This window comes from Hydra vulgaris, chromosome 06, assembly GCF_038396675.1.
Source record: "Hydra vulgaris chromosome 06, alternate assembly HydraT2T_AEP".
Classification (NCBI taxonomy): Eukaryota; Metazoa; Cnidaria; class Hydrozoa; order Anthoathecata; family Hydridae; genus Hydra; species Hydra vulgaris.
In genome coordinates this window covers 52,793,314-52,937,492 of record NC_088925.1, presented here as the reverse complement: position 1 = coordinate 52,937,492, position 144,179 = coordinate 52,793,314, and the positions used below count along the sequence as shown (strand labels likewise).

General features: G+C 28.6%; 6 protein-coding genes across 9 annotated transcripts; 2 read left to right on the top strand and 4 right to left on the bottom strand.

Annotated features, from left to right (window-relative positions):
* Positions 1-7,135: 7,135 nt before the first annotated feature.
* On the bottom strand, positions 7,136-10,583 carry LOC136081973 (uncharacterized). 2 transcript variants are annotated; one of them, XM_065800453.1, is made up of 6 exons: positions 10,462-10,583; positions 10,005-10,328; positions 9,229-9,740; positions 8,709-8,875; positions 8,381-8,633; positions 7,136-8,027 (listed from the first exon to the last, which is right to left on the bottom strand). In XM_065800453.1, the coding sequence occupies exons 3-6, from the start codon at positions 9,277-9,279 to the stop codon at positions 7,530-7,532; spliced, it is 969 nt and encodes a 322-aa protein (XP_065656525.1). In that variant the 5' UTR covers positions 9,280-9,740; positions 10,005-10,328; positions 10,462-10,583; the 3' UTR covers positions 7,136-7,529. The 2 variants fall into 2 exon arrangements, with proteins under 2 accessions (XP_065656525.1, XP_065656526.1); XM_065800454.1 differs by having other exon boundaries at positions 9,433-10,328.
* On the bottom strand, positions 9,522-11,191 carry LOC136081498 (uncharacterized). Its single transcript, XM_065798819.1, has 4 exons — positions 11,134-11,191; positions 10,462-10,586; positions 10,005-10,328; positions 9,522-9,740 (listed from the first exon to the last, which is right to left on the bottom strand). Exons 1-4 carry the CDS (start codon positions 11,189-11,191, stop codon positions 9,522-9,524), a joined length of 726 nt encoding a protein of 241 aa, XP_065654891.1.
* Positions 11,192-12,061: 870 nt separating this feature from the next.
* Positions 12,062-12,943, bottom strand: LOC136081074 (uncharacterized). Its single transcript, XM_065798374.1, has 2 exons — positions 12,726-12,943; positions 12,062-12,529 (listed from the first exon to the last, which is right to left on the bottom strand). Exons 1-2 carry the CDS (start codon positions 12,911-12,913, stop codon positions 12,163-12,165), a joined length of 555 nt encoding a protein of 184 aa, XP_065654446.1. The 5' UTR covers positions 12,914-12,943; the 3' UTR covers positions 12,062-12,162.
* A 19,794-nt stretch (positions 12,944-32,737) lies between these two features.
* LOC100212198 (nematocyst expressed protein 4) lies at positions 32,738-34,983 on the top strand. Of its 2 annotated transcripts, none has more exons than XM_065800451.1 (4): positions 32,738-32,854; positions 33,012-33,068; positions 33,398-34,057; positions 34,459-34,983. In XM_065800451.1, the coding sequence occupies exons 2-4, from the start codon at positions 33,023-33,025 to the stop codon at positions 34,551-34,553; spliced, it is 801 nt and encodes a 266-aa protein (XP_065656523.1). In that variant the 5' UTR covers positions 32,738-32,854; positions 33,012-33,022; the 3' UTR covers positions 34,554-34,983. The 2 variants fall into 2 exon arrangements, with proteins under 2 accessions (XP_065656523.1, XP_065656524.1); XM_065800452.1 differs by having other exon boundaries at positions 32,748-32,854; positions 33,016-33,068.
* A 20,127-nt stretch (positions 34,984-55,110) lies between these two features.
* Positions 55,111-121,272, bottom strand: LOC100212584 (band 3 anion transport protein). 2 transcript variants are annotated; one of them, XM_065800449.1, is made up of 16 exons: positions 121,029-121,272; positions 117,585-118,175; positions 114,196-114,355; positions 100,062-100,311; positions 95,418-95,665; positions 93,133-93,308; positions 84,336-84,513; positions 83,652-84,106; positions 82,994-83,290; positions 82,646-82,829; positions 72,551-72,897; positions 71,738-71,932; positions 70,274-70,964; positions 66,089-66,258; positions 58,820-58,990; positions 55,111-55,376 (listed from the first exon to the last, which is right to left on the bottom strand). In XM_065800449.1, exons 2-16 carry the CDS (start codon positions 118,149-118,151, stop codon positions 55,308-55,310), a joined length of 4,158 nt encoding a protein of 1,385 aa, XP_065656521.1. In that variant the 5' UTR covers positions 118,152-118,175; positions 121,029-121,272; the 3' UTR covers positions 55,111-55,307. The 2 variants fall into 2 exon arrangements, with proteins under 2 accessions (XP_065656521.1, XP_065656522.1); XM_065800450.1 differs by having other exon boundaries at positions 95,418-95,662.
* Positions 121,273-134,609: 13,337 nt separating this feature from the next.
* LOC136081497 (zinc finger MYM-type protein 1-like) lies at positions 134,610-143,720 on the top strand. The gene is made up of 5 exons (XM_065798818.1): positions 134,610-134,803; positions 136,359-136,409; positions 136,516-136,532; positions 142,504-143,352; positions 143,395-143,720. The coding sequence occupies exons 1-5, from the start codon at positions 134,610-134,612 to the stop codon at positions 143,718-143,720; spliced, it is 1,437 nt and encodes a 478-aa protein (XP_065654890.1).
* Positions 143,721-144,179: the final 459 nt, after the last annotated feature.

Below are 144,179 nucleotides of genomic sequence, written 5' to 3'. Positions count from 1 at the left end.
ACTTTTTTTGACGATATGTTTCAACACTACATCTTTCCTATAATAAACGAAGCAGCCCGGGTAACATTTAATTCAATCACTGCAATAGACAATATATTGACTAATTCATTATATGATTCTTCATTAAAAGCAGGTGTAATCAAAACGGATATATTCAATTACTTTCCGATATACTTTTCCTTTTTTCAAGATCCAAAAAATTATAACTCTAAAATCAAAGTCTATAAACGAAAAATTGATAATTTTACTATTCAACAGTTTAAAGACTTACTATCGGCAGTAAGGTGGGAAAGGATTTACAAAGAATGCAACCTTGGGCATACCAACTCCGCTTATAATGAATTTATAGAAATATTCTTAAAGCACTATGATAATCACTTTCCAATTAAAGAACAAGAATTAAAAGTAAAATACTTACAATGTCCATGGATTACCAGAGGTATACAAAAATCTTCAAAAATAAAACAAAAAAACTTTACATCAAGTATTTAAAAAATAGAAATGAAAAAAATCTAAATACTTACAAACAAAACAAAAATTTATTTGAAAAAATAAAAAAAAGTTCGAAGAAAAATTACTACTCAAACCAAATAAAAAATGCAACTGGTGACATTAAAAAAACATGGAATACTATAAAAGAAATAATTGGAAACAAAAAAGTAATATCAAATAGTTTACCTGCTCAAATAATCATAGATAATATAGAGTACAGTGACAAAAATACGATTGCTGAAAAAATCAACGAATTTTTTGTTAACATTGGCCCTAATCTTGCCTCAAAAATTAAGTCTCCTAACATCTCATTCAAATCATACCTAAGTGATACCCAGAGCGAAATAAAATACAAAGATCTAAACTACCAAGAACTTAATGTTGCTCTAAATTCCTTAAAATTAAATAAAACTCCAGGTATCGATGATATCTGTAGTAGAGTAGTGGCAAATGTCTTTACAACGATAAATAAACCAATATTTGAAATTTTTAAGGCTTCGATTAAAACAGGAGTTGTACCAGACAAGCTTAAAGTAGCTAAAGTAGTACCAATATTTAAATCAGGTGAAACATACATAGTTAATAATTATAGACCTATCTCAGTACTCCCTACCTTTTCTAAGCTTCTCGAAAGAGTAATCTATAACAGATTGTATGAATATTTAATCCAAAATAAAATTCTAAATAAAAAGCAATTCGGTTTCCAAAAACAATATTCAACTGAACACGCAATTCTAGATCTAGTTAACAATATATGTGATTCTTTTAATAAAAAACAGTTTGTTCTAGGCATCTTTATAGACCTTTCAAAAGCGTTTGATACTGTAGATCATGATATCTTACTTAAAAAAACGGAAAGCTATGGGATAAAAAACATAACCCTTGACTGGTTCAAAAACTATCTAAGTAACAGACAACAATGTGTTTTTTCAGATAATTATAAACACTCAAAACTACTAAGAGTTGAGTGCGGTGTCCATCAAGGTTCCATTCTTGGACCTCTTCTGTTTCTTCTATATATTAACGACCTTACAAATGTCTCGGATAAACTTGATGTCATTATGTTTGCCGATGACACAAACTTATTTTATTCCTCGAACTCAATCAAAGATCTTTATGAATGTATGAACAAAGAGCTTAAAAGATTAAATATATGGTTGAAACTAAATAAATTATCACTAAATACAGAAAAATCAAAATAAATACTGTTTCATTCCAAAAAACAAAAAATTAATATACCAACTATCCTTCCCTCGATAAAAATAGATAAGGTAAACATTGAAAAAACAGGAACAACTAAATTTCTTGGGATCCTTATTGACGAAAATTTATCTTGGAAAGCCCATATAAGTACAATAAACACCAAAATTTCAAAAAATATTGGGATACTCTACAAAGTTAAGCCTATGTTGTTCCAACATAATCTTAAATCCCTTTATTTTTCTTACATCCAAAGTTATCTTACGTACGCTAATATTACATGGGCAAGTACACACAAATCCAAATTGAGTACTATTTATATAAGTCAAAAACACGCATCAAGATTAGTTTTATAATAAAGATAAACTCATCCATGCTGAACCCTTATAAAAAACCTTGAATGCTCTAAATGTTTACCAAATGAACATCTACCAAATGAACATCTACTATTCATGCTTAAATACAAACTTGGACTAGTCCCATCGTATTTTTTAGATAATTTCTTTCAAGTTAACTCTAATAGATATATAACAAGAGCAACAGGCAACTTCATACTGCCTAAAAGAACAACAAGTTTCTCACGGTTTTCTATATCCTACCGGGGTCCGTACCTATATAACAAAATAATATCAAAAAAAATAGAACTTAAAGTATTAAATAATCCTGCCAACTTAAAAAATAAATTAAAACACCTCATACTTAATATCAACAATTATATTGACATGTATTAAACTTAGCAACAAAATTTATACTAAAATATTTATGTGTATTACTGACTGTATACTGTTTAACCCCTTCTGATTATATATAAATATAAAATAGACTTTATTTAACCACTTAAAGAGGTACTCGATGATAAGTCTTCTCAGACTTCTACGAGTTTTCCTTTACAACAACATGTTTTTATGATAAGAAACACTATTAGTTTACGTTATACTTAGTTATATTTGTTAAACCACTTTTTATTATGATACGTGGTAATATTATGTTATATATAATTTTATTTCTTACGTTGCATTATATTATATTATGTAATAGTAACGTAACAATGTGTAAATATATTGAAGTTGTATAAAAAAAAAAAAAAAAAAAAAAAGATCTCTAAAAATGCAATAATAAAAAATATAAAAATTGGACTGGTTTAAGTAAACCAAGTCGAATCTAAATCAATACAAGACAACTTGTACTTGGCTAATGCTTTAAAAAATTGAATAGATATATATATTTTTTTTGCCGCGTAAACGTATATACATTCCTTAAGTTAATATATATTTCGTAAAAAGACCGCCATTTTTTTTTTATTGTTTTTAAATTTTTACCATACTTAAAGATTGTATTAGTTAAAATGCTAAAACAACCTTATAATTAATTAACACTCAAAGTGGGATCATAAAAACCGATGTAAGTGGTCATTTCCCAATCTTTTTTACTTTTAATTCAATATGCAAAGAAAAATCTAACAGGATACCAAACAAAATAATATATATATATTAAAAAAGAGAGAAATAAATAAAAATAGTATTAAAGTTTTTCGCGGTCACTTATCGCTAATAAACTGGGAACAACTCATTAACTACAAAGACGCAAATAAAGTTTATAAACGTTTTATATGTGAGCTCAGTTATGAATATGAAAAAGCATTAACAAAGCAAGAAGAGAGAGTCAAGCTTAAAAACAAAGGAATTTCACAAGGCCTCATCATATCTTCAAACAAAATATGAAAAATATTTTAAAAAATTACAAAAGTGAAAAAAAACACAAAAGTTACATCAAGATTGCTGAAAAATTTAACAATTGTTTTATAAACATCGAAAAGACACTAGCTAATAAAATAACTCAAAGTAAAAAAAACATTTAAATCATACTTAAAAGAAGTGGACTTTGTAATGGACAAGTTTGTCTTATCTTCTGATGACCTTGGAAATGCATTAAAAACAATATAATCAAAAAAGAGTCTGGGCTTTGATAACATAAGTTCTCAGGTTGTTAAAGAAGTTTATGATGTTTATAAATATTCCCTACTGTTTATCTTTAATCTCTCGTTAAAAAGTGGTGTTTTTCCTGAACACTTAAAATTGGCACGCGTAGTTCCGATATTCAAATAGGGAAATAACTCTACTTTATCAAACTATAGGCCTACCTCCTTACTTCTATGTTTCACAAAAGTACTAGAGGGCTGAAGTTCTGAACATTGAAAAAAGCAAATACGCTCTTTTCACAAAACCATCAAGTCAGACCATGGAAGTATAAAACAGTTTTATACTTGTTTATATCTGTTTTATACTTCCATGGTCAGACACATTACCATTAAAACTTCCAGATATTTAAGTTGACGAAACAAAATTAAAAAGAGCATTTTCTGTGAAATTTCTTGGAGTAATACTAGATAAGCAAATTAGCTAGAAACCACATTAGGTTATTAGAAAATAAAATATCTAAAAGCATTTGCGTATACTTGCAGGTTTTTTAGTTTACCCCGTCAAAAACAAAAAGCGCGTATAACACTTTTTTTTAAGTTCAGTAGCTTAACGACTATTGGTCGAATTTTGTGGGCATAATTCCAGTCCTGTGAGCCCTTTCGATTTTTATACTTTTTAAACCAAGTCTTCAAAGAGTTTCACCTTGGATTCACTAATGATAATAAAGTTATAAAAACACAATAGTAAAAAAAATGTTCAAATTGCAATAACTAATCTGACCATATGCAAACACTTGGAATATTACAATAACAGATAAAATGGTTAAATAGCAAAGTTCTATTTTTGGCATTTTTTTGTTGGAAGCTTCTAAAGTTAAAGATAAATATTCAACCTCACTTTGTTTCAAATGCTGCCCAAGCTTTACAACTTACCTGTCCCAACTTTTTTTGTTTGAGTTTAGAGAAGATTTGCACCACGTTATTTTACTATTAGAGCAATAACAGTGTCGTCGACACAATTTATTTGATTATTTTTTAAATACAAAATTTAATAGATCCGACGACAGTGTGACGACAATAATTCCTTATTAAATTCTAAAAACGCTTAATGTTATTTTCCGTGAAAATTCACGGAAATTAAGAAGCAATTTTGGCTATTTTCCGTGAAAATTCACGGAACTTAATATGAGGAGTTTTCGCTATTTTCCGTGAAAATTCACGGAAATTAAGAAACGATTTTGGCTATTTTCCGTGAAAATTCACGGAACTTTATATGAAGAGTTTTCGCTATTTTCCGTGAATATTCACGGAAATTAAGAAGCGATTTTGGCTATTTTCCGTGAAAATTCACGAAAGTTAAGAAGTGATTTTGGCTACTTTCAACGTATCTTATACATAACGAATTTTTGATAATTTCCTTGGAAAGTAACATAATTTATTATAATAAATATTGGCAGCTTGCATCAAGTTTCATATGATTTTGGCTATATTTTTTGAAAACTTACCGGTTTTTTAAAAGCATTTTGGCTGTGTTTACAAAAAAATGCCAAATGTCGAATATAGATTAAAGATAAATATTAGTTATGTCACGAATATTCGGCGACTTTATAAAAAAGGCAATCGTTTAATTGTCTTACTCATTAAAGTTAAACCATGCTTTAAGTTCAGATTGTCGTAAAAATAACGTTTTTAATAAGTTTAGAGTTTTCTATACTAATTCAATCTATAGCATTTTCTGAAATTTCCTCAGAGGTGCAAGGTATACCTGAGCTGGTTAGTTTTGAACTTTTCTGAATGGTTTGAAGAGTATGAAACTTTTAGGCATAACTATAGTTAAAATATTTGTCAACAAATAATACTAAATATTTTAACTATAGGTAAAATATTCAGTCAACAAATAATGTATGCTGTAAGACAAACTATTCATAAATGCCCATAGAGTAGTTGACTTATACACTACAACAAAGCAGGTGGGAGCCCTCAATATAATTAAGTGTTGCCAAATATTCGTGGCATCTTTTATAAATATCTCTTGTCACAATGTAAACCATATTGCATACACTTTTTAATTTATTTAGGACACTTTTTAGTCATCTTTAAGGATAGATGATATGTAGTAATTTCGAAAATTTAAGTGGTAATTTAATTGTTTAGTTTAAATGCACTAAATTCTTTAGATACACATTTGTGGTGCAAAAATGTGTATGCGGAGAAGGATCCCCATGAAATTGGAGGAAGTTTAACTACTTAGGTTGAGCAAATGAACATAAATGTACAAATCTATATATAAAACACAGTCAACAATCCCTGGCTTTTTAATATGGAGAAGAAAAAAAACTTCCTTAATAAAGGGGAAAGTTTAACTAATAGGTACTTGGAAATAATTTTAATAGGTGAAAGCTTGCTTGATAAAGTGCTAACTTAAAGTCGCACAATAAGATAATATAGTTTATAGTTTATTACTTTATAGTTAATAGAGATATAAGATAATATAGTTTATAGTTTAATAATAATAAGATAATATAGTTTATAGTTAATAGAGTTTATTTTTATTACCTTTGGAGCAGTTTCAATATTACAACAACATGATTGACAATTACATATTGTGATAATTAAATTAATAATAAAGTTAGATCATATTACGAAAATTTCCATTCTTAAAGAATTATTCTATTCACTTTACACTTAAATTCATAATTTAGTATAATATAATTTTTATAAAATTTATTATATATTATATATATATATATATTTAGTATACATTATAAAGCGTACATTATAACCATTCCAATAACAAAATAGAAATAAAACATTTCTAGAAGGAACCTCTAAGTTGCGCTTATGTCACAGAGCTTAGCTAATAGTCAAGACAGCTTTATACAGTCTTTCATATAATGAATGAAAGGTTTAAAGCTGTTTACCTTGCAGTTATGTTATCATACCTTCCAGCACTACTGCAGAGAGTAACTAATGACTAACAGGTACGTAATATGTTAATCAAGTTATAGTCTTGCATAAATGAATTGTATTTAAAAAAACACATAAATTCTGTTTAACCGTAGTTCTTTTGGTGTGCCGATATTAACAGGATATGTCAATTAACGCTAAAAAGTCTAAAAAATGTCAAAGTTAAATTTTAACAAGTTTTAAATAAAAGACAAATTATAATTAGTATCTACTTATCGTTAAGTTATATTAATATACATGCTAATATATTAAACTATCATTTTAATTTTAATACATACATATATATTATATATATATATATATATATATATATATATATTTTATATATATACACACATGCATGTATATATATATATATATATATATATATATATATATATATATATATATATATATATATTGTTCAGTATATATATATATAAAGATAAATATATATATATATATATATATATACATATATATAGGTTTATATTTACATATATATATATTTATATATATATATATTTATATATATATATATTTATATATATATATAAATATATATATATATATTTATAATGTTTTCAATTAGGTTTTGCAATCCATACAAAACCAGTGACTTTTAGGTTTTCTTAAAATACCAACACAATAGTAATGGTACCAATATAAACAGTGATCGCACTGAATCCACTTTTGAAGTTTACTGGCTGATTGAATTTGTTGACAATGATAACATGGCCAACTATCGGATGAAGTGCTCTTACATTGTACTTCAATTTCAGCCCAAGCAGATTCATCAAAATATTGTTTAAGCTCATGTAAATTAGCTCTTTTATCATTAACGATATAAGGTACAGTAGGAGAAAGATCATTACTTGAGATTTTACTACCACTTTGTAATGAATTTTTTGCAATAGAATCTTTGACGAACCAAGTTAAACGAATAAAATCTTTTTCATAAACCCCAAGTTTCTCAAGAGGTTTTGTTACATTGTAAAAAAGTCTGTTTTTTTACAGCTGGTCGACCTGGGGGAAAGCGCTGTGGTTTACGTAATACAATGTCAATGTCTTCTAAAATTCGAGTGGTATACCTTTTTTCAATAGGAAGAGCCTCACAAGTGATTGTTGGAAAAGTGATTGTTGGAAAAGTTTTTGATGTAGTTTCAGAGTTTTTTTGTATAGAAATTTGAGATGACACAGGCAAAACACATTCCAATGTTGCAGATAAAGAACTTTCAGGAAATATTTCAACATTTGTCTGCAATCTTTCAACATGAAGAGTCTCACATGTAATTGTTGGGGAAATGTTTGATGTAGTTACAGAGTTTGTTTGTAGACTTTGTTTGTAAACTTTAGGTGATACAGGCAAAACACATTCTAATGTTGCAGAAGAACTTTCAGGAAATATTTCAACATTTGTCTGAAAAAGATTTTCTGAAATAACATCATCTTCAGAATGATGCTGTTGAACCTGTACAAAATTTAAATAGCATTATGATTACAAGTCATGATGAATTGCACATTAAGAAAATAAATGTAAATGATTTATTAGGAGATTTAATGAGGTAGTATAATAGATTCTTGCTTCATTATCAAGTGGTTTACAGTTCAACACGACCTAGAAATATGTTGTTTAACTTGCATCTTCATTTAACAGCTTTGGAGATTGTATTTCAGAGTTGAGAGAGTTACAATAAAAATTAAATGAAAAAATGCTTCATTGATTATATTGGCCCCAGCCTTGTGCAAGTATAACTCGTGTTTAACTTATTAAATAAAATGATTTATATTTATTAAAATAATTATGGATTTTATTATTTTTACCTGCAGTTCCCACTCTCCAGATATGCATTGTTGGTAAACTGATTCCAGCCATTTAATAGCTAAATCAAACTTACTTGGTGTAAATTCAGATAAGATAGATGCCAAAGGCTGCAAATGGCTCAAAGCTGTATTATATCTTTCTTTAACAGTGGAATTACATAATGCCACTGGTTGAATTGAAAAGGTCATGCATGAATTAGATAAATTGTCCCCTTGGTTTACATTTGCCATTTGATGGGTAGGAACAAACCACCTAAAATTATTTTATTCATTTTAAATATTTTTTAACGTACTACTACTGTTAATACAAATCAAAAATAATTAGTGCCTTTTATGAATAAGATCTAGATCAGATAAGTTCATATTTTTTTCTCTAATAGCAAAGAAAGCATGAGAGCATGGAACTCCATAACCAGCAGCGTTATCACATTGGCAAGTCCAGTTTTGAAGGGGAAACAAACAACCATTGTATCTAACTTGCAAGCAATTATTTTCCTGAAAATATTTTAACCTCATATTTTATAACACGTTAAAATAAAATAAATCGTACTTATTAATATAAGTATAAAAATAATTTATATAAGTATAAAATAATCTTAACTAATATAAGTATCTATAATTAATCTTAATTAATCTTATATAATTAATCTTAATTAAGCTATAAATAATTAATCTATAATTAATCTTAAATAATATAAGTATCTATAATTAATATAAGTATATAATAATTTTAATTAATGTAAGTATAAAAAAAATCAATTTTAAACTTTTGTTACAAATTGTATCTATTATGAATAAAATTGCTAAATAAATCAGAGCAATCTTAAAAAAAGATTAAAAACACTTACCTCTTGTAAACTATATCCTTCCTTTTGACTTAAATTATACTGTTCAACCATATGTTGTAAAATGAATGACGAGATTGCATGAGCATAAAATTTTCTGGAATTCTGGAAGCTTAGTGTTTATTTTAAGACGCTGATCAAAATCAGCATGTTTTGATTTTTCAAGTTGAACTCTATTTATCTTTATTATTTTGCTAATAAGATTACCTGGTGACATACACGATGTCAAACCAACATCTTTTAAAGTTCTGTGATACCTACAAATTTGGTAAAGTATTATTAACTAACAATTAATCTTATAACAAAATAGAAAACAAATCATCAAACCGTTCCAATCTATTATTGGTGTGATTATCGATGTGGAGTAGCCCTTTTCTTTTGTAGCCCATGAACATGTCAGCCATCATCAACCAGTTATTTGTTAAGTATGTATAAAACTCTGGGAATGTCTCTTGTATATGCAACAAAGCTTCATCACATGTTTGCTGGTTACCATATAACAACCTTTTTGTAGCCTTACAATTAAGATATGTAAATAATATTCAAAAACAATTAACAATAAAACAAATGTATGAAAATAAATTAAATGTAAGAAATTAAAATAAAATTACTTGCATTTATACAAGGCATACAACAAGCATTAGTGTTCCACGACTGTCAAAGTCATGGAACATCTATTGTCAAAAAAGTTGACAACTTTCAAAGCATTATTTTAATTTTTATTACTTTTTTATTGATTGCTTTTTTAATACAATTAACTAAAACTATTTAGAACTAACCTTATATAAAGATTCTTTGTCATTACTTATCAAATTACTTTTTTTTATTTCATGTACAAATGCTTTGGATACATGAAATCGACAAAGCAAAATATGATTATCTGGGAAAACAGCCTGCAACACTGAGATTTCAGCTTGAGCCTTATCAATTACAAAAATGGATGTTGAAAATGTATTAAAACCAGCCCATTCATGTGATCGTATCAGAAACATTCTAAGATGAGCTTGATCCTCACGATACACTATTGATTGTATTACAGGTCGCCCCATCCCGTGTTGATCTACTACAGCAAGTGTGTATAGAGGCATGGAGAGATTATTTACCTATACATTTGTTAATGGAATTAAGTATTATATGTAAAAAAAAATCAGCTCCTAATAAAAAAACAATGCATTATATTTTGTAAAATAAAAGAGAAAAAAAAATCAATTGAGAAAAAGAAAACAAATAAGTTGCCTTATAAGTGCCATCCATCATTATTACATCGGGAAATTTTTGCAGGAGCATTATTTGCTCAGTTGTTGTCCAAGTTATGCATTCAACTTGTCCATCTGAATTAGCATCAATGTGATAAAGACTGCCTGTAAAATCCAGCACTGTCTTTATTTAATATAGTGCAGAACCTAATTATATATATATATATATATATATATATATATATATATATATATATATATATATATATATATATATATATATATATAAATATATATAAATATATATATATATAAATGTATACATATATATAAATATATATATTTATATATATATATATATATATATATATAAATATATATATATATATACAGACCCAGTTCACAAAATTTTGCTTCCCCTACCCCGCCCCAATTAGCGTAATGTACTTTATTGATGACCCCTTAGTACAAGGTCAAATTTGTGAACTCAACTTAGAAATTTTTCAGGGTTATTAGTCTAGTCTTGATTTAAAAAATACCAAGAAAAGTCTTGTTATTTCTTGAATTACTAGTTATTTTTTAAGGTTGGTCTTGATTCATTCAAGACTTTTCAAGACAAGACTGAAATGGTCTTGTCTCGATTTGTCTTGGTATTGTCTTGTCTTGTTTTGCTAAAATGAGTTTAACAAGACTTTTTATTTCAAATGCAGACCCTTAGTCGCAATATCAATCGCTTCTTTAAGATCACCTTCAAACATGTCATCTTTCATCCTGTCGTGTTTTTATTGCCGTGTTCTGTGTACCTTTAAAACTAGATAGTTCTGTTGCAGGTTGGACAGTTTTCATTTCAGTTTTCCTTCACTTAAATGATGAAACTAGAACAGTTAAAGTACATCCAGCATACATGGTAATCTTGATGTAGTAACTGAGAAATTGGCTTTCCAATAAGCTAGTGCTTAGGAGCAGAACTGATGATGACTGATCTCAAACTGATGATGCCATTTTATAGTTTAGTTTATAGTTTATTACTTGAAAAATTCAATAGTTTAATTTTAGTTTAACATCAGTTCAATATTGATTCAATAACAGTAACACTTAGAAAATAAAAAATAAACATCCAGGTTAGAACTCAGAACACAAGTAAGTTTGACATAAAGTACAAGTTGCTGTCTTATTGTGCCCTTCACTATATACAGCCTTTCAACAACATGGACTGAGATTAAAGACCACATCATTACTGATGTTGGATGCTTCACATTTTTCACCAGGCTGTTGGGAAAGTGTTTCTAATCAGAACAACGTTGAACGTTTTGGCACTAGTTATCAAGGACTTGATTAGTTGACTCATCAGTTAAAAAAAAGTAAATATCAAGATATAGAAAAAGCAATAACAACTAAATTGACAGAGAAAAATGCAAAAAAATAAATACATTAAATATTTTTTATATACATAAATACACAACATATAAACAATTTACAAAATTAATTAAAATTGTTCTTTTTCAACTCAAAGAATAATCAAATTGTTTTCCAACAGCATTTTTAAAATAGTTTTCTGAAACTAAAAAGGAACTCAAACCAGTTACTCTGTTGAATAATTATTGAATTAATTATTGAAAAAATTGAATAATTGAAGAGTTACTCTGTTGAATAAATTAAATATATCATGACAATTGCTAAATTAGACAAAAAACATATTGTGATTCTAATATCTTTCACACCACTGTATATAGAAAAATAACTAACCTTTGAATTTAAGCTTTTGTTTTATGTTGTAAATATCTCTAGGTTTAGTTTTCAAACCGCTTCTATTAAGGCTATCTGTCACAAGTGCTGTATTTGCCCCATGTTCAATCAACATCAATGTCTGCTGTTCTAACAATCCTTTTGGTTGACGCTGTGAACTGTACATAGAAAATTCTTCTATACCATATGGATGGTTGTGTTCAAGAAACAATTTTTTAACACCATAGCATTGTTGTTGGTTGTCATACAAAACATAAATAAACATTTTGCAGCCACATGGAAGTATCGCCTGATTATTACGCTTACCTTGATTTTTCTTCATAAGATAAGGTTTTTGATGGCCAAAATGTTTGCATGTCCATCTGTAAACATGAAAAATATATGAAAAACACTATTTTTTAAAAGATAGTAATTGTAATTGTAAATAAAAAGATTCTTTTATGATTATTTTGTAAGTATTTTTTTTTTAAAGGAAATCCATATATAGTAAAATAGATATAAATACACCACAAAGTTTAGTAATTAAAAATACTAAAAAACATAAATATAAATGTAAACCTGCATGCATATATTGAATCTAAAGGTTGATTTTTAATTTGTGATTCTTGTTTCACTTTCTTATTGTAACTTTCAAATTTTTCCTTGTAATCAACTCTTATTGGGTGAAAATGGGTATTGCAGTAATGCATCACAGCCTTTTCTGCAACATTGAAATCACAAAATTTTTCATTTAGAATATCTTGCATTGTTGCAAATTATTTAAAATATAGCCTTCAAAAAACCAAAAGAAAAATCTTAAAAAATATTTGATAAAACTCTTGATAAACACACAACAAAATCATAAACTGTGTTCAATTGTAGTTGTCCAATTTTGAAATACAAACAATTAACTTCATACAAACTTTATATATTTTTATAGATATAAATTTTGAATACATATTTGTTTAAAAAACATCATCAGTGAGATACGATTTAAAATTGTTTTTAAACTGTGATTAAATTTATTGTTGCTACTTCCTTGTTTAGGATTTATGTTAAATAAACTTAGTATTATATTTCAATCATCAAGGACACACTATATTCACTGATGGTAGTTCAGAGATAGTGATTTCGGAGATGGCGATGGTGTTTCAGAGAGCCTGATAAATAATGGATAGCATTGCTTTTCAGGAATGCATCATTGCTATCTGTATCACAGCCTGTTGCCTACACCATTTTAATTATTCAAAATAATTATTTCAAAAAAATAGATCTCACTACAAAAAGGTTGAAAACCCAAACTTTTTCCAAATTTTTGCAAACACCAATAATTAAAAAACAAAAGTGGATAAGAAGACACATATACACAAATAATATACACAATAATCATATGCTGTAGTTGACTTGTTTTTATGTAAATCCAAGTGATTCCAGAATGACTAAAGACTCCTGGCGGTACAGAGCTCAACTCATCTCTCCACTGCAAACATCAAAGTTCATGTTTTGGAGTTAAAGGACTGAGAGAGATAAGTGAGGTAAAAGGCTGAGAAAGGCAAGATCTGGTCTATATCAAGTTGTCTTGTATGATTTGCTTTCATAGGGAAAGTAACAAATGAATGTAAAAAATGTTACTCAGATTTAAATCACCCCTGGCTTGGGGCTCTTGTTGAGTAAAAGCTAGAGATGGTATATCTACAAAAGTATTCATCTTGGGCAAGCATAAACTGCATCAAGCAATTTTTTGCAGAAGTTTCTAATCGTGTCTCACTTTATCCCATGGTTTTCACTTTCCAAAAAAATTGCAATTTTTATTTGTAATTGCTTCTTTCAAATTTTTTTTAAACAAGAACAATCTGAGAGAACAAACATTTTTTTTCTCTAGATTGTTCTTGAATGAAACTTTTTGCAATATATATAAAAAATGAAACCTATTTAATTTAGGAATTAAATAGAGTCAAAGACATTTCAAAAGTTTTCATTTTTTAAACTAAGAAAAAGGCAAAGGTTATTATCAAAAATTACTAAATTAAATAGTGTGCTTGCATTGTTGGTAGTGACAAAAACAAAGTAAAAATGTTAATTTTAAGCAAAAAAAGACAAAGTAAAAGAGCAAGAATTGTTGAAAAAAGTTAAGATAAAAAAGACAAAATTAAAAAATTGCAAATCATATGATTTAAAACACGAGAACAGGAAAGAACTCCAACCTTTAATGTACAAGAAATAATAATTTTTAGAGCGTGAAGGAACTAAACCTAGTAAGCTGGAGAAGATCCAACTATATTTACAAACATTTGTGAACCTTGTCTAGTAGAGAAAGGGAATCATTAGAATAACAAGACCAAATGTGACAATTGTCTTCCATAGTGGGATGAATAAGAAATTTATAACGGTAGAGAATGGAATATGGTGTAAGAAAATGGTGAGCACAATTAAAAGTTTTAAATTTCGCTTAGTAAAATTTCACAATTAGGAGTTGAAATTTTCGCTAAATAAAAACTTTGTTTGCCTAAAGATTAACCAATTGATGTACTATTAAAAGTTCTTTATGTTTAATAGATAGCATAAAAATTTTACCCTATCTATTAAACATAACTAAAATGGTGAGCACAATTAAGAGTCCGCCATATCAGATACTTTGTAATGATTTGTAAATAAGATTTACGACTCATTAACTCAGGAAGATGAAAATTAGTGGACTCGGTAAAAGTGCTTCCATTCATCAACAAAAGGATACAACATTGTGATAGTTATTAGCAGTAAACAACTGACTTTTGTTAGGATTAAAAATCACCAGTCACATTGAGCAAAAAGCTGTCACAGAAGAGATCCTGCCTGATCTTTTGAATGTAACCTGTTTGAGTTGTGAAATTGTTTCCTGGTTATGATGATGTTCATCATCATAACCAGGAAACAATGTAACATAAGTTTATATCTATGGCAGCCAAATAAATAAAGAATGGTCTTAGTAAAGTTTTTGCAAAAGAAGTACATCTACAAGACAGTAGCCATGTGCAATTACAACGTGTTCAATATGAGTACTTTTTTTGAGATACTATCTCTAACTTCTCTTCAACCAAGAGCCCTAAGGCAGGGGGTATTTTATGTCAGAGTTAACTTCCCTCTACCTTTACTTATAAAAGCAAACTCTAGAAGGCAGCAGGATGTCTAACATCTCGTACAACCATGTGGCATGGTTGTATTGGACTAAATGTTACCAGTAGCTGGGTGATCATTATGACCTGACCAAACATTTATTGCAAAAAATCAACTCAAATATATATATATATATATATATATATATATATATATATATATATATATATACATATATATATATATATATATATATATATATATATATATATATATATATATATATATATATATATATATATATATATATATATATATATATATATATATAAGTTTAAGCAAACGAAGTTATACTAAAGGTTCTTTGTGTTTAATAAATATGATAAAATTGTTATGCTATCTATTGAACACAAAGAACTTTTAATATAATTTTGTTTGTTTAATCTTTAAGCAAACGAAGTTTTTAGCAAATACTTGCACAAATACTTGTTTTGTTTCAACATCAAAAAAACTATCAAAAACAATATATCTCAATCGATTTTAATTTTGATTGACAATATATGTCAATGGATATTAAAATTAATCCTACATAAATCGATTGTAAGTATATTATAAATATTCATACACTACAATACTGGTCTCCTATATTCTTTAATTTTTTAAACGTTCATTGGTTAACTCAGAAATACGTCATTTTCACGGAAAATAGCCAAAATTGCTTTTTAATTTCCGTGAATTTTCACGGAAAATATAATTTACGTCTAAAAACTACAAAATATTTTTTCTAAAAAATTGCGCCAAAAAAAAAATTATATAGGGTGGGTTTTTTGTTTTCTTTAAAGTGATTTTTAGAAATACCCCCGTTTAATTAAGCGCACTGCGCTTAACTAATTGTTAGTTACTCTACCATTCAATCTTCCATATCGAAAAAAAGATCTGTTATTTTTATTGAACATTATTATACATACATTTTTGTGCATTAATGCTGATATTGATTTAGTATGATTTTGGTTGATATATTTAGCTGAACCTTTTTGATAAGTATTTATTATTAACTTTCAAAAAAGATTTATTAAATCATTTACTGAAGACCTCAGTAAATATAAACTAAATATAAAATTAGAAACAAATTACTTCAGTGAAGTAATTTGTTTCTAATTTTATATTTAGGTAAAAATTTGTAGTCAGTAAATAAATAAAACTGTTTATTTACTGATAAGTAGATAAAAAGTTTTAAAGTGTTGTTAATTAAATCATCTGTATATTTATCATTAAGTTTCTTATTATTTTAACTTATCTGTAAGTTTTATATATAACATTGTGTATATTATTTAAAACTTACTTTCATTGTAACTGTGAATCTTAACATCATACCTAAATTGATATCAATAAATTTGATTAACTATAAGGTTATTTATTTATCAAAACAATGATTGTTTTTATAAATAAATAACCTTATAGTTCATTAATTTTTTGGATATCAATTTAGGTATTATGTTTAGATTGATTTAAATTTATATATTTTCTTGACTTGATTTATGAAAAAATAGTTTAGATAAAATGTTTAATGAAGAAATTTATAATTGGTATTTAACGTTAAAAGACTCCTCTAACAATGCATTATATTGTAAATTTTGCAGTGATTTTAATGCTCAGCTCCTCTGCTATGAAAAACAATTAGCTGCAAAGATAAGTAGATTAGTTGATAATATCAGAAAATTAAAGAAACAACGCAAAAATAAAAAGTTGGATTTGTTATTAAGTGAAGCCTTTATTCCACCTGTGACAAATGTTCCTAATAATACATCTACTAGTTCTGAAGTTTGTAAAGAAACAATCCTTATCAGTGAAACCAAAATGCTCAAAGAAGAAAATAAAAATTTAAAAAGGAAACTTGAATTGATGATGGATTTAGAATTGGATTATTTTAGGCATCTAAAGGATTTTGAAGATATATCAAGCAATCTGCAAATACTTATTTCAAAAAACTCTTTAATTGAAAGTGAACTAAGCAATGTTAAAAAACTTTATTGTAAAAAAGAAGAAAAGCTCAATATTATTGAAACAAATTAGAACTATTAAAGTCCAAAAATAAATCATGTAATGTTAGAAATTTGAATAAAAAAATAAAATATTGTAATACTCAACTGGAAATTAAAAAAAATGAAATAAATTCATTAAAAAATGAAACAAAATATAAAATATCGCAATTAAAAAAAAAAAGAGAAGATTTCAGTTCTTGAAAATTCCGATATAAACATTTCTGAATTAAAAAATGAGAAAATAAAGCTGCAGAAAAAAGTGAGTCATTTAAAAATTATTTTGCAAAATAAAACCAACTATATTAATGAATGCAATATGAAAGATGTTATAAGTTTAGAGGATGAAGTTGTTTCGTTATGTAATAAGACAAACATTTTAAACGAGGAGAATCAAGAACTTCAAAAATTGGTTTCTTTGTTAGATGACGTAATAACATTTGAAGATGGCAGATACAGCGATGACATTCGAGAAACTATCATGAAACTTCTTTCAATGAATGTGAGTATGAATAGTGTCAACGGAGTCATAAAAGTAGTATTAAACAAACCAGAAAAAAGAACATATCTAGGCTACCATCAGCTGCTGTAAAATATAGGTTAATGCAGCAAGCTTCAATTTTAGGTCAATTTCAAGTTGCTGAAGCAATTCTTGAAAATAATTTGACAAATAAAAACTCTAATATAGGCAATTGTTTGCATGGTGATGGTACTCAGAAATACCATAAGCATGATTCTTTAACTGTGCAATCACTTGAAATTATTTTCCATGCGATTCTTGTTATTTTGGAACGTCAGTTTGCTGATCAGTTACCAGGTGGTAAATATTGGAATCCATCTAACTCAGTTTCTGAAGCTGCTTCTGATGTCCCTGTCACTAACAAAGCATCAGAAAGTGACTTTGCCATTTTTGATTTAATGGTTCGCGCAAAACCCAATACAAATGTTCAAACTATCCAGGCTTTGACAATGTGGTCTCAGAGCCAAACATTAGAATGGCTTAATGGTAAAACAGATGAAGAAAGAAAACAATTACTTGAATATTCAAGAACTAAAGTAACATTAATGAAAAGCAAATATGATGAAAGAAAAGAAGCTCTTAAAAAAAAATAAAGCTATGCACCTTCTAGCAAAGCAAGAAGAAAAAAATCGAGAAGAAATTAAACTACAACATAAAAAAGTTGCAGCTTGTAATTATTTGATAAATTTAAATGTAAGGGCATGGATATCATTAGAGGAAGCAGAGGAAACAGTTTCTAAAATAGAAGAGCCATTGAAATCAAAAGTACTCCTTGCTCAACTTAATTTTTATCGCATAATCTTAGATGTCGATTGTGACAAAAAACTTTTTTGTAAAACAAAGGTAGAAGGAAGCAAAAGAATAAACTTGTCTTCAGAGGAATTATATCAAAATCTTCTTATTGTTATTCAAGCAAATTTAACACCAAACAAACAATCTTTAACTAATATAAGTAATAATTTTAAACCTCGTAAAATATGTGATGCAGCTGTTGAAAACAAAAAAAAAAGAAATAATGGAAAAAATTCAAGATGCAAGACTAAACAAATTAATAGAGCAACAAAAAAAGCACTCATCAAAATTTATTAACAATCCATCTGATTTTGTAGGTTTTTCTATACAACATCGTGTTAGAGAAGAAGATGCTCATGAAGTATCTTAGGAACGTGCGCAAGTGGTTCAAATTGATCAATTAAATGGTAGACAAACTACATACCTTCTAAGTATGATAACGAACCTGATGAAGTATGGCCATTTCCTTTATTAATTGATTTTGAAAAAGGTGATCTTATTCTTTGTAGCTAGGATTGCAAGGTAATTTTATTTAATGTAAGTTTAGAATAATGTTATAGTATATATTAATCTTATTTATTTTATTGTTATGTTCCAATAAAGTGTTTTTACTGCATTTGAGTTCAGTGGTTTTTATCTTTATAAATAGTATGAATCATATCTGATATGTTTATCTGTACCAATTTTTTTTATTTGTTGTTGTTTATTTGCAGCATAACTGCACATTATCATTAAAAAAAAAAAAAGCTTATGCAAAAATACTATAACCTTAGGCTAATTTATTATTACTTTTACATGAACTGCCTATCAAGTAAAGGAAAGTATCTAGAAACGAAGGGCTAACCTTAGGCAACATGACAGCTCACTGATGGAGTGCAAAGTCCTATGGCTTACCTTCTCGTTGGTGCACTTCGTTAAATAAGTTAGACAATTTTGTCTAACTTATGAACGGAATAGCCAAGGCAAATTATGTATAAAATTGCATAAATTTACAGATATGATGTCTGCAAAGTTTTGAATGAATTTTGAATATTGAAATTTCTGTGTTCAAATAATTTGCAACATATAGTCAAACTTGGGTACATTAATAGTGCGATAATTTATTTCAAAGAAAAAACGATTTAAGACATCTTTAAAAAATTCAAGACAAATAGATAGATAATCCGTATAAGTATTTCCATGACTGTTAATCTATGTTATTATGACTGTTTATTTCAATGAATGTTAATTTATGTTAATTTCATATCTGTTAATCTATGTACTCTCAATTTCCTAATACAAGAGGGAGGGGGGTAATAAAAGTGTGGGTGGGGGTGGGGAGTTAAGTCAAGATTTAATAAACCGGGAGGGGGGGGGGTCAGAATTTACACTGAAAGTCTTATTACTTATCAGTAACTAGTATATATTTTTTAATTTTTAAAGCTGATTTTCACTAATTTTTCTTTTTAGTTTTTAGATATCATTTTTTTGTTAATAACAAGTAAAAGTTAATAAACGGGAGGGGGGTCTTAATAAGCTTAGGGTGGGTGGCAAAGTTTCTCAAAAATTAATAAACGCCTCCTCCCCCCCTTCAATTATGGACTTGAGAGTACACAATCAAATAAAGCCAAACACAATAAAATAGAACAATTCAACGAATTTTTCATTCATTGTTTTCAAAATTTTCAAAAAAGTTAAAAGCCCTTACCCCATTAAAAAATAGAAATTTATCGTAGATCTTTTATCTACGATAAATTTATCCATAAAATATTATCGTAGGTGCTGAAAACAATAAATTAGTCGAAGCAGTAGACTAAGCGGTTAAATCTCTTTTTGAATTTATAATAATACTGAAATTATTAACAAGTCGTTTACTAAAATCTTTTTTGTCTATGTAAAAATAAATTTTAGATTTATGTTTATTTTGTACGTATTTTGAAAATAATTTAAGTTAATATTTATCATCAAAGTTTTGTTACGCTTAACGTATTATAAATTAAAACATTTGAAAATTTATTTTGTATAAAAAAATTTAAAACATATTCAAACATATTATACTGTTAATTGACTATTTCATGGTACGTCTGCGTTAACCCTCCAAAAAATTCTACTTATAAATTGTTCAAATAATTTGGATTTACAATTTAATTTCTAATAAAATTTTATTATAAGTTAGTTTACGCAACTTTTTATGCATAAAAAAAAAAGAAAAACGTTTTTTTTTGGGTGCCAAAAATTTAACGAGATTAGGGGTCGTCCATAAAGTACGTACGCTCATAGGGGGGAGGTCTTCAAAAAGCGTACGAAAGCGTATGGGAGGGGGGGGGAGGGTTCAATTTAAAAGTACGTACTTCGATTTTCTAATTTATCACAATTAACCAGCTAATCAATAGAAAAGTTACATTCTGACTAAAGATTCTAGTTTGCCAACATAAAAAGATGTATAGTATATGGAGTAGGGGTATAGTTTTCCTCTATGCACACACATGTATGGGCGCCCTCAGATATTTTTGATGTTCCAGATAGGACACTTTCACACATTGTGCAAACTCATAACTTAAGTTTGTTTATACCTATGCCAAATGAGGAGGCCTTGCAAAATATCGGGATGGTGAAGGCATGTGAACAAAAAGCCTTAAAACGCTTACCCTCCCGACCCCCAAAATGAGAGGGGTGTAAATTTTGCATGGTCATAACTTTTTTGTAATTTACAATATTTTTCTACAAAAATTAAAATCTGTCGATAAATTTAAATTTAGTTTTAGATGTTAAAATTAAAAATTTTGCTACATATTTCCCTCACGTTTGGGCAGGGAAGGGTGGAGGCAAACGCTTTAGGGCTTTTTGTTCCCAGGCCTCCGCCATCCAAATTTTTTGCAAGGCCACCTCATTTGGCATATTAACAAACTTAAGTTTGCACGATGTGTGAAAGTGTTCTATCTGGAACATCAAAAAATCCTGAGGGGGCCCATGCACACATGCCCGCCCTTATATACTGGCCCTGAGTAAGACCTGAGGGCCGTGGTGATGGGACGGAGTCACCCCCAAAAAAAACGTGTCAATGGCGTCTCAAAATCTTCCAAATTTGACCGCTAGGTTTTGCTAAAATAAAAAGCTTCTTAAATTAGCAAAAGGGCACAAAATTTGCTGTTGCCCCCTCCCACTGGGTTGTACCCTTTGTTTTCAATATTACTGATCTCACGTTAGACTCGTTTTTTACTTACTAAAGAGGAGTGCCTGAAAAAAACGTCCACCTTAAGTATAGTTTATTTACATTTAATTCGTTATTAAAACAAAAAAAGATTAACATGGATTTCACCGGGAATCAAACCTGGACTATTGCTGGACTATCTCCGTCGACTATTGCCGCCGCATTAACCTCTCGCCCAAATACACACTTACCTTCAATAAATTTTAAATTTATTTAAATTATTATTTGCACATATACTTAAATACGTTTTTAAAATGCGCAAACAAAGAGCTTTGGGGTCGTATAAAGTATCTAAGGTACCCTCCGTTTTTGTTTTTGTTTTTAATTAAAATTTTTTATTGAGAAAAAGAAAAAGGAGGGATGGGGGGGGGATATTTGAGGGGGGGATTAGAGAAACGTACGTACTTTTAAGGGGGGGGGGGGGATATTAAAGTACGCATGGCAACAGGGGGGAGGGGGTCAAATTTCAAAATTTTTGGCGTACGTACTTTAAGAAAATATTTCATAAAAAGTCTATGAATTGAAAATATTAAAACACGTATATCTTTGGAACGAAATAAGCTACAGAGGTGGTTGAAACAATTTTGAAAATGAAATATAATAAGGAATATAATGCATTTAATATTAAAAATATTTACATTCGCTATAAATATTGCCTAAACTCCCTAGACTAACAGTTTTACGTATATACAGGGCCGCTGAGAGACGTCACGCCGCCTGAGACAGCAACCCTGATTGGCGCCCTTTTATCAAAATTTCCTTATATTGTTGATAATGAACCCTTTTTTTTAGATACCTTCTTTTCATTTAGTGCACCTTGGATATCTGCTTCACGGGACAAACTGTACCTTTCGCCTCCCTCCTCCTCCTCTCGGCGGCCCTGCGTATATATACATATATATGTATATATATATATATATATATATATATATATATATATATATATATATATATATATATATATATATACATATATATACCTATATATACATATATATTAGAGTGGAGCGATTTTCATAGCAAAAAAAAAAAAGTTTAAAAACCAATATTACTGAGGCACGAATCAATGTCTATTAATTATAAGATAAAAGTAAAAAAATATTTTTTCATTTTGATGAGATCTTGATCTTGATTTTGATGAGATCTTGATCTTGATCTTGATGAGATCTTGATGATGATCTTGATCTTGATTTTGATGAGATCTTGGTCCTCTTTGGAATTTAAATTCTTGACAGGTCCTAATATTTTTGAAGTTTTTTTTCTAAACCATATCAACCTTGGACTCAAAAAAAGCAGAAAAAAATGCTTGTTTCATAAATAATAATTTTATTAAAAACATTTTTTAGTGAAAAAAATACTTGCAAAAATATAACTTAAAACCCCCGTTTTGTTGAGGACGGGGGTTTTTAATGAAAAAAACAACTCTACTTTTTTAATTTTAATTTTTTAATAAAAACAAATACTATTTTCAAAATCAGCATATTATTTTGCTTCTTTTAAGTATCAAGTTGATATAGTTTAGAAAAAAAAAATTTAAACAATATTATGACCCATCAAAAATTTAGAATCCAAAGAGGAACCTCAAGAACTCATCTAAACTAAAAAAAAAAAGAGTAAGGTTCTTTTTTCACCAAAAGATATTGATTTGCTGCTCAGGCAAATCAAATTTCAAAAATTTTAAAAATTGCTCCACCCTAATATATATACATACATACATATATATATATATATATATATATATATATATATATATATATATATATATATATATATATATATACACACTAAAAATTAAAGGTAGAAATTTTTAGTTAAGGTTATGTGATATACCCTTAGTAAGGTATAATTTTCTACCTTATAAGGTAGAAAATTATACCTTTAAGTTAGAAAATTGTATGACAAATAATTGTTTTTAATATAATTTTCTTCCCTGGGGGGTAGAGGGTTATGCCTTACTAAAGGTATATCACATATCCTACCCTAAGGTAGAAATTTCTACCTTTTTTTTTTAGTGTGTATATATATATATATATATATATATATATATATATATATATATATATATATATATATATATAATATATATATATATATACATATATATATATACATATATATATATACATATATATATATACATATATATATACATATATATATATGTATACATATATATATATATACATATAAATATATATACATATATATTTATACATATATACATATATATTGTAATTCCGGAAAGTTCTAGAGCATTTAATGACGTTAGAGATTTAATAGCTTTAATAGTTTTTACCAATAATAATTGTAAATATGTTTTTGCGGTGATTTATGACGGTGTTTTGAAGGATATTTTAGGAAAAGCATAGAGTATATATATTGAGGAAAAATTTGTAAAAAGCAGAGTTTTAGTTAGGAGAAAAGATTATCGTTTATTGATTTAATTTATCTGTTTAGTGATTTGTTGATTACGAGAAAAAACTACAAGCTAGCCGGGCATGGAACCAAGTATGAGATTATTTGATATGTTTGAAACGTATGATGGCACTTCGGATGCTGCTGTTTGGATTCAACGAACGAAAGTGATTGCTGAAATTCAGAACTTAAAGCTTGAACTACTTTTTCCGATTCTTCTCAGAGAAGCTGCTTATGCAGTGTACGATGCTTTAACCGCGGAAGATAAAAAAGATGTTGTGGAAGTCGACCGTGTGTTATTAGCGGCGTTTTCTGTAGATGCCTATACTGCATATGAACTGTTTACAAAACGAAAATTATGTGACGGAGAAAAAGTCGACGTGTTTTTGGCTGATTTAAGACGATTAGCCTATCTTGCTAAATTATCAGAGGAGTCTGTGCGTTTGGCGTTTGTTGTTGGTTTGCCAGAAGTTTTATCATCAAGATTTCGAGCCGTAATGGACCCGATTGATATAATGCTACCCAGAGTGAGAGCTGCTTTGAACTGTGCAAATGTGATTGACAGTGACGCTGTTGGCGCTGTATCTAGACGCCATGCTACAAAAACCGCGTTAGTGTGTTACAACTGCAAAGGTTTGAATCACATTGCAAAGAATTGTTTGCTTGCGAAGAACTTGTCACCGAAGACTGTTAGATGTTTTAAATGTGGTGAGGAAGGACACACTGCATCGAAATGCTGGAAGCTGCAGGGAAACGATTGCAGGAGCGAGGAATCTGCGCTACCTCGCTCCTGAACAACGGTGGAATAAGCGCATTATCTGTTATTCGTTTAAAAGTTAACGGTATGGTTGCGACAGCTTTAGTGGACACAGGATGTTTGAAGACGATTTTGAATAAAAAATTCCTGCCCAAAAGTCAATGTAGGTACTCAAACTCTCAAAAGGTAGTAACGTTTGAAAGAAAAGATCATCAGTGCACTGGGTCAGCGGTCGTGATTCTTGAGGTTGATGGCATTAGCACGTGATGAAGTTATTTTAGTGGACTTCCAACCGTTTGGAGTTGATATGATGCTCGGAATGAGTTCCATTAAATTACTAGGAGGAGTATCCATTTCTCCTTTGGGAAAAGCGAAGTTCGGATTGAGTTACTGTGGAGCATCGGCTTTGAACAAGGACAAAGTTAAGAAAATCGAAATAAAAAAGAAAGATCACGAAGCAGTTTTTAATGGTGTTGAATGGAGAGTCAAATGGAAATGGAGAGATGGAGAAAGCCCCGACCAATTGCGCAATAAAGTGGCACAGTACGGAATTCCACAACACGCTAGAGCAGACTATGAAAACGAACTACAGGATTGGATTGATCGGAAGTGGCTGTTAGAGTATGACGAAAATGAATTGGGGCCGCCCAAAGGGCAGATTCCTTTAATGGCTGTCATTCAAAGAAACAAAGACCACAAAATCCGACCAGTTCTGGACTGGAGAGAAGCTAACGATTTCATTGAGACATACACGAGAGATGCAGATGTGTGTGTCGAAAAGCTTAGAGAATGGAGAAGAATGGGTAACAAACCAGCAATTATTGATTTACGCAACGCTTATCTTCAACTAAAAACTGATAAATCTCTTTGGCCCTTCCAAACAGTGGTGTTTTGAAATAAAAGGTATTGTTTGACACAACTTGGTTTCGGATTGAACGTTGCGCCAATGATCATGAAATCCGTTGTGAGTGCCGTCATTGATCAAGACGAATTAGTGAAGAGTGGAACGTCCGCTTATGTTGACGACATTTTCGTAGACGAGAGTGTGGTGAGTCTTGATTATGTCAAGAGGCATTTTTTAAAATATGGTTTAGAAAGTAAAGAAGGTGAGCAGATTGGTAATGATGGAGTTCGTGTGTTAGGATTGTGTGTGCGCAAGGTTGGTAACAAACTGATGTGGTCCAGAGGGAATCGAGTTGATGCTATCTCGCAAAAGTTAACCAGGAGAGTTGTGTTTTCAATCTGTGGACAGTTGGTAGGACATTTACCCGTGTGTGGTTGGCTGCGAGTGATTTGTAGTCTCTTGAAGAGGAAAGCTGTCAGTCTGACGAAGGGTTGGGACAATGAAATTTGAGATGAGAACGTTAAGTGGGTGCTTAAAGAAGAATTTGCTGAGGTGGACGTTGCGAGCCTGCTTGTGGTGATTGGGCTGTGTGTGGTGATGAGGGAAAAGTGTGGGTTGATGCCAGTTCTTTAGCGATGGTCGCTTTTATTCAAGTTGGGGAAACTACTGTGGAGAATGCAACATGGCTGCGAAAAGAAACGTCTGATATTCATATAAACAAGGCAGAATTAGACGCTGTGATACGTGGAATGAATATGGCTCTGATGTGGAAGCTGAAGAAAGTGACTGTTTTTACCGATTCCGTGACAGTATTCCACTGGGTTTCTGACGCCCTTACAGGAAAATCAAGGTTGAGATCAAAAGCGACGGGTGAAATGCTGATTCGAAGAAGACAGAGCGTGTTGCAACAGCTAATTGAAGAATACAATGTTAGCGTTGAGGTAAAACTCATTCCTTCTAAAGATAATTTGGCTGACGCATTAACAAAAGTTCGCAGCAGATGGCTCAACAAACTGACTGTGCCAGAGTGTCGGAATAGTTGTATGGGAATCGTAGCTACGAAGGCTGAATCTATTTCCGATATACACCTAAGAATTGGACATTTCGGAGTGAATCGAACGTTAAACTTTGTTCTAAAGCAATTCCGACTGCTACTGAAAACGATGTTCGAAATGTGATAAAAAGTTGCGAACCATGTCAGTCAATAGATCCAGCGCCAATACGGTGGGAAAAAGGGAAATTGGATGTTGAAGGAAACTGGGAGAGATTGGCCATGGACATCACGCATTATGGCACTGACAAGTTTTTGAGTCTTATTGATTGCGGACCTTCAAAATACGCGTTGTGGCGACAATTATCAAGCTCATACGGAAGTCTTGCCATAGTCTGAATACTCCGTCTTATTTTTTGTTAACGTGGAGCACCGTCTGAAATATTGACTGACAATGAGCCGACATTTAAAACTAAAGAGATAAGGAGTTTCCTTGATAGTTGGGGAGTACAAATTAGATTTAGAACCGCTTATTATCCTGAAGGAAATGGAATTGTAGAAGGAAACCACCGTACGATCAAGAATATAGCAGAACGATCGAAAATGTCGATACCGGAAGCACTATATTGGTACAATGTCTCAGCCGACAAAAATGGTGCAAGTCCGATGGACAAAATATACAGTTATACCATTGGTGTGAAAGGATTGGGAAAAGAGAATCTTCCTGCGCAAAATGTCACGAACAAGAGGTTTCGAATCGGCGATAAAGTCTGGCTGAAACCACCAAATGCGAGGTGCTATACAAAGTGGCAACCAGCTACGATAACTCGGAATGCGTCGAAACAAATCGTAGAAGTGAACGGCATTCCGCGTCATGTGAAACACGTTAGACCTCGAAATGATACTCAGTCCTGCACTATCCCTGATGTGGAAATAGAGATGAATACTGAAATTGGTCTAGAGAACGCTAAAAATCAAGGAGAGCAAGTTAAAGATGAGACGAACGAGGAAAATGTCGAAGCTGAAGATAGACCCCAAGAAATCGACATGCTTTTGCGATGGAGTGGTTGGGAACGGCGCATGCCTTCGAAATACTTTGATTGCTATTTGGATGATCCGTAAGGATCAAGGAGGAGTGTAATTCCGGAAAGTTCTAGAACATTTAATGACGTTAGAGATTTAATAGCTTTAATAGTTTTTACCAATAATAATTGTAAATATGTTTTTGCGGTGATTTATGACGGTGTTTTGAAGGATATTTTAGGAAAAGCATAGAGTATATACAGTATTGTGAAAAAGTTAAGAACCACAAAAAAAACATATCATAATTTATTTTTATTTTTAAATTTTTTTTTTAACCGAATATATTTTTCTGGTAAAAAGAATAATAATAATAAATTTTAGAAAATAGACAAACAAAATAAAAAATAATAATAGTGATAAAAACTTTTAAACAAATATAAAAAATGTATTTGAAGTTTTATAGGTAATTTTTATTTTAAAAAAATTGTGAAAAAGTTAAGAACCACAGAATAAAAAACGATAATTTTTACCACCTAATACCGCGTAATTCTACCATGAATTTTTAAGCACTCATTTATACGATTTGGCATTGAGTCTATTAAATTCTCTAAAATATGTTTGGGAACATTTCCAATTATTGCTGGTAAAATATTGCGCAACTCCTCAAGGCTCCTTGGTGCTTTCTTGGCAATCTCTTTATCAAGCCAACTCCAAAGATTTTCAATGCAATTTAGATCTGGGCTATTTGGTGGCCAAGTTAGACGCTCAATATTTTTACTTTCGAACCATTCAGAGACAATTTTAGCCCTGTGACATGGTGCATTGTCTTGCTGAAAAATGAACGGAAGGCTTTGCTCAAGTGCATCAATTGACGGTAACAAGTTGTTATTTAAAATATCAACATAATAAGTAGAGTTGAGTCGACCATCAAATAATTTAAACATACCGAGACCATAATATGTCATGCAGCACCATATTCCAACCGACCCGCTACCTTGTTTTGTTCTTTGAACGATACAATCGTGATTATATTTTTCTGAAGGCTGCCTGCGAATCATAATTCGGTTTTTTCGGTTATCAACCTCGATATTCATCTCATCACTGAACATTACTGTCCTCCATTTTTGTTTGATTCTTTGACCATTCTTTGACGCTTTGGCAAAATTCTTTTCGCTTTTTTATATGTCGTTTGGTAAGTCGCGGTTTTAGAACAGCTTTTTTCCATAACATATTGTTAGCTAATAGTTTACTACGCACAAGTGATGCCGAGGCTTGACGTCCATTTGAAAGCTTCCATTCCCTTCTTAATTCATGCGACGGCATGGTTCGATTTTTCTTTGCTAACCTGATTAAAAGGCGATCATCATTGGGTGTCGTCAAACGCGGTCTTCCAGAACGATGGCGATCGATGTAGATTTCTTCTCTTTGAATCTTTTGATGATTGTTAGCACCGAACTATGTGATCGCTTTACTATTCTTCCAATTTCGCGAGCGGATTTACCTTCCTGGTGAAAATGCACCACTTTTACACGATCTTCATAGGTAATAGCTTTTCTGCTCATTTTTTCAAAAGGAAAGAATTTTTTTTTGTATGAAATTAAATACTTTTTTTAAAAGTATTTAAAAAAATTGATTTTTTCAAATGTTTTCATTGGTTCTTTGGTAATAACTCAGGTCATTAGAAGAATATTTAAAAAAAAAGGGAAAAATAAATTTAAAAAGACGTTTCCGTCGCATTTAGCTCAAAAAATTCTTTGTGGTTCTTAACTTTTTCACAAAAAAAAAATAAAAAAAAATCAACACATAATATTTAATCCTTATTTTTTATAGGTTCTATTAACTAACTTTCAAAAAAAAAAAATTTTTTTTTTTTCTCATGCTATATTTAATATGTTTGAAAAAAAAAGACTATTTTATTATCTATAGAATAAAAATTAATTAAATTTATTTGAAAAAAAAAAATTTTTTTATTTTGTGGTTCTTAACTTTTTCACAATACTGTATATTGAGGAAAAATTTGTAAATAGCAGAGTTATAGTTAGGAGAAAAGATTATCGTTGATTGATTTAACTTATCTGTTTATTGATTTGTTGATTACGAGAAAAAACTACATATATACATATATATATATATATATATATATATATATATATATATATATATATATATATATATATATATATATATATATATATATATATATATATATATATATATATATATATATATATATATATATTCATTTTTATTTTTAAATTTTTATTTAATCAATATATTTTTCTGGTAAAAATAAAAAGAATAATAATAACCTTTAGAAAATAGAAAAACAAAATAAAAAATAATAATTATGACAAAAACTTTTAAACAAATAAAAAAAAATTTTTAAGTTTTATTGATAATTTTTATTTTAAAAAGATTTCGAAAAAGTTAAGAACCACAGAACAAAAAATGGTAACTTTTACCTAATACCACGTAATTCTACGATGAATTTCTAAGCACTCATTTATACGACTTATACGATCTCTAAAATATGTTTGGGAACATTTCCAAGTAATATTGGCAAAATATTGCGCAACTCCTCAGGGTTCCTTGGTGCTTTCTTTGCAATCTTTTTATCGAGCCAACTCCAAAGATTCTTAACGCAATTTTGGTCTGGGCTATTTGGTGGCCAAGTTAGACGCTCAATATTTTGCTTTCAAACCATTCAGAGACAATTTTAATCCGGTGACATGGTGCATTGTCTTGCTGAAAAATGAACGGAACGCTTTGCTTAAGTGCATCAATTGGTGGTAACAAGTTGTTATTTAATATATCGACGTAAAAAATAGAGTTGAGTTGACCATCAAATAATTTAAATATACATTACATTAATGTCCTCCATTTTTCTTTAAATCATTCTTTAACGCTTTGGCAAACTTCTTTTCGCTTTTTTATATGTTGTTTGGTAAGTCGCGGTTTTAAAACAGCTTTTTTCCATAACATATGTTATGCTATTAGTTTCCTGCGCACAAGTGATGCCGATGCTTGACGTCCATTTGAAAGCTTCTATTCCTTTCTTAATTCATGCGACAGCATGGTTCAATTTTTTACCAACCTGATTAAAAGGCGATCATCATTGGATGTCGTAAAACGCGGTTTTCCAGAACGATGGCAATCAACGTAATATTTCGTCTCTTTGAATTTTTTGATGATTATTTGCACCAAACTATGTGATCGTTTTATTATTTTTCCAATTTCACGAGCGGTTTTACCTTCCTGGTGAAAATGCACCACTTTTACACGACCTTCATAGGTAATAGCTTTTCTGCTCATTTTTTCAAAAGAAAAGAATTTTTTTCGTGCGAAATTAAATTTTTTTTTTAAACTTTTATTGGTTTTTTGGTAATGACTCAGGTTATTAATATAATATTTAAACAAATATTCTATTAATGAACTGGTAAAAATAAATTTAAAAAAGACGTCTCCGCCGCATTAAGCACTAGAAATTCTTTGTGGTTTTTAACTTTTTCACAAAAAAAATATTTAAAAAAATTAACACATAATGTTTAATCCTTATTTTTAAATGTTCTATTACTCAATTTAAAAAAAAAATCTTCTTTTTTCTCATATTCTATTCAATATGTTTGAAAAAAAAGTCTATTATTTTTACAATAAAAATTAATTTCATTTGAAAAAAATATTTTTTTTAATTTAGTGGCTCTTAACTTTTTCACAATACTATATATATATATATATATATATATATATATATATATATATATATATATATATATATATATATATATATATATATATATATATATATATATATATATATATATATATATGTATATATATATATATATATATATATATATATATATATATATATATATATATATATATATATATATATATATATATATATATATATATATATATATATATATATATATATATATATATATATATATATATATAGGGGTACACAAGGCAAGATGACGAATGTTTTGAAAATACTTTGTTTTGCGAAACTCCTAATCATGGGTAATTTGTTGGTATTTGTAATCATGGGTATATTGTTGGTATGTTTGCTCTCTATATATTCTATAATTAAAACAAATATTTTCATAGCTTGTAGAATAATTTCTGAAGACTGTCAACTTAAGCTTACTAGAATCACCTCATTTTGCAATATTAGGAATGCAGCAAAATGAGTTGGGTGTTTTTTTTGATTATCAAGGTGTTCCAAGAAATCCTTACGGTCTTTTCACGGAGCAGCATTTAACCTAACAACCAAACAATGTCGCGCCAAACCTCGAACCTCAAGTTCTGAACCAGAATGCGAACCACAGCGCCACAACTGCAGTTGTTAGAGTTTGTAACTTTAGGTTGCTTGTTTTATTAAATAGTTTGGTTTTTTAGTTTTTGAACAGAAATTTCTAACGTGAGAATTTTATAAGGCAACCCAAAAAATGGTTCCAGGAAAAAACCCTAAATATTTTTTTTAAGTTTCTATTGCAACTCAAAAATATAATAAATGTAACTTTCGGGTTAACAATAAAGTTTGGGTAGTTCACTCAATTGAAACATAAATGCCGAAAATGTGACTTTCTTTGCCTACTAAAAATGCACACTTCATGCGTCAGAAATTTTAAACTGTGCCTCCTGTTGGCTAAAAAAATTAGATAATAATCTAAAAAAAATAATATTAAACAGTTTTAGATAAGATATAGAAAAAAGAAACTTTATCTTTAATATTTATTTAAATTAAATTTTTTATTATTATAATAATAATTATAGTCCCAATCAGTTCAGGTTTCAATTGTTTTATGGTTGCCACGATTTATATAAAAGTAAAATCAGTTTCTTGATTTGGTTTTTTGTTTTTTGATGTGTTAATATCCGACAGAGAATGTTTCGCTCTGTTGCATGTCGTGCCCATTGCTAGAAATGAAGTATTTGAGCATCCTTCTCACGCATGCTTTCACTTTAGAAATTAGTTTAATATTTTTTTAATCGAAGTGTAAATGAGAAAAAACTAAAATCATTTTTATTAGTATAAGTGAGAATTTTGTTTTTTTTTAGATTTTCCAATTGAAAAAAAGCTTTATCTTTTTTAACTAATTAAGTTATAATTAACTTATTAATTATTGATTGCTATTTTATTTTTTTTATACTAATAAGATATATTATATAGAGTATGTTTCCTTTTGGTCTAGAAAGAAAAAAAATGTTGAGAAACCATTTGGTTTTTGGGTTGTTGGTAACATTCGCAGGTAAGGATTGCTAAACAAATAATTTTTTATTTACAAGTTGTATTTAAAGTGACATTTGTGCTATCAACTTGTTTGCTAGAGTTTTGCTTGTTCGCGTAACTCTTTAACGCGCTAAAGTGCGTTTTTAGACAGTTTTAAATACTGTTTTGTTAATAGTCAACAATAGTAACGGTAGTAAACGATAGTAACAATAGTAACGTAAAGATAGTATACTATTAAGCGGATTACTGGTGCGCATATATATGATTAATACTAACAATATGCTTGTTTTGGGGTATGAATGACTACTTAATTGAAAATCTTATTGAAAGTATAAGTTTTGTTTTTAGTATCTGGGTACAGCGAAATCATCTACGCTTGTGATCCTAGTGGGGCAGCTTCAGTATGCAAGCAACAATGTAACGAAACAGTTGAAGGAGAAGTTGCATCAAACGTGTGCGGAATAAACAAATGTTGTACTCTGCTCTGCAACGGACCATCAAGCTTTTGTTATGAAGAGGGTTGGACTTGCGCTGACAAAGGTTGCAATCCATCTACTGCCCAAGTTCAATGTCCAGATAACGGTGTGTGTTGTCAGGGTCCTCCAGAACCTTCTAACTGGCCGGATTATCCTTGGCCTCCTTATTTTGGATGGCCAAAAGATTACGTGCTTCCAGCTGATTATCCTTTTCCAAACTATTGGCCTAATGATTGGGCACCTTGTCCACCATCAGTTTATCCCGAAGGCGTTGAACCAATAGATCCAGCACCTACTCCACCAGTTACTACTCCGGAAGTTCCACCAACAGTCCCACAAGTTCCACCAACCCCACCAGTAGAAACTGACGATAGCGATGAAGATGATAGTGAAGATCAGGCAACCACAACTACTACAGTATTGCCAGTAGTTGAAGAGGTTCCAGTTGAAGAGCCAGAACCAATAACAACTGAGGCTCCACCTCCAATTGTTGAGTCTGTTCCTCCAGAAACTCCACCACCTCCACCCCAAAGTAAGTAGATAATATAGATATTGTAAGCTAGATATTATAAGCTAATTAATAAATTGCTAACTAATATAAGTAAATATTATAAGCTAATTTTGTCTTTATTACGTTCTTTATTAAGCTAATTAATAAATAGCTAATTAATATAAGTAAATATTATAAGCTAATTTTGTCTTTATTACGTACGTAAACGATCACGCATTCTATGTATAACATACATTAAAATAATATCTACGCTTTTATTTTTTGACATAAATACTTGAATAATACTTGCAAATATTAAATAATATAGCAAACAAAATAAAGGAGTTATTAATAAAAAAATATGTTCTGTTTACTGTTATTTTAGCTTTTTATGCTTAATTAATTGTTTGTTATTAATTAAGTTATCAATTTTTTATTTAAAGCTTTTCCTGTCGTAAAGAAGAAAAAGAATTCAAAAAAAATTCGAAAAGCTAAGGCAATGAAAAAAAGAAGATCAAAAAAGGAAAAAAAAATTTAAAACTTTGATTAAAAAAGAAGCGAATTAAGTCTATTGTTTTATTTTATAAATAACATGTTAAACGTTGAATTTAATAAAAGCTAATATAAGACATTTTATTTAAATAATCTTTTAAAAATTGTAAGCAGAAAGTCTGGTTTATATTTTCGTTTTTAAATTTGCAAAATTTAATGAATCTTAGAGCAAAACTCTTCTATTTTCAGCAGACACGTTATTTCACATATTAGTTGGAAATGTAAAAACTAGTACATATGAAAATGTATAAAATCAAATTTTTTTTTAAAGAAAAATATATTAATGTTAATGCTTTTTTGTTTGATGTTAACAAACTTTATATTAAAATTATCAAATTTTAAATATTGTATATTTTTGAGTTCTAAACGCGGAAGAATTTGTAATTTGTCTGTAATATTACATTATATTGTCTTAATTTAAAGTTTTGTTTATATATAGTGATGTATATTAAAAATTTTCAGACTATTTATGCTTACCCATAAGTTGAACAACACATGCTCGTCACTAAGACTGTCGACGGGTGCCCGGGTAACCGCCTGTTGGTTACTGACCGGGCAGCATTATCGAATGACGGGTAACCATTGTCCATGCAAAAAAAAAAAAATTGTTCAATTTACAAATTGTTAATTCTAATTATTTTTTTTTAAGTTTTTAATCATTAATTGAAATAAAACAATTTAACAATATGAAATTGATATTTAAAATCAGATCTTGAAGAAATAGTTCTGATTTCTTTATCACCGTTAGAATTTTTGAAAAAAGAAACAAAAACGTTCAGAAAGCTATTTGAGTTTCTGATTTGGAAACCCACCTTTTATTCTTAACTTTATGTGCTATGTTTATCGGAACTCCTCTAACTTGTTTATTAGTATGTCTCTATGACAAAATTGTATGAAAACCTAGAAGATGGAGAGTAGAATTATCTCGAAGATCTTTCAAAAAAAACCCAAGTTTCAGTTAAGCATATTATGTATAAAATGTTTTCAGTTTCTTATTAAAAAGGTATACAGTTTTTCGAAAAAAAAATTTTGTAAAAAGAAGTTTTTTTAAGTGTGCGCAGTAAGTTTATTGTAAATAAATAAAATGTTAAAAATAAAATGTTATAATAAAATTTCATCAATTTGTAACCAATTAAAGTTTTGTAAAAATAAAATGTTATAATTAAATTTCATCAATTTGTAACCAATTAAAGTTTTGTAAAAATAAAATGTTATAATAAAATTTCATCAATTTGTAACCAATTAAAGTTTTGTAAAAATAAAATGTTATAATAAAATTTCATCAATTTGTAACCAATTAAAGTTTTGTAAAAATAAAATGTTATAATAAAATTTCATCAATTTGTAACCAATTAAAGTTTTGTAAAAATAAAATGTTATAATAAAATTTCATCAATTTGTAACCAATTAAAGTTTTGTAAAAATAAAATGTTATAATAAAATTTCATCAATTTGTAACCAATTAAAGTTTTGTAAAAATAAAATGTTATAATTAAATTTCATCAATTTGTAACCAATTAAAGTTTTGTAAAAATAAAATGTTATAATAAAATTTCATCAATTTGTAACCAATTAAAGTTTTGTAAAAATAAAATGTTATAATAAAATTTCATCAATTTGTAACCAATTAAAGTTTTGTAAAAATAAAATGTTATAATAAAATTTCATCAATTTGTAACCAATTAAAGTTTTGTAAAAATAAAATGTTATAATAAAATTTCATCAATTTGTAACCAATTAAAGTTTTGTAAAAATAAAATGTTATAATAAAATTTCATCAATTTGTAACCAATTAAAGTTTTGTAAAAATAAAATGTTATAATAAAATTTCATCAATTTGTAACCAATTAAAGTTTTGTAAAAATAAAATGTTATAATAAAATTTCATCAATTTGTAACCAATTAAAGTTTTGTAAAAATAAAATGTTATAATAAAATTTCATCAATTTGTAACCAATTAAAGTTTTGTAAAAATAAAATGTTATAATAAAATTTCATCAATTTGTAACCAATTAAAGTTTTGTAAAAATAAAATGTTATAATAAAATTTCATCAATTTGTAACCAATTAAAGTTTTGTAAAAATAAAATGTTATAATAAAATTTCATCAATTTGTAACCAATTAAAGTTTTGTAAAAATAAAATGTTATAATAAAATTTCATCAATTTGTAACCAATTAAAGTTTTGTAAAAATAAAATGTTATAATAAAATTTCATCAATTTGTAACCAATTAAAGTTTTGTAAAAATAAAATGTTATAATAAAATTTCATCAATTTGTAACCAATTAAAGTTTTGTAAAAGCTAGTTGTTATTCTTTCTTCTTTATGCTTTAAGTTTTAAAAACATTAAAAAAAAAATGACGAAAGAAAAAGAATTAGTTTTGGATCAGAAAATAGCAGACTTCATTGTTCGTGATGCACACCCAATAAGTTTAATTGAAGGTAATGGATTCCTTAGCTTGTTGAAATATATAGGTCCAGACTATGTTGTTAAAACTTTTTCGACTACCACAAAACTGATAAAGAATAGATACAACGAGACAGTCAAGTCACTGAAACTGAAATTAGGTAAGGTACAGTTTGTAGCTTTTACAACGGACATGTGGACTAGTAATCAAAACATTGCATATATGTGTGTATCTGTGCATTGGGTTAACACGGAATGGGAGCTGGAATTTGCAATCTTGCAGACACGAGAATGTCCTGAACGGCACACTGTAGAAAACATCAGTATTTACTTGCAGGATACTGCTGATGAGTGGCGAATTCCTGATCAGAAAATTGCTGCTACAGTCCATGGTAACGGCTCAAATATAAACCGAGCAATGGACTTTCTTGATGAATGGCCGGATAAGCGCTGTTTTGCTCACATGTTATAGTGAGCCATTGGAGCTGGTCTAAAACTTCCAGCAATTTTGAATATGATTTGAACTGCAAGGCAATTGGCGGTACACTTTAAGCGAAGTACGTTAGCAATGCAGGAATTGCGTAACAAACAAGCAGCACTGAGATCTAACGATAATGAAAAAATATTGGAAGTCATCATAGACTGCTCTACTCGATGGAATTCCACGTTGGACATGTTAGAGCGATTAGTGAAGCGACGTTGGGTGATTGGAGCCGTGTTGTCTGATTGAAATTTTACAACAAAAAGAAATGCGTCAACTCTACAAATGACGGATGAAAACTGGTTGCTTGCACAAGCCATTATACCCATTCTGAAACCATTAAAGCAGGTAACAACTATGTCATCTGGTCAGAAATATCCTTCGTAGTCATTAGTTTACCCACTGTTGTCTATTGTTCTGAAAAATGTTCGAGCATCAAAACCAAACGAATACACTGCTGCCTATAATTGCAGAAATCTCATTGCTACTGAAATAACAAAGCGATATTATACGAAGGATTCAGTATATTACCTGGACCAAGAGCATCTGTATTAGATCCACGTTATAAGCTTTTAAAATTTTTTGATGACCCTATTTGAAATGAAACATACTCCGCCATTAGAGCAGAAATGGAAGCTATTGTTATGCCAGTATTGGAAGAAAATATAGAAGTAGTAGCGGAAGAACCGATGCCAATACGAGCACGGGATCATTTAGAACCGGACCGAAGGAAAATATTTTTGATGAACTAGCATTGCTGTGCACAGTCAACGTAGGGTTTGGACATATGGATGAATTGGCGTCTTACCTTTCGGAAACGCCATTGACTGTCAACGGAAATATCTTAGAGTTTTGGAGAGGTAACACCAAATGTTACCCAAAGCTTTCTATTTTGGCTCACAAATCATGTGCATACCTGCAACTTCGGTGCCAGCAGAATGCGCTTTTTCAACTGCTGGACATGTAACCGAAAAAGTAGCCGTTTTAGTTTTTCCAAACCGTTATTGGGAGTTGTGTTACCTGGACACTTAATGTACAATAAAGTTTAGACTTAAGTAAAATTTTAAATGAATGACATCATTGATTGAGACGTTTTTATTGTTTTTTATTTTTTATAAGTACAAATTTTATAAAAAATATTGTTTTTTAACGGGTACCGGGGTACCAACCCGTTCGTTCAACGGGTACCCGGGCAAGCATTTTGAGATTTTTGACAGCCTTACTCGTCACTAACGTAGATTAACAAAAGCGCTATAATTAAGTATATGCTATTATTAATTATAAACACTTGACTTATATATATAGATGCATTAGTTTCATTTGTAAAAGTTATTATTCTGAAAATCATCGCTTAATAGCGTTGTGTTACTGACTTAAGGATCGTCCATAAATTGCGTCACGCAATTTTTGACCGTTTTTGACCCCCCCCCCCCATCTTGTCACAAAATCGTAACACTTCAGTAGCAGTTTTTGTATGAATCGTGACAAAACAACTTACCCCCTCCCCTTTTGAGCGTGACGTAATTTATGGACGACTCCTTAACCTAAAAACTCTCTGAGTTAGTGTTATTTATGTTAGACATGTTTAAGTCAAGTTTCATTTTGTTTTTCGATAACATTTGTGACCCATCTGACCAAAACCAGTCACATGTATAAAATTTTAAGTTTTGAGTGTGATATTTAAAAAGGTATAATATCCTGCTTTAAAATGATGCAAAAATTATTGCTCTAGCTAAACCCTATCCAAAGTTATGAGCAAAAATGTAACATCTATATTAAAATTTTAAAACGGAAAAAAACGCGTTTAAAGGTTTGATATCATATAAAATAGAAAACTCCTTAGCAACCATAAATGGATTTTGTTCTAATTTGGCACACATCTACTGTGATACATTTGCAACAAGTCCTGAAAAAATTATTACTGTAGCTTGCTTACTTTATAAATTATAACACTTTTAGTACATCGAGAAAATTAAATTATTATCAATTTTTTAATTTTTAGATTTTTAAATCTATTGACAATATTTAAAGCAACAAAAATACCTAAATGTTGTTTATAAAAAATTTCATGTTTAAAAGCATAACAGAGTAAAAAGTGAAGAGTTAAAACAAACAAAAGTTTAAAACAAAAATAAAATAAACAGTTAAAAGTCTAAACCACGCCCTCGTGCACCACGACCCCGACCTCGACCTCTAGGTCGCGTCTCATTGACAGTTTTTTGTATTTTACCAGATTCACTGTCGTTTTCTTGAACGTCCTCTTGTACTTTGTACCTCTGTCAAAACTTCGTAGTCATCGGTATCACTGTCGTGGTCCAGAGGTACAGAAGTCATCGACCGAAAATTGTCATCGTGAGGAATTAACCAAGTTGACCAAGTTCTTCATTCTCGTCTGTAACGATCTCTGGAGTAACTTGAGCATGTTCTATTGCCAGTTCAAAATCATTTTTTTTCATATCAACTTCATCCTTCTCATCATCAGAGTCAGAAATTTCGGATTCATGGTCTGCCATGGCAACTTCATCATCAGAGCTGTTGAGTTCGTCATCTATTCGATCTGTCCAGAGATATTTTTCCCAAATTGAATTCAGCTTGTCTGTGTCAGACTTTGACGAATTGAGCATCTTAGCTATTGCTATACTATTGTTGGCCATTTTATTTTTTTATTAAAATAATTAAAATAAAACTGAAAGAATATTATTATTTATTTACAACTGGCTGTACTGCTACACGATCAACAATAACGAAACACGGTCGTTGCGCATGCGCTGAGCTATTTAATATCACTACTGAGCATGCGCGATGGCCAGATTATAAGTTGTTGTCCATTAGAATTGATCAAAACATAATGGAAACCACGTGATAGCAACGCTTGCCAAGTTTGTTTACACTTGGTGGCTTGTAAAAATTGCTCTGATTGGTCAAATTTCAAATGAGACAAAGAAACACGTGTACACCATTGAATAGCTAAAGAAGTCAGCTTTCTAATCATACCAAAATGTCAAGGTTATTTTGCGCTAGGCAGTCATGTTTATTACTGAAAGTGGACTAATTTAATGAGTAATCACAGAAATTTTAAGACAATAGCCTCACAAAAATCACCAAATTAACCATCAAAAAAATATTTTTTATTAAAAGTTAAGTTTGAATAGCAAAGAAAAGTTAATTATGTAAACAATTATGCAAAAAAATAAATAATGATAAAAATTGAATTTTTGAGATGTTTTGATGGTTTTCTCAATATAACATAACGCGACATCCGACTGGTTTTGGTCAGATGCGTCACATTTGTCGTTGATAAATTTTTGGATAAACTTAATTTTGGGTTGTTTTAATTTAAAACAAAATATAAAATTCTTTGGCTCGTTTACTTGTTCGTTAAATTTCCAGGTCTACTGCAAAGTCCACACATTATGCCAATATTTTGAATGTAACAAACCTTTTTACAAACCCTTTAATTCTGTCTAAAACCAATTTTTAATAGGTGTTTATTAGGGATGGCTCCTTTACTTACTTTATTTTTTTACTTACACGAGTAATTTAATTTTTATCAAAAATTAAATTACATAAGTAATTTTAAACGTTTAAAGTAAATTTACATTTCCGAATAATTAATTAATTTTTTTGAAACAACATACATTTTACACGTAAGTTTTTTTAACATTTTACACGTAACATTTTACACGTAAGTTTTTTTACTTTCAAAAGTAGGTTATGTAAAAGAAGATTACATTAGAAAGTAATTTACTTTTACATGTAAAAGTTTAACGAACTTTTATACTACGTTATGTAATTTTTAAAAGTAATTAATTTTAAATGTAAAAGTAAACAGCTTTTTTATCTGACTTATCACATGAAAAAGCTGTTTACTTTTACATTTAAAATTACTTACTTTTAAAAATTACATAACATAGTATAAAAGTTCCTCAAACTGTAATTTACATGTACATAAAAGTAACTAATTCAAAAAAAATTATATTAAAAAAAAACTTTCATATAAAAGTAAATTACTTAAAAGAAATATGCTACCAAATGTAAATTAAATTTACAAATAAAATAATATAAATTTTATAATATAAATAATATAATAAAAATTTACAAATAAAATAATTTAAACAAAATAATTTTTTATTTTGAAAGTAATAACAAATCTTTATTAAGAATAAGTTATATAAAATAAAATTTAAATTACATTAGCTTACATTTTATATAATTTGTAAATTAAATTAAAAGCAATTTATATAAAGTGAGTAAGTAAATTTAATTATATTGTACAATAAATTTGGAGATCTTGAACAACAGTATTGCAAAAAAGTAAGGTTTAGAATTCAGACAAGCTGAAACATGGCAGTGAGAAGGCGCATATACCCATGGGAGACTTAAAAAGGCAGACTATTTGAAAGGCATAATTAGCATAAATGTTAGTTCTTTTTACAGGCGTTTTGCGTAAAAGTTTTTATTATTGAAAAACTAAGGAAGGAATGACTAAACCAATCCTAAATTATGGGGGCTACAACCCCATATCCCGCAGATTTAGGAGCTCCGAAATTTTTAAGAGGATGCTTTATTTTTGTTAGGTTTTCTTGCCTCTTTGATAAGAATATTAGAAATTCTATTTATTTCGTCATTTTACACATTTTACAATGTTATCTATAAATTTAAACAAATAAATATTATTACAAGCTGACCAGGGCAAGTAGAAGTCAAAATGACTTATCATCAAGCCCATTTGTGAAATACAAAAAAGATACAATTAAATTTTACATCTTCCAATATTACATAAAAGAGTGAAATTAATAAGTTTAAAAAAAAAAAAAAAAAAAAATTTGGTTAGAAATTTTAGAAGGTTAAAAAAGAACTTAAAGTTAAAAAAAGAAGAAATTTAAGATAAAGTTAAAATATAAAATAACAAATAAGAAATTACAAATCTGTACATATTCGTATACATATTAAAGACAATAAACACACACACACACACAAAAAAAAAAATTAAATTCGCTTCATATGCATATACATATACAATACAATATTAAAATTAGTTTGGAAAAAAAAGTTTGCAATAATAACATGTAAAACATTTCTTTAATGAGAATCACATTGTTTATATGTGTGCTGTACGCAATACCTCAAGGTTCTCGATGATAAGACTAATCTCAGTCTTCTACGAGTTCCCTACAACAACAAAACCCTTCTTATCAAGTCATAGCATACCTAATTATTGCTTCCTATACTTAACGGTATTTTGTAAAATGTATTTTTTTTGTTTTGTTTAGGAAGTACAGTTTCTTTATAATATTGCAGTGTAAAAAATTTGTAATTAATATGTATTTGTGAAAATTTAAAGAAAAAAAAAAATAAATAAATAAAATGTACGTAATGTTTAAATTTAGTAAGTGTTTTTTTATAGTTCTTTTAAATGTAGCAATTGATTTTATTTTTTTCATATTTTCGTCAAAAACCGAATTCCACAAACGTGGTCCCCGGCATAGAGTCGAGAAGTCAGATTTTTTGAGTGATGTTAGTGGGATGTAGTAATTACTCATTGAATGTCTTGTTTCATATTTATGATTAATTCGAGTGAAACTTTTAAAAAAATATTTTGGAATCATTTCATTTTGAAGTTTAAACATAAATAACAAGTTATGGTATATATTTAGTTTGTATACATTTAGAGCATTTAATTCCTTGAGTAACGGCTCGGCACTTTCGTATCTACTTGCGCCCAAAACTAATCTACTTGCTTGCTTTTGTTTTGTATAAATAATTTTTAGAAAAGATAAATGATTGTTTGCCCAGGCAAAATTACAATAGTTAATATGATTATGTATAAATGAAAGGTATAAATTTTTTAAACATAAATTATTTAAAAGATGTTTTGTCTTGTACATAATCCCCAGAACCTTTGAAACTTTGTTCTCGACTAGCTTTATTTGGCTTTTCCAATTTAAATTCTCATCGAAAATTATTCCTAGTATTTTCATTGAAAAAACTCTTTTTATTTTAATATTGTTAATTGTTAGTTCAGGTAATTTGAGTGGAAGGTTCTCGGATTTAGATGACTTAGCAAACAAAATATATTTCGTTTTTTCAATATTTAATGAAAGTTTATTTGCTTCAAACCACTCATTAAGATATATTAATTCTGTGTTTACAATATAAAAAATATTTTTTAAGTTTGAGTCAGAAAAGAAAACATTTGTGTCATCAGCAAAAATAATATAATTAAGTATTTTTGAAGACAAAGAAATATCATTAATATAAATTAAAAACAGCAGGGGTCCAAGTATTGATCCTTGGGGAACTCCGCAATTTATTGATTCAAATGGGGAACATGTTAAGTCATATGGTACTGCTTGTTTACGATTTTGTAAATAACATTGCAGCCACTTTAAATTGGAGTGAACTACTCCATAATTGTGTAGTTTATAAATTAGAATCTTGTGGTTGACAGTATCAAATGTTTTTGATAGATCTAGAAAAATTCCGAGTGTGGAACTGTCGTTATCAAAACCATTTAAAATTTGGTTGGCAAGATCAATTACTGCATGTTCCGTGGAATGGTTGTTGCGAAATCCAAACTGTTTATGATAAAGAATGTTGTTTTTTTCAAGATAATTGTACAGTCTGTTGTGCATAGTACGCTCTAGTATTTTGGAAAAACAAGAAAGTATGGAAACTGGTCTGTAGTTAGATTATATTGAGTCATCACCGCCTTTGTATATCGGAATTATTTTTGCTAATTTTAGTTGGTCAGGAAAAATGCCGTTTTTTAGGGAAAGATTAAAAATTTTAAAAAGAGGTTTCTTTATAATATCTGAGACCGCTTTTACAACATCAGGATTAACTTCATCCAGACCAGCACTTTTATTTGTTTTCAGCATACTAATTGCTAGTCGAAGTTCATCAATTAAAAGCTCCGACTCCTCCATGAAGGAATCAGATTTTTTCAAAAAAAATTTAAATGATTTTTTTCCCTCAGGAATTGCACCGGCAAGCTTTTTTCCTATATTTATAAAATAGCTATTAAATGTTTCAGCAATTTCTTAATTAACAAAAGCATCTCCTCTATTATCATCTCTTTGCAATCTTTTTGGAAGATTATCACTTTTCACAATTCCCACTCCTGTTATTTCTTTAATTACATTCCATGTTTACCTTGCATTTCCAAATGTTTTAGTAGTAGTAACGAAGTAACGAAGAGTAGTATTTTTTTTTGGATTGCTTTTTTAAGTTTTCAAAAGAATTTTTATATTTTTTGTATTTTATTTCATTTTTGTAGTTCTTTTTTTTTAAAAATTTTTGATAAAGTTTTTGTTTCCTTTTTGACGACTTAATGAGTCCTCTCGTCTTCCACGGACTTAACAAATTTTTAGAATTAACAATTTTTTTTATTTTTGGAAAGGCCTTTTCGTATTGTCTTGTAAACATGCGAATAAAAAAATTGTAGCCATCATTAATGTCATTGCAATCAGTTTTTAGTTCCCAGTTTACTTCATGTAAGAGATCACGAAACGTGGCGATTGATTCATTATTCATTTTCCTTACGTATATCGTTTTTGTTTTTATTTTATTCTCAAGGGTTGCAGAATATTATTATCAGAAAAACTGGAAAGTGATCAATTAAATCTGTTTTAATAATACCAGTTTGGATTTTAGTCCTTGTGTAATTATTAGTAATAATATTATCGATAATAGATGCAGTTGTTTTAGTCACACGAGTTGGCTTATTAATTATGGGAAAAACGCTGTATTGCAAAAGTGTATTTATAAAAATCACGACTTGGTTATTAGCTTTATTATTCAATAAATTCAAATTAAAATCACCTAATAAGTAAACATTTTTTTTAATAAGCTTTGGTAGCAAATAGTTTAAGTAGTTTTCAAATTGATTGTAATTACCGTTTGGCGGTCTATATATTGCAGTTATAAATGTATTTTTATTTGTTTTATTAATTATTTCAATAGTTAATGACTCACAATCAGCGTCATTTACTTTGAGGTTTTCAACATGTTTAAAAACCAATGAGTTTCGGACGAAAATAGATACGCCCCCGCCATTGCCGTTTTCTCTCGGTTGATGAATAGGTTTATACCCTGATAATTGAAAGTTAGAATTTATCGCGTCTCGATGACACCAAGTTTCTGTCAGACAGATAATACTAAACTTGTTACTAATATTATTTAACATCAATTTTAAATTTTCAAAGTTTTTATTTATGCCTCTGATGTTTATATGTAATAATGAAAAATAAGATGCTGAAGAATTAAGAACATGTTTTACATCGTCAACATTGTAATAAGTCGTATCTACTGAAATTTCGTCAAAAAAGTTCATGTTTTTATCATCGTCATTAATTCGGTTTAGTGCGTTTTTCCTTTCTGATATGTCAAAAACATTAAAACTGTTGGCTTCCGTCATTTTAACAATAAAAACTAAGAATATTATTTAAGACATAAAAATATAATAAATAAATATACTTTAAGCATTCTTATGTGATTTTTTAAAATCTTTACCTACTAATTTATCATAAATAACAACAGAATATTTACCGTTGAAAAAAAAAAAGGCCACCTGCTCAAAAGTACCCCCAGACCATGCAAGTCTTAATCCAGCACTGGTTTTAAGAACTACGGTATCTTATGGGCTTGAAAAATTTAGAACTTTTTATGTAAATATCTTTATCTGCGTGTAGTATCAGTGACCTAACTAAAGCAAGGCCAGTGTAGGCAACATTTACTGTCCCTCAAGTAACTAGGCCCAGGGCTGTGAGGTTTAGTGGCCTCAAGAAGTATTTAAAGAGTTTTTTTTGTTTGTTTTTTTAGTAAAAGTAATTGTTCCAGAGAAACGGAAATTGGACACCTGGTCCAATATGCCTACTGGCCAAAAATATTTTGCTGCACCACTGTGTAATATACGTATAACCCGAGTTGTAGTTAAGCAATGATTTATATTTAGATTGAGAAATAAAACCTGCGGTGATTGGAGCCTGAAAAAAAAACAACCCTAAAATATTTACCATCTCTACCCCAAATGTGAGCGCAACAAATTTGTAACTTTCAATTTTTATTTTTTTTACACTAAATTTAAGTCGACAGGTTTTGAAATTCAAAATTCATAGGTTATGATTATATAAAGTTTACACCGAAACCGATTAAGGTGATTGTTTCAACATATTCCTAAACATTCTAATGCGATATAAAAAGATAATAAGAATATACTTAAGTTTGGGACTTAAGTACGTTTTATTTACCGAAAGTATACTTATTAACCAAAACCATTAGTTTTTCATAATTTTATTAATATTACATCTCAAAATTTACGCAAGTTGACACCTTTACATTATTGGTTATCCATAAAGTCTTTAAATGAGTTTAATACGGTTTTTAACAACACATTAAAAGACCTCATTTGTACGTAACTATTAAAAATACTATTAGTTAAAGATGCTGTTGATTAGGTAATTCTAATCGGTTTGGTGATAAAAGGAATCGCCGCATTTTCAAATTATGAAACCTTTTTACATTGCTTTTGACGTGGTATAATACCACGCAATACTTGTATTTAAATAAATTCAAAATTAAACCTTGTACTTTGTTTAATTTTTATTTTCATGTATAATATTTTTTTAAACCACTTTATTCATATGTTAAAAAAATAAAATTATTCAAAATTTCTGTTATTTATGCAGTATTTCTTCTGTTTTAGTATGTTATTTTAGAAAAAGATTTCCCTTTTTCTAAAATAACATACTAAAACACGAGAATTTGGTATTTCAGCTACTCATTTTGAAGGTACCCAAAAAATACAAAACTATAATTGTCAACTAAAATAAACTTCTTAAACTCAAACTTCAGAAAAACACATGATCATCAATTTTTAATGACAAGTTTTTAATGACTTTATTATGTACGGATATAAAAGTAACTATTTGTAACGGCAGATTTAGAAAAATAAAAAATCAGTCACTGCATTACAAAATATCTTTATGAAATATAAAACAATAATCAATGACCAAATTAAATTTGAAAAAAAAATTAATTTGATAATATTGTTTGAAAAATACGAATGACCTTGTAAACTCAAGTCACTAATAAAAACTCAATTTTCGCTTCAAACTTTTGAATGAATAACAGAATTTGATTGTCAGACGAACTTCTAACTTAATTAAAGATAATATTTTAAATTCCTTAAATAATTGGGGTAGTTGTTAAGAGATTATTGCATGACATTAGAGAGTTAATGAACTTAAATTTAGTTTAAAATGTTAAAAGAAATGTATATATAAATGTTAAAAACTCGTCGATCTCACGCTAATAGCATGACCGGGAAGTAAATATTTTAGGGTTTTATTGTTAACAGACTCCGATTATCGCAATACTTTTGAAAAGCTTTACATAAACATGAATATAAAAATGTTTGGAGTTTGCTCCATGTTGTTACATAAAGTTAAATTCTCAAACAAAAACAAAAAGCTTGCTTCGAGCCTGATTTTAAATATGTGATTGGAATCTGGTTGTTTAAATATTGTGATTTGCACTTTTGTTAACTTTTTTGCTTTAAATTTTTGAAAGTTTAAAGTGAAAAAAGTAACAAAAATTTAGAGAAAAAAAAGAACTTGATGTTATTTCATCTATATGATGACACTTTTCTTTACGATTGACCACATAATTTTAAATTTAAAAGTGTGCTTTTTTTAACCACCCTACTAAATTTGCGATATTAAATATTAAATAAGCGGCCGTTGTACTTTGTGGGCCGTTGTGGTTATGAAAAGTTAAAAGTATTTTTACTCTTACTTTTTTAGCTTTAATTTTTTTTTTTTAATTAATTAATCTTGATGTTATTTGCATTAATTATTTAAAAATTTTTTTTTAAATATCGTCTGGTTTATTGTTCTTGCTTTGGAAATGGCTCTGCATTTTGAAATTTTATTCTAAGTTTTGTATTTTGGTTTCGTTTATTCAACGTGCTTGTTGTTAAAAACCAATCTAACCAAAATAAAAGTTATTTCTGGAAATGGAATAATTGGAATAATTGCTAATTTCAAATTTCAATAAGTCTGGAATAGACTAATTGAAATTAGTTCATTCAAGACAACAGTTTTATGAATAGCTATTAATAAATAAACAACAACAACAACAAAATTAGTTTTCATTTCTGTTAGAGTGGTTGTTACAACCATGTCCAACCAGGGCTGTCCCTAACGGGTGATGTAGGAGTGTCTTCTCCCCTCCCCCAAGCTGTTATATAGGCATTTGTGTTAGCACATTTGTACTTTAGCATTTCAGTTTGCAAGTTTTGAAGTATAGCTGGCAAATGTCAAACATCGAGGATCTTTTATTTATTTTATTTTGTGTGTGTGTTTGTATGTCTCTAATTTGCAAAAAACACACTCAACATCCTCCTCCCCCTCATAAGAGACCTCTTCGGAACGGCCCTGAAAACGACCACGCTAAAAAAGAGAAGTGAAAAGAAGCAGCATGGCTACAAATATGCCTGACTCCTTTACGGCAAACTTTTATTAAGGCCACTAAACTATTTCCTTCCGACAAAAAAATTGATACTAAAACAAATAAATCAAACAAATGCCTTTTCATAGCTTTTTTGCAAAAAATGTTTCTTTCTAAAAAGTTATGAACCCCAACTTTGAAGAAAAAAAAAATGTTAGAGAAAAAAAATAAGGGTACAACCCCCTTGCCCAGGAAACAAATTTATAATGGATGCCTATCTGGACTACACAAATGCTGTCAAATAAAGTAAAATCAAAGTAAAGTCTGAAAGGTAAAGTAAAATAAAAAAAAAAGAGATTCAAAAAAGTTGAGTTCTCCAGTTGGCTCAGAAAACAATTTTAAATCGTACGTTTATTAAATTTACATAAATGCTGGAAATTTCAGAGCTCTAGCTAGTATGGAAGGTAGTGAAAAATCAATCGCAAGATTCCGAGACCACTGATAGCCGACAAATATCTTGCGAAGTTAAACTAACGTTTGAAAAAAAAATTACAAGTTTGTTCTAAAGCACTATTTTAATTAAATAAGATTTTATTTTTCTAATTATCCTTGTGCGATTTGGTATCCAACGCAACAAAAAGAAGGTTATTATGGTGCCCACAACCTATAGTAGAAGATTGGACAGCTTTCCTTACCATCTTTTTTCAAATAAATTGTATATGGTAAAACGCAAAAAATGATAATATCTGATAAACTCCTTTAATCATACAAATTGTATCAGATAGTTTAAATGACTTAAATTTTTTTGAAAACTGTTTTAGCAGTCGATGTCCTTGCGGATTCTAAAAATGTTATATTGCGTCCTATTGTCATAACAAAATACTTGATTGAAAAGAAAATACAGAGAAGTTGGAGAAAAAGCGTGCTCTAACAGACAATGACTTAGTCAAGGTTCGCATGTATGGGTAGCATCCAGTGGCGTAGCTATTAGATGCTAGACATGTTTAAATTACCCATAGCTTAGTAGTTATGGCCCCTGCCCCTCAATCCTTTCCTCTCCACCAAAGTTTCATTATGGCCACTAACCTTATTTCTATTCAATAATAAAAAGAAATAAAATATCGATGATATTTAGCAGCCCCTATTAGTACTAATGCGGGAGGGAGCTCTACACTACTGGTATACCCGCATGTTGACTATATTTACCCCTAATTATAATACAACTACTTTTTATGATTTACGTGAAAAAAAATTCTTTCCCAACGCCCCACCACAAACACTGACCATATACATTAGAGTATTACCTGAAGTATTACCCAGAAGTGCTCTCAAACAGGCAATGGATTTGAATACGCTACCTATCTCAAAATTTATATTAAATGACTGTTCTTTGAAAAAGTAAATAATATAACTTATATTTTACTTACTTACAAAGTTGAGTATAAAATTTCAAAGAAAAAAATTTACTTTTATTTGTAATTGTAAATAAAAAAATTTTTCAAATTACTTTTATGTAAGCTATTTTTGCTAATTAGTTAGTTTGACACGTTAAAGTAATTTGTTATGATTTAGTTTTTTTTTACTTTGAAAAGTAAGTGTGATGTTTTTTAAACATTATATTTAGGTTAGTTTACTTCATAAATAATTTATTTTACGCATAAAAAGTAAATTACATTTCGACGTAAATTTTTACATTATTATAGCCAAAATTACTTTTCAAAGTAAATTACTTTACACGACTTAAAAGTAAATTACTTTACACGACCATTAAAAGTAAGTTACATTTACAAGTTAAAGTAAAAATGCAAAAAACTTAACTTAAATAATTAAGTTTCACATGTTATATACTTTATGTAATAAAAAACGAATTACTTTTAAATGTAAGTAAATTATATATTTTTATATGAGTTATGTAAAGTAATTTACGCTTAAAAGTAATTTGCGTTTTTACATCAAAATAAGTAAAAGTGCCATCCCTAGTGTTTATCGGGTTCATTTATCATGGGGGAAAAAAATTCTTTATATTTATTTTTTTGAGTTGCTTTTTCAATGCTTTTAATAAATACAATCTTTTATTTTGAACTAAGATATGGCATCTCTACAATGAGATGTGGCATCTCTACAATGAGACGTGCATCTCTACAATGAAACTTGTTGAACGGTTTCTGACAGCTGTTCTCTAATTACATCCATATATGAATTCGTTGTTTCTTTTAAATTTTCTGATGGTCTAAAGCAATTACATGTGATTGCAAATGACATCGATGGTATGCAGTTGAGAGAAAAACTGAAATTCAAATCTGGTCGTAATGAAAATTTTGTGGTTCACTTTAAATAACGCATTTATTGCTTTTTGCAAAGCAAATTTCTATGACAGATTCGTTAGAAGTTCATACATCTATCAATCATTTGGTTATACACTCTAGTTTGATTAATTTTTTATATATGCGTGGTCCGAATAATTTTTATATATGCGTGGTCCGAATAATTTTTATATATGCGTTGTCCGAATAATTTTTATATATGCGTGGTCTGAATAATTTTTATATATGCGTGGTCCGAATAATTTTTATATATGCGTGGTCCGAATAATTTTTATATATGCGTGGTCCGAATAATTATGAGCTAGTTTTTATACTTTAAATAATAACTCACTTATTGACTTGGAGGCTTTCTCAATTTGGTGATAAACGATTGGACAAGGCACTTTTGATTAACTTTTTCCTTATTATTTCCAAGTTATTTGATCACTTAAGTTCTCAATTTCATATTCCAAAATTTAAATAGAGCAACCGTGGTGCAGTGGTTAGAGTTCTAGCTTAGAACCGAAAGGTTCGAGGTTTGATGCCGACTCTTACCAGGTAAGCAGCATTGGTGATAAGGCCGTTAGCTCTTTTTTGGAGCACATTGTTAGTTAAGAAAAATTTATACTGCATTTTTACAAAATTGAGCGGCAAAGGCGCAGTAGTTAGAGCGCTTGCTTTAGAAGCAGTAGACACATGAAACAAAGCGAGTTCTCTGGAATATTTTGCACGGTCTTTGAGAAAGAAAGTGTGTATTTAACTTCCTAGTTAAATGCTCTTCTGTGGTGCTCTGTGACAAGACCGTTAAATCTTCTTGGGGCGCCCAAAAGAAAAATTAATAATATTTCCTATGGCTCATGAAACACTCAACATGCGGATTTTCTCATGTGAAATTTACGAGCAAGTTAGTTAGTAACTAATTAAATATAATTAACAATAGTAATAAAAGTTAAATATCCGATGCATCTTTTTTAAAGCAACTATATTGAAATACATATTTTCGTGTAAAGAGCAAACACAAATATTTAATAATTGACAAAATATTACCAGATAAACCATTCTGCTATCAAATTTAAAAAGTTAATTATCAGCTACTAATGTTTTCAAAATGGCAAAATTTTGTACCGGGAATATTGATGAAGCATATTTTACTCTTTTCATTAATATACTTTTAACTTGAAGACAAGAAAACAAATTTATTCTTCAAATGTGTTGCAGTTCTTTTATTTCTCTTGTTTACACTTATTGTTTTATTTATCTTGTTCTGTCTATAACTTTTTTGAATCAGTTATGGTAAAAGCTCATGTTTTGCTGTAAAATATCTTCATCCGTTTTTGCGATTTTTTTTTGGTTTCTTACTGTATGATAAAAAATAAAATTGATTTTATTTATATAATTCTTGAGGCATACATCAATGTTTCTTGTCTTTTATGGTGATTGACTACAACAAAATAATGGGTGGAATAGACTTATTTATCTAGAGTACGAAGAACTATATCATTTTCACCAGGTAATTTGTGCCTTAAGAGAGGTATCCAGACTATCTACCAACAACAGACAGGCGACTAATTTTGATGTTAATTATTAAAAGCATTTTTCAGAAAACATATTTTATGCTATTTTATTGTCTTTTTATTACAAAGATTGATTTTTAAGCACAACCATACTTTATTAAAAAAAACAGAGGTGAAAGAACTTTTCCATGACAGAATAAAATTTCAGATGCAAAATTTGTGATGTTGCTCTACCCCCCTGGTTAGTTTAAAGACCCTACACCCTGGTTTGGGTAAAGACTCTACACCCTGGTTCTACACCCTTGTTGCTTTAAAGACTACCATAGATCTATAAGTATCTATGTTAAGATCTTAAAAAATTTATAAAAAAATATTTTCATTTTATTTGATACTAAATCATTCTTCAGAATTTTGTTTTGGATTTAATTTATAACCTTCCAATTACGTATTCAACTTAGAAATTTTTTTCCTTTTTCAGTAAACTTTATTTGTCTATATGTGCATAAATTATCTATATGTCTATATGTCTATAAAAATTATCTATATGTCTATATCTAATTGTCTATATGAGCATAAGTTAAAAATCTAAATATGTGCATTATTTCAAGCATTTACTTTTGTTAAAGCAAAGTGCCAACACGTCCTGAAACAGACTTGGGTTTTTTGGGTGTTACACAGAAAATATTTTGGATAAATAGATTTTTTTTTTTTGCATCTAAGCATTTGCACCCCAAAGTAACAAAAAGTTTTATCCTCTCATCATAAAAGGAAGATCACTATACTTTGACTGATGAACATGGTAAATATCATTTAACCAAAGGAGAAATTTGTGAAAAATCAAAAGTTAAACCTACCGAATATATAGCAAAAAAAATATTTTAATGGCCTATTTTGCATGGTGTTTAACATAGCTTAAAGTTCATTGGTTGTGATAGCATAGCTTTAAATACAGGTCATGATGGAGGTGTTATCCATTGTTTAGAGATCAAATTAGAAAGAAAATTAGGATGGCTAATAAGTTTTATTCACACAAGTGAACTTTGCTTTCGGCATTTAATTGAAGAGCTTGTTGGGAAGAAAACTTCAAAGACAGGGTTTTCTGGACCCATTGGTAGGTTGCTTTCTAAGATTGCTGAAATAAAAAGAAATAACAGTTTCAAACCAGTATCTATAAGTCCTGGTTTAATTGAGAGGGTGAGGAAAAGAGTTATCTTCAGTTCAGAAATATGCTTATAAAATATGCCAGACAGTAATTTCAGGAACTCTTACTGAAGGTTTGATCAACCCAAAACTAGGCACTATAGTCCATTCAAGGTGGCTCAACACAGGTTCTTTCTAACTTTTATTGTGGATATGCAAGCATGGGTTAGAAGAAGATGACCTAAGAAATCTAGAGTTAGTTGTAATGTTACTTGTATCAGCATACTTTCCTATGTGGTTCTAAATCAAGGTCCAGCATAGTTGGATAGAAAGGCCACAGCACATCTTAAATCAACTCAACCTTATCAAAATTCAAGATGAAAATGTACAAGTTATTAAAAAATATGCGAGATCATCAACATGTCTTTCTTTAATATATATACACAGAGGCTAAAAAACTAAAGTTGATAGGTACGGAATGCCCTAGTATGCATGCATACTTACATATGAAAGGATAGCAGCCGTGGCGCAGTCTTGTCTCTGGGTCAGAACCAAGAGGATCGTATTTTGAAGCCAACTATGGCCTTTATAAAATTTGAGCACTCATTTACAACACATTGCTGGATGTCTATTTGGTGGGTAAGGTAGAATTTTATAATTAAGCGTTAACAAGTTTTTACAGGCTGAGCAACATCAAACCGAGCATTTTTGTGTTGTAAATTAACCTATTTCCTCATATTGCAGCTGTTTTTATTTTATGCGTACTTCTATATAAGGCTCAAAATCATTGTGTTATTTTGGGAGCTCCATGGATTGATTTTTTAAATTAGAGCAAATCCTAATACAATACACACAACTGATACCATCAAATATAAAGCATTACCTTGAGTTTATGAATGCTTTGCTTAATTAGATCATGATTTCAAAACTAACAAAGAATGTTTGATGATTTGGAATAAAACTTCTAGTTAAAAACTCCCCAAAACCAAAGTAGCTAAAAAATATTTTCCTGCATAAAATTACTTTGTTTTTAATTCAGAAAAAATAATCTTTTTTTAAATCTTTATTTTTATTTTGCTTGCTTTAAGACACAGGTTTACATTCTTTTCTAAAAACCTCTTTGTAGTAATAATATGGAGTCCAATCAACAAATGGGTTCCGGCGCCAATAAAAAAAAAAATCCTTTAAATTAGTTTTATTTTGTTATATATCTTTATATAAAGTAGTCTATGCAAAAGACATAAATGAAAATATTTTAATTTAATCTACAAAAATTTAATCTACAAAACTTTATTTCTTTAAATAATATTTATTCTCCAAAAAACATAACAAAAATTGAATAAAATATAAACGATGATAAGATAAATTATAGACGATGAAAGATAAATTTAAAAAAAAACTTTTTCTTTTTCAAACCTTGAAAAAGTCAATGTTACAAAATTTTATATTGATAACGACGTTCCATATTCATCAAGATCTTCAAACTCCTCGTGATCATCTTCATTATCGAGCTTAAAAACAAAATTAACAATAATAAATATTGTTTTACGTGTTTTAAATGAGGATCCATTTGAACTTTGAATTTATTTCTAACATTACTAACATTAGTATATTTCTTTAAAAAAGAAATCAAACACAGATAAATTTAAAACAGATAAATACTACGAGACTGATATTTTTAAAAATTATTTTTGAAATGCTTTGTATTTTTTGACTTTCCATCAAATTCTCAATTTGATAAAAAAGGAATGGAAAACATTTTCATGAGCATCCAGCTTTGAATAGTCGCTTGTCATGCTCTTTCAACATGACAAAAGATAGGTGCATTATTTTGCCAAAGGAGCTGCAAAAAATATTCAAGCTCAGCATCAATGTCAGATGTCTTTTTGGTCATAGGTTTTGCACCATCTGACTGACTCATAGTTTGCAAAGCTTGCACAGAAAAACCATTGTCATCAGAATCTTGACTTAATGGTCAAGAGGAGAAGTTGAATCAACTTCCTCGTCCATTTCAATATATTTGATGCAGTCTTTAATGAGAGCAAATTTTTTTGATTGAGAAGCCTAATCTTGGTGCTTAAAGGGGGGTGGGTGGATTAATGAGTTGGTGGTGGTGAGCAGGTATTTGAGTGGGGGTGGGAATAAAAATGGGGGTGGGAATTTTAGTCTAGATCTAATAAACAGGGGGTAATAATAAAAGGGTGGGTGGGAATTTTTTAAAGAACAGGAATAAAAAAACTTTAATTCTAGAGTGGCTTGCGGTCAAATTCGCATTTTTTTAACAACAGTTTCACCATAATTTTGATATGATTTAATATGTAAGTTTTAATGATATAATATATAAGTTTTATGCTATAGTGAGAAATGAACAAAAACCTAATTTTTGACAAATCGAAATTAAACAGATTTGTTAAAGACCAACGATTTTTAAAGCCTGAAAGTTTTTATTATCAGTAACTGATATATATATTTTGATTTTTTTTTTTAGTTTAAGATGTTGTTTTTTTGTTAATAACAAGTAAAAATTATTTAATGAGGGGAGAAGAGTCTTAATAAGGTTGGGGTAGGTGGAAAAATCACCGAAAATTAATAAAATTCCCTCCCGTGTATTTAGCACTTAAGAATACCTTAATGATTTGTTTATTAATTGCAGTTCAAAACAGCATAATGTACTGGACACTGGATAACCAGTATCGTATAAATACTGAGAGGAATGGTCTCATTATGCGTACCACTTTTATACTAATGTTGATACCACACAATAACAATAATAAAGCATGAGATTGAAAAAAATGAAAACATTTTTATATCTACTGTTGAAAGGGTTATAAAACGTTATAAGAAGACTTTGCCCATCAAACAAGCTAAAGGATCAGGAAGAAAAATTTTTTTAACAATAAATCTATGGTGAATAAAATTCGTTGTTCTTTTAAAAGAAATCCAGTCTAACAGAGAAAGAGATAAAAATTAATTATTAATTAAAATTATTAATAAAAAATCATTACTTTTTAATTAATAATTATGTACTTTAAAGGGCCCTACTGTGAATAAATTTTGAAAGTGGTTTGTTTTACTCAGTTGTCACAAGACATTTTCAAATATTTAAAATACGTATTTTAACGTCTTAAACACGTCTTCTGCTCCTACTTAAACTCAATTCTTTTCAACAAGCATTAAACAGTACGCACTTTACAAATGAAATGGCAAACTTAACAACTTGTTTAAAACAAAAAAAAAAGAAAAGAAGTTATTTGGTGAGACCACTAGTCTTTTTTTATTTTTTTTTGTCTTTTATTGCTAAATTAGACAATACAACTTCTGCAGCTCTTTTTTGCCTCTAAAACTGTATGTTAATAAGTGAACATTTCTTTTTAAGATGTGTATTAAAAGTATAAGTTGCTGTGTTGTAGAAGAGTATAAGTTGCTGTGTTGTAGAAGAGTAGTAGTTGCTGTGTTGTAGAAGAGTAGAAGTTGCTGTGTTGTAGAAGAGTAGTAGTTGCTGTGTTGTAGAAGAGTAGTAGTTGCTGTGTTGTAGAAGAGTAGAAGTTGCTGTGTTGTAGAAGAGTAGTAGTTGCTGTGTTGTAGAAGAGTAGTAGTTGCTGTGTTGTAGAAGAGTAGTAGTTGCTGTGTTGTAGAAGAGTAGTAGTTGCTGTGTTGTAGAAGAGTAGAAGTTGCTGTGTTGTAGAAGAGTAGTAGTTGCTGTGTTGTATAGAGTACATTCTTAAAATGTTTTAAAGTAACTTTTCCCCCTTCAAGTGTATAAGTGAAAAAAAACATATTCTGGACCACAATCTATTTACAACCTATTCACCACTTCTTTGTATAAGTGGTGCCAAATTGGATTTACTTTGGATATTTAAACATTTTTGGGCGCATACAAAAAAAATTGAATGCAACAAAATTCGCAACATGTTTATTTTCCTAAACAATCATCACACACACAAAAAAGTATATAATCAAATTACACCAAAAAGAATTAATAGTTACAAAACAATAATATGTGTATACATATTTAATGTTTACACTAATTTAATGATAATAATAATTATAATAACAATGATGAACAATGATGATAAAATAAAAAACAAACAATTTAAACAAATAATAATAATAAAAAAGGCACTTGTTTTGCCATTTTTGATTCATTTGAAATAGCAAATAAAATAAAGTTTTAAAACTTTAAAGTCAGCAAAAAATTGCCTTAAAAACTTTTTAAACTCGTATAAAAAATAGAGTGGATTTTTAAATATTATTAAAAACTTTAGGAACTTATACAAATACGTACTTTAAAAAAAGTTTAGCATTTTGAAAAATGTTACTAATGGTCCGTAAAAACGCAAGTTAAATTTAAAAATCAACAAATAAATTTTTTTTATTGGTTGATTTTAAAACTAACATGTGCTTTTAAGGACCATTAGTAACATTTTAGAAATGCTGAACATTTCTTATAAAGTACGTATTTGTATAAGTTCCTAAAGTTATTAATCATATTTAAATACCTACTCTATTTTTCCTAGATGCTTTTCTACTTCAATTAAAATTTGAGATTACTAATGTTGTTTGAACAAAGAATGATCTATATATAACTTTATACATACATAATATTTATATAATATATAAATATTTATATATAACTTTAGTTATAAGTGCGTTATAAAAGTAATAACACTATTATAGTTTTATTACGTTTATAATGCAGTTAGTGACTAGCGTGTTATTGCTTCATAAGTTTATTGTTTTGTTTTTTATAATTTTTTTGCTAGCAAATTTAAGATGATTCGCTCCATGAAAACAAAGTACAAGGTTTTGCATAAACTAAAATTTTGAAGACCAGATATTTTTCCAGATATTGCAACTCGCGATTGCTTAATTCAACCCTTGCCTTAAACAGGTTTATAAAAATTAAAACAAAATAATTTTTTAAAATTGTGCTACTTTGGAACAATATTTATACCTCTTTAAGTTCCTCGTCTTTATAAACTCTTGTTAAAAACCTTCGAAGAAATACCATAATCATAATAGCGAATGGAAAAAGTGGAGCCACTGGGCTTAACTTGATGCCAAAAAGCACACATAGACAAAAAACTTGTATGAAAGTATATGTAACCATGCTACGGAATCTCACCTATAAAATTTAAAAAAATTTGTTTGGATTAAATTTCTATTTTGTTCTAGTTTTAATGTTTACCAAATTTTATATTTTTTGTTAAGTTTAGTTAAAATGAAAGTAAAAATAAAAAATCTGTTTTTATGGAAACATAAAAATAAGATAAATACAGTAAAATACTTTTACACATAGATTCAATCATTTCTTATATATTTCACTTGTTAACCAGATTTTTTTCATTTGTTACATTTTAACCCTCTAACTGCAAAACAGAAGCATTGACAAATAAAACCCTTTAACTACAAAACAGAGGCATTGACAAATAAGGCATTACACAGAAAAACAACTTAAAAACTCATTATAAATCTCATTTATAGCTAAAAATATGCCATTAACATAGACTTTGCTTGGTCTTTAAAATTCTCTATCTAAATACTAATACTCCAACTTAACATTTAATACACTTGGAGACTGTTTAATGCGCTTAGTTACAATAGTTATAACGAATGTAATTGGCTAAAAAAGAATCTGCTTATGTGTAATTGGCTATTTAAGAAAAGTCTAATTTAATGCGCTTAGTTATAACAATTAAGATTTGTTGGGCCATCAGATTGTTGACATCAAATTTAACAGTTTAAACGTGAAAAAATCAAATAGGTAAAAATACTTAAAAATTAATGAAATAAAATTATTTATGCTTGAAATTAATTATGTGCAAACATCTTAGGAGGTTAAACAATCCCCGGTACTACTTAACAGGGATAACAGGGTAAATGCTGCTTCAAATAGTTGGAGACCATTACTAAGGAAAATCATAAAAAAACAAACAATTTTTATTGACGTCATCTTTGTATTGACTTCTTTATGATTTTTAATATTTTATTTAGTAACAGTTTTTAAGTTAGTATTTTATGTATGATGATGGTCTATACAAATTAGACCAAAATATCACATAAAAAAAAAAATTAGTATGATGTTGTTTTATAACTCACTATAACTTTACATACTACAAGAAATGTCTCTAAAAACTTAAAAATAATCTATTACTTTAAAAAAGTATTTTGAATATTATGAAATTTATTATGAAAATTTTATTTTTATTTTATAACTTAATTATATTTTTTTGTATATAAATATTAATTGTATTTTTAAATATAATTATAACTTAAAATTATTTTTTTATAGATAAACTGTTTGTAAGCTATTAAATTAATGTGCTTAGTTACTGTTTAATGCACTTAGTTACAATTGTCAGTTATTCTCCTGCATAGCTTCTTTAACTAAACCGTGATCTTAAACTCACTCTCTTCTTCTTGACTTTTAAAACTGTTTTAAATTATTACATTTTGATGAAGATTTTGCTTATATTTGACTACGTTTATATTTGTATACATGTATGTTTATATTTGTATACATATGTTTTGATACATATATGGCTTATTTTTTAGCTTATTTGGTTTATAGATTTTTCAGTTTTTTGTTGTTATTTTAGAAATGGCATGAAAAAATAATAGGCTTTGATGTTATAAGAGTCAAAAGATTTGAGTCAACTTTTTTATATATCAACTTAGTTATGCTATATGCATAAAATGCTCGAGCAAGCAAACCTAAATGTTAAATTAGATCTCTAAAAAAACTAAGATCATTACTTTCTACCATTTTCTGTAACCTATTGAAAATAAGTAAAATATGAGTAGGAGGTATGATTCAGATCTATCATGACCCGTTTCACGGGTCTGGACTTTCTAGATTAAAGCTAATAGATTCTTTCGATTAAATTTCGATTGAAAAAAAAATTTTGTTATAATTTTGTGTTAAAAATTTCAACACAAAATTAAGATGAAGTCAAGACCAAATATATTCCAGATACTTTTTGCTAAATAATAGCAATGCTGCAAGAAGATTTTTTTAGAATGCAGAAATGTTAAAATTATTAAACCTGGTGTTAGTATGACAAAAGTGTTACATGTTATTTTGTGTATACATTATTGCATGTTACTTTGTGTATGCATTATATTATATTCTGGCTTGACTCTTCACTCTTTAGAGAATACTGTTACAAAATAGCTGAAAAGTATGTAAACCTATATGATATGTTTTAGTATGGTGTTGTCAATGATATGTCTTATTATATAGAACAGTGGGGTCAAAAAACGACTTCTTGTTTTTTTTTGAAAACGTCTACTCTAAATCTGTTCAATAAAATAAAATAATACTGGATTTAAAAAATTTGAATAATAAATATTTAGGGGTCAAAACCTTTAAACATAAAAGAGGTTCCTCAAAAAGTATCATCAAAAAAATTCTTCAAAAGTTAGTCATGTTGGCTCTCAAAACAAACAAATTATATTAAAGTTAAAAAAAAAAAAATTTATTTTATAAAAACATCTCCAAAAAAAATAATTTTAAATACGGTGAAAAATATATATTTTATGTTAAAAACCATTGTTTTTATGCAACAAAATCTAAAATAATAATTTGCATACACAATAATTATTTTTTTAAATTTTTTTCTTCTTTCAAGACCCATCATGATATATGTATTAGTTTATAAATAATAATGTAATTAACCCAAAACCCAGTATAACACAACCTCTAAGTCCATGTAGCAGCAACTCCCTTGCATGTTATCCCTATATCATGTACATATTTCAGCATGATATCAGAGTGCTGATCTAGGTATGCTTTTATATATATTTGCGTGTGGGGGAAGGGAGGGGGAAAGTACAGTGCACACATTGACTGAGGATCAGGGTTTAGACAGATAATATTTAGATACCTGCCCAAACCTTTATCACAGTAAAATAAAACTTTATTTTTTTCGATATTTTTTATTTTTTCAATTCTTTCTGAAAAACTTTTAGTTAAGTAAGCATTTATAAACTTTTAGTTAAGTAAGCATTTATAAACTTTTAGTTAAGTAAGCATTTATAAACTTTTAGTTAAGTAAGCATTTATAAACTTTTAGGGACTACCAACTTTCAACACATGTTGTTTTCATATTAAAGAATGTTTGAGTCGTACTTTATTGATTAAACCTAAATTTTTGATTGAACCTATTTTTTATGTTATTTGTCTCTCCAAGGCTGAGTAGGCCACTACAGTCAATGAGGCTACATTATCGTGGTTACAACCCTCTCTCGACTATTTAACAAGAACCTTGACAAACAAGGCTGCAGTGTAGAGAAACACATTGAGTGCAGTACTACCAGGGACGGGGTAGGGATCAAACTTGGAATTTCTTGCTTATGAAGTAAGCCCTATACCACTACACCACTACTGCATTATTAAAATGATCTGGGAGTATGTTATCTGTATCTCAGAGTCTTTATAATATACACTGCAATCTGCAGAATAAATGATCAATTCTGCAGATTGCAGTGTATATTATAAAGACTCTGAGATACAGATAACATACTCCCAGATCATTTTAATAATGATCTGGGAGAGGGTTGAAATAAATGATCAATCATTTATTTCAAGTTTTTTCGAATATATCAAAACATTCTTTTGACCCAAAATCAGAAAATTATATTTACTTGTTTAATTTTTCAATAAACTCCAAAAAATATTTTTCATAAAATTAAAAATAATATTTGGCTTTAAGACTTTATCAGCAGAATTGATTTTAACAATCTAAAATACTTTAATTAAACGGGTGTTAAAAAAAAGTTATCATTTTTAAACTAATATTTTGTTTTTAAAGATTTTTATACAAGTATTATACTGTTAATAGAATGTTATATTTTAGGTGACCAACATCTTTAAGATTTGTGCAAGAGAAAAAAAAAACATCTAGAACTTATTAATTAAAAAATTATCTACAAATCATTTTTTAGTTTTTGTGCTAAATTTTTTTGCTTTTAGAAGTTGTTTATAAAATTATTCATAAAAAAAGTTTGAAAAGAATTTATCATAAAAAATACATATTTATATAACTAAACAAAACAATGTAAAATATTCTTTGATAAATTAATTAAAATGGGTTTATTGTAAACAATTATTAGAAGTAATTTATTACTTTATTTAATAAAGTAAAAATTAAACATACTTTAAAAAGATTTCACACCATATAAAAACTTTTATAACAATGCATTTCGCATCATTATAAATGTTCTTAATTCCGTATAAACAAAAAAAACAAAACTTTTAAACATTTTTTGACAATTTTAAAACCCACATAATTTTGAAGCACACTTTTAAAACCTTAGTTTAAGTTATAGATTGTCAAAGATGAGAATTTTATAAAAAATTTTTGATTTATGTTTTACTAATTCGCTCTAACTGCATTGAGTGTAAGAAAACTATAAAACCTTTCTAACAGTTAGAAGTCTTTTTGCTTAAACTGTTGTTTTGAATTTTTGTTCTTATATTATTGCATTTCAAAAAAATCGGCAAGAATAAAAAAGACACAAAAATTTTTTTTTTAATTTAAATGGAAGATGACTATAACCTTACTGCTTGAAGCTGTTACCTTACTGTAAAAATATTACACTATCTATGTTAGAGATTTTTATTGTGTATTCACATAATCAATTAGGTAAATCTGAGCATCTAACACAGTTAAAGTAAGAAAAATCTTAAATTTGTAAAGTAGGGAGATCTTAAATTTAAAATTTTTATTTTAAAAAATGAGAGAGGATTCTAATTAGCTCTAAGTATGCAGAAAAATTACACATAATTTTTTTTTTCTTTAAGATTAACTTTTCAATAAGTTTCTATTCAGCACAAAATATGTAAATATTCTAATAAATAAGACAATTTTTTTTATTTTTGTTAAAATTATTTAATTTATAAAATACATGTTTTGACTAGATATCATAGCCATCCTCAGTTAACATTTAAATCAAATTTGTAAAATTAAGTTGAACTAATAGAGACCTTATAATAAAATCAATCAATCAATCATATATATTCTGAAAAACAATTTCATGGATGTTTACAAATAGTAATTCTACTAATATTAAGTAAACACTAAAAATATAGATCTTCATATATAAATATATATTTTTTTAATTCACCTCCCCAAGGCCGAGAAGGTCACTACAGATAAGGAGGCTACTTAATTGTGGTTATAACCCTCTCTTAACTCTATAACTCCAAAACATGAACCTTGACGAACAAGGTTGCTGCGCAGAGAAACAAGTTGAGCGCAGTACTACCAGGGACATGGTGGGGATCTAACTCAGAACCTATTGCTTATAAAGCGAGCGCTCTACCACGACACCACAACCGCATATATAATTTGTAATAATTATAAGAATAGTAATTATAATAATAAAAATAACATTTATAGTAATAAACATAAGAAACACAATAATAATAAAAAAAACAACAATAACAAATATAATAATAATTATAATAACAATAATAATCAAAATATTAAGTCACTTGTTTTTATAAACATAATAGCTAAATATACGTATAAGTTAGTTACAAACAGTTGACTGATAAAACGTAACAACTAACAAGGACAATAACAAGGACATAAAACAGTTTTTTAAATTGAAACTAATAAAATAGGAATAATAATACTAAAGTTAAAAATAATAATAATTGTGGATAAATATTTAAAATAGAAAGAAATAATACTAAAACAAAAAACATAAACAAAAATATGATAAAAATTAAAGATAAAATAAAGAAAAAGAAAAAAGCATTAAAAAAATGAGAAAGTTAAATATTGTTACATGCATACACAAACATAAATATAAAGTTATATACACATACTTACCTACATGCATAAATACACACATATTTGCACATAAATACACATGCGCGTGTAAATACACTCACATACATTTGAATACATACGCATATAGATACATATACAGCTTTAAAAATATATACATTTAAAAAAATGTTTAACCAACATAAAACTATAAAAAAAAAAATACCAATGCAAACAATGCACTAAAAGATATAACAATTTGAACTATACACTACAATGCTCAATGAACAATACACAAGAATACAAAAACAAAAAACAACAACAACAAAAAATGTTCCTCAAAATTAATAAAATTTAAAAATTATTCGTTTTTGTTTCTTCAACAATGGAGCAACTTTTATATTTTATTTGAATTCTTTTTAATTACTTTCTATTTTGGAATGTTTTTTTTCTAACTTTGAATTTTTGTTTTTTATTTATCTTTTATAGTTTCTTTTTATGTTTTTTTTTTTGTTAATTTGTTAGATTTGGTTTTAAATTTTTTGTTTGTTTTTTGCTTTTTCATTTCTTTCTTTTTTGTCTTTTCTTTACTCTGTTTATTTTTATTTTATTTAATTTTCTTATTTAATTCCTTTTTCTTTATCTTTCTCGTTTTATTTTTGTTTCTTTTAAAATCATTATAAAAAAGTGTCTGTCATTTTGAAAGTCTTTGCACTGTCTCTCAAAAATACAAAAATAAAAAATACAATAAAAACACAATTAAAAAATGTAACAAATGTTTTAAAAACGCAATCGTTAAAAAGGTATTGTAAATTAGTCACCGTAAGATTGGTTTTCACTTCATTGGAAATTTCTTTGATCCTTTTCCTGTAGACTTTGAATCATTATCTATTTCCTTTCAAAATAATCTAGTTCCTTTTAACATTACAGGTTCTTTTATTGCTATGAAAACATTTGTTATATTTTTTAATTGTGTTTTTATTATATTTTTCATTATAAGGTCTCTATTAATTCAACTTTACAAACTTGATTTAAGCATTTTAATATACTTTACTGAGGATGGCTATGATATAGTCAAAACGTGTATTTTATAAAGTAGATGATTTAAAAAAATTAAAAATTGTCTGATATATTAGAATATATACATATATATATATATATATATATATATATATATATATATATATATATATATATATATATATATATATATATATATATATATATATATGTTTATGTATGTATGTATGTATGTATGTATGTATGTATGTATGTATGTATGTATGTATGTATGTATGTATGTATGTATGTATGTGTATATATATATATATATATATATATATATATATATATATATATATATATATATATATATATATATATATATATATATATATATATATTATAGAGCTTATTTAAGTATTGGCAAAAATAAAAAAACTCACCATTCGAAGATATTTCTTGTTAGGATGATATTTCATTGGTACAAAAATCAGTTTTATTTGCTCAACAAACTGTATACCTGATAGTGAAGCAATGCCTAGATACATAAATACTCCAAAACAAACAGCCAATGGAATCTTAGAAATTAAATATTCTGCAAAGATGCAGCAACCTAAATCACCAAAAAAATTTCAAACTTCTTGATACAAAAGATATGCAGATATAGATGTACAATTTTGTGTATTGCAGTATCAAATTTATGTAAAGTGCAAGATCAAATTTATATAAAGAGCAAGACCAAATTTATATAAAGCTGATCAATTATAAGCTTTATATAAGTTAGCTTCTGATATTATTATAAACTATTTGATTGGTTAAAAAATTATTCAAGTTAAAAAAACTTTGTAAAAACTTTAGGTCAGAAATATTTATATTTAAAACAATTAAATACGAGTTCTTTAAAATAAATATAAAATGATAAATAACATAGTTTAAGTACTTGACAAATACTTTAGTTTAAATAACAATTTATTAGTCCCTTAGTTTTTGCTTTTTTAAACGATATGTCAATTCAATGACAACTACCTATTGTTTATAACTAGTTGGTAACTGGAAGGTATTTTGTTTACAAGTTATAAGTTACAATTTCATTTTATTATTAATAAACATCAGGTATTTTAAGCCTATTTAAGCTTAGGCTTTTGTAATTGTCTGGTGCATAGTTTATAACAGTGAGACAGTAGGCATAAAAAATAATACATAAATTATGTATTTTTATGTTTATATTTTTATTATGTAACATAATAAGAATATAAACATTAAAAATATATGCAATATTGGTTTTATGTAATTAACTTTTTTTCAAGCCTTCTGTTGTTTTGTGGAGTTTCATCAATAAAGACTCATCAAAAAAAGCTTTTATCAGAAAAGATTCTGAAGAGGATTGATTAAACAATGTGTAAAATATAAAATTTGATAAATGATTTTTTACTAATATATATATATATACTAGCTGATCTGATCCATAAAAATACGGGTCTTTGTAAGTCTATTTTTCCTTATATGTATATCCTAGCAATCCGGACCCATAAAACACAGGTCTTTACTAAACCTACTATTTCTATAATTATCTATTCCACACCAAACATTTCTATACCTAATATTTGTTTACTTCAATATTTTTACATAAAATAATTCATTTCAAAAAATTGCTTTAAGAGCAAAAAAATTAACATGCCTTTAAGAGCAAAAAAATTAACACCTTTTCTGCATACCTAGAGCTTATAAGAGATTTATAAGGTTTATTTTTCTCCTAAACACATATCATTGATAGCTCAGTGGTTTAGTACGCTGCCATCAGTGTAGTTTTGAGGGATTAAAGACCTCCCCTAATAAATTTTGAATATTTTTCAATCTTGCTGATCATAGCAATAATAAGAGAAAAAATTTTTTTTCTCTAATTATTGCTATAATCAGCAGTTTACAGATGTTTGTACATAACATTATACAAATGGCAGAACTAAGATGATCTTAGACCATTAAAAACTTTAGACTAAAAAACGCAAAGGGAATGTCTATAAATTATGCAATGCTAAATTTATTTTTATAAAAGAACAAGGAGATCTTAAGTTCTTTTAGGTGGTAATTTTTATTAAACTTAATGAGCTATTTTGATTTTTTATTTAACTCATGACTGTGAGGAAAAATTCTGATCTTTTTTGTTGTGTTCATTAGTGAAATTTAGCATTGCATAATTTATGGACGATCCCTTATTTAAAAGTTTAGATTAGGGATCAGCCAAAAAGTATATAAAGCCAAAAAATAATGGAGTACAATACTATTTTGATGGTTATCTATATTCTATTGTTGTTGCGCACTTGGTTTAGAATGTTCAACGGAAGCGTGGTGAAATAGCTGTAAAACTCTAAATTTCTTTATTTAAATAACTTTAACTTATTATTTTTAAAAGTATTTAATTTAATAAAATAGTTTAATTTAAGTATAAAATTAGAATTTTTATTATGTTCTTATATAAAACATACTTTTTAAACCCTCTTATTGTTTTAAAAAAAGTTGAGGTCGCTGCATGGCAAGTTCAAATCATCAGCTTCCTTTACTTATTAATTTTTACTATTTAAAATGCAAAACAAAACAACTTTACAGTTCTATAGATTTTATATTCTATATATAAACATGTTGTATACTAATTTTTCTTACACAAACTCAACTTAGTTGTAAAAAAAACTTGAAATGCATAATTAAAATAAAATAAGTATCTCAATCATGACGCATACGCAATAAATATACCTCCGTTTTTTAATGTTTTTAGAATTTTAGCTTTTTTAAAAATCTTTTTGTTTGTTAAAATGTATAATATCGTTAGATATGTTTGTATATAATCTTTATAAAACTTCACAAGTATTTTGTATTTTAAAAATCTAATAAAAGGTCACCGGCGGTTGGACTTGAACTTCGGCTTTTTTGTTCAGAAGCTCTGCGTGCTAACTTCTCGGCCATGCTGGCACGTTGACGCTTGAAACTTTAAAACTATATAAAAACTTTTTCTAACGAAAATTAATGCTGTAGATCAAAAATTAAGGTGAGGTTGACGTAATGCAATTTTCAAGCAAAAGTAAAACTGTAAAATATATGTTTTAGAATGTTTTAACATTACATAACTTGAAGTTTATGTACATTAGATATTTGCATACACTTTCGTTCACATTTTCTTGTAAAACAAAACTGCTGCAACTCTTTCTTGCCATAACCTCGGTTGCAATGGCTGCCAAGAGTTCTGTGTCAAACAGGCTTGAAAGGGCACTACTACTACTACTACTACTACTACTACTACTACTACTACTACTACTACTACTACTACTACTACTACTACTACTACTACTACTTCTTCTACTATTAAGTTCAGTATTACTATATATATAAATATATATATATATATATATATATACATATATAATAATAATAATAATAATATATATATATATATATATATATATATATATATATATATATATATATATATATATATATATATATTATTTAAGATTGAGGTCAGCAATAATTTGCCAACCTCAACCTTATTGAGGTCTGCATCAGGTTGGCAAAAAATATTTGATACAAAGGTCTGACCATAAAACATAGAAACAAGAACAGCAATTTTTTGCCAACCTCAAACACTTTCAGGTCGGCAGTTAGGTCGGCATTGCCGAATGCCGACACCAATTCCGAGGGTATACCCATATCTCTCTCTCTCTCTCTCTCTCTCTCTCTCTCTCTCTCTCTCTCTCTCTCTCTCTCTATATATATATATATATATATATATATATATATGTATATATATAGTGTTATAAATATATATATATATAATGTTATAAATATATTGCTGTGAAAATATATACTAAACTCTAAAACTCTTTTTTTTAACTATTTAAAAATACTTTTTAGCAAAAAATTTTTAATAAAAAAAAAATCATTTTATCATACCATTGCATGGTTTTAAAGTTGTGCGGGTCGTATAAAAATGTTTTGACACTTATTTACAGTCCCGTTGTGTTGCGTTAAAAATCGTATCGTATACCCATAATTGAGAACTTTGATAATGTTATATTGCATTTTTTAAACATAATATACATGGTTGTTAATTATCATTTATACTTTTTTTCTTCAATCATTGATTGTGTTGTTTTATTTGCTGTTCTTAAGCATTTGATTTTTCGTTAAGACTGTCACAACAAAAAAACCCATAAATAAATTATACACAGGGCAATCAATGGCAACAGTGTTTTTTACTCAAGCAACATTAAAAAAATTCCCGACCAGGTAAAATATAGGGAAACTGCAAATCTTAACCAAAAAAAAGCTTGTCTGATTGTGCATTTCTAATAAAAGTAGTGTGTTTTTATAAAAAAGAATATCATAACGATGACCAATACTTATTTTGGTCTGACCTTAAATATATATATATATATATATATATATATATATATATATATATATATATATATATATTTATTTTAAGACTATTCATTCAAATCTCTCCATATTTGCACATGTTTTTCTATTAAATTTTTTTCAATAAAACAGCAAGAGAATCAAATGATAAGTAGTACAAACATATGTATATTAAAATTAATAGCAATTAAAAGAACAGTTAAAAAACAAAAATTTACCTATTATCACATGAATACATAGATTTGTTAGGCGCTGTTCCTTTATTTGTAATAAGTATGGTTTTTCACCAGGAGCATGGGTTCTACTAAGAATTGCGAGTGCATTTTGGTGTTGAATAGACATTACTGAACCAGCACACATCCACGGCAACCCAAGAATGGAACATAACCCAGTTAATCCACCCATGATAAAAATATCTAAATTATATCCACCGCTCTTACGAAGCTTATTTTTTCGTTTATTTAATAATACACCTGTTAGTTCGGTTTCCATGAACAATAAAATGCTAACGCAAATAGCAGGTACAACTGCAAAAGCTATCCATCCTACTTTAATATCAGAGCCTACAGGATTGACAAAAAATACTGTTCTGTTTTTTGACGTTGGTTTGATAGAACTGGACATTTTTATTTTTGGAATTTCCACATCTTTAATGAAACTGTTCAAAACTACCATGAGGATCATTGCAATTGGAACACCAAAATCACTCAAAACTCTACGAGAATTGCTTGAAAAAAAGTGACTATTGCGCAACTGACGTAATTTTTGTGCTATAAATAATGTTCCAATTACAAGTAAGAAAGAGATTAGTCCAATATTCAGCTCATTATCACCAGTTTTTATTGAACAAAAAGTTTCATTATAAAAAGAAACATTTTTAGCGACATCTATTTTATTTTCTTTAAAAGTCTAAAATAAAGAAATAAATAATTATAGTTTATATTGTTTATGTCTTAAACAAACAGCATTAGTTTAAATTGTACACATGAGACTAAAATTGCATTATCCATTGATAAGTTTTGATACAACTGAAATTGGTTGGACAATAAATACAATGGAAAAAGTCTAAAATTGTATTGCTTAAAAAAATAAGTCACAAAAAATAGTTTTGAGAAAACTTATTTTAATCAGTTATCTCAAATGCTTATTTTGAAGAGTTATATGTCTGATCAAAGTAAATTCTCTCAGAACATTTATTTTGCGACTTTTGCTTATTTTGCAATTTTTATATAATGTATTTGTATATGACATGATTTTTTAAAAGATTTTCTCAAAACATTTATCATGTGACTTAATTTATATATAATGTAACTGTATATGACATAACTTTTTAAAACTTTTTCAAGTTTAGCTCAATCATTATAGTATTTAAAAAAATTAAAAATTATCAAAATTTATAAATTTATGCAAGCTTGTTTAAATACTTATGCTTGTTTGTTTAAACTCTTGTGTATATATGTTTGAACATTTTTATATATATGTTAAATTATTTGGGCAAGTTTTAATAAACATTTCTGTCAAAACAGCAAATTGTCAAAAAAAGAGTAATTTATAGTAAAAAAATGATTAATTTCAGTAAAAAAAAAAAAGATTAATTTTCAGTAAAAAGAGGTTTGATTGAAGCTTCTAAGAAAATACTTATGCAGACTTGAATTTAAACATAACAAAATAGTCAAACTTACATCAAAAATAAAACTGAAGGCTTCATATAAAAAAAGCAAAGAAATAAGAACGCTAAAAACTTCTTCAGTAAATCTTGTAAAATATTCAACAAGGAAGCAACCTTCTAGTGCTACCACTACCCAAAGAATGACCATTACCATTAAACCAATATATAAACGCCATATTAAAAAGTCAAGGTGAAAGTACTGACAAAGCTAAATAACAAATAAATAATAATCATAGTAATATAAATAATAAACAATTGAAACTATTATTATAATTAATTGCATCATCATCATTATCATCATCATCATCATCATCATCATCGCCATCGTCATCATATCATCATCATCATCATCATCATCATCATCATCATCATCATCATCATCATCATCATCATCATCGTCATCGTCATCGTCATCATCATCATCATCGTCATCATCATCATGATCATGATCATCATCATGATCATCATCATGATCATCATCATGATCATCATCATGATCATGATCATCATCATCATCATCATCATGATCATGATCATCATCATCATCATCATCATCATCATCATCATCATCATATCATCATCATCATTATAACTACTATTATTGTTATCACTATTATCAAAATTATTGTTGTTAATATCATTAATAGAATTACACTTATCATGAATAATAATAAAATAATGTATAAGTCAATATAATATATTTTTTTTTATAATTTAGTTTTTAATTGTAAAAATGAATAGTTAATATAAATTTTATAACAAATTATATATAACAAAATTATAATCATTAAAAGCCATTTTCTTTAACAATTATAAATATTCGTACCATATAAGTTGCTTGCTCAAATACGAGAATTGGACCAGTGGCGCCAATGATTATGAGGGGTTGTCCAGCAAATAAACTAAATATTATTCCACACAAACCTGTTGCTATAAGAGTTTCCATAACACCAAGATTATCTTCTGTTTTTTTACCTAACAATGCTCCGAATGTAATTGTTGGAGCAAGTGTTGCAAAGAATACAAATATAATAGTGACCAGACAGCGAATGTTCAAGCCATCTGAAAAGTCAGAGCGGTAAAATTGAGCTTTTTTAAAAAAATCTCTTTTTAAACCACCAAACCATTTTGATGTCCGCAAAAAAAGATCATCATCACAATGCTTATATGTACCTGAAATATGTTTATCATATTTAAATAATTTAATTATAACAACTTTTAATTGCATATATATATATATATATATATATATATATATATATATATATATATATATATATATATATATATATATCGCACACCCTCTTATTTGGTAATGTTTAGAAAGAAAAGTATACAATGAATTTTTTTTGCAAACTTAACAACTGCAAACAGGTGATAGGAATTGTTCCCCCAGACTTGCTTTGTAAGACCTTTAGAGTCTCATTGTTGTCTACGATGACGTATTTCTGAAATGCATTAATGTGAACTAGTGTTAGTGTTACATGCAGTTAGTGTTACATCAGTTTTACTTAATAGGGTGAAAAAATTTATAAGAATGTATATAGCAGTAACCCATTCCCAGACCCAGTCTAGGGAGCCACGATATTTAACTGCTTTTTAAACCCTTTTGAAACCCATTTTGAATAAAATGACATATTTCTGAAAAGTATTAAAACTCATTATTGTCAGTGTTACATGCATCAATTTTAGTTATCAGGGTAAAGACAAGTATATGAATGTATATACTAAGTGGTAACTTGGGGTTGTGGTGATGGTGGGGAGTGGGTGTATCGGCAAAAAAAATCTTTTTCTAAATAATAAAAAAAGCTGCTTTTTTTAAAACATTTTTGTAATTTCACTTGAAAAAAGTTTCCTATGGTACTCAACTACTTGGTAGAGAAACTGACGCTGACTGTCATTTTTTGTAAAAACATCATTAAAGTCAATGGCCAATTCAACTGCTCGTTGTGCACTGTCAATAACCACTTTCATGGCAACTATCTTACATGCAGTCTTGTAATCATCACAAAGAGACCAAGTATCTGGAGACAATGTTAAGAATTCTTTTGGTAGATTTTGGTAGATAAATCTTGTTTGGAGCAAGTCTTCTCTTGTCACCTGGTAAAGGTTTTTTTTGTGGCATTTACAATTTTTGTTTTTCTTCAACAGAAATTTTTTAACTAATAAATAGTAGTAATGCTAGATCTTCACTTAAATTGAGTACCATAGGAAACCATAACTGAAATTTCATTTCATTTTTTGCAACATTTGCAACTTTGATATCAGCTTGACAATATTTCTTTAATAGATTAACTTTAAAAGAAGGAGATCATTTTTTGGCACTTCTGTTGTAAGAGGAGCTGAAAACCTGACGCATATATATTGTGGTTAAGAAGAGACATATTCTTCTTAAAATCCCAATTTCTTTCTTTGTGATATTTAATTGATGACGAAAACCAAAAATTTTTAAATAGTATATACCTTTAGTCATCCATCTTGCACAATGGTAAACCCCAGGAATGCAAATAGTTGTTGTACCATCATCTTCTCTCAAAAGAAGAAGAGCATATCTTTCTAATTTTTTATAATCATAAGGTTGAGTTCTTCAAGTATTCTTTTAAATTCTTCACCACATAATTTTTCTGGTATAAATTATTTTTTATGCTTTCTTTTCAAGTTCCGCTACTTTTATCACTTTTTAAGTGGTTCAACTGTGATTTTTGTCTCCCATAGGAAATTCAGTCACCAAAATATTTAATGTTTGGTCCTTTTGATACAAAAAATGCATTTGCGCACTTCTCACACTTGTGCACAAAACACCGCATTTTTCGCAGATTTCAAGAATATGATGTTGGTAGGCTGAAAACAGAATTCTTTGATTCATTGATTTTTGTATGACAGTTGTTGCCCCATTATAACTTCCTGTATTACTTGCAGTTGAGTCAAAGCAAAGAGCTGCAAGATGCTCCTCAATGCCTGGCCACTTATGAATAAACTCAACTACCTTCTGTTCCATCAAAGCACCAGTACCAGCAGGTATCTCAAGGATACCTAACAATTTTTCAATGTCTAGGCCAGATACAACAATTGACCCACATTTATGCCTGGGTCCATCATAATATGGCAAAATTTTGACATCAAAATGAGCAACTAGTGAAATCAAGGGTTGAAAATCTTTTCTTACTGCTATTGCAAAAGACTCATGGAATGTAGTATGAGTTTCCATTAAAGAAGTACAAGAAAATGCTAATTAATTTACATCAATAACAACTTCAGCTAAGGCTGGTGTGATGAACATCATCGCTTGTCGTAGTGTTGTTTTTGTTTTGTCTAATTCTGCATTAAAAGTTGATACTGTAAATGTTTGGATACATTAAATGTTTGGATACTGTAATTAATAGTTGACTAGTGCTTAAAAAAGAATATTGTGAAGTTTTGGTGAAGTGAAAACTTTTTGTGTTTGAATTGACATGTCACAATCAGAATTTTCATTTGAGGAGCAATATGAATTGTAATCCGTTAACGGTTCTGTAGATAAAACTTTACTTTCTTTCTGTTGGTTCAAGCTTGCGTTTTCTATATTTAACAACTGTTTGCTTATACATTTAACCTTCAGATGTCATTGACATCTTTTGGGGGCCTTGCTAGTCTATCAGGAACTCTTTATCTTTATTTATCTTTGTGCAAAAATCCCATTCACCATGGGCAATGTCAAAAAGTGCATTCATCTTGGCGGTGAATTTTTTCTCATGGCTATGTTGAGCAGCAGATTTTCTACTTTTGTGCTAAGACATTTTAACATACTGTTAGTGAATACTTTTTAGTTTAGCAACTACACGAAGATTTGCTATTGTAGGAATATTAGCCTTGAACCATAACATCATTTGCAACTGTGTTGCAGTGTAGAAATTGTTGACTTTTGTAACAATCATTTCATAAAAAAACTTGGCATAGAGCAATGCCAGTTTGCTTTTTAGGGTTTGAAAATAGGGTTTGAGGACCACTTCCCATTATCAGTTTGCAAAAAATTTTACATATATACTTTTTTATCATAACTCACCCAATAAGAAGTTGTGTGATTAATTTAAAAAAAAAAATTTTTATATAAAAAAAAAACACCCTAATATATAAATATAAATATATATATATATATATATATATATATATTATATATATATATATATATATATATATATATATATATATATTTATTAATTTTATACTAATTTTATAACAATAGGGAACAAAACATCATTATAATTATATTATTATCATGATAATATTTTGTTTTCTCACCATTATTTAATACTTTACCATAGTCACAAGAATAGATAATCTGGAAACACAGGCCATTATCGATTGTTTTTAACTTTTATGTTGAAAATGTACCTGCGGCCCGCTGAAAGTAAAAAAAAAAAACGTAAAACTAATATGGAAAACGAAAGTTTGCAAATGTTTTGGAGTTTGATAGAAAGTGATCAATTAGAATGTGATTTATTTTATCAAGAAATTGAAACAGCAGCATCAGTAGGATATACTTATAGGATAGACTTTAAATTGTAGTGACTTTTCGAAGTTATTCAAAACAGATAGTGGTCTGAAAAAGCATTTAAGTTTTAAACACAAGGTTGTCAGTAATAAAATTTGTATTCAAAGTATACAGTTTAGAAATCTATTGACAAGTGCAAAGTATAAACTGTTAACAGATGATTGTTTTTGTTATGAAGATCAAGAATGTTTAAAAAACATGGTTGTAACTGAAAAAGAGTGTTTACAAGTTGAATCTTTTTTTTACAAGAAATAAATGAATTCAAAGACAATGCAGAAAAATTTTATTCTTCACTTCACCAAAAGTACACTACTGAGCCAGTTGTGATACAAGCAATACCTAAAGAACTATATTATTTATTATTATCAGAATTAACACCATCAAGTCTAAATTTTCTAATAAAAGAATCTAAACTTATTAGCAAAGAATCAAATTAAAATGTGGAAATTAGTCTCTCTGAAAAAGACATAAGATGCTTAGAATATATTGCAGGTTAAGACTCAAGAGGAAAAAAAACTTGTAGATATTAGAGATGGAGGTGGATTTTTGAAAATGAATTAACTAGTAATAAATATATTTAGTGAATGTGAAAAAAAATTTCGAGTACATGTTAGCAACAATTTTCGAAAAATTGACAGTAAAGTATTGGTTTCACAATTACTAAATGACTGTTTTATTAAGTCCTGCTTTTATCAGACTTGAGATCTTTCTGAAACAGAAATAGACAAAGAAATTGCTAAAACTTTATTGTATCACATACTGATGCTTTTTATTTGTGTACGTTCACGTTCACATGCAAATAAAAGAAAATATCAAAAACAAAACAAAAATAACAAAAGCAGAATCTTTACGATCACCTTCGAAAAAAGTCAAATAAGATTAAGTAGAATATTTCTGTTGAATAAGATGTTTTAGTTGCACAATTTCCTCTAATCAGTGCAATATCATAAATCTATGCAGATGTAAAGAAAAGCTCTAGTTATTAGAGATTTGCCCGGAGTTTAAGATCCTAATTTGCCTAATTTCCCAGATTAAGTATGCCAGCATTAGTATTATAGTCGCAAACGTGTAGTCCTTATCAGCTATTTTCATAGCTAGAAATTTAAATAACTACATTAATGGTTAAGAACAAACATTTAATTTATTTTAATCAATTGTTGTTTTTTTCTTATTACATAACAATGTAGGATATTTTTCAAAATTTTAAAAGTCTAGACTTTTAGTAACTATTGTTGTAATAAAATATAGGTTTTGGTAAAATAAAAAAAGAAAAGGTTTGATTTTTAAACAAAGTAACATAAAAATTAGAAAGATTTTTATTTTGAATTTTACTAAAGTGATTATAGAGGAGACAATATCCACTAATAATCTAATAAAAATAAAAATGTTCCACTTTATGAAATAAGGTTTTACAAAAGAAAAGGTTTAAAGTTATTTCCTTTTTCTAAGCTTCTTGGGAACCGGTGTATCCTAAATTATCCATTCTTTTGTATGCTGTCTAACATTTCCACAAAGGGGTTAAGTCATAAATTGAGATTTTATAATATTATTATTATAGCCAGGGTCCTTAAGGATTATCTCTATTACAACCTATAGTTCCCTGCTTACCAAAGCAGTTTTCTAATGCATCTTGACAAAATACTTCAGTTAATACATAAGAAAACCCTTTGCTTAATAAGTATTGAACACACTCAACTAAAGAGTTTACATTTCTAGATAAGCCTTCATATGTTTGTTTTGATATAAACATTTTATTGAGCTCTTTTTGAGAGAATTTTTCTGGCCTTTTTTTTATGCTTTCCCATCAGTCAACAACAGAAATACTTAACGCTTTTTGATGTACTATTTAGTGTTTGTTGTTACAAACACTAAAGCTATTGTTAACTAAAGTTGTTAAAAACACTTGCAGCAATCAAAAAAATTGATTGCTGCAAGTGTTTTTAACAAAATGAGGACCAGATGCCTCATCTGGTCCAAATTCAAGCAATGTATTCTAAACTGTGGCACTTTGAACAGCTAATTTTACATTCATAACAGTGTATGTATCTAATACTATATGTCCTCTAGTAAGTTTAGGAAAATAATTTAAATCACATTTCATATCTTCATAGTAAAAATTAGCTATGTAACTCCACAGCAGATATTTTCGATTATTCCACATATATTTTGAACAACAGTTAGACCCTGAGTTGCTCAAACCCTTGATGTTTTGATAAGATGAGGAGGATCAGAAAAAAACCACATATACTGTCCATCAACTGCATAAATATTTTTTGTGCAATATGTTATATTATTTGCTTTATTTTCATTATTTGCATGCATTTTATAAAATGCATGATTATGTGATGCTCCATCACAAGTCACAGCAATAACTTTCAATTTACATGTTCTTTCTAATATTGCAACAGCCAGCCAAAATATTGGAAAATCTGGAATGACATAACACTATCAGTAACAAAACTTGCAAAAAAGTAAGATAATGGATTCAATACACTTTTAATTAAAAAAAGATATGTGAAGATAAAGTGTCTATTTTTTCAAAAATTGCTTGGCTATGATCATCATCACCAAGATTAACAAAACCAATTAAATCACCTGTGTGCTTGTCCCACACAAGATCATTTTGAATTTTTATCTCATCAAAAGAAAGTACAATATATCATTCAAGTGCTGAAAAGTTTTAAACTAATCAAGTAGGCTCCTGAACATACTGACTATTAAAAACCCATTGAGATTTGATGTAGTTTCTCTCTCAAAGTACGTTGAGAAGACAAACAAATATATCTTTTCCATCTTTTTGGAAAAGATATATTTAATGCAGAAGATCATATGCAGCTGGAGATTTTGCATACAGAGTTAAAGAGTACTTTATTACCATTGGACGGTATCTTGTTTGAGATGGATGCTCTGTTAAATACTTTAACTGTCCTGTAAGGAACAGTTTCTTAAAAGATGAAATTTCTCTATTTAAAGTAACTTTTTCTGAGAAACTTTAGATAATTTTCTAAAGATCCTGGTGGATGTTTTTTTCAACTGATACTACACTTTTTTCAATAGCTTCTCTAAGTTGAGCAACTTGCTTTTTTAGATATTTATCTTCAGATCTTCGATTTTGGAGAGTAAAAAGAAATCTTTCAGGTGCCGTGTATTTAACAGGAGCTTTAATGCTAGCTCAATTGCTCAGAAACTTTGATATGATTGAGAAACTGTGATATCATGGTATCTTACAGATCGTAAATTAATCTTAAAAATTTGATGTGTCTGGTAAAAGCCAACCCTAAGCTCGAATAGTATAAGCTAGACTCTCATCTACATGTAGCTCAAATTCTGGTATGAAATGTTTTACATCAATAACTTTAAATGCCACATAGTTTTTTGAAATTTTAACAATCCACTTAGAAAATGAAACTAGTTTAATTTTTTTAAGAAACTGTTCAAAATTGCTATAAACTAGTTTTAATCTACTTCTTTCTTTTCTTGTAATCCTGATGCTATAGCACGTTTGTGAAGTGCTGTACTTTGACAATGCACAGTGATATCTTTAGAAAAACCTTTTTTTCATAGGTTTTTTGTTGGAAACGCGTATTCAATCAACTCTTTTTTTGTTTGTTGATCCAGAAAATAATTTTAAAAAATTTATTAAATAATATTTGTTTTATTATCTGTAATTTAAAATATTATAAAATTGTTATATGTAATGTAATCCAGACACAATAAATATTGTTATTTAGCACACTTACAGGTGTATATATCTGAACTTTCAAAATGCTTTTAATATATATAAACACTATTCTTATTGATTTGTTTATTAAAATCTAGGTATAGATTACTCTAATCATTACAAAAAATTGATAACTCTATCTTTTGTAATGATTCTTAATATTTCTTTAATCTAATTTGAGAAAAGTTTGCTTTTATTTGGGTTTGGAAGTTTAAAAATACTAACTGCATCTTCTCCTTGTTTTGCTACTACCACAGCCATATGGAGCCATACTGCATATCCATCTGGAGCAGTGTGCTCCAGGCATAATAAATCTAGATTAACAACAATAGATTTCAGTTCCACTTCAGTTTTATTAAACTTGTTTAAGAAACTGAACTTTAACTGAAAGATATCTTTGTTTACCTTTAAATTTAACCTTATGATTTAATGATATAAATTTTGACCACTTGAATAAGGAAAAGAACTTATTAGTTGTACCAAATATGAGATAATTAGACACAAAACTACATATGAACAAGTAAACTATTATGTTTTTACTATTTTGCACTCCAAAAAATCTGGGTTTTTTTTTTTCTGGTACAAAGAGATAATACAAAATGCTATTGTACGCTTCCAGACTATCTAATCTTGTGACTATGATTTCACAAACCACAATAATTGATATGAGACTAGAAACAATATATTTTAAAATTAATAGAATATAAATAAAATAACAACTTTAATACAAATCATTGGAATACAAAGTGTCTAAACATAACTAATATTACTTGCCTATTCATTTTTATATATTATAAATATTGTATTGATTATAACATGTTAATAACCAATGCATAGTACTTATTTTATTACTATTATGAGTATTATTAGTATTATGACTATTCATAAATAATAAGTTACTTGGTATGTTAATACATTCTACAAACAGAGATTTGTGATAAAATAAAGTTACAACACAAAAAATTTCATCAAAAAGCAATAATATACAGGGTCAAATCATTATATTTCAATCAATCGCCTGTGGGTTGCCATCTCTGATTTTCATGATTTTTACATATTGTTATGTGCATTATGTAGATAGGTTAAATTTGAAATTGCAGACCTCCAAGTGCAACAGTTCAGAAATTATAGTCTTAGAAACATGACACAGTGGCCCCCTCGATTTACAAATGGTCAAAACAGACTACTTTAGAACTGTATAACTTTTTTCTCACTTTTAACAAGTGTCTCATTTTTTCTAGAACTATTTTCTGGATAGTTCTAGAAATTAATTTAGATATTTAGATACCTAATATCTAAATATCTAAATTAATTTCAAAATGAAACCATTTTTACTTTAAATTCTATTTTATTATAGGTAATCAGTGGTCTGGACCCCCCCCCCCCCCACTCACTAAGGTGAGGGGAACATTTTGGTGCCCCACAAAGTTTTCTTTAAATTGGTTGAAATATAATGATTTGACCCTACATACATTTAACTTTTGTGATTAAGGATTCATAAATTTCATCCAGAAATAGAAAAAAAAGCAAAGTCACCAAATATGATCCAAGCAAAGTCACAACAAATGTGATCCTTAGTAACATTTATATATAATTGTATTTTATATTATAATTTCCCAACTGAGAGAGGTTATTAAAGCAACTCTACAGTATACAGACATTGATACAAACTTAACAATTGACAACTTTGCTTTGCCAAGATGTCTATATATTCAAAACTGATAAAATATTTGGGTGTCTAGATTTAAAATTATGAAAAAAAAAATTAAACTTTTTTTACAATTATTTATATGATGGTGCCAATATTTCATGAGAGAATAGTCTGATTCCAGTTAGATTAAAGAACTTTGTTCTATCATGTCTTGTTGAGTTTTTTTAGCAAACTTTATTTTCATAATTAACAAGGCTGTTTGCTTCACAGAAAAAAAATATTTTTTGATAACAGGAACAAACTTTTTTTAAATTTTATGTCCATGGTTTAATGTCATTTATATGTTTAGGATGGGTTTCCACAATGGTGTTTTCTTATTTAAATTATTTTTTTTATAATCAGATGGCTTTCCTAATGTTAAACTGAATCACAAACTAGGTCTGAGTGCTTTTATTGTGATAATACTACTAGGAAGAATATAAGATTTATAAGCTTCTTCTACCATTACCCACTATTAAATTAGGGGGCTTTATATTAAAGTTTTCCTTCTACTGGGTAAATTGCATTCACTACAGCTAAAGAGCCTCACCTATCCTAATAAGATATGACCATAATGATGTTATTTAAAAATCTAGATAATTGTTTTTTAAGAAAATTAAAAAAAATAACAACCTTATATACAAATTTTTACAAAATGTACACAACTGATTCAAATGTAAGATCACTTAATAAATAACAGTTAAGAATTTTTTTTATATTTTACTTTATTTATTTTTTTATTTCAAATTTTATTTAATATGCAAAATAAAAAATATAAAAAAGTTGTAAATTTGAAAAAAAAAAAAAAATTGTAAATTTGAAGTAATTGACTACAAAGATTCTAATAAAATAAGATTGGATTAAAAATAATAAAGCATAATATTTGATATTGGATTTATTATTTTTTAAACACAATTTTATTTATTGACAATGGTGAAAAAGAAAAATCTATTATAAAAAATTTCCATTTCACGTTTACCTTTTTCTTTCATAAGTTTAATACGTTGTTGTTTTTTTTCAGTAATTTCTGCTTGAAGAAGTGGTAATAGCAAATGTCTGTCCCAATCTCCAGGAGCAAGCACAACACTATCATCCAAAAAAGAATTCATGGCATCTAAAATATCATCCCGATTTTTAGCTGTATATATCAGGTCATGGAATATCTAAATAAATATTTTTACTTATAATTCTTTTATTATTATTTTAATTATTTTATTACTATTACTATAATAATAGTGATAATAATAATAAAATTAATAATAATAACAATAATAATAATAACAACAGTAATAATAATAATTATTATTCACAAAGAAATATAACTCACCTTGTCAGACATTAAAGTTGCTATAGATCTTCCTATTTCATAATAATCCAATGAAGATGAGGGACCAAGTATCAAAAAAAGAAATCGAATAGGAATATTAACTTCAGATAAGTTGCCTAACATACAACCTTTAGAAAGCCTAACAAAAGCCATTGCTGGTCTATCAAGATCATCAATAGTGGCTACTAGAACAGAGCTTGCTTCTGCACCATCTGGGATCTTTGTTTTAATATCAGATTCTTTATTAGATTCATCTGAAATATCTATGATAGGTCGGAATTTCATTGAAGATAACTTCTAAACATATTTTTAACTGAATTGCATGAACAAGAATATAAATGGAGCACACAAACACACAAAGATACTGAGGATTTGTTCTCAGTACTTCTCATGTGTACTATGTACACATAAGTAATATCAAATAAACCAAAGTAATACTAAGTATACATAAGTAATACTGTAATCAGTATTACTTATGGGTACTTTGAGGATACTGACAAGTACACATTAAAGATACAATATTAATAAATAAATACCTTATTAAAAATGAAATATAACGAAAAATATATTACAATAATTAAATAAATAGACAACAGTAAAAAAATGACACAACAGAATATGAAAATATTGGTTTATAAAAACAATAGCATCAACATACCAAGAATCCTCCATCCTCTCCACCACCGGAACTATTTGTTTTTTTTAATACATTGTTTCCAAATGTAGGTAATGAAAGTTGCCTGTTATAGTCATTTGGTTTTCTACTTCGATGTCCACAACCATCATCAGAATATATTTTTTTTAGCTTTTCTTTTTGATTACTGCTATCTACAAAACCAACATGATCAGCTTCAACTATATCAGATTCTTCTAGCTTATCATTATTTAAACTATTTTTTATTACCAGTTCGTTTGCCATGCTTGAGGTGCTTGCAGAATTTTTGGGTCTCAATCCAGCTGTGCGCTGATGTTGATGACAATGCTTGGAAAGTAAGATAGATATAAGTTTGTCGCGCATTGAGTGATGCACCTGATCTGTTATTATCATGTTGTCAACTACACTTTCAAATATACTTGGCAAGTCATAACTTTCCAAATTCAACAACACTGTACCTATGTTGAACATTTGTATAAACATAAATACAATTTTTAAAACTTAATTTAATAATACTTAGACAGCCACAACTACCCAAAAAAGCTCACTTTAAAAAAAAGATAACGAAACCACTTGACAAAAGAAAAAATTCAAAAACCTCAATCTGCAGAATGTAAAACCCCAAGGACAAGTTTTCATCCATTATATTTCTTTACAAAATAAATTAAATGATACTAAATAAAATACCTCTTTCAACTCCTCTCCTCAATTCTAACAAACTTCGAAACGATAGCGAAGCAACATGTGGTTTACCCCAACGTTCATTTTTTTCTATATCCTCCTCAAACTTAAGCCATCTAGCTCTTTCTTTCCATTGAAGTTCATTATTATCTGTAGCTGTAAGTTCTTCAAGCTCAACAAAACCCTAGAAAAATTAGGACATAAGAACATGTATTTTTCAAAAGTTACTTCCCTCAATAAAAATCCAAGCTTCAAATCAAAAGTTCCCACCATTATATATATATCAGTGGTGTACACTTGGATTTTGGTCGGTTGCCGGGCGGGCAACTAAGTGTAATAATTTAGCTAATCCCGGTTGCCCGCCAATGTTTTCAGTAGTCCATCATCATTTTTTAACAAAATTTAGCGTAATTCTCATACAGTAAAGTCTTGACTATCTTTCCTAAACTCAATTTTTTTTAAAACATTGAATATTTTTTTCCTGACTGTCACAACTGTTTTTTATATTTAACGAGGATTATATTATAAATAATAAGGAGAGAAAAAAGAAATCGAGAGATAGTTGTTCAAATTAATGTTTTTTATTTTTTGCAACGTAATTTAATTGGTAGCAAAAAGACGTTAAATAAAAGCAAACTTTTTATGTATTATTTTTTTTAATTACGCGACTTGGTTTTTATCATTTCTCTTAGAATGTTACAACAAGATAATATTTAAATAATAAATAATGTGTACGTATGAAGAAGGGGGTGGTCGTTATTATGTTAGATAAAAGTCATCTTCTTTAATTTTGGACGCATAAAATTTGCTTAATTTAAATTTGGACACATAAATTTTGCTTATAGAATTATTGAAATAATAATAATGAAAAAAAAATTGAGTCGCCCGGTTGGGCGACTAAACTGTATCAAAATATTAAATCCAGTAGCCCTTCGAAAGATTCAGGTGGCATTTGCCATTGGATGACCGCTAGTGTACACCACTGTTTAAATATATATATATATATATATATATATATATATATATATATATATATATATATATTTGAACAACTTTAAAATGTAATCTACACAATAGAGTGCTCAATGTTCTTAAAAGAATAGAGCAAATTTTTTTTTTATTTCTGATGAATCTTTTGAATGATTTTCTACTAATATATATATATATATATATATATATATATATATATATATATATATATATATATATATATATATATATATATATATATATTTTTTTTTTTTTTTAAACATCTTCGCTTCCAACAAGGCTGCAAGCAGCCACTAATTAAAGTTGGAAGTTACTGTAAGAGAAAAGATGAAGATTGTAGAGCAAGATAACGATTGACGGACGATTTAAAAGATTGCAAATTATATGAATCAGGAAAGCAAGATGAAGGAAGCGAATTCCAAAGAGCTGATGTTCGAGGAAAAAAACTAGACGAATAAGCGTTTTTGGAGCACTTAGGAACAGTCACAGAAAAAGAATGACACTTAATTGAATGACGAGTAACACGAGAATGAATTTTAGTAGATGGCACAAGAGACGCTAGCTCTTTCGAGCAGTGCCCATTATAGTATTTGTAGAAAAGAGAAAGAGAAGCAACATTACGACGATGTGATAATGGTTGAAGGTTGGCTGCAAGAGCAGGTCCAACTATGTTTACAATGCGTTTTTGCACCTTGTCTAAAAGAGAAAGGGCATCATTAGAAGATCCGCCCCAGATATGGCAACAGTATTCCATACAAGGCCGGATTTGAGATTTATAGAGGTAGAGAATAGAATCCAGAGTAAGAAAGTGGCAAGCTCGATAAAGAGATGCAACCTTAGCAGATGCTAATTTTGCAACCGATTTGATATATGGTTTCCAAGAAAGATTGGAAGTAAGAGTTAATCCTAGAAGATGAAGAGTAGGTGACTCATCGAGTACATCACCGTTCATAAATATAGGAAGATCTAAATTATTGCGATAACGATTGGCTGAAAAAAATTGGGTTTTATCTGAATTAAAGTTCACCAGCCACTGTGAGCCCCATGCTGTAGCATAAGTGTGTGTGTGTGTAGCTTATGTGTGTGTGTGTGTGTGTGTGTGTGTAGCATATGTGTGTGTGTGTGTGTGTGTGTGTGTGTGTGTGTGTGTGTGTGTGTGTATGTGTGTATGTATGTATACACACCTTGTACAGAAATTTTAAAAAAGCTTGTTTTTTTTCGTAAATTTAGACTGGAACAAAGGGAAATGCTGATGCAAAGTCCAGGTTTTTTTTCTTTTTTATCTAAGCTGATTATTAAGAAAAAAATACAACTTTAAAAAAATAAAACACAAAAGTCTTTTCTGAAATGAAACATTAAACTCAATAAATTTTAAATCAAAATTTTAATTCAAAAAATTAATGAGAAGAAAGTGCATAAACTGAACCAAAAAATGAACCAACAAATTTTTTATAACTAAAATATATTAATACTGGATATGACCCCCATTGTTTTGGATACATGCTTGTTAATGTCTTAGGATTGATTCAATAAGGGTTCAATCTCTCAATTGGTATTTAAAGCCACAGTTTGGTCAGTACTTTTTTGAGCATTTTGTAAATAGTTATTTGTTTTTTGTTAGTTGATATTCGTGCTGGCCGAGACATAAGCCAAATATTACTTTCAAGGAAATAATCAGTTATTGAATGTGCTGTATGACATGGAGTATTTTCTTGTTGAAATAACCAGTTTTGATCAGCCTTAAATAAATTGAAACTAAACATAAGCGCATTTTCCAATATGTCATGATACCCTGGTATCATATATTTCTTCTTTGTATATATTATGACAGCCATTGCCTAAAACTGATGTGCATTGCCATATTCTGGCAGCTTTAAGATATAAGTCATTGCTTTTTTGAATACACTTTTGTATGTGTTGTTTCAAATACTCTTCCATACTTTTGCAGCAAAAAAATCTCTTTTTTTGTTAATAACTTTAAAATTCAATTTATCACTAAAGATAATAATTTTTCATTATTTCACTGAATAACTTCAAGACTTTTTACACTATTTTTTTAATTTTTGGCAATTGCATCAACAAAGGTTTTTTATAATAGAAAATGAGACTTTTTGCAAACTCGGCCCCAGCAAAATTATAAGATATAACAGGGGTTGATAGCTGACTCTGGAAAAAAAAATTATAATTTTTTATATATTATTATTTTATATTTACATTTACTAATTATTAAATACTGGCATATATTTATATATTTTTTAACTCTAATTTACTTCCAACAAGGTTGCAAGCAACCACTATCAGGTTATGAGTTACTTTAAAAGAGAATAATTTAAAATACTAGAAAACAGTTAACTGAAGACTTAAAAAGTCTGTATAAAAAAAGAAAATATGAAGATTAGTAAAAGTTATAAGGTTTTTTTTGATGTGCAAAGTAAAAAACTGGATTAATAAAAGTTTTTATAACATGAAGGGACAGATACAGTAAAAGGATGCAACTTGTTTTACAAGAAGCCAAGCAAAAATGGGTTTTGGTTTATCATAATAGAGATCATGCTTGTTTGAGCATTGACCATGATTAATGATTAGAGAAACAGCATAAAGAGAGGAAGGCTAAAGCCTGATGATGATGATGATGATATTGATCATAATGATGTTTATATATGCATATATGAGGCGCCTCACAGGAAAAGGTACCAAGTCTTAGTTTCTAGTTACAGAGATACTTGACATAATAGTTAGGTCAAAAAATTCAAAAACAAGCTTATTGCTTTTTTTTATAGTTTTATCATATTACAATACATATAAATTGTTTTTTTTGTGAAAATTTTTTTTTGGTAGTTGCAAAAAAGGATTTTTTTTAAATGTGGAAAAGGTACCAACTTTTCATCAGAACGATGAAACATTGGTAAATTTAAGAACGACTTTGCATGATGAACCAATGAGTGAGAATGCACCTTTGGCTTCAACTTTACAGGATGAACTGAGGATTCAAAATGACATTGTTATTCTTGATAGCACCATTAAGACAATAATTCCTCTCCGTTCACTTTACTCACAGTTATTTGAAAATGAAGATGAGTAAAAAATACAAAAATTTATAAAATCTGGTTGTGGATGTAATCAAGGAGTAAAAAATAAAAACTGTATGGCGCGCTTCTCACATTTAGAAATACGTGAATACAGACTACAATGTTTTGAGATTGATGGGATGTTTGAACATGAAAACAAACTGAATGACAATATTGTTGCCCAGTTAAGTGCTCTGCTTCACATGAGTGAAAGGCTAATATGTTGTAATTGTTATGAAGATCAAAATGAGCTTCGATCAAAAACACTGATGGATTATCGGTTTCACGGATACAAGATATGTTTGAATACATTGCTGTTTTTGCATGGGATTGGTCGTAAACATCTCCGTCTACTACGCAGGCGAGTCATTAAGTTTGAAATTGCTCCTCATAGACATGGCAATACTGGAAGACAACCTGAAAATACTTGTACAAAAGTAGATGCCACAGCAGTTGTTCAATTTATAATGAATTATGCTGAAAACAATGCACTAGTTCTACCTGGAAAAACGCGAGGAATAAGAGATCATCGGATAATGCTTCTTCCGTCATGGGAGACAAAGAAAAGCATACATGAAAAATATAAATCCGCATGTGAACTGTCTGGAATGCATTCGCTGCAAATTATAGCTTTCTCGAAGATTTGGAGAATGACCTTGCCTTTTATTATTATCCAACGCCCGCGCTCGGACTTATGCAGCATGTGTCAGAATAACACTATAAAAATGTCTGAAATAATTAATCTAGAAGTAGAAGTCAAATGAGAGCGTATAACTGATATGTTAAAACATCTAAAGTTAGTTGAGAAAGAGCATTCCGTTTATCACGATTGTATCAAACTGGTGGAAAAAAATGAAATTTCATACATTTTGACTATGCACAGTAAATCTTTTTACCAAACTTACCAGATCAACCTGGACCTATTTATTTTTTAACTCCGTTTAAAGTTGGGATTTTTGCAAATGAATTGGCCTGTGTTCAGCACAATTATGTGATACCTGAAAAGATGTTAACCGGAAAGGGTGCGAACTGTATTTTGAGTATGATTCATCACTACCTTGCTGAACATAAATGTTCTATCAAAGATACCCTGCATTGCCATGCTGACAACTGCGTACGGCAAAATAAAAACAACATAGTAATGTAGTATTTCTCTTGGAGAGTAGCTGTTGGGTTAAACCAAAAAATAACTATTATGTTTTTGCCTCTAGGTCACACAAAATTCTCTCCAGATGCAGGATTTGGGATTCTGAAATCCAAGTTTCAGCAAAGTGAAGTAGCTTCGGTCAAAGAGTTCGCTGCATGCATAGAAGCTAGTACTCCAATTTCAAAATTGAATAAATCAGTCATCGTCGGTGACGAGAATGGTTCAATTTTTGTTCCAACATATGATTGGCAAGAACAGCTTTCACCTAATTTTAAACGATTCCTAATATCAAGCAATGGCACTCTTTCACATTTCAATTTGATAAACCTGGAGTGATTACTTGTAAGATTGATATGGACAATGCGGAGATAGAATTCCAAATATGGCAACACCAACTTATCTCAAAAATTACCACGCCACAAATATTACAACCTAAACTTCTCTCACCAGAAAGACAATGGTATCTCTATGATAGCATCCGAATTTTTGTCCCAGAACGCAGGAAAGATTTAATTTGTACAAAGCCACAAGTTGACAGGATAACATTTGCCCAGGTTTTTTTATTTTTTAACCTACCATCATTACAAGAATTAAAATACGGATATATTTGACTTAATATTTAGACTTTGAACAATGAAAACATCACTATATTAAATTATTTTTTATTTCTAGGTCAGAGCAGCAAATGTTCGCAAAACAGTTCAAGAAACGGTTGGCAATCTAGATTTTTCGATGATTTTGCCTCCAGTTAAAAGAAAGCTGTTCACATGTTCTTACTGCAAACAAGTTAAACATATAAATAAAATGCTAAAAACAGTTCTAGTTTGCCCCAAACGAAAAGCAGATACATAATTTTGTATTTAATTAAGAGTTGGTACCTTTTTGATTTTTCAGTTATGTTTCTATTTTTTTATTTTTAAAGAGTTACTGAAATTTATTTGATGTGAAAATTTGTACCCATAATCTAAACTGTATTATGCATTTGAAAACAGAAAATAACCACTAACTTCTTCATCAAACTGAATTTATAACATTTTTAAATTATGCGAACTTTCAACTTTAATTTTCTCAAAAATGCTATTTTGGTCGTTGTCCCACACAAACAGCTATAACTTGGTCAAAAATAAAGATATCAAGTTAAATTTTTTTTTCTTTTTGATTATTTTTCTTTCTATTATACAGTAGTGCTAATAACTCCATTTCTAAGACATGGTCCCTTATCCTGTGAGGTGCCTCATATATACAAAATATATCATGAATTTTGAATTAAGAAAATATACTTTAGGATGTATAAGTGTTTATGCAGCCCTGGTCACAAACCCGACCCCGGCTATATTATATCAAACCCGGCCCCAGTCCCGGTTGCTTACTAACTGTGACTCCATTTCTATGCCTGAAAAACTTTTTTCTTGGTCATAATATGTTATTTAGATATAAAAAAAAAATGAAAAGAAATTTTTTTTCTTCTTTTTTTTGTAAAAAAAAACCTGCATAATTGGTGAAAAAGTTTGAAGAAAAATCCACAGGGAAAGGGTTAACATTGCCACTATCAGTTAATATTTTTTGCCAATATCAGTTAATAATTTTTTATTGTTGCACGAATGCTGAATTTACAAATACTAAAGTGTCTGCCAATTTTACAAGGTTTTATCAGTTGAAAATTGCTAAAGGCTGATAGCAAGCTATTAAGTGATAAAAATCCGAAAGACTGTGAGAAAAAATAGATCAATGAGTTGATCAAATGAGTTGCAAGTTTTTTTTATTAAAGAGTAGATCAAATGAGTTGCAAGTTTTTTTATCAAAGTTTAATCTTTAAAAAATTGAAAAGACTTATTGCTCTGTTAATTTTCTTATCACCCTTAACTTTCCTATTAAATTATACCAATAATATAAATATATATAAATATATATATATATATATATCATTTTTCCATGAGAAAAAATCACCCTTTTTACCTGATGAGTGCATTTAGCATGAAACTTGTAGTTGTAAAAAATATGTAGTTTTATTTATAAGTTAGATTAAAACAACATAATTGGCAACATTTTATAATAAAAGTTTAAAAACTTGTTAAATATACATTAATACTATCATTTATTAAAATTAATTATTAATTAATACATTACTTTAATAGGATACAAAAAAACAGTAATAGAAAGAGTTAAAAATAGTTAAAAAAATCATAGCAATAAAACTTTTACATTGTTTAAAAGAAATAATTAAGGTACAGAATATGTAATAAGGTGACCAGTGTCCTCATGTAGAAGAACACTGTAAAAATTCAAAAACTTTAATTAGCTTCTTTTGCTTTTTCCTATACAAAAAGTAGGATGTTATAGATGATTTAAGATAATAACTGTCTATATATATGTATGTATGTATGTATATATATATATATATATATATATATATATATATATATATATATATATATATATATATATATATACATATATATATACATATATATATATATATATATATATATATATATATATATATATATATATATATATATATATATATATATATATATATATATATATATATATATATATATATATATATATATATATATATATATATATACATACATTGGAATATTTTTTGTTATAATAATCTACAAATGAATACTTAATGTACTTAAAGATCAGAGCAATAATAAATTAGTAAAAACTCTTATCTAATTTTTTTCTTAAATAACTTGAGTCACCATCAGTAAGTTTATCAGGAAGGTTTCTGACTATAATAATAGAATATAAGAAAACAATTAGATGCGTTTTCACTAATTTATATATATATATATATATATATATATATATATATATATATATATATATATATATATATATATATATATATATATATATATATATATATATATATATATATATATATATATATAATATAAAAATTTACCTATATATTTCTAATCTATTTAGCACACAATCATATAAAAAAGAGATATTGATTCAGTATTTGCAACATCTTATTTAAAACAAGAAATTCCCAATTTGGAAAATGCTTGTTATTAGTACCAAATGTTATTCCAGTAATAATTACACAGTAATAATAGTTATATTGAAATCAAAAACATATTTACAAATACAGAATATTTAAAATGCAAATTAACCAATATGAGGCTGCAAAATAACCAGAAAATTAAGTTGATCCAAATTAATCGAATTGGGATTAAATGATGAAGTTAATATAAGAATTCATAATGAAATGAAAAATAAAGAAGAAAATAGATAACAAAAAAAAAAAATAAAAAAAAAATAGATAACATAAAAAGTAAGAGCTAGAAGATGTAAATAAACACAACAATTAAAACTTACAAAAGTGATTTACATGAATCAATTTACACTTACAAAATTATTCAGAAAGAATAAAAATATACAGTCAACACACGCTCATACAGCAATCCTTATTATATTAGAAACACAGTTGACTTATTAGTTTGCTTTTGAAACTAAAGACACTTCACAAAGCTAACACAAAATTCAAAATTTTAAATCTAAATAAAATGGTTATATAAAAACCTTTTAAACAAAACTTCATTTTTACATTAAATAACTTACAAGTGTGAAAGCATACTTCTCTGGGAGATAAATTAAGATCATCAATCATTCTAATATGAACATCAGGTTTTTCAAAAACTTTTTTTGAATTATCAAACTTTTCAATATTTATGTGAGTTGTCATTCCAGATTTTGACACATGTTTACCATAAAGTTGCCTGCTTAAACCAGCAAAATAACCATACCGATGACCTAAAAATAATATAAAATGGAGATTCAAAAAATCATATTGTTCCCACATATTGTAGTTATATATATTATACATTCTATAAAGACAAAAAAAAAAAAAGGAAAATAACTAACTTCAAGTTAATAAAAATAAGTATTTTTGATATTAAATATTTTTTTTATTCATATATATTTAATAATATTGAAATTAAAAGATCAAGAAAGAGATTGACAAAAGACTCAAAAAAACTGTAAATGTATCAGTCAAACATGAAGATGGGAGAGAACTACCAATGTTCACAGAAAAAAACTAGACAAATAAACTTTTTGTTAGCATGAAGGTATAGCTACAGTAAAATGATACAACTTACCTGAATGACGAGTCATGCAAGATTGAGTTTTGGTTGATAAAAAATCTGATAAAAGTTTGCTTGAGCAGCAAGCAAGGTAGTGTTTGTAAATAGTGTAGATGGTATTGTGGTGTAGAAAACAGAAAGTGATGCAACCTTACAATACAACTTTACAAGGTAGGGTAGAAAACAGAAAGTGATGCAACCTTACGATGATGTCTGTCTTAAGTAACTTAAAGTACTTAAGTAATTTTTCAAACATCTCAAGTACAAAAGTAAATTTACATTATGTAAAATCAAACAAAAATTTTTTTTTTTCAAATTAAATAAACAGGTTATTTTTTCAAATTAAATAAACAGGTTATTTTTTCAAATTAAATAAACAGGTTATTTATAAAACTTTGTGTAAAAGGAAGTGTAAAAGTATTTTTAATTTTGTATACAGCTACTCTAAAAATAAAATATTACTGTTTTTTTAAATTACATTTTGATGATATCTTGGCTATGTTTTACTATATTTTGCTGACTTCAATGGATTTTGCTAAACACATTGCCAGCTGTCTCAATTAAAAAAAAAAATTTTTAGTAATCTGAGATAGGATAATAGTCTTGAGGTCAGACAGCATCTTTTCATCTGAGATCAGACAACATCTTTTTATCTAAGGTTTTTGCATTAATTTCTTGCAATAATAAAAAAAATGTTTGTGCTCTATAGAGTTGATAGGGTAAATCTGACGAAGCATGAGATACAAACAGCTTAAAAGAAAACAAGAAGTAACAAAGAAGAATCTTTGTTACTTCTTGTTTTCTTGCTTGCTAGGATTAGAGACAAGACACAAATCAAGGAGTGAATTAAAGTGTTTAGGGTTGTCTAAAAAGCGAGTCACTAAGTTAAAAATCTGAGTAGGAGATTAAAAAAGCAAAAAAATTTTAGCTTAAGAGTCATCAATAATAACAAAATTTTAGCTTTAGAGTCATCAATAATAACAAAATTTTAGCTTTAGAGTCATCAATAATAACATAACTTTAGCTTTAGAGTCATCAATAATAACAAAATTGGTTGGGATAAAGAGAAAGAGTTTGGTTGATTTGGTCAGAAACAAAATCAAAAAGAGTAGAAAAGCAAGTAGGAGATCAATAAAGGACAAAAAAAAGGCGATTGAGTGAAGAGGAGCTAAGCTAAAGGACATAAAAGAATAGTGAGCTCAAATCTGGTTTCATGATAATAGATTAATTGATACATAACTATATGCCCAGGCCAACTATGTTACTATTGCACTTTTTGCGAATCAAAGGATAAATCAGCCATTAACTCTGAGATACAAAGATGAAACAGCCAAAAACTAAATTAGTCTCACAAAGAGAAAGTATGCCAGATGAATTTTGCAAAAAGTAAGATTTAAAAAATGCTTTGAAGATCATGAATATTTGTAAAAAAAGAAAGAAATTGAAACAATTTGGTGGTAATGATGGGTTTTTTTTTTAAACATTTTTAGTTAAGTTTTTCATGATTTTAATAACTAGAGAACTTGACTCAATCATAGAGAGGGCACAACACTCTGAGGAATAAACTATCTGGTTGCCTCACTCGATCGACTCAAAGTCATCTGGCAGTACTATGACAAACTCAAGCACAAACACTGACTTTATATTAAGTAAAGATTCAACACTCATAATTGATGTTACTAACAATAATAAATGTTACTCTATTTAATGACTTAAAACAACAAAACATTTAACAGAAAACAATAAAAACAAAATTATAAGTCAAAAAATTGCTAACTATATATTTCATCAATTTCTTCTTTACGGAAATCTTTTTTAATTTCTGATGTCAGTTCTTGAATTGCACGATGCTCATCTTTGAGAGTTTTAATTCCAGAAAGAATTCGTGATTCAAGTGAATTTTCTTGAGAGCCAACAATTTTATGTCGATGATGGCGTACATGATTATGTTTCTTATTATGAACTGTCTTTTTTGAATGTTTTCTTTTATTTGACCCAATATTAGTGACATCGGAGTTTGATCTGCTGGAAAAAAATTAAATAATAAGAGAAAATCAAGAAAATGAAATCAAAACTCGAACTTAAGGTATTACTGAAATAGGGAGCTGTGAGGGCTTTATTACATACATTGACTGACTAAATCCCAATACATTGACTAAGGGTTTGGTTTGGGGCAGTTTTTTTTTTTTTCATTGATCTTTACTTTTCTTCTTTTTCTGAAAAATTAAAGCACACATCTTAAGAATTTAAGCACACAAAGTAAATTAGATAATTGCTTCCTTAGATACATATTATCTGTTGTAATTTTTTTCTAAACAAAATGTATACTTTGTTTATTATCCAATATATTTAATAATATATAATTATATAACAATATATAATTTTATAATAATAATCAATTATATAATCTAACTAGTTTACAAAAATTTTTTGACGATGAGTCAGGTATTAACGGAGCTGGACCCAGACCCGACTTGTATATACGGGTCTGCCTTTATGTTAGTTATCAACCAGATATCAGGTATCAACCAATTATAAGATCCAAACCGGATCCGTACCCGATTTTCTTTATGGGTCTCAGTCCAGACCCATCCCAGTCATGCCATAAGACCAAAAATAGTGTGAATCATTACTGGGTGTGAGGAAATGAGTGCGTATGTCATCATGGTTAAAACAGTTAAGGTGTTTTATAAACACCTAAAATATTTTTATTAAGAAAATTATTACAAAGTTTAATTGCTGTATGAGTCAGATAACTCAAAATATGATACTGAAAACAAGAAAGATAGAACAAAAGTTATATTATTAAGCTTAAAAGAAATGATGATTAACATTCTGTCAAGACAACAAACTTTGCTTTTATAAAACCTTATTTTCTTGGTTTTTCTCTATATTTTAACCATAATACTTCAATCATAACTCAGGAAATTTTTTTAAGCTTATTTTAGATAGTTGATTTTGTAATTGTCTTTTGAACAAGAAAAAATAACAGTTATGCCAAATTCAAAATAAATTTTTCTTCAATTTTAACAACATTGTGTGCTTTCAGAACTTGTTTGCTAATAGAATGGCGATAAATTTAGTTGTTTTTTTACAAAATGCTCCCTGTTCTTAGATCAGTTTTCTTAGTCCTGTTTTCAAAAAAAAATGCTTGCTGTTATGAAGGATATTTATTTTAAAATAATTAACTTTCATATATTTAAAAATATTAAAATTTTATTTTTTAGAAAATAACTCATTATTATTTATGTAAATATCTTTAATGATGATTAAGATAATATTGTTTTCCTCTGCTGCAGAGGAAAATATTTAGACAAATATGAATTATATATTAGATATTTTCATGAGCTATGGTGACCAGGAATTTAAAAAAAAATTAATATTTAATGAGCCGGGATACTATCACGGCTCATTAAATATTAATTTACAAAAATGAGCAACCCGATAAATCATTTGGTTAGAGCACTGCTAAAGTTCAAAATAATCATTACTGCAGGTTTGAACCCCAGCTCCGCAATAAGTGGAGTAAGTTCAGAACATTTACTGTAAAAGATCTAGATTAAAGTTTAATCAAATTTTTGAAATTTTTTCAATTTTAACAAAAATAAGGTTAGAAAGCCTTTTCTCAAAACTTTATGCAAAACTTTTTAGATGCAGGCTTAGCTAGGAAAGCGTGCGATTTCAAGTCTTTATATGACCACGCAAATAATATTTTGTTTTGACGATTTAACCATGGTTTTTAAAAAATGCGCTGAAAAAATTGGTTTAATAATAATTACAGATAATAATGTTGAAAATAAATAACTTTGACACGTTTATCTTTACTAACATTTTTATATTAGCAAAACGCTTATAAAAAAGTAGGTCATGATGTTAATTAAAATATTATCGAAAGTTGTATAAAGTTTCATTTACATTATTTAATTATACGAAAATTTTTATAAGTAAAATAATAAAAAAAGTAAAAAATATTTAAGCAATGGTCTCTTAAATAATAAACTTTATATGAGAATATAACTTTATATGAGAAGAGAAACTTTATATGAGAAATAATAATAAACTTTATATGAGAATCATTAAAGTTAGTTCACTTGAAAAGTAGAAAGATTTTGAGAAGGAAAAAAAAAACTTTTTTTACTATCATCATTACTTATGTTTTTATATTATTGAAATGCATTTAAATAAAGTAACAAATCTCTGCTAATGATTTTTATACAAATATTTAGGAATATATATTTTTATATTTATATAAGTATGTATATTTTACTGTAAATGTCTTTAAATAAAAATAAAATTATATCAACTTTTAAATAAACGATTTAATTATTTTTTTGTTTTTTAATTTAAATTACTGCGAAGAACTGTTTAGAATCTTTTCTTTAACTTTTAAATGCGAGCATTTATTTAACAATCGTTACATAAGTTGTTACTTTATTTAAAAAGGGTTTCCCATAGTCTTACATTATAAAAACAGTAAAGATAAATGATTCAATGTTATTTATTCTAAACAATCGTATCATTAAAGTTTATTATTTATTTTAGTTAAGTCTTAATTTTAGTTTTTGTTAAGTTATTTTTATTTTATTTTTTGTTATTTTTTTTTACGAAGATTTATTTGCTTCATTACGATAAGTTTTTCTTAAGTTTCTGCATAGTTAAGATAAATTTTTTAGCATGTTTTTTAAATGTATACAAATTTTCAAAACATATTAACAGCCGTGGTCAACTTTTAAAATCAAATAGTATTTGCGCCTTCCTGGCCAAGCCTGTAGATGTCTGTAATTTTTTTTTAAATTTGCCAGAACTTTTTTGTATTGTTTTTGTTGTGCTACATTATTTTAGCTACATTACTTGATAATGATAAGATATTAAACTACAATATCCTAAACTATTTTTTCTCTGCTACTCAACATGACAGAAATTTGCAAATCACACAAATCCAAGAAAACGCATAAACATTAATAGCACCATCTAACATTTACTGTCTATGCAAATCCCCTATTTGTATAGAATATTAATATATAAAAGCAACAGTAGACCAAGATCGACATTAGATAAATAAAAAATTTCAACTCCTTTTTATTAAACCATATGGCTAAAAAAACTGAAATAACAAACAAGTCAAATATTCAAAACCTACTAAACTTAAATTAGCGCAACTTATCTACAATATTGACAAACTGTAAAAACTGTTTCATATAGCGGGGAGATGTGCAAAAAAAGATATTGACCCTTTTTTAGTTTCTATTATTTTTTGTTAAGTTTTAAAAAATAAAGCAGGTATACATTTTAAAATTTTAAATAATTCAAAGAAAACTATGTTTATTAGATGAAATTCAATTTTATGAGGATTTTTTCTTTTTTTTTTTTACATTTTTTTTAAATACTTTTTTTACATGAACAGGTTTGAGAGCAAAATTATTATTATTATTATTATTATTATTATTATTATAAATGTAGAAAATATACACCATATAATAAAAAAACAATTTACATAAATAGCCATTTTTTGCATTTATGCTAATATCTGAAAAACTTTTTTGCCTCCACTGTGCAAACTTTCAAGATATTATTAAATCTGGCATTTTCTCACTAAGTTATCATAAACCAAACTATAATTTCTGACTTACGAATATATTTATGAATATATTTAAAATACTAAAATTCAATTTTTAAAATTCAAAATTTTAAAAATATATTTGCCCAACTCTAATTATTGCCATAGTTTATGAAGTTACAACAAATGTAAGTAAAACTAACTTGAAGAATTAAAAAATGAAGAAAAATTAAACATTTAGTTGTAATAAAAGCCTCATTTTATTGAAAAGAAAAGACAATTATGGTTTTAATTCATTTTTATCTGAAGCTCCCATATCTCCTTACTTCAATGTGTTGAAATAAACATTGAAAATATGTTTATTTCAAACATATAGAAAAAAGGAGATTCGGGATATACAGCAGTATGAGTTTAATGCAGCATTTTTTGATATAAGCATGTGTGTATATATATATATATATATATATATATATATATATATATATATATATATATATATATATATATATATATATATATATATATATATATACACTCTGATAAAAATCTTGGGTAATAATCTTCCTATTGGTAAACAGATAGGCAAATCTTCCTAGTATCACAATAACATTAGCCAATCCTGATCTGTAAAAAAGGTTAACATCAGAAAGAGATTTGGTGGTAAGAAGTTAGTTTAACTATTCTGTAATGTCATATTTAAATTAAAAAAAGGCATTATGGAAACTTATCCAAACCACAAGGTAAAATAAATATTATTTAGAACAATATTGATTTGAAACTAAAAAAATAATTAATACAAAAAAACTAAAAATATACAAAATATAAAAATGAAACATATTATTCATATATTTATAGATGTTTTACCTTAATTCATTTACTTTTGATAATTTGCTTATCTTCTCATGATCATAGCCTCCTTTTTGTTCCAAGTCTATACTTTTATCATCATCCATTTTTTTCTCCACAAATGTCTTTGCATTATCTTTAATAAACACTTCATCTGTCCTCTGCTCATTTCTAGAATTATGCTTAATTCTTTTAATCTTTTTTATATTTGCATGCTTTCTCTTTTTCTTTTTAAATTTAAGTTGATTTATTGATGAACTTCGGCGATCTAGCATCAACAATATATATATATATATATATATATATATATATATATATATATATATATATATATATATATATATATATATATATATATATATACACACACACACACACACACACACACACACTATATCATATATAGATACACTATACAATTTGCCAACTTCTTTTTGTTGATTTAAATCCATTTTTCTTTTTTTTTTAGAAAAAGAAGAAAAAAATAAAGAACAGTAAAAAAAAAGATTGCTGCCCAAACCCATAGTATATATTGTATATTGATAAATGATAATAAAATTAGAGTAATTATAATTAGACACAAAAAAAAGGTTGTTTTTTTTTTCTTGCTTATTATTTTTTTTTACATTAATTGCAGATGTTAATAATAAAGAATTTAAATATAATTTTTTAAATATACAATTTATTAAGATCTAGGAAAAACATTCAAGGGTGTGCTGATACATAATCAGTTTTCCCTATTTCCAATTTTATTATCATTTATGAATATACAATATCAAAAACAGAATAAAAAACAGTAACTTTTAGAAAAATAGATTTTTGAATTTCTAATAATTTATGCTTACATAAAAATTTATTCTACTTAATACTTTCTATTACTATTTTTAAATTTATATTTGCCTTGTTGATACGCCTTTTTAGGCAAAGGCTAGGAGATGCCAACTCCGATTTAAAAAAACCCCCTGCCTTGGGGCTCTTGGTTGAGTAAAGGCTAGAGATGGTGTCTCGATAAAAATACTCATCTTGGGCAGATGTTAAATGCTGCCGGCTACTGTCTTGTAGAAGGCCTCCTAGGCAAAGACTTAAGGGGTAAACAGATTCTATCTGTTGACCAACCTCGCACCCCTTCTTCATCTATTAGGCTGGCACAGATGTATTTTTAATACATTGTTTCCAGTTTAGGATGTTGAATGCTGGATCTTCTTGACTCAATGCATGGGATTTGCTTGTGTCTATGTTTTTATGACTAGGCAACTCATTCTATTATCTCCTAATGAGGGTACAGCTCTAAAACTCAGTTTTATGGTTCTGAGGCTGGCTGGTAGTCAGGGTTCCCGAACTCTGCAGTAGCTCTCAGAGAGGCTGATTCCATCAACAGCTGAAAAATATCAAAGTATTAACAGTGCCATGTTGCGCATGGATGGTGTCCCTGTTTGTACTTTTAGTGTGCATTGTCAAGGCCACATTTGAAGCCCTTTGTTAGCTTAGGGTTTATTAATAGTAATGAGGCAATTGCTTGGGCTATTAAACGGTGTTCTGAGTACTATATATCAAGTTCTTCAATCTAATTTAAAAATGAATAAAGTACCAAAAACTATAAAACACAAAAAACTATCATCATCACCAAGTTCTCTAAACCTATCATTCGCTAATATTCGTGGTCTTCGAAGTAACTTTTCTACTGTTGAGTATTATCTCTTGCAAAGTTTACCAGACCAACTTGCTCTTTGTGAGACTAATTTGAGTTTGGCTGTCTCATCTTGTGATCTTAGTGTTGATGGTTATCTTCCTTTAATTCGTAAAGACTCAAATAGTTACACGCTTGGCCTGGGCATTTACATTCGTAAGAATTCACCCATTTGTCGTGAAACAAGGTTTGAATCCACAGACTATTCTTTCATGTGCTTTCGTTTAGCACCACTTCACTCTATTGCCTTTCTCTTTGTTCTATATCGCTCTCCTTCATCTCAAGACTGCACTCTTTTTGACGTTATTTCTGATTATATTGACCAAGCCCTCTCTCTTTATCCATCAGCTAATATAGTTGTTGTCGGTGACTTTAATGCTCACCACTCTGAATGGCTTGGCTCTAGTGTCAGTGACTCTGCAGGCATTAAAGCCCACAACTTTTGCCTTTCTACATCCCTAACTCAAATAGTCAACTTTCCAACTCGCTTTCTTGACAACCCGAATCATCTACCTTCTCTACTTGACTTATGTCTTGTTTCTGACCCTAGTCAGTGCTCAGTTTCTCCACATTCATCCTTAGGTTCTTCTGATCAGTTTGATCTCTCTAAAACTAATATCTCATTCTTCTTCATCACCTGAATCCCCCTATTATCGAACCTTTTACAACTACAGTAAAGCTGACTGGGATTCCTTCCGTAATTTTCTTTGTGATGGCCCTTGGGTAGAAATCTTTCGTCTTCCTGTCGACAAATGTGCTTCTTACATAACTTCGCGGATTCAGGCTCGCATGAAATCTTTTATTCCCTCTCGACGATTCCAGGTCAAGCCTCACTCTCCTCCATGGTTTTCCTCACACTGTGCTGCTGCGATTGCCAATTGAAACTGTTACTTCCATACTTATCAGCAAAACAATTCTCCAGAAAACAGACATCTGTTTATTACTGCTAGAAACAATTGTAAAAAGGTTTTGTCTAACGCCAAAACCCACTATTCTCAAGCCATGAAATCTCGTATCTCATCTCAAAAATTAGGCTCTCGTGACTTCTGGAGAATCTTTAGTAATATCAATAATAAGAGCAAATCTATAATTCCACCTCTCTTGTATGGTTCAGACTTTGTCACCTCACCTAAAGACAAAGCCAAATTGTTTGCTAAAAACTTTTCATCAATATCATCTCTTGATTCCACCAGTTGTGTTCTACCTGATATTGCCAACAAACAGGTTGATCCATTGCTTGACATTCATATCACTCCAGCATCTGTATCTAAAGTGATGTCCTGCCTAGACCCTTCTACAGCTTGTGACCCGGACAACATACCTGTTATTGTCTTGCAGAAGTGTTCTCCAGAGCCTTTGTCTATACTCTCAAAACTATTCAACAAGTGCTTATCAGAGTCTTGCTTTCCAGCCTGCTGGAAAGCGGCATCTGTTATCCCTATCTTCAAAAATTCTGGAGAGCGATCTGATTCGTCTAACTACCGCCCCATAAGTCTTCTTCCTATCATAAGCAAGGTTTTTGAATCTTTAATTAATAAACACTTAATTTCTCATCTTGAATCTAATAACTTACTTTCTGATCATCAATATGGATTTCGATCTTCTTGTTCTACAGCTGATTTGCTAACAGTAATAACTGACAGGTTTTATCGTGCATTAGATGAAGGTAGAGAGGTTAAGGCCATCGCTCTTGATATTTCAAAAGCTTTTGATAAAGTTTGGCATGCTGGTCTTCTCCATAAGCTTTCTTCTTATGGTGTATCCGGCAACATCTTTAAGATCATTGAATCCTTCCTTTCCAATCGTAGCATAAAAGTTGTCCTCGATGGACAGCACTCTTCTTCTTATTCTGTAACTTCAGGGGTTCCTCAAGGTTCTATTCTTGGCCCTATACTCTTTTTAATATATATCAACGATCTTCCAGATATTCTGACATCTAAGGTGGCATTGTTTGCTGATGATACTACCATTTATTTTTGTCGACTTCAGAAACCAACAACTTCTGATTGCTTGGAGGGGGCATTTGAGCTTGAAAAGGATCTCACTTCTGCTACAGCATGGGGCTCACAGTGGCTTGTGAAATTTAATTCAGATAAAACTCAATTTTTTTCATCCAATCGTTATCGCAATAATTTAGATCTTCCTATATTTATGAATGGTGATGTACTCAATGAGTCACCTACTCTTCATCTTCTAGGATTAACTCTTACTTCCAATCTTTCTTGAAAACCATATATCAAATCAGTTGCAAAGCTAGCATCTGCTAAGGTTGCATCTCTTTACCGAGCTTGTCACTTTCTTCGGATTCTATTCTCTATCTCTATAAATCTCAAATCCGGCCTTGTAGGGAATACTGTTGCCATATCTGGGGCGGATCTTCTAATGATGCCCTTTCTCTTTTAGACAAGGTTCAAAAACGCATTGTAAACATAGTTGGACCTGCTCTTGCAGCCAACCTTCAACCATTATCTCATCGTCGTAATGTTGCTTCTTTTTCTCTTTTCTACAAATACTATAATGGGCACTACTCTAAAGAGCTAGCGTCTCTTGTGCCATCTACTAAAATTCATTCTCGTGTTACTAATCATTCAATTAAGTGTCATTCTTTTTCTGTGACTGTTCCTAAGTGCTCCAAAAACGCTTATTCGTCTAGTTTTTTTCCTCGAACATTAGCTCTTTGGAATTCGCTTCCTTCATCTTGCTTTACTGATTCATATAATTTGCAATCTTTTAAGTCGCCAGTCAATCGTTATCTTGCTCTACAATCTTCATCTTTTCTCTTTCAGTAACTTCCAACCTTAATTAGTGCATTAATAACTTTAAAAACAGCCTTGTTGGAAGAAAAGATGTTTAAAAAAAAAAAAAAATTTTTAGCATATTACCTAACTTATAAGTGTTTATAAGAATTTATATTTTATAATGAAAGTAATAAGGGTGTCAAAAATGTATTCCTTTCTAAAATTATTTTCCCGTTGACTTGTTTTTCAGCCTCTGAGAAAGACAATAAGATCAGACCTATGAAAAAAAGATAAAATATTAAGCTTGTTTTTTTAACAATGATAAATATTTTCTGAAAGTCCCTAGAACCTAAATTCTGAGAGAGAAACAAGCTTGGCGCAGTACTACCAGGGAATGGTTGGGGATCAAACTCAGAACTTCTCAATTATAAAGTAAATGCTCTACCACTAAACTACTACATGTTAATTTGGTATCTGAGCTTTACTGAATTACAGTCTTCTCCAACAACATTTCTATTTTTCCCAAATACTTATTTCACAACTCTAAACACTGCATTTCTAAATCCAGCAATTCACCTAATAACAAATTAATTATGCTTCATATACAGCTTGTTAAACCTTGTGCTTAGTGTTTTTGTTTCTAAAGCATTTTTCAACTTTTACAAAATTTCTTATTTCCTACTACAACTTTACCTATTTCTGTGTTTTACCATCAAGATTCTTTGTCTTTGAAGACCATGTTTCCATATTTCTTTCTGACATAACTTCTGCTCTTGCCTGAATTTTCATCTTGAAACAGTTAAATACTTTATTCTCTTTCAAATTTCAGATACTTTCTGTTGATCTCATAGCAAAGGTTTTATCAACAGCACACATCCTTAGCACAAACGTGTTACTGGTTCTTACTGAAAAACTTTTACTCACTTTTTTTATTTATCTAGTTTTTATTAGTTTATTTATTTAAATTTTTTTCTTAAGCTTTGGAATTTTCCTTAAACATCAGGCCTTGTTTTAAAGCTTAAATAGGTAGAGCTTATAAAGATTTAAAACCTTATAAAGATTTAAAATCTTATAAAGATATAAAATCTTATAAAGATTTACGTATGCCTTAAGCCTTTTTACGTAAGCAGTAAGCAATTTAGTTTTTTTGGTTTTCCTTCCTAAACATTTTTTTTTACTCAAAATTAAATTTTAAATAAACAGCTGCATCAAAAATTTACACAAAACGTATGTTAAATTTTTTTTTATAACTCAAGTTAAATCGCGATTATTTTTTAATAAAAGATATATACAGCAATATCATTTTAATAAATGTTTGGAAAAATAATTTTTGCTTTCACAACAAAATCGTTAATAAAATAATAACGATTCTTGAGATATTCAGGATTCAATTTTCTTATTTATGCTGACTCAGCATTTTTTGAAAAATACTTTATTGTTGCTAAATAGCAATATTTTATGAGCCAAATAAGGTATCATCCTGAAATTTTGTACATAGACAATCTTCCACATGGTGGATACAATTTTCAAATTGAAAATTTTTTGACCACCATAATTAGGGGAGACTGGTTCTCCTAGGGACGCCATGTACCTAGGGACACTCAAATATTTTGAGAATTTTGTATGAGAGCATAATATTTTTTGCATGTGGCAACACTCCACCTCTTGAGGTCAGTTGATAGCCGAAGTGTCATCGTGTTGGTGTGAAGCGTTGCAAAGTAGTAATTAAAAATTGATTTTACAATCTTTTTACGTAAGTTTTTTAACAATTTTCTTTTTTAATTTCGCCCTTATAATGTATTTAACAAAATATTTCTTAGTTTATACAAATACATTATTTTGTTTGCTTGAATATTGCGCTAATAATATCTCTCAAATCCTAACCTCAAATTTTTAGTTGGTTTTTTTTGTCAATTTGGCGCCCTGTTTTATCTAGGTACAACCGCCGTCTTTAGGTACAACCGCCGTCTTTAGGTACAACCACCTATGTCCCTAGGTACAACCCCATGTTCTACCTAGGGACAAAGTCAGACCTCATTTTACAGCTAAAAAAAAGTACTAAAAAATTGTATAATAAAGCAGAGATTCTCATCAAAAGTGCACAAAGGACCGTATTTTCATATACAGTTTTCAAAAGTTCAATTATATTCACCGATGAAAAACTACACTTACTAACCTAAAAACGTCCCTAGGAGAACCAGTCTCCCCTACATGTAAATTAGATAATAAAGGCATATATTTTGGGGTATTTTGATGGTCAAATGGTGATGTCACCATGATCATTTTTTTTGAGGCATTGTTATTACTTGCAATATAGGTATCAAACATCAATATTAATAAAAAATATATTACTGCATTTTTCAACTTTTCTAAATGCAGCCTTTTAAGTAAAGCTTATATCAGGCCTTGTTACGAGATTTCGCTGCGTAGCGAAAACGCGTAACGCATATTTAAGTAACTCAACTCAGCAAATAAAATTCTGCATCATTAGAAGTTATATTGCGTCACTAGCGTCTTTTCACGTACCGCATTGTAATTAAAGTTATTTTATTAAGGCGTTAAAAATCATACAAACAGTTAGTTTTTTTCTAAACAAAAGTTACAAATAAAATCTAAGTTCTTATTTAATTAATCATTTTTATTATTTTTTTCAAATATGAACTAAATTTTATTTTGAAAAAAATATTCTTTTCATGAAACGTAAAATAATGTTTGTTTATTTTCTTATGATTTTACAGTTGGTTTTTGATTATTTTATTAACTGTTAATAAATTTTTTCTTATTTGATTTGTGAACTCTTTTTAATAATGTTTTTAAACAATAAAGAGTTTTTTTGTTATTTACCAGTTACCGATAACATATTCGTGATCATGATTTATTTTCATAAATTAAACAAACGTCATTAAAACTTTACATTATTGAATTAACAATAAACAAAATATCTTATTAATAAAATATTTACATTAAAATAAATCGTGCATTTTTTAAACTATTATGACTAAAAATAATTTTTATATTTAAAAGGAATTTATATATTTAATTCCTAAAGATAAAACTTAAAACACTTTATTTTTTTTAACTAATTTTTATCAACAATAAAAAAAATTATTAAACAAACTGTTTCTTTAACAAAAAATCTATTAGTTTACAATTGCAGTTAAATGCTTTTACTTACAACTTTATTTCTTCAGAATAAACGTCACATAAACGATATCAAAAGATAATTAAAAATATTCTAAAAGATATAAGTTTTTGCGTAACGCAAAACTGCTGAACGCGTAGGCAAATCGCCTTTTCGCAAGCAAAATGCGAGCTGTATAACGCTTCTTAACAAGGCCTGTTATATATATGCTGAGTCAGCATAAAATGTTGCTAACTAATTTATAACTAACCTAGCTATATCTTATTTTTATGTTGTAAAAAGATATTATTAAAGTCTTTTTGAGGACAACAATTTGAAATTTATTTAAATTTTTTTTTTGTGCCTAGGGTAGGTTCAAAGTATGGGGAGAGAAGGATGGAGATGGGGAAGTAGTCAGGCTTTTCCCCCCCCCCCCCCAAAAAAAAAAAAAAAAAAAAAGAAAAAAGAAAAAGAAACAAATTATTACTATATATTCCAAATTAAATATTTTTCCAAAATTAAAAATTTTGTTTTGTTAAGAATTTTTCTTATAAGCTTTTTGGAGGCCTTATGGAGCAATTACTAGAAGTATTATTTTTATTTATTGAAGCTAATTTTTTTTGTAAAAGACTAACATTTTTTTAAGTATATAAACTTTACTAGGCTGTAATTCAAATGCATTTATTAAAGACATTTTTTTTAAATGCTATATTTACATAAGACATTTTTTTTTTTCTATAAATAAAACCTTTTATTTCCTCATTATTATATTGTTGCTTCTGATTTCATGTTGTAAATATTAGTTTCCTGTTACTTTGCAGAATTTTTATTTACATATAGCTTAAAATTAAATGATTACTATATGATCTGTAAATAAAATAAAAATCAATTACCCTTTAATCATGTATAAGAGAAAGTCATATAACATGGCACATTAAATTATATGTATATTATAAAAAAATGTATAAATAATTTACCATAAACTAAATAATGTTAATGGTATTTCTAAAAAATGTTTATTTTGTAAAATATTTCAAAACTAGATTTTTTGAATAAAATTAAAAATTAGAAAATATGAAAAAGTGTTCTATTGGATTAGAATGTAATGTTGACTGTCACAAGCAAGGTTTAACAAGAAGACAAGGTCTTTTAGACCTATCAACATTTTTAAGTGATGAAAAACACGAGTTATTATGGAGAGCTGGTTTATTTAATTGTGGAAAATTGTTTACAACAGTTAGCTATTATCATAGAAAACACTTTGGAGTTGCATTTGAAAGAAAATTTCAGAAATGCTGTAATCTATTTAAAAAACATGAAAATCAAAAGAAAAACGTAAAAGGTAATTTTGATATTTTTTGATGATTAGAATGTTTTAAATAGTAATTAAATAAACTAAAGAAATAATAAGACAACTAAATGCTTTTTTAAAAAGAAAATTCAAATATTTTTATAAATTTAAAATGTAATTGTTTTATAAATTAATAAATATACTAATATGTTCTTTACAATGATGCTTAGTTGATATTAGTTTTAAGAAATTGTTTCTTTTTTTTATATAGGTAATGTGAAGATATCGCTATCAATAGCAATAACTCTTAAAACACAAGATATTCCTGTTGTACCTGGGTGGAATTTATGCAGTAGTTGTTACAAAAGGGTAAAGAGTATAAATAAAAAATTAGAATCAAATGATCCATGCTATAGCAGGGTTGACTCTGAACATGAACAACGTTCAGCTCTCAATGAAAGTCTTCAATCTATAGGTGTGTCACTTATTAAGCTTAAATCAGTGCCAAAACACCAACGGTTACCAGCTGCCAAAAGAAAATTTGATCAAATAACTAAAGCAACAACAAACAAAATAAATGAAGTTTATAATATTGATCCTATGATTAGATTGACACCATCTTGTGCATCACTAACTTCTTCAGTTGATCACCATTAAATTGACAATCTAAACTCACTTTTAAATGAATTAAAAGATAAGCTAAAAATGTGACATCATACTCTGCAAAAATACCGATATTAACATTAACTCCAGAATCTTACATTAAAGCAAACATTCTACAAATTAGTAATATTAAATACTTCACTGATGGATGTGCAGCACAGTATAAAAACTTTAAGAACTTTATTAATCTTTGTCATCACAAGGAAGATTTTGATATTGATGCTGAATGGTTTTTTTTTGCCACAAGCCATGGTAAATCTGCTTGTGATGGTATTGGGGGCACAGTAAAAAGACAAACTGCACAAGCCAGTTTAAAAAGGACAATGACTGAACAGATTTTAGATGTAGATAAGATGTTTGAATTTTGAGTCACCAATATAAAAAACATTCAATTCATTTTGGTTTATAAAACAGAAATAAATAAAGTTCGATCATCATTACAACCAAGGTTTACTATGGGAAGAACCTTGCCAGGAACAAGATGCTTCTACCATTATATACCAATTAATAAATGTACAATTTATTTTAAGAGGATGAGTCAACAAACTGATTTTCAGACGTTTAACCTTGTGCAGATACCAAATGAGCTGGTTGTGCAGCAGATTATTTATAATCATATGGATTATGTAGCTTGCAATTATGACAATTTTTGGTGGATTGGAATTATAACCAGAAAAGATGAAAGAAAAGGAGATTATAAAATTCAATTTATGCATCCACATGGTCCCAGCCCAAGTTTTTTTTGGCCCGCACAGGAAGATATGTGTTGGGTCCCATCAAACCATGTTTTATGTACCATTGATCTGCCATCTACAACAAATGGTTGCATATATAAAATTTCAGAAACTGAGTTAGAAAAAATTATTGAAAAAAATAATAAAGACTTATAGAAAAATTTCGAATGCATTACTATTTATATATTTGCATGTTATTTTTTCAAATTTAGTTAAGATACAACTTTATGTGAGTATGTGTAATTGTCACAATTTGGCTACAAAATTCTCCTAGTCACTTGTCTTTATGTTTTTAACAAAGAATAAAAAAGAAAAAAAAAAAGGAAGGGGGGTTGGTAAAATGCTTAATTGCCCCCCTCCCCTTTAGACCATGAGCCCTCCACTGTGCTCTCCTGAGACAGCCAGGGTAAATTTTGGTTTACTCTAAATTTTTTTGTTTAATTATTAATATTGGGTTTAGGTAAGTATTTTAAAATAATTTTTAAAATCTAAACTAACTTCTAAACATATTTTTTTTGCAAAAATAGTTTTTACCTAAAATAATTGGAGGGGGAAGGGATAATATGAGGAAGGCGGGGATTTTTTTCAAAATTTATAGGGGTATTACACTTCTAAAACAATTTTTGTTAGAAAAAATACAACTTTAAAATGAAAAAATGAGATCTTTTATGATAAAATTAAAATTAACTCAATCACACTTTTCTTAAGCTGTTTTGCATAATAATTGTGTTCCAAACGACGCTTGTATCGCTTTCATACTTGATAGTGATAGTGGTGAGCACTTTCTCCTGCCTGCTCGGTATATACACCAAGCCCAAACTGACTATGCTGAAGAAAAGGAACAAGATGACATACTAAAATATGAACAGCTAATATTTAATTGGTAATTAAACTTTTCCAGAAGATGAAGCTGCAGGTTTTCGAAAGCTTTTCTAAAATCTAAAACTGATTCAGCAATAGATTCTCCAATAAACATGCTAAAACCTTTTGTTTAATAATTGAAAACCTTCTAAGACAGCTAACTACAGGTTGGAGAAATATCATATTTGGTAATATAGAGGCTGCACTTAGAAGTTTAACTTTTAAATTATCTAATTTATCTAAAAGTCTCTGTGAATTATTACCATCCAAACCAGTGCCGTGGTAACCTCTAGAGATTATATAATTCGACTTAAGCCATGAATCAAAATCAGGCCACAATGTAATTAATATTTTTACAAACATAGAAGTAATACTAATAAGAATGTGTAACTCTGGTGGAGGAATGAGATGTTCTACTAAAGTTTCTAGAGGTTCATCAAGATATACAACTCTAGGAGAAATACAGTTTTTAAATTCCATCATGTGATTCTTTTTGCATCCATTTTCAACGAACCTGTTGTAGTTGATATCAATTGAACCTAAGGTTATTTTTTTTCCTCTCTCAAGAGTACTTTTCCCTTCACACCAGAGATATGCATACTTGCCGCTGTGACTGTTTAAACCAAATAAAGAGTTACCGCATTTTAGATCAAATGCTATTGAATATTTTACATCACTCAGAGCTAGTGATTTCAATAGTTTGCTAAGATTACCATTATGCTCTGAAACAACTTCAACTAAAGCCAAAACCAATAATCTTTTTACACCACAATCATCAAGACTTTCTGAAGTTGTATGTTTACATAGTGGCTCAAAAACATTTATAACACATTTAAGAAAACCCTGTCCACCATCAATGGAAATCCTAGCAATAGTGCTATAAGGATTCAAACTTCTTTCATTAATCATATGAAGAATTAAATCAGAAGTATCTTTTACAAATACCAAATTCCGACTTATCTCTTCAGGGGTAAATATAAGTTTTATATGGACGCTTTTAACCGTAATAATAATTATTTTCATCGGTATTGCAACATTTAGTATCAAATAGAATTGTAGATGCAATCATAAAATGACGCAATTTATTTTAGACATTTTAATTAAATCTAAAATTTCTATGTTTAAAAGTTAGTTTAGATTTTTAAAATTATTTTAAAATACTATATTAATAATAACTTTTTACAACATAAAATTAAGATATAGCTAATTTTGTCATAAGTTAGCAACAAATTTTATGCTATTTTATAGTTTGCTAAGATTACCATTATGCTCTGAAACATCTTCAACTAAAGCCAAAACCAATAATCTTTTTACACCACAATCATCAAGACTTTCTGAAGTTGTATGTTTACATAGTGGGTCAAAAACATTTATAACACATTTAAGAAAACCCTGTCCACCATCAATGGAAATCCTAGCAATAGTGCTATAAGGATTCAAACTTCTTTCATTAATCATATGAAGAATTAAATCAGAAGTATCTTTTACAAATACCAAATTCCGACTTATCTCTTCAGGGGTAAATATAAGTTTTATATGGACGCTTTTAACCGTAATAATAATTATTTTCATCGGTATTGCAACATTTAGTATCAAATAGAATTGTAGATGCAATCATAAAATGACGCAATTTATTTTAGACATTTTAATTAAATCTAAAATTTCTATGTTTAAAAGTTAGTTTAGATTTTTAAAATTATTTTAAAATAAAAAAGCTTTACTTAAAAGGCTACATTTAGACAAGTTGAAAATTGCAATAATATATTTTTTATTAATAGCAATGTTTGATACCTATATTGTAAGTTATAACAATGTCTCAAAAAAAATTATCAAGGTGACATCACCATTTTGACCATCGAAATACCTCAAAATATATGCCTTTATTATCTAATTTACATGTTATTATGGTGGTCAAAAAAAATTTGAAATTTGAAATTTGTATCCACCATGTGGAATGTCTATGTACAAAATTTCAGGATGATACCTCATTTGGCTCATAAAATATTGCTACTTAACAACAAAAAAGTATTTTGCAAAAAATTCTGAGTCAGCATAAATAAGAAAATTGAATCCCAAATATCTCAAGAACCACAAGGGGTTTGAGGTTCCAAATTTTAGATTTTCTTGATTTTTATTAACCCTATAACATAAAAAAATTAGCAAAATCCAAAACATGGGGTGACATTTTTGGTTTTTTTCTGCTGATTTGACATGGAATTACCATTGAACAAGGTACAGCTTCTATGTTTTCCTGACTTGTACACAGTTTTTAAGTCTACTGCTAACTGCTTTACTAGTACAAGTTTATTGTTAATTACTTTTTTGCTTTTTAAAATCTTATTTTTGTTTTTATTAACTCCCACCATAATTAGCGTTTTCTGTTAACTTCCACCATAATAAGTGTTTTTGTTTACTCCCACCATAATTAGTGTTTTAAAGACTAATTAAGGTGCCTAGTGAATATTTTTATTAAAAAAATTTTTTTTTTTTTTTCATTTTCTTCATAAACAACTATGGTAATTTAATATATTTGAAATACTTCCATGATAAAACAATCATTTGATGAAAATATACAAAAATATTAGACAGAAATATAATAAACAATACATTAAAATTAATAAGACAGTTGATAATAACTAATATATAACAATAATGCTATAACAGTGGTTAACAATAAATAAACCAAAATAATATTTAAAAGGTCAATTAAAATAGTTTGTTTTTTTAATTGTTGTTTGATAGCCAATAAGGATGTGCAATAGTAAACAGATATTTTTATTTAGGTGCAATGAGTTTTCACTTTGAATTAAATTAATTTAAAATGTTTTTTTCAATTAAACTAAAAACCGAAGATAGAAACTTGTTTTACTTCATAAAAAACTATACACATTTGACATATATACTTTCAATATATAAATATACTCATATAATATATACTTTCAGTTCATATAAGCATAAAACAGAAAAAGCTTGTAATTTTCATTTTCATTATCAAAGTAATGTTAATTACTATTGCTCAATACACATGTTCCTAAAATAATAAGACAAAGATTTTACCTTTAAAATCTGTTTCATCAAAATTGAAATCAGAATAAGCTATTTTTTTGTCTAAAGACAGATTCAGTGGTTCAATAACTGTTGGGACAGCAAACTCATGTTCATATGATAGTATTTTGTCGTATTCTTCTTTATTACAATGATTATTCATGCATACTAGCTAAAAATAACAACACCAAAAAATATTTAAACAATTAATATTTAAACAGTCTGATGAACAACACTAACTAAAAAACATGTATTAAACAAAAACCCTAATTCTAAGGCCTGTATACATACATACATACATACATACATACATACATACATACATACATACATACATACATACATACATACATACATACAGAGGTTATCCTAGGATAAAAATTTGGGCGCGGTACCTCCTTGTCACAGCAAAGTTTAGCAGAAATATTGATGAATATAGACATTTTTCGCAAAGAAAACAATATTTGCCATAAAAAATATAGAAAAAAAAAAAGGTCTTTAATTTTTAATTTGGGCAATCCCCAAATACAGTCGATGCTGTCAAAAACGGTCTAGAATAGCCCCTGACATACATACATATATATATGCATACATATCAGGGATGCGAAGTGCGGAGTCAGAGTCCATGGAGTCCCTATTTTAGCCTGGAGTCCGAAATATCAGGAGTCCATAAAAATTTTAGAACTCCAGGACTCTTTTTTTTTTTTTAGTTATTAATATGCTTAAAAAAGACCTGACAATCTTATCACAAAGCACTAAAAAAGAGCATTTGACCGGGAAGCTAACCTCCTTCTTTGCCGATTTTATTTATTTGGCCAGATTGAGTATCGGTTCGAATGTTGCGCCTTGTTAAGAAGTGTTACACAGCTCGCATTTTACATGCGAAATGGCCATTTGCCTACCCGTTCAGCAGTTTTACGTTAAACCTTAACTTTTATTGTTTAGAATATTTAAATTATATTTTGATATTGTTTATGTAACGTTTATTCAGAAAAAATAAAGTTAAAGCATTTAACCGCAATTGTGATCTAATAGGTTTTTGTTAAAAAAAAAGTTTGTTTAATCTTTTTTTTTTTGTTAAAATTAGTTAAAGAAAATAAAGTGCTTTAAGTTTAAACTTTCATCATATTTCATTATAAGTTTTATATTTCTTAAATATAAAACTTTTAATGAAAACCGTATATTCACTAAATTTTCAGTTAACTATTGAAATCATAGTTAATATATTTAGGTGAATATAAAAAGGGGGCACAACTTCGACATCATCGCCATTAAGGAAATCGAAGATGACAAAAGCGATCTTTTGATTGAAAATGATGAGTTTGACGAAAATGGTCAAAATAAAGCAGACAATGCGGCAGTAGTCTTGGAGTTGCCAGTAGTATGAACATTATACATCTTGAAAGATGTGCTGCCCATACTTTACGGCTAGTCGTGAATGATGCATTGAAGAGGCCCACAATAAAAAAATTCCTCAGCCATGCGAGAGAAGTTGTCAAAACTGCAAGAAATTCTAAGTGGATTGACTTCTTCAGGGACGAAGCTCCACATCTTGTTCCAATACTAGATCAGGCTACCCATTGGTCTAGCCAGTTCAATATGATCGAGAGGCTAATTTATAACTTCTAAGTTTTAATTAAAGTGTATAAACGGGTTTTCTAACCGGTATAGTATAAATCAAATTAGTTCAATGTTAATGACATTTACATTATTTAATAATTTGTAAAATTTAATTTATGTAAATATTTCTTTAATAATCCTCTTTACATAACTAGTTAATAACTTAATACATATATTTAATGAATTCTTCTGTTCTTCTAGATTCGACCAGTAATTCAAAACCTGAATATGCAAAATGAGGCTCCTAAAAATTTAATGTGCAACTATATTTTTCCAAAAAGGAATGAACAATAGAGGAAGCGCACTAGACAAAAATGTATTGTTTCTTGCAGCAGTTTACGCGGATATTAGGCATGGCTGTATGCTAACAGCGACTGAAGATAAGGTTGTTTTTTTTAAATAAAATTGCATTTATAGTTTTGATTATTTAACTTTAAAAAATATTCAAAAACTTATTAATATTTCTATAGATAGCTCCAGCTGATGGACTTTGGAAAGTTAAATACAAACTGATTCAACTGGCTAATAAAAAAAAGAATGATGAACTTGCCAAAATTAAAAACGCAGTAGCGCGCAACTCTTTTTAAGTTCATGTTGCGGAGTTTCGACAAGCTCTAAAAACAATTTCGGAAATTCAATCAATGCTTAAAGATAGCTCCTCCAACTTAGACGAATTTTTAAAACTTAACCCATTAAAAGCAATTAAACAGTTCCCTGAGGTTTTAAGGGATGCTTGCCGAGTCGCTTTGTTGCTACCCATATCCCAAATCAGTGTTGAGCGACTGTTTTCAGTTTTAAAGCACATGACATCAGATCATCGTAGTCAATTTACATCTGAGTTAATTGACGATATGCTTTTTATACAAACAAACGAGTTTTTTGTTTGAATATTTTTTGACGATGTAGTAATATTTTGTTTTTGTAACTTTATAATTTAGAGTGTAATTAATGTAAATAAACATTTAAAACTTTTTAAATTTTATAATCATATGTTTTCAAATAATCTAAGAAATTGAGAACTTTGTGCGTGCGACAATACAAACCAAATAAAAGTTATCTTTGGAGTTGCATTATTCTTATTAATTGTTATCCAGCAAAGGCGGGACAAAAAGGCTGCATAAACCCACGGATCCCTTATTTTTCCTAAAAAGTAAGGAATCCGTGGTTTAAACCCACCTTTGAGCAAGTTTTGCGAAATCGGTTAGGAAGAAGGAGTGAATTCCTGTTAATTGCTTTTCCGCGGTGCTCTGCGATAAGGCCGAATAGACATCTTAGGGCACCTAAATTATATATATTATTCATAATAAAAATATTATGAATATTTTATTTATGAATAAAAATAAAATATTCTGGCATTTTTACATAAAAACTCCAGATAATAAAAACCCTTATTTAATTTAAGAAAAAAAAAAAATTCCGGAGTCCGGAATCACAGAGTCCCAAAAAATCGATGGAACTTTGCATCCCTGATACATACATACATACATACATATATATATATATATATATATATATATATATATATATATATATATATATATATATATATGTATATATATATATATATGTATATATATATATATATATATATGTATATATACATACATTTATACATACATACATACATACATACATACATACATACATACATACATACATACATATATACATACATATGTATATTCATTAATCAACATTATGGCTTGCAGTACTAAATGCTTATATGGATTCAGAAAGCTGCATGCAACTCTAAATATTTGAATTAAAAATAAAATACATACATCAGATGATAACAACAGATCATCTTTAAACCATAACCCTTGCTTTTCTTCTTCTGTATCATTTGTTGTACAACTTTCAGTTAAGAAAGATCTATCTAGAACAACCCCATTAAAATTTACTGGTGTGTCAAGAAATATTTCGGATATATGTTTATGAGTATTTATAGACTTTGAAGTGTAGTCTTTGGGATCAAACTGTTCAGCTTTTATCAGGCTATCTTCTTGAATGTTTAAAATTTGTGATTCATCTATAAATGATGATTCATAAATTGCTTTGTCTAAAGAGTCTTTTCTTTGTTCTGCAATACATTCTTTTGGCTTTCCCATATCTTTAATCTCGACAGAAGAATATACTTCATCACAATTATTTATATTAGAAATGATAAAACAGTCTTTTAAACTTCCCAGTTTTTCTATAGTGTTATTTACATTAGCTTCACATGACTGAAATTTTTGGATAACATTAATACCAACTTCATTATCAGACTGGTGTCCTTCATTGTGAGATTCTATTGGGAAATCTAAAAGATTTTCTTTGTTTGTAGTGACATCAACGCTATCTTCCATTTTACCATATTTGATAAACTTAAACTAAAAAAAGGACAGATATAGAGTAATACAATCATTTTTTACATATTACAAAGGCGCAATTTTTTGGTGTTTGTGATTCACCCAAAACGTGATAGCAACAAGTTTTTAAAATAAGTAAATTTAAAATTTATTTATAAAATTAAATTTAGTTAAGTAGTAAAAAAATTTTTTATCAAGTTGTTGTTCTAATGTTTGGGTTAGATAAGATGGATAATGTTTGGGCTAGATAGGATGGATAATAATTGGGCTGGGGATAGGATGGATAATGTTTGGGCTAGATAGGATGGATGTTTGGGCTGGGGATAGGATGAATAATGTTTGGGCTGGGGATAGAATGGATAATGTTTGGGCTAGATAAGGTGGATAATGTTTGGGCTAGATAGGATGGATAATGTTTGGGCTGGGGATAAGATGGATAATGTTTGGGCTAGATAGGATGGATAATGTTTGGGCTAGATAAGATGGATAAATGGGGATGAAAAAATGTGATGAAAAATGTAAAAAGACTACTGTGTAAAAGGACCAAAAAACCTGGTTCAATTTTGAAAAGACAAAATCTGACCGCTACATAAAAATTAACAAATTAGGACCATGAAACTATTGCTAGCAAGTTTATATATTATGAGTAGCAAGTTATAGATTGTGAGTATGAAAAAAAAAAAAGTACATGTAAAACAACTAGAAAATAATAGTAAATATACAACAAAAATAATATTGCAAACAACTAAATATCAAATTTTGTACTTAAAACAAAAGAACTGAAGTTAAGTTAGCCACATAAAAATATAAAAGTTAACATGGCTAAAACTTTTGCTGCAGGAATTTCATAAGTTTTTTTATGAATAAAACTTGCAGAATTCAAAAAAGATGATCACTGTTGATACAAATCATAACGAATCTATTTATGCTTGCACTTTTAAAGAAGTGTAAGGAATTTAAAGTAGATTTTATGACTGGAACAAAACAAAATCATAATAAACCAGGCCAGAAAAATGAATTTTAGTACCATTTAATATAACTTTCAGCTTCTTTTAGAAAACAGATATTCTCCATCAATTAATTTTTAGAAAACTCAGAACATTCAGAAATCAGTAACGCAAGTTGGAATTTAAGTGTAACTCTAGCCACTCTTGCATTCATTTTTGCACTTACAGCAAATATAAGATTAGAAAAGATATGTAGATTCACAGATAACTGAACAGACTATTGGCTTACCAATCAAATGTACAATGAAAATGACTACAAGAACTTATCAAAAATATTGCACTCATACAAAAAAGAATTGCAGTCATTGAAGTACTAATGGAAGCAGGAACCATCTGATATCAAGATACTAAGAAGCAATTAGTGTGCAAAACATACAATTAAAATGATGCAGAAACTTACTACTGTCTACAAAAACAAGGAAAAGCTGCAACTATATATATATATATATATATATATATATATATATATATATATATATATATATATATATATATATATATATATGTAATGTTGCAGAATAGTGGCGTAAAATAATTTTACTTTTTCGCTTATTGTGGGACTTGCTCAAAGTGGTGACTTTTTAATATGAGCAAGTAATATTAATTGGCTTCAGTACATACATAGACTATCTTATAGCCTGCTGCTACAAGGAAGTGTCGCTACATCGACTGAGGGTTTGGTTGGGGCAGGCAGACTATCAAATAATAAAAAAAAAACTTTAAAAAAAAAAGAAAATTAAAAAGATATTAAAATATTCCATGTTTATATTTAAAAGTTACCACTTTGAGCAAGTCTCACAATAAGCAAAAAATAAAACTATTTTACGCCACTATTCTGCAACATTACCTGCAACATTACCTCTTCAGTACATACATCTGAGGGTTTGAGATGGGGCAGCGATCTTATATTAAAACAATATTTAATAATAATTACTATTGTAGGGAGTTGACATTAAAAATGATCAACATGTCAATAGTGCATATTGCAAATATTGACATTAGCAACTAAGAAACTTTTTTAGTATTAATGTTTGATTTGCTCATTTGCTTTGCAAAAAATTTATTGAGAAGTTTTTAATTTTTAATTTATTGTTAAAAAAGGAATTAATAGTAACTTTAAACATTGTGGTGTTATGGCTATTCAAATACTAGATATTGTTTAGCTATATAAAAAATGATATTGTTACAACATGTCAATTGTTGCATATTGAACTTTTAAAGCTAACAATATCTTAACAAGACTATAATATAAATTGTATTATAACCATAAAACATAGTGAAACAATAAAGCTAGTCATAATTATATTATAGATACAACTAGCTTTATTGCTACAATCTGTTGATAGCTAGTTGCTAAGCAGATTAAACTAGCAATCACCATGGCCACATCACTAATTTTATTGTTTTAAATATTGTTGGTTAGTTGCTAGGTGATTTGGAATTTTATTATTTTGCTATTTAATAAATGGCAAAGTATAATTCCTAATCACGTATCGACAAGCTAATAAGAAAATCCATAAATGATATGTACATAAACAAGGAAAAAGCATAATTGATTTATAGTGGTAGGCAAATGATAAGTATTTTCAATGTTATGAATTTTCTTCTCTTTGTTTTGTAGTCTTCTTAAATTAATAAAAAAAGAGCTAGTAACAAAGAGATAAATAATGCGATTATCTCAATCTTATTCGTGAAACAAGATTAAGTCTAAAAAATCTTATTCGTGAAACAAGATTTAAAAAATCAAAATCGCAATTGCTATTAATTTTTTAAAATCAAGATAATCATGACTAAAATACGAATAAAAAATAGGCTATGAAACTAGATTATTTAAAACTTAACAAAGCAAGTGATTTTAACAATATACCAACGAATTTTCAGATTTCTTCTTTTTAATTGCACCACTAGAAAAACTAATGTTGGTCTTCTCTCATTTGGCTATAATTTCAATTTGAATCGATAAATCTTTGAAAAAATAGGACTGTGGCAAGCCCTTTGTCTGACAATCACAAGTCTTAACTTTTAAGAATCGAAAACAAAGCTTTTTTACTGATAGAAAACGATTTTTTTATCGCTCGATTTTATGACAAAAAAAAATTTCGGAAAACTTTGAAAAAATGATTTTATTGGTTGTTATGCCGATGATTTTAGTTAAATCTGATTGGTTGTTTTGGGTATTTTATAATAGTTAAATTTTGAAATCGATAACGTAAATTCAACTTTAATAATGTAACTTTCACACGTAATTAACACGTGCAATTTAATAGGATTTTGGTTTCACTCATTCGTTTTTCTACTGGAACGGGATAGGGACGGAAAAATTAATCACGTAGCATGCGTAGTTTTACTTCGGACAAACTAAAACTGTAGTATCAGTGCCCACGTGATTATTTTTACCTTTCCTTTCCCGTTCCGCGAAAAAAAGGATGAGTGGGGAAAGTCGCCTTAATAAAAATAGAGAGAAACATGGATCTTGTTTTTTGGTATACAAATATATATTATTTTATACAAATGTGGTTATTTTTACATGCCGACATCGAGAGTGTTTTTTTGAACATTTTTTTATTCAAGTAACTATCCATTAATTATGTCAACTTTTTTTTGATAATAAGCCCCCTAGCAGCCTAAAATGAAAAACACCTTAAAAAACAATTTTTTTTTTTAAATATTATTTTTTTATTTTATGCAAAATATATTTAGTTTCGCATTTTCGAAACTATTTTTTTAAATTTTCATTAAGTCTTTAAAAACTACACTTTATTGAATTTTAACATCCGACATAGCAACGTCACTATTTTTCACCTTTACAATAATTTTGCCTAAACTCTTTTTCAATTTTAGAAAAATACTAAATAACCACACATAAAGCAATCACATATAAAAGCAAATATAAAGTGAATCACTGGATTACTTAAATTAGTAATTAAAAAGTTTGCTGAGTTAAACAGTGAACTAAAACAATAGAAAAGAATGGTAAACTTTTTGTAAATGAGAACTTGTTTTTGAATTAAGTTTATATAAATATAGATAGGGTCAAGAGCAATGTAAATATGGAATCAACGGTTATAGATTTGAACATTAATGTTGCTACAAGTGTTCAAGTGCTACAAGTGATAAATAAAAAATGAGTGTTGCAGTGTAAACTAAGTTTAAATGTAAATAATAAAGCAGCTAATTTTAACTTTATTAATTCCAACAAAAATAGGTTTTTTTCTAAAAAGTAGCAAATATTTTTTTAAAACCAACGTTATTAACTAACTTAATCGTATGATATCGTTTATTTAATTGATCTAGAAATATTCAATTCTATGGTTCCTTTTTTTTTTTTTTCTTCCTCCTTTAAAACAATAAATATTTACAATTTTATGAAATTACATTGACTCAGGTTACAATGAAAATAAGGTTTTACCATATATAAGTTTTACAACTGTTCATATATATATATATATATATATATATATATTTATATATATATATATATATATATATATATATATATATATATATATATATATATTTATATATATATATATATATATATATATATATATATATATATATATATATATATATATATATATATATATATATATATATATATATATATATAATATATATATATTAGGGTGGAGCGATTTTCATAGCAAAAAAAAAGAGTTTAAAAACCAATATTACTGAGACACGAATCAATGTCTATTAATTATAAGATAAAAGTAAAAAAATATTTTTTGATTTTGATGAGATCTTGAGGGTCCTCTTTGGAATTTAAATTTATGACAGGTCCTAATATTTTTGAACTTTTTTTTTTCTAAACCATATCAACCTTGGACTCAAAATAAGCAGAAAAAACTGCTTGTTTCATAAATAATAATTTTATTTAAAAAGTTTTTAAGTGAAAAAAATACTTGCAAAAATATACCTTAAAACCCCCGTTTTGTTGAGGACGGGGGTTTTTAATGAAAAAAACAACTCTACTTTTTTAATTTTAATTTTTTAATAAAAACAAATATTATTTTATAAATCAGCATATTATTTTGCTTCTTTTAAGTATCAAGTTGATATAGTTTAGAAAAAAAAAATTTAAACAATATTAGAACCCATCAAAAATTTAGAATCCAAAGAGGAACCTCAAGAACTCATCTAAACTAAAAAAAAAAAGAGTAAGGTTCTTTTTTCTTTTGAAAATTTTTGCGATTTCAAAAATTTTCAAAATCGCTCCACCCTAATATATATATATATATATATATATATATATATATATATATATATATATATATATATATATATATATATATATATATATATATATATATATATATATATATATATATATATATATATATATATATATATATATATATATATATATATATATACATATATATATATATATATATATATATATATATATATATATATATATATATATATATATATATATATATATATATATATATATATATTTGTTGGAGATGGGCCGATTCCGAAAAATACCAATTCCGATTCCGATTCTCTGTTGCGATTCTGATTCTTTACCGGTTCCGATTCTTTTGCGATTTTTATTATTTTAATTAAAACTGGTAGTTAAATTAATAATTTAACCGTTATATCATGTTAATTTAATACTTATGCAGATTTTAAAAGTGAAAACACCAAAATTAGTTATATTGGTACAGGTGAAACAGGACCAAAGACACCAAGGCCCAGGGGCATGCCCCTTTTTAAAAAAATTGACCTATAAATAGACTTTTTTTTTTCGAAATAAGGGAGTTATCCCCCTCTATTTTGAAAACCGTGTTGTCGGCCCTGTAAAATAATAGCAACTAAACAAGTAGCATAATACTAAACAATATATATGTTTGTATGGAACTTATTATTATTAAGAAACAAATAATATAGTCATAAGTAATGGTAAAAAAGATCGGATACACAGAATGTTGTCTTTTCAATCAGCTTTTACATATGATATTAGTACCGTTAGTACTGATCAGAGACGTGGTGGCACCTAAAAAGCAGGTACGAATTTCCAGAAGAGGGGCCCGGTGAAGTACTTTTAACGTGAGAAAAAATAACTGATTAAGTAAAATTTTATTTATACTAAAAAAAGTTTTTCATGGATACAAAATATTACGTAACTCATTTGTATCAGCATAGTTTTTTATTATGTCTGAATGGGCCAATTTCCACATTTTCTTATGTTCACACGATCCCCAACATGCTAAGATGTCAACCGATTTGCTAGACGAGTTTTGACAAGTTTCAGTTTGCTGAAAACTCTCTCAATTTAAATTTGTTGGAATTGAACTAAATATCTTGTATAAAACTGCAACAGAATGGAATACAGCATCTAACATAGTTTACAGCGAAAAATTGTAAATGGTGAGGAAAGATGGCAAAGTTTTGTTATCCTTCTCAGCAGCTTTTCTGTAGATCTCCACAAAATCAACCATTTCAGTAGTGAATTCATTTAAACTGATACCAATTTTGAATTTTTCAAGCACTGATTGAATTTTTTCTTGTGAATTAGAGTTATGAAAATTATGAATAATATCTTCACTCATATTCTTCAATAAAAGATGTCTATGCTTTCTAAAAATTTCCGCTGTAAAGAAAATTTGTCAACAAGAATTGCAGTTGTTAAATCCACTAGAGTATAAAACACTTCTGCCAGCCACCGATCTTTAGCCTGAGTAAGTCGCTAAACTTCTGTTTCATCGAAGTCCAGTCGTTTCTTTCTGCGAGTCCTATTCTCAACAAATATTTGCTGTTCAAGCTGAGCTTCTGTTGCAACTTTAACAGCAGATAAAATAGCATTTTGGTCAGCACTGTCCCTTGATACTTGAAGCTTTTTCAGTGATACATCGACAGACATTATCGCAAACAAAAAATCAAGTGTTTCTTCTTGAAGAATTTTATTTTGGGGACCCAAGATAGTAAAAATTTCTTTGAAAAGATATAAAGTCACAATTGTTTCATATGACTGAAATCGGGATAAAAGACCTTGTGCTTCACATCGAATATACATTTTAAGCTCCATGTCATTTGAAATTTGTTCAAGGCAATCGATTACTGCCTGGTATAGTGTCAGCAGTTGGTCTGTGGCATTTTGTAAGACACTGAAACGAACACTGGGTAGCAGCCAGTTCAATAGATTGATTCACATCCTCAAGAAGAAATTTGCACTTCACAAAAATATTATTTCTTTTCCTTGAGTTTCCGTATAGAAAAGTCTTTAATTTCTGCACATTACCAGGCTTGTTTTCTGTTCCAAAAAAATGAACAGAAACAATAGAAGATTTTGCACAAACTTTCATAACCAGATTTGTTCCATGAGATCCACAATAAATATTTGTTGCCATGGAAGAACACTGCTTCAAATGTGTTACAACTCCTTTGTTTGTTCCTTGCATATTGCTTGCACCATCAAAAGACATACCTATACACTTTTAAATTTCATCTTTTACCTATACACTTTTGATTTCATCTTTGATTTTTTCACTTTTTCCTTCGCCATTAGTTGTTCCAGTTTCAACCACTGAAATCAGATGTTCCTTTACAACGGCCTTTTCTGCAGCAAGCGTAACATAACGTAATACAATAGAAGTTTGCTCGTAGAATGTAATATCATTGTTGCCATCAGCTGATGGTGAAAAGAATACTGAGTTATTTACCTCTTCTGAAATACCCTTCTTGACTATCTGTGTCATAGTATGAATTAGCTTGTTTTGTGTATATTAGAAAGAGGTGTAATTCTAGCACCCCTTATAGCAGATTGTTTTTGAGTACTGCAAACATTTGAAAGTTTTTCATTCAGCACCTCATCATACTGACTGAGTAAATTTAACAACTCTAGAAATTTAAACGCGCTACATTGAAAGATTTCACTTATTTCAGAGTCATTGTAAAAGTTGGCTTCCTCATTTCCATGTAAAGAAATACTCTCTGCGATCAAATACCGAATAGCATCAATAACTCGTATTAGGTATTGATGTAGTTTCTCCGCTTCTTTACGTTTGTTGTTCAGATGTCTCGTGGTTTCAATATTTAATGTCTTATCAATTGTGGAGTCTGATAATGCATGAACTATAGCTTCAGCAGCATTTCGATGGTTTTTCTGGGTGCAATGCTTGGTTATGATGTGACATAAGTTTGATCAATTATCAAAATCATCACGTAAAAAATTTCTGTCCTCACTTGATCCAAAGCATAAACAAGCATCAGTAGAGAGTAAGTTAGCCATGACTTTTTCTGCACAACTTCAATATCATTAATTTTAACTGATTCAGTATGATACTTAGATAACCTTGAATGTTTTGTTGGCTGATTTGGCCCTAATACATTAAATTGCTTTTTATCAATCGTCTTTGCATTTTTCAGCTCTAGAAATTTTGCTGGATTATTTTCAGTGACATTTACAACGTTGTATGTTTACTTCTAAATAATCTTTGTTGGTAGAGCCGCTGAATAATCTTTATTGGTCCGCCACTAAATAACCTTTATTGGTCTGCCGCTGCAGTTACAGGCACTTCATAGTAACCCATTTCTACAGACACTCTCTCAGTTTCAGTAATTTTTCGGTTTCAGAATGTGTCTGAATATTTATAGTTCCGCTCCTTTATCTGCTGCAATTATGACATTTTGATTATTGTCTGTTTCTTGTACAAATGATTGGTCACTAATCTCTGTTATTGGCTCTTTTTTAATAATGCTGACTTGTCATATTCACAACGGATGTTAGTTATATATATTTTCTGTTGCTGTAAATGATGTCCTAGCTTTTCTCTGTATTTGTGGGACCTGCACTTTACTTTAATTACAAAACTTTAATTGTTTTGGATCATTACTAGCTGCTTTCAATTCATGTTGTCGTTTTTGAGCTTTTTTTTCAGCACCAGATTTGTATTTCAATGTTGATTCTTTTTTTGTTCCTTCATTTCACCTGAAATATAAATATAAAACTAAAACTAGTCCTATGATAGACACCACGGCATTGGTTTCTTTCGTTTGAGTTATAACTACTATCGGTCCATGGAATTTATACATAGTTGTACTATTTATAAATTCCATTGACCAATAGGGAGTGGACTGAAGCATATTGAGTAGTAGTGAATGAAAGTAATAGCAAAAACTCATTAAACACACAATATTATTTATCAAACATATGTTAACCATATTTATCAATGTAAAGCAAATGAATTCATGGATTTTATATATTTATTGTTTTGAACTTTTCAATAACAATTTTCTCTTTTTTTCTATTGATGGGATGGTTAATTTCAGATAAAAAGGAGACATTGTTTAATCGTTCATCACTAAAATGGTTGTTTTCGGTATTCTTTCAGTTTAACAATACATCTGCCTCTACCTTTTTTTGTTTCAGCCGCCATTGCCTTAACACATCGTTCTCTTCTTTTTTTTCGTTGTTCAGATGATTCATTTGCTCTAGTTCGAAATTTTCATTCTCTTTCTCGAGCAAGACAATCGATCATATTCAGTTTCCTGATTTCTTTTTTATATTTAGCTTTCTTCTTTATATTTCTACGTTTATAAGATATTTTTTTTACTTATTTACTTTAGAAACATTAATTATTATTTTTAATTACTATTTATAAGTAAAGTATTAAAACGTTACTTACTTTTTTACAGTATAAAATCTATCAATTCAAGGTTAACAACGTTTTTTGTTATTATTATTCATCATTAATTTTATTTATTTACGCTAAACAAAGTTTGTTGTTTTTTGTTTGTTTAAATTACTTTTCATAACGATTTCTTTTATTTACGCTAAACTAAAGTTTAGCGCATTTCTTTTATTATTACCGCTGACCAAGTATTTGTTTTGAGCGGACACCAAACAAACAAACAAGCAAACAAACAAACCGACGTGAAAGCAAGTTAAATTAAATATTGTAAAAAATGCCCAGATAGAAACTTATAGAACTGAAATAAATTTTTTCTGTTCCAGCATTGGGAGCCCAGTTTCCTGAGCAAGATTAAGGGCCCAGTACAAGTCCTCGTACCCTCGTACTGGGCCACCACGTCCCTGGTACTGATAGTTAAGAAACGGGAGGTTCTTGTTCAAAAACACAAGACGTCCTCGTGACTTGCAAGTAGATGTTCTTTCAAGTACACTGCTACTTCGTCTGACATGTGCAATGCGCAGTATAAATCTAAAACATTAAAACAATTTATAGGCTTGCAATATTTAAATTACAATACTAATATAGAAGCACAATACTTACTACAGAATTTGTGTTGATTAATTGGTTATATAATGACCAGACAGTACCTGGAGCAGGTGTGGTAGGTTTTTGATTTTCAGCAGCTTTAGTTTCATGACCCTCGTCTATGTCCAATGCATTTAACTCTCCAATTAATAAAGTAACAGCTTTCTCAGCCATCGTCCTGCTCCTAAAAATCTTGTTTTTAAATCTGGGATCTAGTATTGTTGCAAAAGCATGTATAGGTTCATTCTCGCAGTCTCCGTAACGTCGATGCAAAGATTGACACAGAGATTCTTTGAAATTTCCGTAGTCCTTGATGCGATCAATTGACATGTTAACTGCATTTATTATTTGGATAACTTCTGATGTGGTCACTTTCGATGAACTTGCAGTAAGCTTGACCTCTTCAAACACTTTTAAAGCAGCAACGAGAGGAACCAAACTATCCCATTCTCCGGTTGACAACTCCTTGTTTTGTCGAGTAGCTTTTGGGAAATGTGGCGTTACCAACAGAAGCGCATCTTTTTGTTCAGTTAAACGGTTCAGCATGTGGAAGGTGCTATTCCATCTAGTTGGCTCATCTTGAATAATGCTGTGTTTAGGCAGTCTCAGAATCTCCTGAGATGTGTCTCAAAGGTTTGTATGACTTAACCGAATGTTTAAAGTGTCCTACAATTCTTTTACAAGTAGCAGTTAATAACGATATGCGCTCATTGTTGAGGCAGCCGTCTTTCACAACCAACTGAAGTGTATAGGCAAGACAAGGTATATTTGTAAACTTCCCGACTTCCATAGCAAAAACAATATTTCTGGCATTATCTCTTACTACTACATTGAGTTTTTCAAGTAGTCCCCAACGCTCAAGTGATTCATTCATAAAGTTAACAAGATTGGTTGTGGTGTGGGACTCATAAGGAAAAGGTAACACGTCAAGACAAATGTGAATTTGTTTCATATCTTCTGTGAGGAAATGTGCTGTTAGGCTCATGTAATCAACATTGGCTGTTGAGCTCCACATGTCGGTAGTTATACTAACATGATTAGCTTTTTTTTGTCAAGAACTGAATTTTACTTGATACCTTCTGATAAATGCTAGGAATTTCAATAGTCGAGAAGTATTTTTTGCTTGGTATCGTATACCTTGGCTCCAAAAACTGTAGTAACCTCTTGAAACCGGGATTTTCTACTATACTAACAGGTTGGTTATCAGTGCATATCATTTCAGCAATAAGCCTTGTAATTTTTATTGCCTTCGGATCTGTAGATGTGAGAGGCCTGGTCTTTGCAAACACTTGGTGTATTGTTGGTTGTTTAGTAGATGAAGATCTAGGCTTCATTTTTATAAAACTAATTGTGGAAGAAGAGCTTCTAGTATTGATCTCCGCATCCTCAGACTTAGGGTTGAGACTTGTGAATGCGGATGCGAGTGTAGAAGATCGAGGTTCCCTTGGCATAGGAGTTTCAAAAGCAGAGTTAGGACTGGATTTACAAGATGGTCCTGCGGAAGAGCTATCCTCGCATATATTAAAATTGAAAACGCTAGCTTTATCATGTTTCTGATTTTTGATTTCAGATTTATGAAATGTTTTTAAATGCTTTAGCATGTTCGATGTTGTGTATGACTGAAAAACTCTGCCACCACCCCTGGATATAACAGTTTTGTAAAAGTTGCATATTGCAGAGTTAGTGTCATTTGAATTGATCACAAAATAGTCACATACCTCGCTTTTTTTACGTTTCGGCATGATAATGAAACTATATATATATATGTTTATATTCTGAAATTAAAACAGCATTTATAATAATACAAAATAATAATACTAACAATAATAATTATTATAATAAAACAAGCAAATAAGATTTTTATGATAATAGTTACCGTCGGTAAATTGATTAAAATTGAAAAAACTAAATCAATTGAAATTTAGAGTATAAACTTTTACTTTTGATTTCAACGTTTACCGTTGTTAAGGTTTTCCTTCACAGTTACTTAACTTCAACGATGATATTAAATGCGAAAGTGAAGATTTAACGTAGATTAAACAAAAAAAATCACAACGGCAAAAAGTGTATATATTAACTTAAATTATCAAGGGAGTAATAATAAAAGAAGTGAAGTCAATAAAAAGTCTTTTAAAAAAGAATCGGAATCGTTAAAAAAAGTTGAGAATCGCGATTCTTTCGATTCCTTGAGAATCGGTGGAATCAGGAGAATCGGAATCGGAATCGGCCCATCTCTAATATATATATATATATATATATATATATATATATATATATATATATATATATATATATATATATATATATATATATATATATATATATATATTTTCTACTTTTTAATTTTTTAATTTTATTTTGTATTTTTTTTTGTTTTCTTATTTTTTATTTTTTCGTATTTTTTGTTTTTTATTTTCAGCCGTTGTGCGGAAAGAAATCGAGAGTTTAGGTAAAGTTATAAAAAGAGGATATTAAAAATAGGTTAAAGAATGTTTTTTTGAAGAAAAACAAATTTTTATTAAAACAATTTAAAAAATTACGGGACTTTTACACAAACTTTATGTTATGAATACTATAGATAACATTTATATGCTAAAATAATATATTATGAAATAAGGGCTGTCAGTGATTGTCTTATCATATATAACAATAATTTTGTTGCATAGCATGAAAAAATTTGCAAAGAAGAGGAAATCTTTACTAAACATGCAGATATTGCTACGAGCCGTTGTTTTATTTTAGCTCATACGTTTAGTTTCAGATTTCCATTCTCTACTTAACAAAAAAGGTTTTTAATACAAAAATATTAACAGAAAATGTCCGCAGTGTTTCTACGGACATGATAATTATACTTTAAAGTAATAATACTCCTGATGTTTCTGATTATTACCCTGATCACTACGATTGGGTCAATTTTTGTATTGCTAAACATATGGTGGCATCTGCTGTTCCATATTGCACTCATGATGGTTTGAGTGAGTGTCAATAGTAGGTGCGAAGTAGGGTTTTTCTCCAATAAATTCGCTGTTTCAATCGAATAGATCGAATTTATCGGAGAAAATTTTTTACATGTTTAAAATACTCCCATATTTCAACAGAAGGAGGACAGTAGGCAAAGATATGAATGTTGTCCTCAATTTTACCGCAAGTTTTGCATTTGTTATTTTTAACAATCTGTTGCCTTGTGCTTTTGGCTAGCAAGACCGCAGAAAGTAGATTGTAAAAAACGAAATAGGATATTTTGTGTCGGTCCGCCTGCGTGGGAAGTAAAGTTTTTTTTTCCAAATTTGGGTCAACGGCATTGTTGTTTTTGTTGAACTGTTCCAGAAAAGTTGCTGTTCCAGAAAATGCTGGCACGACTGTCTTTTTGTTTTTTGCCACTTCTAAGTAAAAATTTTTTGTTGATTTTAAGGGGATGTTAAACAGGGACCCGTTTTTGCCTAATATTTCAATTGTTGTTTTGTAGTACTGAGATGTTTTGTTGTCCCAGTGTTTTGGAAAAGTGTTTTGCTTTTAAAAATACCAGCTTTGGTTTTGATTCTTAAATTTTATAAGTGAGCTTGCTAACTAATACTTTGAAAAGTAGTAATAATCGCGAGTTTTATCCTCTCCGCATTCTTTCAGTAGAAAAAGTGTTTTGAGGCGAAGTGCAAGACTTTAAAATTAAAATTTCGAGACCCCCGCTTTTGACGGATAAGAAAAATGACTCTCTCTTGACCGGATTGAAATAGGTCTTTTGCCACAAATTTTCAAAAATGGTTCAATGCAATCGTTCTATTGCCCAATTAGGAATAAGCCACATGTTTGCCAGAAACTACACTTTTGACATTGCTAGCGCATTTATCAACACAGCCTTTCCCCTAAGTGAAAAAGTGCGCAGTCCCAGAAACTTGAGTTTTTCCTCCATTTTGTTTAGAGTTACACATAATATTTTGAAATCGGTGTTATTGTTCCACTCTATGTTGTCCAATTCTGGGTACATTTTAGGATCTTTAGGTTTCAAATTCTAGAATATATATCTCGAGATCTATATCTTTTTGAACATGAAAAGAAGAAGAAAGCTTTAGCTTTTTTTTTTACCTTCTTGTCTTTGTTATCTGCATTGTTTGTGGTTTTATAAAGTTTTGTTCATCAATATGTAACAAACAAAAGTTTTTTGACGTTATACCAAAGCTTTAATTGTTATGCAATAATATGGACAAGACTTTTCTGAATTTTCAAGAATCGTCTCATCGATGGACATTTCTAAAAATGATTGCAACAAACTAACTAATGCTGAGATTACCATAATGGATGCCGTCTAAAAATAATCAATATAATAATATTGTTATTTTATTGACAAGTACTTTAGGTTTAGAAAAAATGAAAATGAGGCTCTGAAAGCATTTCTTAGAAGGATGCAGGCAAATTAATCAAAAACGTTAACATTTAGCCAGAAAAATACAAAACAATGGAACGCAGTCAAATAATTTGTGATAAAAAGAAGAGTTGATATAAAAAACAAAATATCAAGCTAATGCATTTTAATATTTAGTTCTTTTTTCAAGATTTACACAATAATCTAAACCATTATTAAATTCTTAATGTAGGCATTAGGGTGTTTCATTTCTGATAATTTTTCGAAAATAGTTACGTTAAATGCATATCGGGGTAAATAATGGGCCAAAATAAAGTCTGTAAATTTTTTTTTTTTAACTTTTTTTTCGCCGTCTTGAAAAAGTAGCGTTTTGTACCCTTTTTTCAACTTTAAATTTAAATTACTTAAAAAACAACTAATTTCGTGTTATGTTACTTGGTGTATGTACTAAAGGTTATTGGATGAACATTTGGTCAAATTTTAAAAAAAATTTGCTAATGTCTAATGGTCACCGTATTATAAAGTTAATTTTTTTTAACATATTTTTGTGCTAAAAAATTCCTTAAATGTTTAAAAAAACATAATACTTTAAATAAAATGCAAAATTTAAGCTTTGAGCATAATTGACCACTAAAAGTTGCGTGATTAAATAGTTTGAAAAATAAACATCTGTACGTTCCCAGCAAACATGCTATAGCGGAATTTCAGTGGACCTTTATAGGCATTTTGATCGGACTGCTGTAGTTTTGCCCATCGGTTACCATCATTAAAATGTCGGAAAATTATCGGCTTGCCATTTATAGCGGCTGCCACTAGTGGTCCACTAAGTAACCGATGAGCAAAAGTCCGATAAACCGCTAAAAAATTCCTATATAGGTCCACTACAAATCCACCAAAACAATGTTTGCTGGGTATGTATATAAATTTCATAAACTTATTTAAAAAAAATTTGGTTGTTATATCAATTGTTAAAATTGAAATTTTAAAAAAAATTTTTAAACTAGTTTATTGGATAAGCGAATATTTTGTTATAACGATGAACCTTAGAAAAAATAATCAAGATTGGTTAATTGGTTACCCTGAAACCAATAAATTATCAAGCTTCAGTTACCTACCAACAAAAAGGTAGATACTCTCATTTACATTTATATTCAAAAAAGCGACAATTCTTCCAGAGATAAACTTGTTCTTGGTTAGCTTAAGGAAGTTTGGGAAAAAGCTGGAGTACCAATTTGATCAGATAACTCTTGTCTTTCATTGCTTTTTTTTTTCTTTCTTTTCTTTATATATATGTATATATATTGCTTACCAAACTGTTGGGGAATAGGTGAAAATAAAAAAAAATTGATCAAACAAATCAAAATGTTAAAGCTAAAAAGAATAAGTTGTCAGGTTTTGTAATGAATTTGAATAACTTTGTGACATTTCAGCAGTAAATGCATATGAACAGTTATTAATATCACGTGGACCAAAATGGAAAGAAGATTGGGCTTTTTATGAAGATCGAAAGAGTGGCAGAATCATCACATGACAGTAAGCATCAATCTAAGTGTTTCAAAATTTTTAGAACGTCAAAAAGATACACTAAGCATGGATTTTCGGAGAAGGTCAACTGAAGATCAAAAATCTAGTGCCTTTGAAGTCAAGGAACTAGTTGAAAGTGCTGACGAAGAAGATCAAAAAGATACAGGGTTTACTGCTTTACCATCAAAGAAGGATGTCTTTAACAAATTCACTGTAAATATCAGCAAAGAAGTTCTCAGAAGTAACGGCATCTGTGGCAGACCGATGTTGTTTATCAGTTTGCCAACAGCTTCTATTTCAATGCACTATCATCTGCAAAAGCGAAGGCAAACTTAATGATATGTCCATGTCAGTATCAACTGTGCATCGTCCAAGACAATATGCGCGGAAAAATATTGTTCTGTCAATTACAGCTGACTGGGAGATAAACAAACCTAAAAAGACCATTTTGCACTGGGACTCGAAGCTTTTTCATTTAGACATAGCTCATAATGAAGAACGTGTAGCAGTTCTTATTAGCGGATCTCTTTACGGGTACTTATTTATTTATTTATATATATCCTATATATATTTTTTATTTTTGTTTTCAAAGAAATTAACTTAACTTTTATTTGCAAGCCGAAACTTATTGGTGTTCCTTTGATTAAAGCATTGACTGGTAAAATTCAATGTGATGCGGCCGTGAAACTCGCACTAGATTAGAACATTTTGGAAAACATTGTTGACATATGCTTTGATACAACAGCAAGCAACACAAGTAATAAAAAAGAAGTAGCAACTTTAATTGAAATTGAATTAAAGAGACCTCTCCTATGAGAGGTCTCTTTAATTCAATCATCATAACGCCATAATCATAATGAGCTACACATCAAGCATGCATTTACCGCGTTACGAGGAGATAAAAAGAGTCCAGATGAACCTATTTTTAAACGTTTCCAAGCCGAATTTTAAAGAATTGATATTAATTACTCAAACTTTAATTTTTTGAATGGCTTACTGACATCAAATCAAAAATATTTAATCAAGAAGGTTTTTCTGAAATGGGGTTACCAATGCCTCGAAGAGAAAATATTTCCGCGAGAAGATTATCTTGAGTTAATTGAATTAACTACTATCTACCTAGGGGGAAAACTATCAATGGACAGAATATTCAAAGTTCACATACCAGGTGCAATTCACAATGCGAGATTTATGTCACATTCTATACTTATTTTAAAAATTTACCTCTTATCTGATAAATTTATTATGTCCAATGATGAGCAAATTATGATCCACCGGATGGCTAAGTTTATTAGCCATGCGGTGCAATTTCTCCGCTTGAGGATTTCCGTATTTGCTCCAGTCAATGACTTCAAATTTTTTGTTGCAATGAACTGGTATCAAGAAGAAGATTCAGATATCGCAACCGCTGTTATTCCATCAATTAACCGTCAGCTTTGGTATTTAACAGAAGAGCTTGTTATTTTATCTTTATTTAATGAAAAATTGTCAGAATTTACCGGAACAATAATGGCAAAAAAAATTTTTTCTACCCCAAGACCAAAACCTTTTTTAATTGGGAAACTAAAATTTCTGACATTAAATTTTTCAACCTTTATTTATTTTTTAATCGAACCACGGTCTTGGCTTCTTTTTAATTTATTAGGACTATTAATGACTAATAATTTCATCATCATGATGAAACTCAGTGTAAAATGAAAAAAAAATTTTGTTAAGTGATTTTCTACTAATATATACCCCCCTCCCCAAAGCTGTCATATAAGCATTTAAGTTGACACATTTAACAAGTTTTGAACTATAGTTGGCTAATTATACATACAATCCCCCCCCCCTTCCCCATTAGAAACCACTTCGTAAGGGCCCTGTCTAACAGTTAAATTACCTTTTAAAAATTCAGAGTATTTTCGAAAAAATTTTATGGCCTCCATGGATATGAAGGGCAAAGGTGGAAAAATATACTTAGAAACACTAATGTTTTTGACTTTGTAAATGGAATACCTTTATAAGTTGTAACACCTTTCCATTCATTATATTTTTTTCAAGTTTGCCTTTTTTTAATTTTTTTTTAATATAGTTTTTTTATTTACAGCTTCTCTGTTGTATTCAATGGAGCAGAAGAAACCTCGGTTAATGGAATATTGTTTGATTTTCTAAAATACGCTTCATTTTAAAAAGGTGATGGAAAAGATAAGAAATTTGTGTAGATTTTATTCAATTATATGTAGATTATATTCAATTATTTGTAGATCTTATTCAATTATATGTAAATATATATAATATTTAAATTTTTCAGTAAAACAATTTTTATCTCTTGTTTTAATAATACTATTTTAATTAAACTAAACTGAAAAAGTTCTAAATAGTCTAAGTATAGACTATGAGTAGATTTAATATCTGTAATATACCTTAGTAATGTAATAGAGAAGTGCAACAGTACTATTGGACATGCATACTACGTTTTGATGGTGATCTCAGTTTTTATCAACGGTTTCTGTGATTACAAAACGTTTTTTAACAGCCGGTTTAACGTTGATAAATCAACGTTAAAAACACTGTCATTCTCAACGTTGTTTCAACGTAAATTCAACGTTATTGTAACGTTTTTTTGCGTCGAATCAACGTTGATATAACGTTTGAACCTAACGTTGATTTAACGTTGATAAATCAACGTTAAAAAAAATTTTTATTCTAAACGTTAAATTAACGTAAATTCAACGTTAGGTTTCAACGTAAGTTCAACGTTATTTCAACGTTATTTGCCGGCTGGGTTTAAAGTTATATATATACGTTTTATAAGTTATATAGTTTTATATTTTGTTCTATGTAGTTGTTAAGAGTATGTCTGCATAAAAAAAAGATTATTTAAAGAGTTGGAGAAAATTAAATAAATCAGTTTTAGAAGAAGTTCGAGAGGAAAGTGGGGATGTGTGTTTTAATGTCAACTGTGCACAACCTCAAGAAAAAGAAGTTATAAATTACTATCATACCAGCAGTCAAAGTTGTAGTCATTTACCTATGGAAGAAAATACGGGAGTAGAGTCGAGCGATTCGCCTGATTAAAGGTCCGACAGTTCTAGTGACAATAATTCTTTTAATCCATTCACCAGTAAAGAAAACCTATCAGAAGACCTTGCATCCTGGTGCCTAAAGTTTAAAGGTTCCCAAGCAGCTATGAATAGTTTACTCTATGGTAACACGTCACCCAAAGATGCACCCTTTTAAAAGTACCACAAGAAGTTCAATGTGTTCAATGTGGTGGTACATATTACTATTTTGGATTAGAATCCGGTATTAAAAACAATTTCACAGGTTCTGAAAGTGAAATATCACTTAGTTTTAGTATTGATGAGTACCTTATAGTACTGATGATTACCTTTAGTATTAATGATTACCTTTATTTAAATCATCAAATGCTCAATTGTGGCCAATTCTTTGTTAAGTTAGTGGTGGAAAGATTTTTATCGTGGCAATATACATAGGGGAATGAAAACCATCAAGTTTGGATGTATTTTTAGATGATTTTTAAAAAGAATTGTGTTGTTTAAAACTATCTGGTATAAAATCAGTTGTACACACTGTTAAAGTTAGAGCTTTCCTCTGTGATTTCCCAGCAAGATCATTTTTAAAAGGGACTGTTGCTCATACTGAATATTATTCCTGTAAAAAGTGCATTAACAAAGGTTCCTGGGAAGGAAGGGTAGTGTTTAATGAAAAGCAAGAATTTCGCAAGCGAACAGATAAAGATTTTAGCTGCCAGTCAGATAAGCAACATCAGAAATATAAGTCTCTCTTATAGCTGCTGGTATTAAATGCGTTTCTGGATTTTGCCTTGATTATGTGCATTTGGTATGTCTTGGGGTTGTTAAAAGAATCCGGAGTTATTTTTGAAAAGGTTCTATGGCTAGGCTGTCACAAGCCCATATATTGCAGTTATCTGAGAGATTAATTGAATTTAGAGATTACATTCCTAGTGATTTTGCTAGAAGGCCACTCATTACTCGAAGTTGATAGGTGAAAAGCAACTGAGTTCAGACAATTTCTTCTATACACTTTTAGATAAGTTTAAGACATCTTTAAGACGATTTTAAAGACAACTTTAAGAGGTCTTTAAGACGACATAATGTTGGGTGGGGATGTTTTCAACAAATCACTTGAAAAAGGTATTACTAAAAGTGACATCTCGAACCACTTACCTATTTTTTCTCTATTAATATCAACACAGTTAAAGTGTTGCAACAAAAACAAACGTTTAATAAACGATCCTTTTCTGCTGCTAATTTAAAAACACTTAAAGAACAATTATTTTTTCTTCATTGGAAACAAAAAAATACCTGTGCTGACGCAAATGTAGTTTATGATGCATTTTTCAAAACATTTTTTGAAATATCTGATGCTAATTTTCTGAAACATACAGTTAATAGAAAAACTAAAAGTGTAATGTCACCATGGATCACAAAAGAACGAAGAAAATCCTCTAAAATTAAACAAAAATTGTACATAAAATATTTAAAGACAAAAACTGAACTAAGTAAAGTTTTCTATAAAACTTACGCCAAAGAGTTTGAAAGACAAAAAAAAAAAAAAAAATACAAAAAGAAGATACTATTTCAATTTGCTTGAGAAAAACAATCTTAATTCAAGACGTACATGGAAAATTCCTCGAAAACTCACTGGCATGCAAAATTAAAAACGAGCGCATTGCCTAAAGCTATTAAAATTAATGAAGAAACATCCTATGATCAAAGTGTGATAGCTGATGAATTAAATATTTTTTTTTGTATCAGTTGGACCTAATCTGGCCCGAAAAATTCCTATAACGACAAATAAAATAAATAATTACGTTTTTCCAATTACTTCGTTTTTAAATTCTTTTGAGATATTCTTTGAGTAATTTGAACGTTCTTTTAAAATGCTAAAATCTAATAAATCAGCTGGTCATGACGATATTAATTCCAATGTTATTATCGACTCGTATGAAGTCATTAAAGATATTCTATTTCAAGTTTGACATTGTTCAATAAAACAGGGTATTTTTCCCGAAAATCTGAAAATAGCCAGAGTTCTACCAATATTTAAAGGTGGAGATGCAACCAGTGTCTCAAATTATCGCCCAATTTCAATTTTGCCTGTTTTTTCTAAAATTTTAGAAAGAATATTATATAATGTAATTTTCAACCATTTATCTTTAAATAATATACAGTATCAAAATCAATACGGATTTAAAAAAAATAATTCAACCGAACACGCTATACTACAATTTACCCGCAATATTTCCCGCATTAATACAAATGCTCGTTCAAACTTACTAGATATAACATGTGGGGTCCCTCAGAGTTCTATACTAGGACCCCTCCTCTTTTTAAATTACATAAATGATCTCCCTGAAGCCTCTAATTTAATGACAGTCATGTTTGCTGATGATACTAATCTCTTTTTATCTCATAATAACATAACGACATTATTCCAAAATATGAACCTTGAATTAACAAAAATTTCTAACTGGTTTAAAAAAAATAAGTTGTCACTCAATGTTGAGAAAACAAATTGGACACTTTTTCATCAAACTTCAAAAAAAAAGTTATTGCCTTCTGTCATGCCTTTACTTTTTATTGACAAAGTTCAAATTAAAAGAGAAATAACTACTAACTTTTTAGGTATCTATATTGATGAAAACCTTAGCTGGAAATATCACATTGATTTAATGTCCAAAAAAATTGCTCGAAACAAAGGAGTTATCTATAAAACTAGAAATTTTTTAAATAAGCACAGTTTAACACAGTTATATTTCTCTTTAATCCACTGCCATATAAATTATGCAAACATTGCCTGGGGTAATACCAACAAACATACCGACAAATCTAAACTGCAAAATATACCAACAAATCTAAACTGCAACCTCTTTATCGTCAGCAGAAACATATTGATCGTCTTATCAATTATAAAGATCAACTTGCTCATGCCAAACCACTTTTATTTCAAATGAAAATTCTTAATATTTATCAACTGAATATTTTTAATATACTTTGTCTTATGTATAAATGTAAAACTAACGCATCTCCTGTTTCTTTTCATAACTTATATACCTTGAAAGAAACAAATAAATATAACTTAAAAAATAATAATCTAGTTCGGCAACCTTTTTCTCTAACTAATTTTGGAAAGTCATGTACCGCATTTCGAGGAGCTTTTCTTTGGAACAAAATAGTTTAAAAAAATTTTGATTTTTGCCATGAATGGAATTACATTTCATTCACAAAAAAACTGAAAGAAATAATTTTATCTTTCGAAGACTTATCTTCATATTTTTAACATTTTATGAAAATATGAAACTTATTATATAATGTAATATACAATAATATCGGATTCACTATTTATGTGTTTATGAAATAAGTACTATTTATACTAACTTTGTGTTTATATAAAGTTATAAAAGTCAATCATAATTTCTTTACAAATTTATTTATATATTCTTACGAAATTTATGTTTTTCGCTAATTATTTCTTTGACATTTTTGTTTATTCTTTATTTAACGTTATTATTAATACAATTAATGTTCACGAGCGGTCTCGATGATAAGACTTAAAGGTCTTCTGCGAGTCTCCGCGTTCTATTTATTATGTTTTTATTTTTATACTTGTATATTTTATTATATTTGTTATTGTATAGCGATTTTTTAATTGTTACTGTATATCGATTTTTTTAATCTTAACTATCTCAGAGCCGTGGCTAGGCTCCCCCACACACCCCAACTGGGGGAGGGGGGCAGCATTTTTAGTGGCCCTTTTTGTAATTTGAAATTATTATTTTTTGTATTTTTTATAATAAGAATATTTGAATATATATAAAGTTACTCTTACTATTAATAAAAAAACATGGCCTTTTAAACACGATATTACCAAAATTAAGCAAGCGTGAAAAAAGCAATAATATTTTTCATGTAGAAAAAAAAAGAAAAAAAATGTTTAACTCCCGAGGTCCGAGTTTTATGAAAAACGCAAGCTTTATAAAAATATGTCAAACCGTTAAAGAGAAACCATTAAGCAGCAGCCAATCGTGCGAAGAAATATATTTCTCTAATTCGCATATTTTATTAGGTGCAAATATATTATTATTTGTATTTAGATTACATATTTCAATGTTTATTTATTTATAAATTATAAATCGTTTTTTATATTTGGCGATTCACAATTTATCTTGGTAATAATTTATTTTATTACTATGCTATATGTTATTACTTTTGCTTTAATACTATGAAATAAAAAAGTCTATTATTTGTTTCAATTAAGTCATTCGCATTGTTTTTAAAGAAACGAATGTATAGCGTTGGAAAACTGTTACGCTTTGCATTTGTTTATTTTAAAGTTCAAATGATTATTATTATTATTATTATTATTATTATTATTATTATTATTATTATTATTATTATTATTATTATTATTATTATTATTATTATGCGTTGTTAGTTTTTTACATAAAAAAAACAAAAACAATGAAGGTTTCCGAAAATTTATAATTATATTTCGATAGTATATCACGATATAATTATTGGTATGACAAAAGTGAAAAGTGGTGCCACTAAGAGAAGAGAAAAAGCTGCAGCCAGGGAGGAAATCGCAAATCACCCCAAGCTAACTCATTTTTTGAAACCATTAATTCAGACTAGAAGTGTTTCGATACCAACAGAAACTACAAATAATTCTGATTGTCATTATTTGAATACTAAAGTAGAATAAGATAGGTTGATATGCGAGTCTACGTCAAATGGCATAACAATTCCGCCTATTTTTCTTAGTGATGATCCTTCTGAGTGGCCAGATAATGTTTCTGACGCACAGAGGTGTGGCATTGTTAAACGTGGTTTCAAAAAGATCGAAGTTGATTTTCCATACAATTTAGAAAGAAGACGGTTTTCACTGAATTATTATAACCGCAAGATGAAGAATGGAGAAATCTTTGAACGCACATGGCTCATATATTCTTTGAACAGCAATAAAGCGTTTTGTTTTTGTTGCAAACTTTTTGGGATAACTTCTTCACCATTCCGGCAAGGAATGAACACTTGGGAAGGCTTGTCAAAAAAACTTAAAGAACACGAAACATGCAGTGCACATTATAAGTGCTTTGAACAATGGATGACTTTACGAAAAGATTAACTGATATTTTCTTTAATTTATTGGTTTGTTACTTTTTTTTTTCTTAATTAATTTCTTTTTACTCAATTTTGGTAATGCAGGCATTGCAAATCAAGCTACCATAGACGAGAAACAACAAAAGTTGCTTCATAAAGAGCGGATATTTTGGAGGGCTGTGTTAGAAAGGATACTAGACATTACCTTATTTCTTTCTGCAAGAAATCTTACATTCCGTGGTTCAGACACAGCCATTGGTTCAAAGAGCAATGGAAAATTTCTTGGGGTGTTTGAATTACTGGCTAAGTATGATACCGTTCTCAATGAACTTATGCAAAGAATTCAGGACAAAGAAACCAAAGAGCACTACTTGAGCAATGACACACATAACGAGTTGATTAGACTTTTAGCCAGGGAGATTGAATCCAAAAACCTTTCTAAGGTAAAAAAGGCAAAATACTATTCTATTATTTTAGATTGTACGCCAGACGTTTCGCACAAAGAACAAATGAGCATTATTCTGCGATCAGTAACATGTACTCCTGGAGTAGGTATCGATATTTACGAAAATTTCTTTGGATATCTCACAGTAAATGATACCACTGGAAAAGGGCTTTTCAATGCATTTTTAAATCAGGCAAAAAATTGGGATCTAAATATTTTAGACTTTCGAGGTCAATCTTACGATAATGGTGCTAATATGAAAGTAAAAGTAAAAGGTGTTCAAGCAAGGTTTCTGGAAATGAATCCTAAGGCCTTATATGTTCCATGTGCTAACCATTCACTCAATCTTGTTATTGTTGATGGTGCACTGTCATCCATCAGTGCAATTTCTTTTTTTGGTGTTCTTTCAAGGTTATACACGCTCTTTTCATTGTCTCCTCCTCGATGGGAAATTTTAAAATCATGCGTGGCAATTTCAGTCAAGCCACAATCAGATACCAGATGGGAAAGTAGAATAAACTGTGTTTAGCCACTTCGCTTCTATTTAAAAGAAATCTTAGAGGCACTTGAAAAGTTGGAAGAACATGCTTTAGAAAAAAGAGATGGGGCAACAGCCACAGAAGTACGATCGCTGACAGAATATATTAGAACATGGCCTTTCTTATTATCAATCATTATTTGGTATAACGTTTCATTTCAAATTAACAAATCAAGTAAGCTGCTTCAGTCTTCTGCAACCTATCTCGACATATTAGCTAGTGAAATAAATGCAACAAAAGCGTTTCTTTATGAGTATCGCGAAAATGGATTTTCTGACGCACGTGTTAAGGCATCAGAAATCGCAGAAGTATTGGGTATTGAAAAGATTTTTACCTGAACATCAGTATAAAGCAGATTTCTTTTTGCCACTAATTGATATGTCAATTGCATCAGTAAAAGAGCGTTTTGAACAGATCAGCATTGTCACAAAGCTTTATGACTTTCTTTACCGATCTGAGAGTCTTATCAAAGCTTGTAATGAAAATTCTCTGTCTGCTTATTGCAAAAATTTGCAAATAAAGCTTGCTGATATAGATTCTGAGGATTTAGAATCGGAGTTAAAACGTTTTGTCATAGTTATAAAGGAGGAAAAAAATGCTCTCCTAAAATCTGCATATGACTTCCTAAACTACATCTACAAAGAAGAGCTGCAAGAAACTTATTCCAATCTAGTTATTGCGTTACGAATCATTCTTACTTTACCAGTTACTGTTGCAAGTGCAGAACGTAGCTTCAGCAAGTTAAAACTAATTAAAACATTTCATAGATTAGTATAAATAATCTTGCTTCATTATAC

Excerpts from the sequence above, each read along its gene's own strand:
- LOC136081497 (XM_065798818.1), top strand. The coding sequence starts at position 134,610 with ATGTCCATGTCAGTATCAACTGTGCATCGTCCAAGACAATATGCGCGG. Across the intron at positions 134,804-136,358 it reads ATTAGCGGATCTCTTTACGG|CTTCTCTGTTGTATTCAATG; the intron begins GTACTTATTTAT and ends TTTTATTTACAG. Across the intron at positions 143,353-143,394 it reads ATCAGATACCAGATGGGAAA|AAATCTTAGAGGCACTTGAA; the intron begins GTAGAATAAACT and ends TCTATTTAAAAG.
- LOC136081074 (XM_065798374.1), bottom strand. The coding sequence starts at position 12,913 with ATGCAAGATATTCTAAATGAAAAATTTTGTGATTTCAATGTTGCAGAA. Across the intron at positions 12,530-12,725 it reads GATTCAATATATGCATGCAG|ATGGACATGCAAACATTTTG; the intron begins GTTTACATTTAT and ends TCATGTTTACAG.
- LOC100212584 (XM_065800449.1), bottom strand. The coding sequence starts at position 118,151 with ATGGAAGATAGCGTTGATGTCACTACAAACAAAGAAAATCTTTTAGAT. Across the intron at positions 83,291-83,651 it reads GAGAGGATGGAGGATTCTTG|AAGTTATCTTCAATGAAATT; the intron begins GTATGTTGATGC and ends AAATATGTTTAG. Across the intron at positions 71,933-72,550 it reads TTGAGCAAGCAACTTATATG|CTTTGTCAGTACTTTCACCT; the intron begins GTACGAATATTT and ends TTTGTTATTTAG.
- LOC136081498 (XM_065798819.1), bottom strand. The coding sequence starts at position 11,191 with ATGAAAGATGACATGTTTGAAGGTGATCTTAAAGAAGCGATTGATATT. Across the intron at positions 10,587-11,133 it reads GATTGATATTGCGACTAAGG|GCAGTCTTTATCACATTGAT; the intron begins GTCTGCATTTGA and ends TGGATTTTACAG. Across the intron at positions 10,329-10,461 it reads TGATGGATGGCACTTATAAG|GTAAATAATCTCTCCATGCC; the intron begins GCAACTTATTTG and ends ACAAATGTATAG.
- LOC100212198 (XM_065800451.1), top strand. The coding sequence starts at position 33,023 with ATGTTGAGAAACCATTTGGTTTTTGGGTTGTTGGTAACATTCGCAG. Across the intron at positions 33,069-33,397 it reads GTTGTTGGTAACATTCGCAG|TATCTGGGTACAGCGAAATC; the intron begins GTAAGGATTGCT and ends TTTTGTTTTTAG. Across the intron at positions 34,058-34,458 it reads TCCACCACCTCCACCCCAAA|CTTTTCCTGTCGTAAAGAAG; the intron begins GTAAGTAGATAA and ends TTTTATTTAAAG.
- LOC136081973 (XM_065800453.1), bottom strand. The coding sequence starts at position 9,279 with ATGGTTGAACAGTATAATTTAAGTCAAAAGGAAGGATATAGTTTACAA. Across the intron at positions 8,634-8,708 it reads CTAGATCTTATTCATAAAAG|GTGGTTTGTTCCTACCCATC; the intron begins GCACTAATTATT and ends AAATAATTTTAG. Across the intron at positions 8,028-8,380 it reads CTGGAGAGTGGGAACTGCAG|GTTCAACAGCATCATTCTGA; the intron begins GTAAAAATAATA and ends AATTTTGTACAG.